Below are 129,740 nucleotides of genomic sequence, written 5' to 3' on the forward strand. Positions count from 1 at the left end.
ATGGTGATTGAATGCATCACACATTTGTTTTTTTATCTGAGATAATGATATTAGCTACTATATGATGCTGTGTCAATAGCCAACGCGTTATTGCAAGCGAGTGTGTCATCTAGTCACGCGTCATCGTAGCAAGCTAACCAAACAGTAAAAACACCGATAAAACACTTCTAACGTGGATCATTTTAAGCCATGTTATCTAGCTTTGTCGTGATAACATGAGAGAAGGATTGCTGTTGGAGAAATGAATCAACCAACAGTTACCAACACGTATTTCATCCAGTCAATTTAATTTCATCTAACGTTACACTTGATTCACTCATTAGCTCCGCCAGATAATGTCTTATTCTTTGAGATCATGTTGTAGAAATAGAATACGAAAATATAATTAATTTAACTTACTGAGAATATATATTAAGAAATAATGAGGCTGTGTCAATAGCTAATTCATTATTGCGAGCGAGTGTGTCATCTAGTCACGCGTCAGAGCGCATTGTAGTTATTTTCACCACCGAATTCTTATGGACAGGGAAGCTCGCTAGATAAAGTCTTACTCTTTGAGATCATGTAGTAGGAATAAAATAAGAAAATATAATTAATTTACTGAGAATAGATACTAAGAAATAATAATAACAAATTAATAACAACAACAACAACAACAATAATATTCATAAAAATACATGTTTGAAACTGGAAAACTGATTTTTTAAATACATTTTTTATAGATGGCTGGAAAAGAAAGAAGTAAAAGCAAGGTGTGGAGTTATTTTGATTTCACACACTTAAAGACGGTGTTGATATATATATTTAATTTAATATCATCTTTTACATTTTTTTATCTTTGTGTTTTTATTTTTATTTGTTTGCTTATAAGTTAAAGGTTCTTAAATATAGAAACTTCAATAAAAATATACGTTTTTCAAATTGATTTGAAAATGTTGCACTTTTTGACAAAATATCGGTCAAAACATTGGTAATCGGTGGGCTAGGACTCTCCAAAATCGGGATCAGCATCAGACCCAAAAATCTGGCATCAGTCGGGCTCTAGTATATACCTTTTTTACTTGTCATGTGAGTCATTTGCCTGACGAAGACCCTGTTGGGTTGAAACGTTGCTTTGCTTTTTTAGTCAAGAAAGTATTGGGAGCTGTAATCCAGTGTGCGGATATCCATTTTTTTTCAATCTTCACATGTACTTTTATCCTGCACCTGGCCAAATACTGGTTGGATGTGCACACAGCTACTCTACTGGAATTCTAGATATCTGCAAATATATTTTGACTAGCCAAATACCTTTAAAGATATCTATAATGGCGTCACAACAATCGTCATTCGACTTGTTACACGTGCCAAATGATAAAGATGTCTGTAATTCTGTTTTGACTATTCAGATATCTGAATTAGGATTATTCCTAGTCAAATCTGCTGTGCCTGACGTGACTTTTATGCAAAGCTTCGCAATGGATATTGGTCTTTATGCTAACTGTTTGAACTAGCTATTTTTATTGTTTGTTCATTGCTCAGGGTAGCTGATACTTTATGAAAATTGTCCCTTGTTTGACTGATGTTATGCAGTTGTTCTAACGACCACCGGTGTACACTTATTGCTCGTCGCTTTGGATAGAAGCGTTTGCCAAATAAAATATTTGTAAATGTAATGTTTTGCAAACTTAGTGTGATCAATTGTGGTTTAAGAATCTACAACCGCATTTTGACTAGTCGAAATGATAATAGAAGATATCTATAAATGTTTCCGACTAGTCAGAAGGATAATTGAAGATAACGCCGAAATAAGATTGGTCTTGTTTCAAGATATCCATAACTTGAATGAATGAATTCATTTATTTGATGATTAAAAACACATATAACACTGCACTGCAGTCATTACATACATTAAAAATCACTGAGGATGAAAACACAATAAAGCCTGAAGGCTTATTTCCATTGCGGTCCTCTGGTATAACACTTAACACAGCACAAGATAAAAGCAAGACAACAAGAAGACAGCAAGTGAAGAGTATAGAATCAACATATAAATATAGCTGCAAGCAGCAATGCTGGGCCCTACGAACATGTCCAATCTGGGTAAATACAAGGTGAAGAAGAAAAGAGTCCAAGCGGAATAGATTTCAGGATGAGAGTCTCTTAGTAGTGAGAAATAATTAAGTACTTTGGTACCATATTTTTAAACAATTTTGTAAGTGTGCATCTTAATATAAATGGTTCTTTTTTCCACTGTCAACCAGTTAAGCTTTTTAAAATGTGCAGGATCAAGATGTGTATGTGGGTTGACTTTTAATATAACCCTTATCAGTTTATTTTGAACCTTTTGTAGTTTGTTTTTGAGTTTTTGTGATAATCCGGAGAACCCGGAGATGGCAGCGCAATCAAAATGACTTTGAACTAGAGCTCCAGCTAGTGTGTGAAGAATTGAGCTGTCCAGAAAGGTAGCTTTTCTGGCTAGAAACTAAATTCTTTGATTTATCTTGGTGAGGGCTTTTAAAGCCATATTTTCACCCGATAAAAACCTGTCTAAATTGCAGCCAAGACAATTTACACTGTCTTTAGCAGTTATATGGAACTATCCAACTTTGACCTTAAAATCTGGTGACCTTGGTAATTTTATTTTAGAACCAAAAAGAATGGCTTCAGTTTTTCCCAAGTGTAGGGATAATCTATTATCTGATAGCCATCTACTTACATTTTGAAGTTCCTCACTGAGAGTGTTCTCAACCACTGTTTTATCTTTATGTGCTACCAATAGAAAAGAATCGTCAGCATATAAAAAAAGATTGCATGAGGCGGCTGCTTTTAAGTCATTTATATATTTTTAAAAAATACAGCACCCAGGATACTACCCTGTGGCACCCCACATCCCATGATTCTTTACTCTGAAAGGGTCCCATTAACGTCAACCATTTGAGTACGATTTGATAGGTATGACTGGACCCAATTCAGTGTCAGCCCACTGAAACCCATGGCTCTTAATTTCATTAATAAAATGCTGTGATCTAGAGACGGGACTTCACTGCTGCATCTCTCTCCCCCTTCTCTCTCTCTCTCCTCCCTCTATTTCCTCAAAATTTGTGCCCTTAGCCTATGTCTTGTAAAAATGATTAAATCCTGCATTAACTTTTCAAATGGTCATTTTCAGACAAGGTTAAGTTTAGGCCTACATTTCGTAAAAATGATTAAACTACTAACTAACGCTTACATTACAGTGTGAAATATCCACATTACATAATACCACTAACCTATTTAAAGACACACAATTTCAAAAATAACGTAGGCTATATAACCAAAATATTTTGAGTAGTAATACTTACATAGCAATGATGAAATTTTACCTGTGTTCAGTAGATGGAGACAGAGACAGTAAATCAATGATAATGTTCTATTCGCTTGTTTTTTTATTTTCTCCAAAAAACGATGTCAGCTAAGTCTATCAGCAAACATATGGCTTAGCCAAGCCCAGAAGTCCTCAATAATAATAGTATTTTCCAAGAAATTACGAAATATCGTTGACAACGTTTTCGTCAGGTTCAGCATCTGCTATCACAGAGTAAATGTGTAAGTGAATGCGATGATGAGAAAAATTTCGGTTACTCTGACCTATAAAACGCTATTCCAAAAGCAGAATTAGACATGTTATACATCGTTAGAAAGCTTATACTCTCGCCTACTGAATAAATGAAGTGTCAATCAAGCCATTGTCCAAGACAATATATGACCACTCTGTCTCAAAAGGGACATCTCTACTTGTAAAACCAATGGTAAGGTTGTATATTTATTCAATATTTATTCCCAGATATTGACTGTAGAATGACATGCTACCCATTCTTCTTATTGTAAAACTTGACTGCGCTCCCTTTTGTTTCGTTCGTCACTTCCGGGTTTGGCTTTTCTTTTTTTTTAAGGTGCGGAAGTAAAATTATCTCACAAAACGACTCCAGAAGTCACGGTAGTGGAGACTCAGTATATTTTTTTTATGAAAATCTAGTTCCTACATCATTTTCCTACACACTGATTCACTGGGGTCTCCAACCTGCAATATCGAGGGTATGGGCATGACGTCACATAAGGTGGAAGTCACTGCGGTTACACCCACTGAGTGGCAGAAAGACTATTGAGTGATAGGGATAGCGTTCAGCTTGAATGCCGTGAAAACACATCTAAAATGGGAAAGAGCTGTTGTGCGATTGACTGTACAAATAGATTCAACAAGAAATCGGAGCTATCTTTTTTACAGACTGCCGAAAGCTAAAGAAAAGAGAAGCGATGCATGGCTGCAATTCGCAGAAACAACTCGAATGCAGGCACCGAAACGTGGATTTGCGATGGAGTAGTAGCAGTTAATGGCTCATTAACTGCTACTACTCCATCGCAAATCCACGTTTCGGTTAATGGCAGTTAATGGCTCATTAACTGACTGTGGCGAAAACCTACGACGATAACTTGCTTGGTTAACAGCAGGTCTACCAGACAGTTATATGAAAATTAGCCTAGTCAAATCACCAGTAGTCTACACATCTCTGATTGACTGACCATCAGTGCAGTCGATGTTCTTCCCCTGTAGTTCATATTGCTAATGCGTGAGCTAACCACGGATAGCTTACCTAGCTCACTGGCAAGCTGATATGCTAGCTAAGCATATTCGTTTTGCCGAGAAACATAGATTGAAGATAACTGAACATAATTGTATGATTAATGTCATACACGTGATTACATGACACAGTACAGTCACGGATGGAAATTAAACTCCGTAAACATTTGATCATATATTTTAAAACATAACGGCAGACAGTCAGCTAGCCTCAAGTTCGTTCTGCAATCGTTCGTTCAGGTTGATGGGCTTTTCCGCACCGGACTGTCAATCACATTGTAAAAATCACAAGACCGCTTAACTCTATGGTTTTGGCTCCAAATTGAGAACATGGCCGCGCCCGCCATTGAGTTTCAAAACGTGTTTTAGAGACCCACGGAGAGGCAATGGGTGACGTCACAGTAGCTTTGTCCATATTTTTTACAGTCTCTGGTCACAATACATCACTAATTGTATAATTAGTCAGGTGATTGCTACAATCCAGTGCATACTGTGACCCTAGGGGATTTAGACGGTAATGCCAGTTAAAATACATTTTGGGTCACGTGCCCTAGATAAACTGATGTTATCTAACAAAATATATAATTATAAATAAAATATAAATCATGCGAATACAGTTGTCCTGTTCTACATTATGTCGCTCTTGAGTGCGCCTGCTAAATAAATGTAATGTAAAATCTAAAATGAGTCGGCATGACAAATGACTGATATCAAATCTATCACACGTTACAACAAACTAGGCTGTAATTTATTTAATGGCATATTTTATCGTTTAGCCTACATTGTATCCTAGTTATTTCGAATGGTTTGGAACACACCTCGATTTCTAAAACGGACACTGTGCCCCCGTCTTCTTCGAGAGGGGTCTGCCTGCAAAGCTCCTCTGTGGAGTCGCTTCTTGTCTTCTGACGTTTTTTTATGTACGCTATAAGGGGAGAAGTAACTAGAGTTGAAAACGATGAAACGAAGAGGTAGCCTATTGGATTGCGGCCATGCATATTCGCTCCCGGGTGCGGAAGCGAATTGACCGCATCTTGGAGCAAGTTGCGCGCGCAATCACCATTCATAATATTAGTGTAGGACAGAAAAATACCTATGAAAACCCCTTAACCCTGGGTAAATCGCCGACGATGAGGGGAGGGGAGTGAGAGAGTGAAGGAAAGAAAGAAAGAGGGAGGAGAGGGGGAGGGAGGAGAAAGAGAAAAAGGAAGGAAGGGTGATCGGAGAGTGAGGGAGGCCGAGGCCGAGGTAGACGTGGCGAATCCGCTAGGGTTAAAAGTACCTCGAAGTCCATCCGAAAAGCGATTTAAACGGATAGCAGCAAGAAATGAACCGAGAAAAAAAAGCAGGTAGCGGCCTTTAAAATAACATTTTCTATTCCCCCCTTTGTTTCTACCCTCTTTTGATATACGTGTAATGAATGCTATGACGATAGTAACTGGTAAGCGTGTGGCCCAGCACGGGTTTTACTGTCATAGCGCGCTAGCTACGTTACCTTTTGTTTTGACTATGCAAGCTAAGCTAGCTGTGCTAACTGCCAAGATAACTTGTTGGCTAGAGAGTTTGTTGCATTGCCTAGCACACACGCTAAGTTGGCTATCACGCTGATATAAGGACGGAAAACTCAGTCGGTAGTATCTCTTAAGTGGTTTTGATATGAAACTAGCTAGTTACTAGGCTAACTTTCGTCAACTTCGCTAACATTAGCTAGCTGCCGGGAACGTTGGCGGTACTCTAAACAAGATGGCTACGACTAGCAAGGTAACGTTAGCGAGCTAGTTGGGTCTGTTCATTGTATTTTTCTTATATAGCCGTTTGCTAATATAACCGTAGGGAGATAGTTTACGGGAATAGTTGCATTTCTTCTGAAAATATTATATTGTGTGTAGGCTAGTGTTTTTTATTTAAACTAGCTGGCTCTGATTGGAGTCGTCTAATTAAGCTAGTTTTCTAACAGTGGGTAGCGTACCATAGCTATGTTTATCATTTCACAGGATTCCAGCTAGCTAACTTGTTCTGTCTGCACATGTGAGTATGGACCAAACTGAAATAATAGACAAACCTAGCTACCAGGTAGTCTAGCGCTAATCGGTGAACTGAATACGTTCCGTCTAACCCTTAACTTGCATGTTCGGGCAAGAGATGATCTGACAACTGGTATGTGACGGTCTGTACAACATTATGCGTTATGCGTCCATCCTTTGCTAGTCTGCTGCTAAACTGTATCGAGTTGTACAGCGAATTAATCTTTCAGGACGAAGTGCGCCTTGCAGCACCAATTAAATTGAACCAACTTCGAAACATGACAATCAGCTAGCCCACAACAACCCGGTTTAACAAAGAATTTCATTAAACAATAAACAATTAAACTTAGTGTTTTGTACTGTTGTGTTAATGTAGTGGATTACAAAGTGTGTGCTTGATGTTAAATGTATGTATATAGATTATAAATAACGAGTAAACTAGTTACTTGAGGTTTGGGCATAGGCTGCAGTTTTTGTTCCGAAAATACAAAGGATTGATTTAGCTTGTTTACAACTGTGAATTTATTTATTTTTTATTTTTTGGTATAGGGCCTTTATCAACTTAAAGGCACAATAAAGTACAACGTATAGCCGTTTTTGCTATGTTTAATTTATGTTACTTGAACTAAAGTCAGAAATGACAGTAGGCGGTAAGGTCACCTGCGTACTTCATTCCCCGATGTGTCAGTGCATCAAATTAGAATTGACAAACACATTCGCATCTAGCCTAATCTCACCAAATAAGCCGCTGGATGCTTGGTTCACCCCCCGAAGTCACCTTTTGTTAAAAAAAAACGCCGATGTCGACTTGCTCATTAAAAAAAAATCCCTCATTGACATGTTTCAAGAGGCTGCATATGTTTTTTGGCGTTTCCCTTTCCCTTTGCAATTACAAACATGAAAGATAAAAAAGTTTATATATTGTGCTGGTAGCCTACTTCCTTCAGTGCAACCGAATCAGGTTTTGCGCCATAGGGATTTTTTTCCGACCGAAAATAGGATTAACGAGAATTATGTGAATAATATTCGCACATACACATGTAATATCTGGAATCAAACTCTGTATAATATGCTTTGGTGTTACTTTAAGTGTTTTCCTTGCTTTAAACCATGGACCCTAGAATATCCCTATACCAGCCATTGTGAAGAGAGCAGGTGGTCAGAAATCTCTAAACCTGTCATCACATATAAAGATATAAACCTACACTAAACCTGAAATAATTTATTTTAACCCAATATGAATACACCATTCCTGTTGTGGTAGTAGATAAAGCACACTTACCCTGATAAGCATTGAATTCCTACATTTACATTTACATTGTACGCCAAGGCGTAACTCCAGCCAAGTTACGCCTTGGCAGGGCATGCCCCATACCTATATGGCACAGAGAGTTTGGCACTTTTCAGGGTTCCCCACAGAAATAGCCACTACAGCCATAGACTCAGCCCTTAAAAACATTAATTTCTGTACATTCTGACCCCATTTCAACAGACAGAATTCATAAACAACTTCACAATAAAGCCCCAAACTAAGGGGATTTTGCGTTTTTCCCTTTTTTTTTCCTCCCACAAATGCTCCTAGCCCACAAAGAATATGTTTCTCCATTGGTCATTTTACGTACATCAACTAATAAGTTTGGATGCAAACATGAAATGATCATATATACAAGTGCGCATGTTTAAAACAATACAACTTTGCATATCTGATGTCTACTTACCCCGTAGCCTGGTGGGTACTGCTTTTATCTTTTGCTTGAAACTGTTTACAGGACTGAGAGACTGGGGTTAAATTCCCCCTTCTGACTGCAGCAAATCTCTAACCTTTGCACTGGCTTGCTGGCTAGCTAAAATGACAACATTTATAGTTGCTTTTGTGTCTGGAAAATCTTTCCGGGACAGTTCCGCTTTCGGCATTTTCAGCATGTTTAACGTTAGCTACCTTGTGTGCGAATACCTTCCATTCTTGTACGTTGAAAAACGTGTTTTTCATAAGATACATTACTGGAAGAGTCGTTTTGTCTCTCTTAGCCAGTGCGATACCAGCTGATGCCAGTAGATGGAAGTGGCTGCCAGTCACTAGCCGTATTTCCATAAACGCATTTTGATGCGCATTTTGCCAGTTCGCGCATGTTGCTGTTTATGGAAACAGTAAAATGCGCAAAAAGTACCTCAGATTCGCAAATAAGTTTTTACGCTCGCTTGAGGTGGTTTTTGCCTTCTTCGAAAAAGAGTTAATGCGCAAAATGAGAAATGGAAACAGTTCGAATAAGTTCTGACGTAGCAAACATTTAAGTCACATGACTGATCAGCCGTTTCCGTTGTCAGCGTCTTCTCGGATATTCCCAGAACGGGAAGAATCATTGCATTTATTTCTCTTCGTCTCCGGACAGCATGAAACATGGCAAATAGGCTACTAGCTGATGTGAAAGAACAATTACAACTTGCCCAACTGAAAGTAATTCCTGAAGACCTCTCTCCATTTTCACTGTAGTTTTTCGCTCGTAGACTTGTTTTGTTTCTGGTTTGCAACCTCCTCTTCTATTCTGTTTATTACAGCCATGCGTAACGTAGCCTACACCACCAACTTCGGACGTAACTACGCTTTGCGTAGCCTGGTTCATTCCCTCCAAACCAGTTAATGGAAACACTCTTAATTCGCATTTTCTTTTTTGCGATGTTTCAAAAGTTTGCTTAAAATTCGCTTGACCATTTAATGGAAACGTGGCTAGTGTGAGATTCGTAGGCACAGGACGCCTTGCTTGGTGCTGCTGGAATACAGACAGTCGCTCAGCTTGTTGGTAGTATGTGGTCAGCTAAAAGCTGTTTTATTTGCAGGTAAGACCGTATGAAGCACAATTTTTCAGTAGTTTTAGTTAGAGCCGGACCGATATATCGGTGTGGCCGATATATCGGCCATTATTTGACTTTTTTGACGACATCAGGATCGGCAGTTATGCCGCCGATGTGCCCCGATTTTTAAATAAGTATAATAAACAAAAAAACAATGATTATTTATGTGTATTTGTCTGTGCGAACGTTGTAATTGCTATTTACTAGAATTATCCAGTAGAGGGAGCTCTAATACAAGTGTGAACTGCAGCAGCTGACGCGCTACTTCTCTAATAAGACGTGTCACTCGTGCCTCATCCAGTATTCTCCACTGCAAGACTTGTATGCACAGATTCGATTGCCGCAATAAAGGTATGTATATTTAGTGAAAGTTTTTAATTAAATGTGTTTATACGACCACTGTGTTTATCAATCCTCATTATCAAACGAGCGAGCTAGCTAACATATTTGGTTCACTTTAGCAAGCTAGCAAGCCTTTATGAACTGGAAGTGAGCACATAAGCAGCGTAGGATCGACATTTCCAGAGGACATCGCTGTATTCTCAAATAAATAACCAGCCAAAATAAAATGGTGATTGAATGTATCACACATTTGTTTTCTTATCTGAGATAATGATATTTGCTACTATATGATGCTGTGTAAATAGCCAACGCGTGATTGCAAGCGAGTGTGTCATCTAGTCACGCGTCATCGTAGCAAGCTAACCAGACAGTAAAAACGCAGATAAAACACTTCTATCATGGATCATTTTAAGCCATGTTATCTAGCTTTGTTGTGATAACATGAGAGAAGGATTGCTGTTGAAGTGAATCAACCAACAGTTGATTCACTCTTTAGCTCCGCTAGATAATGTCTTACTCTTTGAGATCATGTAGTAGAAATAAAACAAGAAAATATAATTAATTTAACTTACTGAGAATATATAATAAGAAATAATGAGGCTGTGCCAATAGCTAATGCGTTATTGCGAGCGAGTGTGTCATCTAGTCACGCGTCAGAGCGCATTGTAGTTTTTTCACCGCCTAATTCTTATGAACAGGGATGCTCGCTAGATAGCCTTACTCTTTGAGATCATGTAGTAGGAATAAAATAAGAAAATATAATTAATGTACTGAGATTAGATACTAAGAAATAATAATAACAAATTAATAATAATAACAACAACGACAATAATGATAATAATATTCATAAAAATACATGTTTGAAACTGGAAAACAGATTTTTTTAAAATTCATTTTTTATAGATGGCTGGAAAAGAAAGGAGTAAAAGCAAGGTGTGGAGTTATTTTGATTTCACACACTTAAAGATGGTGTTAATATATATGTGTAATTTAATATAATCTTTTACTTTTATCTAAGAAGTTCTTTGTGTGTTTATTTTTGTTTTTATTTGTTTGCTTGTTAAAAGTTAAATGTTCTTAAATATATAAACTTTAATAAAATATAAGTTTGATTGATATGAAAATGTTGCACTGTTTGACAAAATATCGGTCAAAACATCGGTAATCGGTGGGCTAGGACTCTCCAAAATCAGGATCGGCATCGGACCCAAAAATCTGGCATCGGTCATGCTCTAGTTTTAGTATGCATACAAATTCTTGTTGACTTTTACATGCTTATACACAATAATGTTGGCTAACGTGTTCAGTTCAGTTTTTAAACCGTTGTTAGTATATTAGCCATCTCCTGTGTGTTTTATGTACCTTGCAGGTCAGCTAGTTTCGATAGCTAGCCTGTAGCAGCTGCTTTCTCTGGCTCTTTTTATACTCGATGCCTGGATGAACTGCCGAAAAAGAGAGGGTACCTGATGTCCATCATCTTGCTAAAGCGAGCAGTAAAGCTCAGATGTCAGCAGGATCGGGGTTTTGTTCAAGTTCATTTCATTAGTCTTGACTGCGGCTTTTGGTGAAGCACACACATTCATTGTGATGATGTTAACTTTGTCTCTGGATAGTCTGATGTTTTTGCCTGATGGTTCTGTGTTAATATGCTTGAAATAATTTATGAATCGAGCACACCCTTATAGGCAGTTAATCCTTTTGATTTTCCTAATTATTGCTGTCCTAAAGCACACAGACCTAGTCACATGACACAACAGTGCTACTCTGTGTGCCAGTGTGTAGCTGGGACTGCCCTGTCCATCCACATTGCAGCACTGCTTTTCCAGAGGGCACAGTATACAGAGATTGGCACCTCAGTTGTTCCCTGTGCGCAGCTGTACTGAAATAGCAGTTATGGCATAGGCCAAGAACAATGATAAGTCAGCTGTTGTATTTCTCTTAGCTGATTTATTGATTGGTATTTGTCCAAAAGAACTATGTTTCAGAGTGTTAATGCAGTGCTTCTCAAAACCAATCCAAGAGGGGTTTTTACAAGAGGATTTTAAAATTTTATCCCTGATACATTTCCGTGTTGAACAAGTATAGGCCTAAATGTGATTCATTTAGCAGTTACAAGTTAGGTCATAGGGCAGGCGTGACCAACCCAGGTCCTGGATAGCTGCAGGGTCTGCTATTTTTGTTTTTGCTTGGCAGTTAATTAATCAATTAAAGCAGTTGACTACACAGATGACTCTCCTCACCTGGTTTCTTTGGACTACTTTTTTTATACCCTGCCAACGTCTACAGATGAGAAATTAAGATTCGAGGATTATAACCTGTACTCTTCTGTTCTTTTATTGCTTTAGCATTACGTCTGTTTTATAAAATATTAAGCATTCGTGCTGGGACAGCATATTACGTACCAAAACATTCAAACAATTTAATTCGGCTGCTGAATATTTTCATCCGGATTTTCTTTGTTAGCCCGTTATAACTGACTCTAAACGCTTGACACAGTAAGTGTGAGGTATGTGGAATTTCTGCGTAATTTGCATTGGGGATGCAGTAAAAGAAAACAGGATAAAAATTACATTCCGCACTTTTCGTTAAGGTAAAATAACAGGTTAATTCTAGTAATCGTCCCTTTTGCTTTTTCAAACTGCCATAATTTTACTCTGCGATTCTTCAATTCCACAAAAAGACCAGGAAGACTAGATATATGGACTCTAATTGATGGTGCATGGTTCGCATCTGGAGGGCACACCAAGTATTTAGCTGCTCCGCTAACTTTAAAAGATGAAAGAAAAACGGTGGCTGTACCACTGCAATATTAATTTAAATTTTCACGCAAGTCCCGAGTTTTCATTCTATTTATTCTTGTCATTTTGCGATATGGAAATGATGATGATAGTCAAATTAATCAATTCACCAGCAAATTGTTTACTATGTGTGCATGTTTTCTGCTATAAATGTTGTTACCAGTTATTTGTGGAATGTGAATGCATTCTGTCGCCTCGAATGTCAAGACATGAAAGTGAATGTTTGCATAAAAACAATGTATGTTTGAGAGGATATATAAAACAGTTACAATCCGTATATTGGCCTGTTACATCCTGTTTGTTGCATAATAACAGTCCAAGTCGAACTACGAACTTGACAACGGTAAAATAATGTGCCCAAACGGCCGCGGAAGAATATTTCAATTTCAGGTGATTAAGTCGATAAAAATCAATAAATACCATATATAGTAAAGTAACCATATATAGTCATTGTTGGTAACCAGTTGTATAAATGAAATAAATCACACCGGGCTGTCCCGTTATTGGAAAATAATGTACTTCGGTGCCAGTATGGAATTAGAGAAGAAATCATACGACAGATGGACTGACGACGACATCGCTTTTTCATATGTCAGCAGACTAATTTGCCTAATTGTCGCGGGTCTTTAGACCGTGGTGGAAACGCAGACAACAATGGGCTGAAGGGGACCCTTGAAAAGTAGTTCCTGGGGCTAAAAGTTCCGGGTACTTTGGGTGGAAACGCGGCTATAAAGTTTGAATTCAAGTTATTATTTTGAAAATAATAAATCGGTTTGCGGCTGCAGATTTTTTAAAATGGCGGTTGAAATAAAATGCTGCGAGTACTCGACCAATCAGAAATGTTCAGCGCTTGCGCCCCACCCCAAAAATTCCTGTACTTTTCGAAAGTACTACTCCCCGAGCAGGGACTTTTTGGGGGGTAAAATAAAGTCCCCGGAACTTAATTTAGATGGTTCCTGTGGTGGAAACGCACTGAGTTCCTCAAAAGGTTCCTAGTTCCTGGGGAAAGTTCCTGCAGTGGAAACGCGGTTTAGGTCTCCTTTTACTAAGCTTAAAGAGATTAAGCATCTTAAATCTTTCCTCGTTGCTTTTATCTTTCAAATCAGGAATCAATTTGGTTACTCTTCTTCGAACCTTTTCCAGCCCCTCTATATGGTTCTTGTAGTATGGTCCCCAGAACTGCACATAATACTCCAACTGTGGTCTAACAAATGTATTGTATATGATAAGTATAACTTTCTTGGATTTACTTAAAAATAAATAAAGAAATAAATAAATAAATAAAAAATTGTTTTTACTGCTACAGAACAATGCCTAGAATCTGAAAGGCTTTGATCAACCATTACTCAAGTCATTTTCAAATTGAGCACATTACAATTTTGTTCCTCCCATGTAGTAATCCTGCCTAATGTTTTTATTTCCCACATGGAGAACTTTAGATTTGGCTATATGGAATTTCATTTGCCAGTTTTCTGCCCACTTCTGGATTTTATTTAAATTTTGTATTACTTTAGTAGATTCCAAACTATTAGCTGGGCCTCCCAGTTTTGTATCATCTGCACATTTGACAAATTTATTTCTATGTCCCTGTCAAGGACATCTATCTTAAGAACACGTTTTCAATGTACATAAATGCCAGGTTACTCACACATACAAAGCACTATAAGTCATTAAGACTTGCAAAATCTAGGCCTGCCATTACTTGAAATAATTTAGGAAACATTGGGTAGCAGTATTGCTTTGGAATATAGCATGTTTAATTTGTATTGGCTAAAATAGCCAATATTTTTTCTTGTAACTTGGCCTAATTTTGATATCAGTACTGAACAGTAAATGGCAGGCCTGGATTTTGCAAGTCTTAACCCCTTAGTGCACATACCAAATCTGGCCAATCCTTGCCCATTTAGGGGATACCCTATTTAAAGCTTTATAACTCTCCAGAGTGAACACCACAGAGACTCAAAGAATGGCTTAAATGAAGCAAGACATTTGTACCATTTACAATACTAACCTAGATTATTCCTTCCTAAATTATGAATAAACTAAAGTGCCACAAAACCAATTGTTGCACTACAAGTGCACAAATGCACTACAAATCAACTGTTTTGACTCAGGAAACTCACTGTTGCATCATTTCCAAGTGGGAATTACAAGCTTTCCATCAGTGCAGTGGTCAAACATGTCTAGGGGTCCAGAAACATCCAGAATATCTCCAAAAATGGATAAAATGCTTTTTGTCCATTATAAAGCATATAAATGAGCCCCTTATGAATGTTTAAGATGAAACGTTGATATCAGATTTAAAAATAATGCAAGAACATTGTCACAATGCGGTACAGTACCCAAATGTGTAATAATGACCTCTTGTATGTATTTCTGTACTCCACAGTATGGAATGTTTTCTTGTATGGGGATGGGACAACATTAAAACAATATTCAACCATCCACCACGTTTTGGCAGTGTTACAACTGTAACGTCATATCTGGTGTATGAACCACAAAAACTACTAAGCTACTAATGAACATTTACATTACAGTGTGAAATATCCTCATTATAAAATACCACTAACCTATTTAAAGACACTTAATTTAAAAAATAACGCATATAACCTAAATATTTTGAGCAATAATCCTTGCATAGCGATGATGAAATGTTATCTGTGTTCAGTCAACCAATCCTGTCATTTTGTCCTCTTCTGTCTTACTCCAGAAAACGATGTCAGCTCAGCTATGCTCAGAAGTCCTCAGTAATAAGAATATTTACCAAGAATTTATGAAAATCATTGATAACTTTTTGTCAGGTGCAGTGTCTTTTACTGCTACCATAGAGTGAATACGTAAGTGAAAGCGATGATGAGAAAAGTTTCGGTTACGCTGAGCTATAAAATGCTATTCCAAAAGCAAAATTAGACGTGTTATACATCGTTAGAAAGCTTACACTGTCACCTACTGAATAAATGAATTGTCAATCAAGCCAGACTGTACTGAAAAGGGGCACAATGCTGTAAACAACACGTGTGGTATTACGCACAGTTAAGCCGGGCACCCACCTCACACGTAGCATAAGCGCCGCCTAAGCAGCATGGCGAAGCAGCGTGGCGTGGCGCGTCGTGTGTCCACACCGGTTCCGTTTGTGTCGCGCAAAGGCTTGCTTAAAGCTCTGTATTCCTAGTAGCTCTCGCAGTCTGCAGTGGAATTAGCCTACATCGTGTATTTCATGTTTTTTCACGACTGTTCATTATGGGTAAGTGAATACTTGGTGAGAGACCTTTTTCAGTTTGTTAATTTGGTAATATTTTGTTAACTCATGTAAATATGTGAGAAAGTAAACGCTTTAAAGAATTACCATAAGCTTAAACCGCAACATAGCCTACATAATACTCAATCTCAAACTGTATTAATTTATTTGCTTGGTTAACAACTGTGCCAACCTTATGAAGAATATGTAATGATCATAATAATAATAAATAATCTGTAATCAACCATTGGGAATTCCCGTGTCATCTTGTTATTCACGTCAAAACATTTAAATGATTAGATTTAGTAAAATCAGCTAATCATCATAAAGATAGCGTAACAGTTTAGTCTTGAAGGGATATGAACACCACAACGCCATGAACACTGGAAGCTTTGAAGTACAAGTGCAATGAAGGCTTGCTTACAACTTTATTTATAAAATAGGTTTATTTTCATCAGCCAGACCACTAAATAATCTGATTGATTAAAGCTCTGTGGATTATCTTATTTTTATTAACAAGCCCTTTTTGAAAGCACGACAAACGAAGACATTGGAGAAGTCAAATAGGCTGAGCAGTGGTTGGTTAAAAACTACCTTCCAACACTTCAAGCTAACAAACCGCTGCTCAGTGCATTCACTTCTGCATCATTCAATAGGCTATGTCTCTCTGTGTTGTATTTTCAAAAAATTAGATAGCAGAAGTAAGTTTGCCTTTTTCCCAGGTTCCAGTTTTAATTTTTGTTTCTGCAAGGACAATACATAAACAAAAAGGCTTGTATTTTTTAGCTGCTTATGAAATATCTGGTGTTTATCTGGCTTTATCCTGTTCACTACTACTGCAAGAGGGAACTAGGGACATACCCCCAGTAATATAAGGATGAAATTTAAGTCAGAGCATGTATACCTAGCATTTTAGAGCATATTTCTGTGTATAAACAGGTCATCATGACGGCGGCAAGCCGAAAAATAGAACAGAAGCGAAAAACTACGCTTTAGTTCGCTTGTGTCGCACAAGTTTTACACCCAGTTCACACCGTGTTCGCGGCTGGTGTAGAGGACGTCGCCCGCTGCCGTTGTAATAACAGTAGTTAACTTACGTGCGTTGTACGCTCGCGGCCGCTACGCGTGCGGTGGGTGTCCGGCTTTGTATTGCAAGCTACCCAGGCATCACAAATGCGCGTGTATTTCACAAATGGATTATCCAAGACAATGTATGACCACTCAGTCACAAAAGGGACATCTCTATGTGTAAAACCAATGGTATGGTTGTATATTTATTCAATATTTAGTCCCAGATATTGCCATATAGTCTGACATGGCATAATTCTTTTTTAAATTGTCTTTTTGTGTTTGTTTCGTTTATTTTGTTATTCAATGAGCAGCGTTTTTACTGCTGTATTGGTATATCTTAGGGCTATTGTTGGGTTTATCTTGTTTATATGATGGAATACGATTTTTGAGTGGTGAAAGAATATTTCTATGAATGCCCAGATTGACACTATTGTCCATTATGTCAGGGGGTGTAATTGCAGATGAGACTGCTTGGAGGGAGCTTTGTTAAATGAATGACCAGCGCAATTTGGTGGCGCTGCGTAACTTCGTATTCGGCAGTGTTGTTGTGTATCGTCTACTAATGAAACTAGAACACAGAATTTCTGTTTTCAACTCATACTTTGATTGCAGGAGCAATGAATGTCTGAGTTGAGCAATCTAGGCACGCTGGTGGGCCGACCACTTGGGGATTGTGCTTATAGTGCTTGTATGTGTGATTAACTTTGCACCATCAGAAACCCAGCACACATCTCCTTGAAAAGCAATTATGTACTCACTCATTTGATTTACATCTGACAAGCTTTCATTTACGAAATGATCAGCAATCTCCTTCAATTTTAACTCCCAAGCTCGCAAGTTGTGTACCTTTCCCTCCTGCTTCATTTTTTGTTTTCTCTTCTGAGATCCACTTTTTGTGTTTATAAGGTTTCTAAGGCATGTTATTATGCTTAAGTGTAGCTAGGACTCCTCTTTGCTTTTTTCTTCAGTGAGCGTACTGACCTTCCAATTTGACAGGTAAAACTAAAGCCAACAGTTGTAACAAATAGACACTTGACATTGGACAATAGCACACACAGACATATTTCACAGCAACCTTTGCATTTCAGAAAATAACAGTACCAAAGAAATGACCACAAAGTATTTAATTGAACAGTGTAAACAATATGCGTTTGCTTATTGAACCATATATAAAACAGATGGCACCAGCCAATTACCATATTCTGTGATGTTCAACGAGTTTCTCAAATGCAATAAAAGGGCTTGTGCACATAAATTACTGCTGGTTATGAAAATGTTTGCCATGTTTTTAAATGTAAGTGTTTTTAATGGGATGTTGTAATTGTATGTCGGTAGAGAATAGGGCTAGCGAACATTAATTTAGAAACGTGGCATATGCAGGTAACGTTAGCTGCAGTAACTTAGTACAAAAGTAGTTAAACAGTAGAAACACCACAGTGGTCAGCTTTTTTAACTTAAAGTGACAATCTCGAAGATTTCAGTTTCGTTCTCTGTGGCGGTGCCAATGGCGAGAAGCGGTAATTGCAGGTGTGTTTTTGGGAGCAATTAGGGGTTAGGTGTCTTGCTCAGGGACACTTTGACATACTTGGCCATAAATGGCTTGGGAATAAGGTGGTGTCTGTTATTTGCTTGTGCTTTTAAAGAAGGCAGCCCAGCAAGCACAATTCAGCTCTGGGTTTACTTCCATATGGCCTGGCTATATCCTAGCCACCTAGGTAACTTTCACATTGCAACCAAATCTAGCCGGTTCACTGAACGTCTAGATCAGTGGTTTTCAGTCTTTTTGGGTCTAAGGAACACCAAATATCAAACCACATCCTCAAGGCACACCAAGTAATTAATTAGCCATAGTAATTAATTATTAAGAATGTCACGCACATTATGTTTATTAGGACGATTTGCCCCATATTGCACATGGCTACGTTGCACCAGACTGTCAAATGATTATCAAACAGATATAGGCTTATTTAAATCAGAAAGACAATCTCATCATTTATGAAAAATATGCATTGAAATGGACTGGAGCAAGAGATCAACATGGAACCAGCATCAGTGTTAACCAAGCGGCCAAAACCAGACTTCGTTTTTGAAGTTCATTTCCTGGTGTTGTAGTTCCTGGTTGCTCACTAGCGCCACTACGGATGGCTCCAGTATAGGTGTTTTCATATCCGGTTTCCATGTAAGTCTACGGTACAAATGCAATAAAATTATTGACTTTGTATTTTGTTATCACAAGAACAAATAGTCATAATAGGTGTATTTTATTCGTCTTGTGACTGTCCATGGGTCGATTTCATGATTTATTGCGTCATTTGGGCACAGTGCCAATATTTGTTCTGGACCAATGAGGTACAGCTTGCGTCACTTCCAGATTACTGCGCAGGACTGAGCTACAGTAGGGGCTACAATCTGTGGTCACGGGTGGGAGGTGGCATCTCTTGGCCTTGACATTGCGGCTCCGACCACGGTCCACCTGTGCGAAGTCAGAAAATGCAGGCATCCCATTTTGTAGTGGTTTCATTATAGTGTGTGCTATTTACAGCTGCACTAGACGACCATAAAATAATCCTCCTCTGAAGTTTTGCGGTAGACAAGTCATTTTTACTATTTCCTTTAGCCCACTTAACCATATAATTAGTTGGCAGAAAGCGTAATCAGCTAACGCTTATTTGCTATATGTGGTAGTCCAGTAGCCTATGCTAAAACAGTTCGCAACTTCGGTTACCAAGCCATTTGACTAGCTAGCTAACCCTAACCGGCAAATATTCCATCTGTCAAACGTGTTTGACGGCTTGTCAGTCGTGTACATTCCGTAAATGTTTACCTGGGCTATGCTGCACGAATGTGACAAAGCTAGAAGCTAGCAAGAAAATAATAATTAGAAATTCAATGTACATTATTTTTGTCTTTATGCAACAGGTGGAAAACTTGCTCTTCAAAGTGCGTTGTCATATTTACACGCCTGTAAATCGGTTATTAAAATACTTGGTAGATTTGTTAATCACCGCTGACAGTGTTAATTTTTATTCGGTAAAAAGTGACTTGCGAACGATCGGTCAGCTAGCGTCACCCAGCAAGTAAACACCACAAACGACGATGGAGTAGTAGCAGTTAATGGCTCATTAACTGACTGTGGCGAAAACCTACGACGATAACTTGCTTGGTTAACAGCAGATCTACCAGACAGTTATATGAAAATTAGCCTAGTCAAATCACCAGTAGTCTACACATCTCTGATTGATTGACCATCAGTGCAGTCGATGTTCTTCCCCTGTAGTTCATATTGCTAATGCGTGAGCTAACCACGGATAGCTTACCTAGCTCACTGGCAAGCTGATATGCTAGCTAAGCATATTCGTTTTGCCAAGAAACATAAATTGAAGATAACTGAGCATAAATGTATTATTAATGTCATACATATAACGTAATTACATGACACAGTACAGTCACGGATGGAAATTAAACTCCGTAAACATTTGATCATATATTTTAAAACATAACGGCAGACAGTCAGCTAGCCTCAAGTTCGTTCTGCAATCGTTCGTTCAGGTTGATGGGCTTTTCCGCACCGGACTGTCAATCACATTGTAAAAATCACAAGACCGCTTAACTCTATGGTTTTGGCTCCAAATTGAGAACATGGCCGCGCCCGCCATTGAGCTTCAAAACGTGTTTTACAGACCCACGGAGAGGCAATGGGTGACATCACAGTAGCTTTGTCCATATTTTTTACAGTCTCTGGTGTTACCATGTCTGCAACTAAAACATTACTTTATTAATGAACAATAACAGATGAAGCAGGTACACACACAGTCACAGTGCTATCGCGTTGTTGATGTACAGCAAGTAATTTCCCTCAGAAATCAAACTGAGAATATGAATAAAGGCCATGGAGAGATATAATTTACAGAAAGCTTTAAATAAATGACTGCAACCAAACATTTTTAATTATTAAGAACATGGTCCTTCAAATTTCCACGGCACACCGTTTGAAAACCACTGGTCTAGATGGTATGTCATAATACAGTCTATATGTTCGGTAAAAGACTGGCTAGATTTGGTCCACAAGGATCGTAAATTTGCAAAAGCAATAGTTTAAAAATAATAGGCAATTATTAGTTTGCAAATAAGCGTGTGCAACGATTTGGAGATTTTCCAGATCCTTAGGTGGAATTTGATCCTGTGGCTCAACAGTCTCATTGGCAAGCATGGGTGGCAGTGTAGCACAGTGGGTAAGGAACTGGGCTTGTAAATGAAAGGTCATAGGTTAGATTCCTGGGTAGGTATTTAGGTAGCAAGGTATTTAACCTGCATTGTTTCAGTATACATCCAGCTGTATAAATGGATACAATGTAAAAAAAAAATGTAATGCTACATAAAAAGTTGTGTAAGTCACTCTGGATAAGAGCATCTGCTAAATGCCTGTAATGTACTGCAAGCATATTACCAGTGAGCCACCAAGAAGTAGTTGCTGTGGCTGCAAATTGTTTTGGTTAAAAATATATATGTCAATTTTGCATCTGTATGTGATGTTTTTATTGTTGGTGTAGCTAAATGTTCAATGGGCAGATGTATTGTTTGTGGGCCTGGAGCATTTGTAATGATGTAATCAGGCAGGAAAAAGAAGCCAAAGAAGGAAAAAAACATAAAAAACCCTAAGTTTGGGGCTCTGTTGTGTGGACATTGTGGTTATTTCTGTCAAACTCTCTATGCTGTATAGGTACGGGGCATGCCGCCCCACCAAGGCGTAACTTGGCAGGATGGCATACCTGCCATCCCAATAAATAAAGAAAAGCAGTGGTCCCAGCACCTATCCTTGTGGGACATCACTTCCATCAGTTGCCTTCTCAGACAATATCCCTCCTACGACTACTCTTTGTGTTCAACCCTGTAGCCAGTTTTGAAACCACTCTGAAATATGTCCTCTGATTCCTACTGTCTTCATTTTGCTAACAAGTCTCTTGTGTGGTACCTTATCAAAACATTGGAAATCTAAGTAGATAATATTATAAGCCTTGTTATAATCTTGGTAGCTTCTTTAAAGAATACCAGAAAGTTTGTCAAGCATTCCCTTGCAAAAACCATGCTGGCTATTCCATGCTGGATGTTATTTTCCAGAAGCACTAATCTAATGATAGATTCCAGTATTTTACATGTGACAGAGATTAAACTGACAGACCTGTAGTTTCCTGGATCAGTACAGTCCCCTTTCTTATATATTGGTATTATATTACCTTGCATCCAGTCTTCAGGTATTTCTCCAGCTTTTAAGGACTGTCTAAAAATAACTGCCATTGGTTTAAAGATGATCACACCTAACTCCTTAGAGTACTCTTGGGTGCATGTCATCAGGGTCTGCTGCCTTATTTGTCTTTAGTTTAAGTAATTCACCCAGAAGGCCTACTTCTTTATCCTTTATCTAAATATCTGATAAGACATTCTCAGTACTGAATATGCCTTCCAGTCTACTAGCAACCTCTTCTCTAGTAAAACTTTTAACAAAATAACTATTTAAGGCATCAGCAATATTTTTATGCCTCTGCGACAGCACAGCAATGTTTTTGGGTTGTCCGTCCGTCTGTCCTGATTTTCGTGAATGTGATATCTCAGGAACGCCCTGCAGGAATTTCTTCAAATTTGGCATTTGTCCACTTGTCCACTTGGACTCAAGGATGAACTGATTAGATTTTGTTGGTCAAAGGTCAAGGTCACTGTGACCTCACAAAACATGTTTTTGCCTTGAGGGAATTTTTTCACATATGGCACAAACCTCCACTTGGACTCAAGGATGAACTGATGAGATTTTGGTGGTCAACGGTCAAGGTCTCTGTGACTTCACGTCCATCCCATTCTCTCATGAACGTGATCTCAGGAACGCCTTGAGGGAATTTATTCAAATTTGGCACAAACGTCCACTTGGACTCACAGATGAACTGATTAGATTTTGGTGGTCAAAGGTCAAGGTCAGTGACCTCACAAAATGCTTGTTAGGCCGTAACTCAAGAATTCATATGCAAATTATGATAAAGTTTCACACAAATGTCTAATAGGATAAAATGATGAAGTGATGAAATTTTTTATCCAAACTGGCTACTGGTTGGCGGAGGCATTCAACCGTGAGGCGGTATTTCTAGTTATTCTTATAAAGCTCCTTCTTCATTGCTGATGCACTTAATACCCTTTTCTTTTCCTACTAAATGGACTGCATTTATATAGCGCTTTTATCCAAAGGGCTTTACAATTGATGCCTCTCATTCACCCATTCACACACACACTCACACACCAATGGTGAAAGGCTATGCAAGGTACCAATAAACTCAAAAAATGGATAAGAGCCTGAATGTAATTTGAAGGACAGTCATGCGTCCATATCTGTGCCAGGTAACTAAATGTTTTAAGTTTTTCAAAATTGGTAAAATTTAGTTGTCGTTATGCATCACTTCCTTAAAAGAAAGTGTCCTCTGTCTTAAGCTAGACTGCAGAGTTACCAACATTATGGTTTAATGTTAGCTTGCATTTAGCAAGCATCAGTGATTACCCAGCTAACGTTAGATAGCTGGAGTAAGCTAATAAAAATGTTAACTTGTCACTTTTGAGAAATATTATGTTTTAAAAAAAAAAAAAAAAAAAGCTGGAGGAGAGTGAAAATGCACCACCAATAGGTTACCATAACATTACTGGTATAGTAACAGTGGTAATGTTAAGTTACTTTAATGATACATAATGACTTCGACTACTGACTCCTGCGTGGACTCTGACGCACTTGCACACAGACATTCACTGTACATTTATTTATATTTATTGGGCCATTCAGTGTACATTTATTTATATTTATTGGGCCATTCACTGTACATTTATTTATATTTATTGGACCAGCAGGTCAGTATTTTATTTGATTTCTATTTTATCTTTTTTATTTATTTTTATTCTTACTTATTTATCTTTGGTTTGGTTGACTCTTACTCTTGTCTGTACCTCTCCTGTGTTTCATCTCACTGCTGTTGCTGCCAAGACACCAGAATTTCCCTCTGGGGATCAATAAGGGTTTATCTATCTATCTTTAATTGAATTAATGAAACCCATTGTGTTCTGTAGAAATTATGCCATTTTGGTTATGAGGTACCCATTACTTACAAATTTGAAATGTAAGTTAAGGGTTTTTTTATGTGATTAAATTGTCAAAATCATTCAAATAGCATAAAGGTTTGTCTATAACTGAGACCGTAACAGCAAAAATAGTTTCAGTCTATGGGTGGCTTTTTAATTCTGTTCATTATCTGTGTCGCCGGTACAACTTGAGGTGAAAAGTGCCATACAGATTTCATTTTCACCTGGAGACATGGCCACGGTAAAAACAATTTAAAAGTGCCCTAACACAAAATGTGAACTCCTGTGCAGCAAAATGTAATAATGTGCTAATAGTACAATACAATTTAATAAATGGTACAAACAGTCCTCAGAAGTACGTTTTTGGTGAAACCCCCCCCCCCCCCAAAAAAAAAAAAAAAAACAGCCAATTGTTGTGGATTTTACCTTCAATGGAGGCAACTAATTTAGTCAGGTCACAAAGTAATTCAGCAATAGAACTGTTATTTGACCAAATAAGAGAAACCGTTCAAGCACTCATTTCAACTTCTGTTCACAAGTTCTGCCTCTTATATCTTTCTGTAAGCTGTCTTTCTGCGGGGTAATTTGCATGGTATGACACTTTCTTACTCCTCCTCCCATACCAACTTTCTGTTTTCCTGAGAAACTTTTTGCTTCATCCCAGAAACCCTGACGAAACGTTGAGGTTCCTGGCGCCTCAAGGCGGAGGAGGGTGTTCTTATTATCCATCTTGTTTCGTACAGCTTCTCTTCATTTGACATCATACACAATACATCCATCCATCCATTATCTATACCCACTTATCCTGAGCAGGGTCGCAGAGGTGCTGGAGCCTATCCCAGCGTGCATTGAGCGAGGCAGGTATACACCCTGGACAGGCCGCCAATCTAGCGTAGGGAACACACACCATTCACTCACACACTCATACCTGTGGGAAATTTAGAGCCTCCAATTAGCCTACCTGCATGTCTTTGGACTGTGGGAGGAAACCGGAGTATTCAGAGGATATCCACGCGAACACAGGGAGAACATGCAAACTCCACAGAGAAAGGCAGAGATTTGAACCCACAACCTTGCAGTGAGGCAGTGGCTACCCACTGCACCACCGTGCCGCACTATACACAATACATGCAGTATTCAAATACAAATACATAGGCTACTGATTAGGATATGAGCAAGCAATGGTCATACATATAGGCTACCACCTGATTATATGCTTATAGCAAAGGTACTTTTTACTATGAAATTTACTCCATTTACAAAGTATCCCTCAAGTCATGTTTACGTATTCGTGACCTTCTCAGACCCCTGTGTTAAGCCTCTTCTGTCCCTTTTGTACTAAAAATGATTGCAGTTTAAACTTGGTGGTACACCCAGATCGTTATCTATCTTAGCTCATCCACATTCCTTCCTCCTCGAAGGTTGTTTCTTCCCAGTACCTTTCCATTTTGCACACTTAGTTACATACATGGTTTTGTTATAAACACATAAAAATAGTTACACAGTAAGCAAGCTTGTTTTCTATCACACAACCACCGCAAATAAATTCTCAACCTGTGTCTCTTGGTCTATGGCAGACTGTCATATTTTGCAGCAACTGCCGCTGTATGTCCTTTTCCCAATACGACAGGAAGTTTATCTATTGTGGGTAATTGGGAGAATTTCAAGGTTTAGAATTTCAGAAACAAATTTCTCATTTAAAAAAAAAAAAAAAGTTCATATTGAAGGTTCATCTCTCAACCTCACCTGTATTACTGTGACAATATATTCTATTCTCCTTGGGTTTTCATGATTTGCCTATTGATCGGCCTATTTCTATGGCTAGACTGGTCATTGGTCATATACTTGGTCAGAATATGCCTCTGCTTTATATCTCTGAAGGCGAAGAAATAATCTACCAATTATTTCTTCACGAAAAGTACAATGCTATTTTCTTGGTCCCAGTAGCATTCTACTTTGTGTGGAGATTTTGTTTTTGTCCAAAAGTTCCAAATAAGAGTGGTTTCATGATTTGGTTTACTGTAATTGGAGTTTGGCCAGCAGTGCCGGTTTGAAATTTATGTGTCAATTGATTGAACTTGTGTTGGATAATTTCAAGACCAGCTGACTGAGGGGACTGGCTGTAGTGCTGAGCTCTGTGAGTGCCTCAAATTGGTGGGAGTATGTAGACTTGAATGTAGCCAAATTTATGCAGTTTTTTTTGGACTGGTACAATTAGTGGAAATCAATTTCAATTGGCTATTTCTATTTCTCTTCTACAGAATACAGCATGCGGGGACTCTTGGTTGTTTATCCCATTTAGTGTACTGACTGAACCCTGTAACTCAGACCCATATAGTGATCACACTGTCAAAAGTCCAAATTTTAATAGAAATTTTGGCTCATTGGTCTGTCTCTGTAAATTTTCCATTAAACTATTTGCATTAGCGTTTATATTTTACAATTGTATTTATGTTAATGTATTTTATCTTATGGTATAAATCTTAAATCAAATTCTGTTTTACAAACAGAAACACAAACATGTAGGTTATTTTAAACTGTTGGGCCTTTGTGTCAGCTATCTATTGAACAACAATTTGCACATGTATTTATTTATTAAATAAATACATCCACTATTCAAAATGGCTGACTAATCTTCGACTGTTGCATCATGCTATAGCATCCTATAGCCTTAAGTTTGTCCTTAGATTAGATCACTTGATTTTAACAAGTCAGGATTGTTCACATGCCCTCTTCTTATAAGAAGTGACTTAATTTAAGGATAAACTTAAAGCTATAAGACAGTCAAAGACATAAGACAGTAAAGTTAGGAACTTTGTTATTACAGAAGGGTTTATAAAGTTGTGTTCAAATTTGAGAATATTTTACAGTTGCTTCTGTACTGGATGTTTGATGGTATCTTTATGTAATACGCACCAAGGAACACAGTCTGCTTGCTGTTTATATGCCTCTAAACTATATGAATTGGCTTAACCGAGGCACCGGAGACATGTATTTGTGTGCATGAACAGACAAATCGGTCTCTTGTATTGAAGTAGACTGTTTTTGTCAGCTGTCTACACTGAGGAACAAAGTTAATCTAATAGTGCAAATACCTGAGATTTACATCCAACTCAGATTCAACCCAAAAATTCTGTAGTTGAACTTAGTGCCAAATGTGACTATTCATATATAATTTTCTTTTTGTGTTGTTTTTTTCCCCCCTCATCTAGGGGCCACAGACCTCAACATTTTCCTTAATGTGTGGAAAAATAAAGGACTCTTTTGAATGACCATCGTTACCAAACTGTGGCCAAAACAGGTACCAGCCGACCCCAAGTAAGGATTTACCACAAGTATCAGGACTAGCCTTGACAAAGGCAAGGAGTGTTAGCAGAAAACAGTGGGAATAGTCTATTCTTATGGCAGAGTTTGAAGCTGAGTGCATAACATCAGGACTGAACACACTAGCATCTGAATGTGCCACGCCAACACTTCACGTTCTGCCTTCGGAGTGTGTCATTCCGTCTCTCGACACAATGGCTTCCAACGGTTTCACGCCAGCTGTCAACACACTGTCATCTGAGGTAGCAGAACCAATGGTCATGCTGCCCTGTGTGAAAAGCGACCCAGATTTGGACACTATTCGCACAGTGGATCTCTCTGAGATCCAGCCACTCAGCACTGCAGCGCTTGGCTTGGAGCAAATCAAAATGGAAATCAGTGGTTTAGACTACATCAAGTCTGAGCATCACACCGACCTTCACTCTTTCCATAGTGCCGACCTGGATTCCTACAAGGCGCAGTACGAGCCAAGTCTTGTGTTCGATTATATTACGCACGTATCCGACAGTCTCGAATACATCAAGTCAGAGCAGCATGCTGACCTACAGTATTACTATACGACAGAGCTAGGCTCCATTAAAACAGAGTATGAGCCAAACTTGATATCCAGTCACATAAAAACAGAAATGAACGGCCTGGAATCGATTCATATGGCCGAGCTCCGATCTGAACTGCACAAGCTGAGGCCAGAGAGTGCCATAGACGGCGTTGGGAAACTGGACTCCGACTTCACAGCTGGCGGCCTATACGAGCTACAGTCAGCCCAGGTGGGGAAGGGCTCAGTTGGGTCTAGCCAGACAGGGGAGAAGGTCATACCACAGCGCAAACCACGCAACCTTACTGGTGAGAAGCCCTTCTCCTGCACCCAGTGTGGGAAAAACTTCAGCACTTTGGGAAACCTTAAGACCCACCAACGCATCCATACAGGAGAAAGGCCATACACGTGTTCACAGTGCGGAAAGAGTTTTGGCCAGGCTGGAAATTTAAAGAGGCACCAGCTTATCCACACAGGACAGCGACCTTACAGTTGCACACATTGCTCCAAGGGATTTACTAAAGCAGATGACCTGAGATCTCATCAGAGGATCCACACTGGCGAGAAGCCCTTTTGTTGTACAGAGTGTGGGAAGAGCTTCAGCCAGTCAAAAGAACTTAAAACTCACCAGACCAGTCACACTGGGGACCGCAGCTTCTGCTGCCCCGACTGTGGGAAAACCTTCACTAAGGAGATGACCTTTCGTTCTCACCAGCAAGGTCACACTGGGACCAAACTGCACTGCTGCAGCCAGTGTGGCAAGTCTTTCAGCAATTCAGGAGTCCTAAAAACCCACGAGAAGATCCACTCAGGGGAGAGACCATTCGCCTGCACCCACTGTGGTAAAAGCTTTGGCCGCTTAGGACACCTTAAAGCGCACCAGCAGATCCACACAGGAGAGCGGCCATATTCCTGTCCACAGTGTGCGAAGAGCTTTAGCCAGTCTGGTCACCTTAAAGCACATGAACAAATACACAAGCGAGAGGGGGCTGGAAGTAGTAACAGCAGTCTTAATGATAGTAGTTAGACAATGTTTACTCCTTTTCCTTTATAAATGCTATATATGTCAGTTTCCTTATGTTTTCATATTTTATGTCCTTCATGCCTTTTGTTTTCTGGGTCCAGCTGTAGGCGCATGTTGGGTGGTGCTGCAGAGAGAAGGTCTTGAGAGAATGGTAGTGTTTCTCGTCTCCTCTGTGTTTTGTATCGTGTCACTTAAGTGATCAGTCACCTTGTACACACACATTGATAATCTGTAAATCCTAAACCATGTAATGGAAAGAATTATTAAAGAAACTAACACAAACTTTGGTTTTGCATAGTCATGGTTTTGATGCATTTAATTTAATACACACCATCGATTGAGACTGCTGCTGATTCAATTTTATTAATTAGAAGGAAATTCCAAGCTGAGATTCTGAATGCACTTGTCCATTTGTGAACCGTTTCAAAGATTTTTATTTAGCCTACATCAATCTGCATTACTTGAAGTTGTGTACTGACAACCACACGCATACAGTAACATGTATTACAGTGCACACTACAATCCAATGCAATGTTAAGTTTCATAATAAATAGCATATGCTACAAGTGTTGGTCTACTCTAGGTGTTCCCACTCTAGTCATACTTGCAGCTTTAGAAAGAGCATTGTGAACGTTTCGAAGCACTTGCACAATAAGCATCAACTGCAGCAAAAAGAAAGAGAACAGGCAGTTCTGCCTAAGTTTAAAATTTACTAATAGTCTTAAGAGAGCATCTAGCACTGTTTCAAGCCTTAATTGAACACCTTGATAGACAATCTTATCAGGCAAATGACAACAGGAAAATTCTGTGGGACTTGCAGCTAACACATTATTAGTGGAATGTTGTGCATTAACCATTTCGTCTCATTTACAGTAAGGGGACTACATGAGTGGAAGGATCGCAGCAAAATATTTTTCTGGCACAAAGCTGCACAGCAGTATATAAAACATAACATATTTAGTTTCCCATCTTATTGGTGATATTTTAAAATAGTCAAATTAAGGGCAAATAGCATTTTAATATTAAGGAAGTAGTACATCATCAGTGCTGCACTCTGGATGAGAGAAATGCTGTGAATTGTTTTATAAAGGGTGCTGTGCTAGACAGCGTGGTGCCGTTTGCACAGCGCCGTTACTATGCCAAATGTGTTCGGTGGGACACCGATTCTTAAATGCATACTTAAATGCACTTCCTGCTTTTGGTTACACCACAGCACCCCTGGAACAGAAACAAATTATTCTGGATTGTTGCAGAAGAGGGATGTAAATAATTGGCTGACTGGATACTTGATTTCTCTACTCTAAACATAACATCCATATTTTAGTGCATTTCAAACAAGTTTTAACAAAGGCTACATAGGAAATCCAAATTTTATGAATACGAAGAATGTTTTTACTTCATCTAAGTTTAATTTCCAACCAGTATCCTCACTCTGAGATATTAATGTACATCCCCATTGCAGTGTTGCAAACTGGTTTAGACTGACCATGGTATTTCAGGAAAACGGGAGCAAGATGTTTTACAACAGGAATGCAATTCACCTCGAGAGTGACAGTGCGTGTCATAACAGGACAAATATTATGGTCCAGGTTAAATTCTCAGTCAATACTGTTGTCATCCACTCTGTCAATATATTATTTGCATAACGTGTAATTAAAATGCCAGGTTGTGTTTTTATCAGTCTGACGTGTTGAACTGAAAAACTCATAAATATGCACATCCTTCCCTTGCTTTTGGTGGAAACATTTAATTCAGCAATTGCCTGATTATTTGTGTTTTGTTAAAAGGTGTGCTAAGGGAATTTGAAAGTATAGTTTAATTTGAAAGCAATTTTACAAAGCATGCTTCATCATTGCACAAGCAGACACATTTAAGCTGTTAACTCAAACAGAACATACAGCTATCCAAATGATATTCCTGTAGGTTGAAGTATAGGGGTTGTTTCTATGGTCTTTTCATGCCACCCTCATATCCTGTTAAGCAAGGAGCTACTGTATCTGCCTGTGTTTGCCACTTCAGTGAACATCAATGAATCACCCCACTCAGTGCTTCTCCAGTCTGGCTCCTGCTCATATGCCAAAAGACTCAAAAAAAAGTTCTTTGGCTCACAGGTGGAGTTGCATGAGTACCATCTAAAATCGAACAGCCATGCCTGGACACGGATCCCTGTGAACCCGCTAAAGGTCTCTCTTCCACCTGAAAGTCTGGAATGGTCAGGTGCGTCAGGCAAAGGTGACCTTTGGGCCTGTCACTCAGCACACAGCTCCTCCATTCTGCGCTGGCCCAACCTGGGCTTGCCCTCATCCTGCTTCCAAAGATCTGCTGTAGCCATGCAGTGAAAATAAAGGAATGTGGACCATAAGTGGGGCCTTGTCAATGATGTGAAAAGCTGGGGGTGGTGGTGTACAGTTTACAAAGATTTATTGCAGGCTAGTTCTTAATGTGCATAAAATGTGTTTGTCTGTGCCTGTGGGTATGTCTGTGTTTGGTGGGGGAACCCTTGTTTCTTGTCCATTAAAACCTCACAATTCACCGTCCCACAGGGGGTAATGGGGGGGCCCCTCTCATCACTGTGAAGAGAAACAGGAAATGAGAAATCAGCCAAATGCACTTCCTCCCACTCACTGCCCCCTCCCAACAGCATGTTAATTAATTTGGTGTGTGGACTCTGTTCTGCGCAAAACAAACTGCTGAAAGTTAGCACCTGTTTTACCTTGACAAACAGATTACCTTCCCCTCAAATACAGCCAGCCTTTCTGAACTTCCTTGGGTCAAACATGAACATTTATCCACATACTCCACAATTTTTTACGCTCACACCGCAACTCAAAATGTCTGAAATCTTGGTGTAGATGCAGATAGAATGCACATATTAAATTGTGTGTAAACAGATGACCACACAATATACTTGATATAAAGGAATCCATACTGTCAACTGTATGGGGCGAGTGTAAACAAGGCCTTAGCTTGTTAGGTCGCAGTAGGGCAGCTAGCTGAAGGACAGAAATATGATTATTGTTGGTCCTCTGCCTGGCTGGCCATGCACAGCATTCACACTGATACAGTAACTGCATAGCTTGGCACATTGCATAGTTCTGAGACCCAGCATAATTGAAGTATTTACATTTTTATTTTTTTAACAATGCCTTGGATGACAAAAACATGTTCCAGTGAAAATGTCTTCAAAAATATTATTCATTTTTTGTTGAATGTCCCTTGTAGTATAGGTTTCAGCACAGTAGAATATATTGTTATTGAATTGCTGGGTCTAAGGAGGATATTAGTAAGGAAAAGGCCACAATCATAATTTTAAGAAATACTTTAAATTGTTTAGCAACTAATGTGCTTCACAGTAGAAATGCAGTTGGAGTGTAATATTAGTACTTGGCACTCCACAAATGTTGGGAAATGGGTAAGTAATTTTGGAGCCAAATAAACTCCATACCCATCTTTACAGAAATACAGTCATGAACAAACCTGAGAAAGGAGACTGGGAGCAGGTTGCAGCTATATCAACACAGAAAGGGACTGTACTATGTGCTGCATCTGTTTGTATCAGTAATAATTCCCACACCTTTTCTGATTTGTTACCAGCACTTGCTTCTGTTTGTCTGCCTGTCTGTGTGTCCTTACCTCTGTTCGTCTTGCTTGGGTAGATCTTGGTGAAATGCCTGTACTCCTCGGGGGCTGGGAAATCCTCCAGTGGATGGAACGAGTACTTGGACTCAAAATCATCTATAAACAAACAAACGTGGCACCTTTCAGATATGTTAGTAACCCAGAGTGTTCTACTCAGGGTTTTTCCCTGCATTGAAATGTCTCAGGTGGGCCGCCTAAGTGTTACTTCAAACCGCCTCAGCCCGACAGGAGAAATTGCGCCAAAAAGACACCCATAAAACAAGGAAATGGTCCATGCATTTATCGGTACAATTTGTTCGATACTGATACTGCATTTTAAGCTTTTTATTTTTTGTTTTGACTGCCTTCAGATTTACGTGCAAACTTAGAAATAAACTTCAGTAGAATCTACTTAATTGCATAAAAGATTGAGACAGTAGACAGTGTGTTGACAACTGCACGTGCTACTTGGGTGGCTGCTATAGATGTGATTTTCAACAGAAACAGCCTACCTTCAGAAATTTTGAGGTTTTGTGTCTTTATAGGGCAATTTGTCGGTTTATTTACGAGGCATCGACTGAATGTATACGAATGCAAGTTCTTGGATTTTGCTACTTTACTCAGAAAGTAGTCTATGAAATTTTACTTCAAAACACTTTTTATATGACATGTAACACCATTAGCTGTTTCAATTGCACTCAACATACTCGTAGCTTTTTTAAAATGTACAATTTGATTTATTGAAAATAAAATAAAGCCTTCCAGAACAGATTTGTACTTCGCTTGAACAAAAATATTTTTTGAAAATATTTCTATACATTTCTAACATTGCTCTGTTCCATTGGGAGTTGGTGCACTGGACTGCACATGTACAAACCTGACATGACTCCGGTACCCGCACTGTACGTTTACTTATTGACCATGTTCACCAAGGGTTACATCTTCCCCGATGCAATTATGCAATGTAATTGGACATAATTCCATGAAAATATCCTAAATATACAATACTGGTTTATGTAAATATGCAATCAATTTATAATGGAATGGATGGGAAATGGTCGGCAAATACCAAAATTATGTGATAATCTGTTATGAAATTAAGTGGATTCTACAGTATTATCATTAACCTACACTGTTTTTGCCAGTATGTGCAGAACGAACAGAGAAATAGAATTCTAATACTTTTCCATGTTGTTACAAGGTAGAAGTAACAGCAGTGACAAAAAAGGACTGTGCAAGTTTTCGAGTGAATGTATAAAAATGATTTAAATACCCAATTCTGACACACAATGTGTATCTCTGCAATAAATATTTAAATAGTTCCAATTTAAAATGTTTGCCACCCTATTAAGTTTTTGTAGCCTACATCTCAATGCACTGTGCTGCAGAACTTTACATTCTAAATGTAGCGAAATATAGTGAGACAATGCATCACGTGGACAGTGGCAGTAAAGCCGGACCGTGTGCATGCGCTGTCAGGTAAAGTCACCACATAAGCCCTATTTTGAGCCAGGAAAAACCCTGCCACAGAAGTAAAACAATACATTGACAAGTTAACAAAATAAACCCCATACATAAGATTCAAAACTCCCTTCCCCCAGATAAAATCTGTGTTGTTGACGCTATCAAATTTGTTCATTTCAGAAGGACAAAGAGTCCTCTGTAAGGGGGTCCAAAAAATGAAGTATTTTTACACAGCTTATGCTATGTCTGTTTCATCAGACCTGTATAAAGCAAGCGTCTTTCTGTATAATTGAACATATTTTTATTTTAAAGTGAAAGACCATGCATATGCTTTTACTTTATGAGTAAGTAGCTATTATCAAGAGCATACGCATGGCATTTTACATTAAAATAAAAATGGCTATTGTTCTGTTTTTGTGTTTCTCAATCTATTGCATGCCAGAGATTACCTAAGGGTTTTTCTCCACTTGTTTAACACTCAATCATAACAGACATGCAGCATGATATGAAGGTGAATGAATTTCCAAAAAAAGTGAAAGTTCTTGGTCGATCCCTGATATGGTCACATTGTTTTTAGGAGTTTCTGATGAGTATCTGTGTGAGAACTGGTGTATTGCCATGAATGCTGGGGTTCTGTGAGTTTCCAGATGTTAGGTCCTAGATGTGTGAAATGGGCGTGATGATTCTTCACTCACCTACAAAGCACCTGAAGATGTGACCATTGCGAACGGGTGGGGGAGGGGGAGCTACAGCAGGTGTGCGGGGGGGTGGGTTCTTGGTTCTGCTATGGGACTCAGAGTTTGACTGTGTCCTGTAAGGGGGTGGGGGTGGGGGCGGGGCCTCCCGGCCGCCACTGCGCATCACAGGAGGAGGTGGAGCTAAAAAAAAATGTTTTTAGAGCCATCAGGATATAATTCATTAATTTTGTTATTTGCTTAGCAGGTGCTCATATTCATGATCACTTGGACAGCTCAACATAGGCAGCTGTATATTTCTTACTGAAGCAGTTCAGGCAGCTCAAGGCTGAAATGGCAGTGCTCCAGCTTGGATTTGAGCCTGAAACATCCTAGGTTGCAATCCCAGTTCCCTAACCACTATACAATTTCACAACACTCGCACAACATTAATGTTAATAATGTTGTAAAATAATGCAATTATGATCATATTTAAACAACAATAAAATAACCATGGCACTTTATTCCTGTAATTCCAGGTCTGGCCAACAGGCTTACCTGCTCCTCGGCTGGGAGGGTCTCTGGCTGGAGGAGGAGGTGGGGCATGGCCCCGAGTTGGGGTGTGGCAGCCAGGGCCAGTTTTCTTCGGGAGAGAATTGTGCCTTTGAGGGAGCTTAGGAGCCGCCTCACTGACAGGGCTGGAGTGGTTGCTGGAGACGGTGATTGGCTGGCAGTAAGGGGGCGGGGCCAGAGAGGAGGGAGAGGACAAAGACCCCCCTCCTGCCACAGAGCAGGGCAGATGAAGTGGGGAGGGGGGTGGCTTGGCCTGCAGAGGGCGGGCACTGTCCTGGCCAGGTGTGGGTGGCAGGGGTTTCTCCCGGGAAAGGGGCGAAGGCGGGGGCGGAGGCGGGGCTGGCGGCTTTTGTCTGGGGACTGTAGGGGAGGATCCAGTGCGGGCCGCTCGGGGGAGGTCTGGGAGGGAGGGCCGCTGGCGAGGAGGAAGATCTGGGGACACAGCCCGCAGGCTGCAGCTGTCACTCTCACCAGGAGGGCGAGGCGCCCGAGCAAGCAGCATGGACCTGCCAGATGAATTCTCTGTAAAACGCACAAACACAAAACATTTACAGCTGCACACACACACACACTTACACACAAAGCATCCATTTACACTGCACACACACACACACACACACACAAAACATCCATTTACAGCTGTGCACAAATACATGAAACATCCATTTACAGCTGTGCACACACACATAAAACATCCATTTACAGCTGCGCACTCACACACACACACACAAAACATCCATTTACAGCTGTGCACACACACATAAAACATCCACTAACAGCTGCGCACACACACATACACACACACACACACACACGCACACACACACAAAACATCAATTTACAGCGTGCACACACATACACACAAAAAACATCCATTAACAGCTGCGCACACACATACACACACACAAAACATCAATTTACAGCTGTGCACACACACACAACGTCAATTTACAGCTGTGCACACACACACACACAACGTCAATTTACAGCTGCGCACACACATGCACAAAACATCCATTTACAGCTGTGCACACACACATAAAACATCCACTAACAGCTGCGCACACACACATACACACACACACACACGCACACACACACAAAACATCAATTTACAGCGTGCACACACATACACACAAAAAACATCCATTAACAGCTGCGCACACACATACACACACACAAAACATCAATTTACAGCTGTGCACACACAACGTCAATTTACAGCTGTGCACACACACACACACAACGTCAATTTACAGCTGCGCACACACATGCACAAAACATCCATTTACAGCTGTGCACACGCACACACACACACAAAACATCCATTTACAGCTGTGCACACACACACACGCACACACATGAAACATCCTTTTACAGCTGTGCACACAAACACACACAAACATCCATTTACAGCTGTGCACACACACACACGCACACACATGAAACATCCATTTACAGCTGTGCACACACAAACACACACACAAACATCCATTTACAGCTGTGCACACACACACACACACACGAAACATCCATTTACAGCTGTGCACACACACACGAAACATCCATTTACAGTTGTGCACACACAAAATACACATTTACACACAGATCTCCAAATGACTGCTATGGTAGTGTATGTGTGCTTGCGTGTGTGCATTTACAGTTGAAGTTGAAGGTTTACATACACCTTAGCCAAATCCATTTAAACTCAGTTTTTCACAATTCCTGACATTTAATCCTAGTAAACATTCCCTGTCTTAGGTCAGTTCGGATCACAACTTTATTTTAAGTTGTGAAATGTCAGAGTAATAGTAGAGAGAATGATTTATTTCAGCTTTTATTTCTTTCATCATATTCCCTGTGGGTCAGAAGTTTACATAGACTCTGTTAGTATTTGGTAGCATTGCCTTTAAATTGTTTAACTTGGGTCAAACGTTTCAGATAGCCTTCCATAAGCTTCTCAATACGTTTCTGGAATTTTGGCACATTCCTCCTGACAGAACTGGTGTAACTGAGTTAGGTTTGTATGCCTCCTTGCTCGCACACACCTTTTCAGTTTTGCCCACAAATTTTCGATTGGACTGAGGTCAGGACTTTGTGATGGCAACTCCAATACCTTGACTTTGTTGTCCTTAAGCCATTTTGCCACAACTTTGGAAGTATGCTTTGGGTCATTGTCCATTTGGAAGAGCTGTTTGCGACCAAGCTTTAACTTCCTGGCTGATGTCTTGAGATGTTGCTTCAATATATCCACATAATTTTCCTTCCTCATGATGCCATCTATTTTGTGAAGTGCACCAGTCCCTCCTGCAGCAAAGCACCCCCACAACATGATGCTGCCACCCCCGTGCTTCATGGTTAGGATGGTGTTCTTCGGCTTGCAAGCCTCACCCTTTTTCCTCCAAACATAACAATGGTCATTACGGCCAAACAGTTCCATTTTTGTTTCATCAGACCAGAGGACATTTCTCCAAAAAGTATGATCTTTGTCCCCATGTGCAGTTGCAAACTGTAGTCTGGCTTTTTTATGGCGGTTTTGGAGTAGTGGCTTCTTCCTTGCTGAGCAGCCTTTCAGGTTATGTTGATATAGGACTCGTTTTACTGTGGATATAGATACTTTTGTACCTGTTCCCTCCAGCATCTTCACAAGGTCCTTTGCTGTTGTTCTGGGATTGATTTGCACTTTCTGCACCAAAGCACGTTCATCTCTATGGGAGACAGAACGCGTCTCCTTCCTGAGCGGTATGATGGCTGCGTGGTCCCATGGTGTTTATACTTGCATACTATTGTTTGTACAGACGAACGTGGTACCTTCAGGTGTTTGGAAATTGCTCCCAAGGATGAACCAGACTTGTGGAGGTCCACAATTTTCTTTCTGAGGCCTTGGCTGATTTATTTTGATTTTCCCATGATGTCAAGCAAACAGGCACTGAGTTTGAAGGTAGGCCTTAAAATACATCCACAGGTACACCTCCAATTGACTCAAATAATGTCAATTAGCCTATCAGAAGTTTCTAAAGCCATGACATAATTTTCTGGAATTTTCCAAGCTGTTTAAAGGCACAGTCAACTTAGTGTATGTAAACTTCTGACCCACTGGAATTGTGATATAGTGAATTAAAAGTGAAATAATCTGTCATGCACAAAGTAGATGTCCTAACTGACTTGCCAACACTATAGTTTGCTAACATGAAGTGCATGTAAACTTCCGACTTCAACTGTATGTGTGCAGAGTTCAGAGACATTGTTTTGCTCATGAACATCTGCTGCATGTGATGCCACCATACAGAGGCAGTGAGAATGCCATCCATCAGGCTGTGACCCCGGTGCTCAGCTACAGTCAGCTTTAACCAATCACATCCCTTACTGTGCACAGTGGCTGGCTGGGGTTGCATTTCAAAACCTACTGCAGAACCATTACAGTTCTGCAACTTGGATAATATGATTGATGCCCATCTGCTGTTGATAGAGGGGAGACAAACATGGGGATACTCAGAGATGTGAGCTAGCATGCAGATGCCACGAACACGATGGAACATGGGATCAGCAATAAGGAGTCTGTATGTGTGTGTACATGCATTTGGTTGTTCCATGTGTATTGTGTGTGTGTGTGCAGTGTAGATACTTACTCTCCAGGATAGGTGTGCTTCTGTCATTGACCACAGAAACCTTTCTAAGCTTAGTGCCTTTGCAGATGTCTGATAGCAAGGCCCCTCTCCCCTTCGCTTCATCGCGACTCAGCTTGGGTGGAGTAGTGTTAGCCTGGGAGGGTAAGTAAGTCTTATGTTCACATCATCTTTCAAATCTGGAGCCTTTTTTGCTTTGTTTGCCATTACTAAACAGATTTTAAAAACACAGATTTTTGCGCTCTTGGTGAATGGACACGTTGTCACAGGGCAGTACATGACTAAAAGCATGGCCTAGTGGATGTGCACCAGTTGGGTTTTCCCCTCAATTCCAAGCTCGCTAACTGTTTCTCTATTTAAAAACTTAGCCAAGGAGAGTCAGATGTCTGGATCTGGTAAGAAGGCGCTCCAGCAACAATGTCCCATCTGCTAAGCTCATTAAGAATCCTAACATTTGAAATGAAGGAGTGGGGAAACCACTGCAGGTCTCCTTTAACTGCCCCTTTCCACAATTAGAATGTCAAGCAATATTAGCATTGGTGGGGAAATCAGCCCCTCCTGATGGGACTCTCTATTATGTCAATGTAAAAATGAGGCTATCTTTGCTCACCTGGCTGAAGGTGGGAGGTGGTGGGGGTGGACCTGGGGCAGGCGGGGCTGGGGGAGGAGCTGGCATCCTGACCTTCAACACTGCTTCCCAGTCTCAGCACACATTCACACACCTGCCACCCAGACACACCATAACCAATCATTCCATGCAAAACAAGAGCTATGTTTTAAGAGTCTATAAGGGCTGACAAAGAAACAGGCAAAAAAAACAGGAAAATTCAAGTTAGAAATCAATGGCACTATTCAGAGTCTAAGCACACACAACTTCCCAGTGAATTAATTCTCTGAATTCAGAGGTTCTCTCAAACTTCAAAACTAGCGGATGGATCTTTGTATAACTCCATGGTGCACAAGGGACATGCTAATTCTCAGCTGGTTTGACTGCTGTAGTGCTGAGAATACATACCCCTTAAAATCACCTTTAACACAAACCATCTGCTACTCTCTAGTGCCATAGATGCAAGAAATCTACTTTGAAATACAATAATAATGAAATTATATTTACACATCCCTCACAGTAATAAAGTGGTATTTGCACCAGTGGTTGAGCAATAAACATAATTTTAGAAATTGGGACTCAATAAATATGCTAGACCTTGGACAAAAAAGACAATCCTGTATTTTACTTTATCTTTAACTAGTTCTTCAGGAGCTCTTCCATGTCTTCAGGTTTCAGTGAACTCTTTTGTGCTCTGACTTGTTAACTATTTATAGATACCTTGTTCTGAAAACATTTCAAGAGATCTCTTTGGTAGAAAGAAAATTTCATTTGTACTCTAAAACAGAAAAGAAACAGAAGAAACTAATTCAACTGTTGAAAATAATGTTCTTTTTGAATAAACTAGAAAAATAAACTTGCTTAAGTAGTTTCTTATGTGAAGTAGGCCCAATAATGTGCAGAGTGCACGCAACAAAGTTTTAAAGACATACACCACGTTATACGAGTCATTGTACCAACACAAAACAAGTCGACTAATACTCAGCTGTTTCAACAATATCCACAACCCTAAAATCTGCTGTCTAACTATTTTCAGTAAGTATAAATAAGGCTGTATAATGGGTTAGGCTTGAGCCCAAGTGCATGCAGAATCAAACTAATTCCCAAGTCGTGGACCTTGGCAGTGACTTAAGAGCTGGGTAATTAAACAGCGTCCAAGTGAGATGTCCACGAGGCAGAGTTTAGGGATTGTCCAATGTCAGACGGAGATAAGCTTATTTTTTCTTAAAAAATAAAAATAAACATAAATTTAAAAGATTCACTTTGGGATGTTTCGTAACAAGTAGATGGTAAAAAATGTTTAAAAACTCAGAAAGTAGCTATTTGACATTAAAGCAACCCTGCTGAATAGCTGCATCGCGGAGACATCAATAACATAGCTGTAATGTTAGTCAGTATTCGCTCACCAGGAAACTAACGTCAATCTGCTGCCAAAGCACATTAAGGAATAATAGTTAGCAAACAGCTAACAACAGTCGTTATTAACATTATTATCAAATGACATTAAGCTGCCTCGGACAATTAAAACTCATTTGATAGCTTGACTAATGTTTGCCGACCAACACACAGCGGTGGGAACAGCGCAGACACTGTAACGTTAAATAACAATCTACGGATTGGAAACTTAGTTGGCTACATATTAGCTACTTATATTCCTGTGAAATGCATGACTTCAAGTAAGTTAGCAAGCTATAGCTCAGTTAGTGGGGTCCGTGCATCGTAATGGCCTGTGCACTACTTTTTATATTTAAAAAATAACAATATAAAATACTAAATTGGGGTGCCTATGCGTTCATGTACCCTATCAGTGGCTCGCAATAAAGTTATTAAATAATGGCTCAGTTGAGCAAATGAGCAAGTATGCTAGAGAAAAATATTAGAAGCTAGCCCGCCGCAGAACAACAACCTAAGCTAAGGGCACAGTTGCTTACCCGTCTAGAATGAAGATGCAGGTTTCTTTGTATCCTTTGATAGCATCAATAGGAAATGTGGGTGTAGCCGAACGGAAAATCTTAAGATTTCTAAATGAAAGTGCGTTTTAAGAGACAATCGAAACTCATTTTCTTGTTTTAAAGAGCCACCGTTTATTCCAGCCAACCTAATTAACCTACAGCTAACGTTAGCAAGCTAATGCTGGTATTTCCATTATGAAATGAAGTCTGATGTGAAGCAAGCTAACGGTAGTAGGCTACACATCGAAATAATGAAATAGGCGTGTCTATTGATGTCTATATTAAATGACTGAAATACGTCAAATAACACGCAGGACTTTTTATCTTGTGTGTTTCGGCATGATTTGCAGCTAGCTAACTAACTACCTTGGCAACTACTAGCTTGTTAGCTACTTGTTCCCCCTCTCCCACGAATCTTATCCCGACTGTGGAATCCCGGAAATTGAGAGACCTGCAGAACAAAATGGAGGAAGGAAGACGATGGGAAGGGCTTAGGTAATTTCCGATCCCTTTAAATGTTTTATTTATTTGTTTATTATTTTTTTTTACTATAGCGCAGATCTTGTCATCAACGTCCTTGGTTCCAAGTTCTTATACTTGGGTGCGTTCCAACCATAGAGCTTTTTTTAAAAAAATTTTTTTATTTGATTGAAAGATTTACAATTGCTTCAATATAAAAAAATATGAAGTATGAGCATAGATAATAATAATCATAATAATAATACACCTATATATATATAAATATATAATATACCAATAAAAACAAAATGCTGGGATCCCAAAAGTTTATAATGAGAAAACAGAAAGAAAATTTTTTTGGGTTGTTTACTTTTTACAATTTTTAATGAAACATCCTACAACAGAAGACATTAGCCATTAACATTTGTGAATAAAAAAATGTAACCAAAATAATAAGATTGGGCCGCATTCACCAATATCTTCCTAAGTTTTTTCTTAAATTTTTTCTTGAGAAAGGTCCTAAGAAAAGTCTAGCCTACGTCAGATTCACGACGTGTTCTTAAACCGCAGAATGGTTCGCACATGTGTTCTTAACCCTTTAACTGACTTCTCAACCATGCGGTAGAGCTGACTTTGACAGTGAAAAAACCTATGAGAAGAAAAAAAATCTGACCAGCATCCTGATTGGTGTGGGGCTCCAACCCCCCTTAATCAATTTGCATAAAAAGTATCTTCTTTTAACACAACTGTGTGGAGCAGCAGTTCCCGCACTTTCCCCACTCTGATGACAGAGGCAGCACTACAAATCACTCCCCAAAGATTAGGGCATAAAGCAGGAATTTGGTAGGTAAGAGATAAACCATGATGTTTTCCAGATAGAAGAGACCTTAAAGAATAGGAATATGATATTAAATATCAAAAATGTTAAAAATCCATTGTGCCAGAATTTTACAAAAACATGCTCAACCGTGCGGTTGATATGTCAGTAAAGGGTGGAAATGACCATGAGGCAGGGCAGATGTTAGCATAGTAGTTAGCATGGTAGGAAGATGTTTGAGTGGAAAAAGTGAACAAATACAATGAAATTACATTATATTACAAAAACACAATATTATCCTGTTACATTACACTTGTTCCTGGTGATGGTTATACACTTTGCTTTATGTCGCTCTGGATAAGAGCGTCTGCCAAATGCCTGTAATGTAATGTAATGTAATTATATGTCAAAATATGCCTTAGTATGCACATATTAAGGGGAAACATGTAGTGCAGTGTATTGTGACCTCTTCATTGTTTCATTCTTAGCGATGGACACCAAATTTTTCTATGGCAGAGGAAAGGGTAGCAAAGCTGTGGTCCCCCTTGATCCAGAGGAGTCAGACATAGAGGACAGTGATGAGGACTTGGATGACCCTGACTATGTGCCAAGGCACACAGGTGACACAGTTGAAGAGTTACCAATCCCTGAGCTTAGTGGCCCTGATACACACTCAGACAGTGCCCCCAGGAGAAAGGTAGCCAAAAATCAGCTTGTGCAGGTCGCAGATCAGGATTCTGTTACCCCCAAAAGTGCTGAGAAAAGAAAATTGTGGAGAAAAGTGGATATCACTTCAGTCAAGTTTCCAGAGCCTATACCCCCAGAAATCATTAAGGTTCAGACACCATTATTTTACTTTTCCATGCTATTTACTGATGAAATGGTGCACCACATATGTGAGCAGACAAACCTCTACTCAGCTCAACAGCTTGGATTTCCCATTAAAACAAATCCAAAAGAGATTCAAGAGTTTTTAGTCATATTGCTATACACAGGTGTGTTCCCATTCCCGTCCCTGGAGGATTACTGGAAGCCAGAGAGCCGCTTTGCTCTGGTTGCCGACATCATGCCACTACGCAGGTTCCGGGCACTGCGCAGGTTTATCCACTTTGCTGACAATGCAGACTGTGGAAACACTATCGACAGGTTCTATAAAATCAGGCCCATTTTTGACATGTTGAGAAGACAGTGTCTTCTCCTCCCAGCTGACCAAAAACAAAGTATCGATGAGGTCATGGTTGCCTACAAAGGCACAAGAGCAGGAAATCTCCGACAATACATTTCCAGCAAGCCAGATAAGTGGGGATTTAAACTATTTTGCCGAGCTAGTTCCACTGGGATTGTACATGATTTCATTTTGTACCAGGGAAAGACATCCTTTTTCAATGTCCCACAGTCAGAAGCTGAGCAGTCCATGCTCATGGGGGAAAAAGTTGTGACCACACTCTGCAGAACAGTGGAGGAACCAGAGTCAACAGTTGTCTTTTGTGACAACTTTTTCACAAGCTTCAACCTTGTGCAACTTCTGGAGGCCACCACTGGGATAAAGTGTTTGGGCACTGTGAGGAACAACCGGATGTCAGGAGCAGAGAACCACCTGAAGAGTGACAAGCAGTTGTCAAAAGAAGGAAGGGGAGCATTTGACTACTGCTGCTCAGGGGGAATTGTTGCTGTAAAATGGCGTGACAACAAATGCGTCACTCTCCTCAGCAACGCATGTGGGGTGGAGCCAGTTGGTGAGGTCACAAGGTACAGCAAGGAGGCAGGGAGGAAGATACCAGTCTCCTGCCCTGCAATAATAAAGGCCTACAATGAACATATGGGAGGTATAGATTTATCTGACATGCTTGTGCATCTCTATAAGACTCCCATGAAATCACGACGCTGGTACCTACCCCTATTTGGCTACATATTGGATGTGTCAGTCTCCAATGCCTGGCTGCTGTACAAGCGAGACTGCCGCATGCTGCAAGAGAAGCCCATGCCACTCAAGAGATTTAGAACAACTGTGGCCCGCACCCTGGAAGGCATCCACAAAACCCCGGCCCGAGTTGGTAGACCACTCTCCTCCTCACCTCCACCAGAGAGACCACCACAGAAGCGCAAAAGGGATGCTGCACCCGTTGATGGTGTCCGCTATGACAGTTTTGGCCACTGGCCAGCCTGTGGCCCACAGCGAGGGCGATGCAAACTCTGCCCAAAGGGGGTGTCACGGTGGAAGTGTGCAAAGTGCGGAGTCTTCCTGTGTCTAAACAGCACACAGCAGTGCTTTGTCACGTATCATCTCAAATGAAAGCTGAAAATGAGGCGAATAGGAGATTCCAAAACTGATCAGTTGAAAAAATATGTTCAGGACTGAGCATGAACTCAGATACCTGCAATGGGTGTTTTTTAAAAAGTTTTGTTCATGAGTTTATACTTAAAATAAAATGGCGATGTACCATACGGTGCCTGATTGTAAAGCAGAAATGACATACAAAGGAGTATACGTATACAGATGTTTGTTCGAAATCGTAGTTAATTATATGTTCAATATGAAATATGTAATCAAAATGAACTCAATGATACCTGGAATGAATATTTTTTTTACAGTTTTGTTCATAGAAACAAAATAGTGCCTGATTTTAAAGCAGAAATGCCATATGACGCAGTATATGTCAATATATACAGATTTGTGTACCTAGCCATTGTAATTGATGGGACATTTACAAGCCAAAAACATGTTGATGAAGTGTAAAAAAGACCAATAAACTGTTTTAAGGTTTTAAAGAGAGATTAAAGTGATTGTGTTTCAGGAAAAATGTTCAGAAATATAGCAATTTGTGAATAGCATCTTTTACAATAAACTGACATCTCAACCGTACGGTAGAGGTCTATAATTTCTAAAAAAGGGGTCAAGTTATGAAAAAAACTGTTAGACATTGTTATTTGGTGCTCAAGTAATAGGTATTTATGGTTAAATAATTTTTTCATCACCTATTTCAATGAGTGACAGTTAAAGGGTTAAAATGATGAATCCCATTGCCCTCATAAATGGAAAGCGCGTGCCAGTTGGTCCTAATTAGCATGGGTAAATGGCCCACCAATCCCCATAAAAGGGCATGAGACTGCAGTGCCTTTTGCACACAGAAATCGAAAAGAAAAGTTGAGAGCGAAGTCAATAATGCCCAAACGAAAATCTAAATACGGTGAAGCACCGGACTCCAAGCGTAAGAAAAACTTAAGTAGTTCTGAAGTGGCGGTATTGCTGCAGGAAGTGAACAGCAAACGACCTGTCATATTTAGTAGCGTCAGTAGTGGATATAAAACAACACAAAAAAGATGCATGGGATGTTAATACTCGTTCAGTGAACGCTGTATCCGGAGAAGGGCGCACAACTGATTAAGTAAAAAAATGGTTTGATGTCGCTTCTCGTCACATTAATACCGCTAATTAAATCAACCGGCAGTAAACTGCATCAGAGTAAACCCGTCGCTGCACAAAACACTGCACAAAAATTGCATTTTCGTGTCACCCCCCTCTGAAGGTGTCACCCGGTGCGGTCCGCACCCCCCTAGTGACGTCTCTGAATAAGTGTTCTCTTCTTCAACATGTCCATGTGTTTAAAAAGTGTTACCTATGTGCTTAGTTTGTATTCAAAATTTAAACATTTGCTTTTGCAGTATAAACCAAACATTGCATAATTGAAACCCAAAAAAAATAAAAGGTCACTACAATGGTTTGATTTTTATCATTTATTTATAGATGAACTCCCGCTGAGACAACCACCCTCTGAGGCGGAACCTGGCACCTTAATGTTATGTAATATAATGAAAATCAGATCTCATTAATTATTTTTAAGTGGACTTCTTTAGATTTAGGAGAAATGGGAAAAGAGGGATACCTGACTGCACTAACATTTTACAATTTGTATATTCCTGTAATATGAGTTCCCTTCTTAATCGACCTGAGTAGAGTTAATTTGAGAAGGTTTCTCTTAACAATTTGCAAGCTAATTCATGTTACACAAAGGGCTCTATTTTCCAGCCGGCACATGGTATGTTGTAAGCTGTCGCACTGACAAAATGGTATTTTCGTCATATATTTTGACCCACCTGAGATGTTTGGTAATTTTGTGTCTTACTGTGCACCAAAGTGGGAGGGAAGCCACTGCTGGGGCACAGTGCAATTTTGGCAGCTCATTGGAATTTTTGGGTCATTCCAGTCTGTCATTTGCGCCATCCATCACCCGCCTGCCCAGACCACATCTAAGGCGTATGGCGCAGGACATTGTCTGGCGGATTGGTAATTTTGGGGCTTTACTCTGCAATGCCCGCATGTTTCACAGTCTATTCAAAAGGCAATCAATGGTTTGCATGGATCATATGTTGTCAAATTTGATTTTGATATAAATTCCAGGAGTTTTTTTTTAATTTTTTTTTTTGAATAATTTTAATTCCTGTATTTATTTATATTTTTAATTGTTTATGGCTGTTCTTATACTACATTGTGGTCATGTATTTCTTTATTTTTCTTACACTCATCTGTAAAGAGAAGAATGACAATAAATGCAACTTGTACAATCTTCTCATTTTAATATCAACATTTTTTTAAAATGTGGAAATTATTAGCATTTGAGTGAAACTCATTATAGTATTAGCCTATACCAACATAATTCAGCAGTCCAACTTATTTTACTGGTGGACATTTTTTAATCAGCTTGAACATGGATTGCCAGTATTTTTCTACATAAAATAATATACAGGCATTTCATAGACACTCTTATCCAGAGCGACTTACACTAATTTTACATTGCATCCATTTATACAGCAGAATATATACTAAAGCAATGCAGGTTAAGTACCTTGCTCAAGGGTACAACAGCAGTGTGCTACTTGGGAATCAAACAGGTTACCTTTTAGGTCACAAGACTAGTTGCTTACCCATTATACTCGCACAATATTTGTGTCAAGAAAAAAAAAGATTTTTGGCATGTATACTTAATTTTAAATTACTGATGGTCACAAAATGATGAAGCTATATAGGGGAGAACCTGGCAGAATGGTGACAATTTTCAGTTTTTACAGAATTAGAAGTAAATCACATTAAGTTTGTTCCTGTACAATTTAAACAAACTTTACCTGTCCGATGTTACAACTGCAAAGTATGTGCAGGGCGGTTATAACAGAGTTAACAAACAGTAACTGCTTAAATCATTAAAGGGGAATTGCACTTATAACACTTCTGGGCTCATTTTCACAGCTACCTGGAGTTTTGTGTGCATCCCAGACGGTTTTTATGTTACTTGCTTCAATATTTAGATATTTGTAGATTTTTGATTCCCGTGTGAGCAATAGAAGCCCATTCAACATCAAACTCCACGTTAGACTCATTGTAAACACATGTCCCTGCTTCTCCTCATGACTGATATTGTCCTTCTAATTAATTAGTCGCCCTTCATTTTTCGATTAATTATTTCATTAGGTTCATATTTTACGCTGTTATGTTGCTTTCCTTCACAACTGCAGGAAGTAGATCCAGGCAGTTGAGTGTTGAACTCGAGGATGCATATCATTGCGCGACTTATGATTTGGGCATACCTGCAGACAATAACACTAGGTTAGTCGTACAAGTAGTGTTGTATTAGGGGAGACCGGGGGCAATTGTAACAATTTTTGGTTTTTATGTCATTACTCAAAAACCTCTTGAACTATTTGGATACAATTTTTATGTAGGTAACTTGTATCTGTGTTCTACTTGTTAACAGTCATCAAATGTTTTTACACGCAATGTTTGAGTCACAATATTGATTGAAACACTAGACGTCAAATGTTACATCTGCCCTCATATACCTTCATATAAATACCAAGGACCACAATAAACTCCCAAGAATATTTATATAGTTAAAACAATTTAATATTCATTAAATAATTAATTCCAGTTTAATTAAAACAGTATCATCATATAATTATACAAATATAAAACCTATAACCAACAGTTATAAAAAAACAACAACTGGAAAACGGACAACTGACAAAATGGGAACACAATCATATGGGAGTTAAAACAAATGGAGGAACTCTTATTAAAAAATTCAATGGTTCCAGGGCCCTCTGGGTAGTGTAGAGGTATAAGCACTCGCCTACCACTGCAAAGACCGGGGTTCAACCCAGCAGCGGTACCTCTGGCTTGGTCAGATGTTCCTACGAACACAATTGGCAGTGTTCACAGGTGGGAAGCCAGTGAGGGTATGAGTCCTGATTGTTGCATTAGCGACTCCTACTGGTTGGTTGGGGTGAGTTTCTATACTACTATTACAAAATAATAGTTGAAAAATGTTAATTTTTTGCCAATATGGCAGTATTTAAAGTTAAGACGACTTCTGATTCATAGAAATTGAAGATTTTGACAGCATGAGAAATTGGCTTTTGGCAGGAATTGAACCTGGGTCCCCAGATTGAGAGGCAAAAGACTTAACCACTGGACTATGCCACAAAATATATAATAAATAGAGTATACATAGACATTTAAACTGAACACAAGACACTTCTCTTAAATTATTAGAAAACAAAACAATTATTTTGATGTCGTTACTAAGCTGGACACCATTTTGATGGTGTCGGGGGCAATAGTAACACAGCGTTACAATTGCCCCCAACTGTGCCACCCATGAAACAAGCTACCCTGCTGCATAGAAACAACGAAGCTAACATTTGACAAAGATATCAAATGTTAGACAACAGAATGGTCAACAAAACTAGACAGATTTAAATTTATAGACACTAAAGGTTAAAACAGTATAAGGAAAATACAGTAGATGAAAACGATTAATTTCATACCTCAAAAATGAGACTTAGCAGAAAAACTATGAGAAGTATGAGACATCATTTTGTCCTTTGACAGGCAGAGAGGGATCATCACAGACCATGTGCATAATGAGTTTCATGGTTCTGTCTCGTTTCTGATTGGTGTAATTTGAGATGTTACAATTGCCCCTTGTTACAATTGCCCCCACTAGCTAGTGAAACCGAAAATGTCTGAGGACGAAGGAGATTTTGTTTTTGATCATGGGATTATTGTTCCCTGTCGATTCGAGCCGGAATACACATAAGAAGAGCTGAATCAATACTGGCATTTTACTTTGAAATCCGGGATGATCCCGTATTATACAGGACTGTCATGGTTCTGTGTTTTCCTGTCTGTGTTTCCTTGTTGGGCCGCCAGATGGCGGCACTTCTGTTTTGTGTCCTGTTTAATTGTATTATTGTTTTCAATTATCCCATTATTGTTTTCTGGGTGTCTCGTTTTCCCTTCCCTCTCTGTGGCCTGATTGTTCATTGTGCCCTCCTGTGTCTCGTCTGTGTCTGCCTATTTAAGTTTCCTGTCACCTGAACTCAGTGCTGGATCCTTGTTCGTTGTTAGTTAGTTTGTTCGGTTGTGTTTCTGATCCTGTTCCTGCCCTGTGTGTTCCTGCCCTGTTCTGTTTCCACATGCTTTATGGACTTTTGGTTTTCTTATGTTCCCTGTGGTTCTGAAGTTTTCTTATTTTGAAGAGTTGCCCTGCGGGGCCTTTTGTTCCCTTTGTTGCCCTTTTGTTTAGTAAAGTCTCTTGTTCTTACCTTTTTTTGGAGTTTGAGTTTTTCCCCCTCCGCATTTGGGTCCTAACCCTCCACCTCACCGTGACAGGGACGGGTGGCAACCAGAGACTAAAAAAATATGGACAAAGCTACTGTGACGTCACCTATTGACTCTCCGTGGGTCTCTAAAACACGTTTTGAAGCTCAATGGCGGGCGTGGCCATGTTGTCGATTTGGAGCCAAAACCATAGAGTTAAGCGGTTCTGTGATTTTTACAATGTGATTGACAGTCCGGTGCGGAAAAGCACATCAACCTGAACGAACGATTGCAGAACGAACTTGAGGCTAGCTGACTGTCTGTCGTTATGTTTTAAAATATATTATCAAATGTTTACGGAGTTTAATTTCCATCCGTGACTGTAATCACGTTATATGTATGGCATTAATAATACAATTATGTTCAGTTATCTTCAATTTATGTTTCTCAGCAAAACGAATATGCTTAGCTAGCGTAGCAGCTTGCCAGTGAGCTAGGTAGGCTATCCGTGGTTAGCTCACGCATTAGCAATATGAACCACAGGGGAAGAACATCGACCACACTGATGATGGTCAATCAATCAGAGATGTGTAGGCTACTGGTGATTTGACTAGGCTAATTTTCGTATAACATGTCTGGTAGACCTGCTGTTAACCGAGCAAGTTATCGTCGTAGGTTTTCGCCACAGTCAGTTAATGAGCCAGTAACTGCTACTAGCTACTCCATCGTCGTTTGTGGTGTTCACTTGCTGGGTGACGCTAGCTGACCGATCGTTCGCAAGTCACTTTCTACCGAATAAAAATTGACACTGTCAGCGGTGTTTAACAAATCTACCAAGTATTTTAATAACTGATCTACAGGCGTGTAAATATGACAACGCACTTTGCACCTGTTGCATAAAGACAAAAATAATGTACATTGAATTTCTAATTAATATTATTTTCTTGCTAGCTTCTAGCTTTGTCACATTCGTGCAGCCTAGCCCAGGTAGACATTTACGTAATGTACACGACTGACAAGCCGTCAAACACATTTGACAGATGGAATATTTTCCGGTTAGGGTTAGCTAGCTAGTCAAATGGCTTGGTAGCCGAAGTTGCGAACTGTTTTAGCATAGGCTACTGGACTACCACATATAGCAAATAAGCGTTAGCTGATTACGCTTTCTGCCAACGAATTATTTGGTTAAGTGGGCTAAAGGAAATAGTAAAAATGACTCGGCTACCACAAAACTTCAGAGGAGGATTATTTTATGGTCGTCTAGTGCAGCTGTAAATAGCACACGCTATAATGAAACCACTACAAAATGGGATGCCTGCATTTTCTGACTTCGCACAGGTGGACCGTGGTCGGAGCCGCAATGTCAAGGCCAAGAGACGCCACCTCCCACCCCAGTGACCACAGATTGTAGCCCTTACTTTAGTTCAGTCCTGCGCAGTAATCCGGAAGTGACGCAAGCTGTACCTCATTGGTCCAGAACAAATATTGGCACTGTGCCCAAATGACGCAATAAATCATGAAATCGACCCATGGACAGTCATAAGACGAATAAAATACACCTATTATGACTATTTGTTATTGTGAGAAAAAATTATTGACTTTGTATTTTGATCGCATTTGTACCGTAGACTTACATGGAAACCGGATATGAAAACACCTATACTGGAGCCATCCGTAGTGGCGCTAGTGAGCAACCAGGAACTACAACACCAGGAAATGAGCTTCAAAAACGAAGTCTGGTTTTGGCCGCTTGGGTTGGAGCCGCAATGTCAAGGCCAAGAGGCGCCACCGCCCACCCCAGTGACCATAGACTGTAGCCTCTACTGTAGCTTAGTCCTTTGCAGTAATCAGGAAGTGACACAAACTGTACCTCATTGGTCAACAACAAATATTATAACAGTGCCCAAATGACACAATAAATCATGAAATCGACCCATGGACAGTCATAAGACGAATAAAATACACATATTGTGACTATTTGTTCTCATGAGAAAAAATTATTGACTTTGTATTTTGACCGCATTTGTACCGTAGACTTGGAAACCGGATATGAAAACACCTATACTGCAGCCAACCGTAATGGCGCTAGTAAGCAACCAGGAACAACAAGACCAGGGAATGAGCTTCAAAAACGAAGTCTGGTTTTGGCCGCTTGGTCCGAATAGTCTTTTTTGCTTAGGAAGGTTCCTAACTGAGTGAAATGACCCGGAAGTATCTAAGTGGCAGCCATGATAAGAGCTGGTCGAATTCTCTAAATGCTAAGGAAAGGTGCTTCAGTGCTTCCTTTCTTATCTCCTTTAGCATAGGGCACACTGGACCGTCCTTTACGAAAGGAAAGGAGATAATTCCGTCCCTCAATTCCTTACGGCAGCAACATTTGAAGCGATGCACCATTCGGCCGTTCATGAAAACAAACGATCAACATGACTGAGTTGTGTGGTGGTTCTTAAGCTATTATATGCATGGGCTTATAATCAGATCATAATCAGCATATTAACCATAACACAGAAGTCTGTCTTTCAAGAAAAAGGGAAATGATCCGTTTTTAGCCAGATTATGTTTTTAATTCATGTTTGAAACTTATGAATGATGATATGTACAGTAGTAGATTTGTAGGCCTCACATGCTATGCCTATCTTGCATTAATTAATTATTTTCATACATCATACTAATTGGGATTCATGTCGATAAATATGAGTGGACAGGACGGTGAGCGTGAGCAACCATTCTCAATGTGACAACCATTTCATTTCACTTTTGTGACTGGTAGCCTATATTCCTTTTTTTATTTCAATTCCAACCTTGGTAATGAAGAAATATTTTTCACCGGGTTCTCCAAATTTATATAGCCTCCATGAAACAACACGGTAAGAATGCGCGGGGTGAAGTATCTAAGATGCGCTTTTAGTAGTCCATCTTCGGAACATTGTAGTTTCACCACAGCAGACTCATGTTAATAACATCCGCCATCACATAATTACGTAGCCTAGTGTAAGTGCAGTCGGATTCTCTTAGCACCGCGGTTGTCTTTTCCTTAAGTCCTTATGAATTCTCGTTCACATCTTTCCTTGACCTCATGACGTTTTCCATCGAGGTCAAGGAAAAATGGTTAGGAAAAGACATAGGACGTATTTTTTTTTGACTATTCGGATGCAGCCCAAATTTCATCCCCCCCTCCAAATTTCATCCCCCCTATTCCCTCCCGGGTTACGTTGCGCCGTTATGTGTTACATTGTGTTGTAAAATTGCGCCGATTAGTCAGATCTCTTTATCTGAAGATTCAAATTAAAATAAGCTTTATTGGCATGACGTATATATATACATATTGCAAAAACATGAGTACAACAAACAATAAACACATGAACAGAATACAAATTTGTGTGTGTGGGGTATTTGTGTATGTTAGCTTGTGTAATGTCACGTGACAGCCCCTTGGTTCAGCTCCCATGGTTGAATACTTCCTGGGGAAAAAACGCAAAGGATTATGGGTTGTGGCAGGTCAGTGTCTAGTCCTTCATATATTGGTCCTAGGGCTTCACAACTTAGGTTGGCTAACACTATTCTGTACCTCCAGGCAGCAAGCATAGACATACATATTTAACTAGAGAGGCCAGCATGCCTTCAGCTAATCTGTGAAGTCCCGGAAGTAAGCCTGTACTGCACATGTTGAAGGCAAAACATTGGAGCTCCCATTAAATTGAACATGGAATATCAAACTTTTGAAGGAAAAATAAAACGTCCTGGGTGGTATTTTGAAACTTGATTGACGACTATTACATTTCATATGAAAAGCAGATTGAAAAAATGCATTATGTAATAAAATATACACTTTTTTATAAATATTTTCCCAAGACTTCTGGACCAAAATGACCATGGTTTCAGACACTGCTGTACATAATAAAATTCATAATCACAAAAAATGGACCAATGAGGTTTTCTTTGGTTGTTAAATTACCTTGGCTTTCTACATTATTTCAATGGGCAGCAAGCGCTTTTTCCCTTACTTATGCACAATAGAGGCTGTTTCCTTTTACTTCCTGGGCTTCACCACCTGGCCCCTCCCTCTCTCCTCCCTCTCCAGTTCCTAGGTATGCTCTATGGCCTGGCCCCTCCCTCCCTCTCCAGTCCCTTTGTAGGCTACGCTCTATGGTACAAGTGCAGCAAGCAGGCTACACACGTGTGTGCCTTATTTGCATATGCACTCTCATTTTTGTGTCTCCAGGTCAGGTGTTGCTTAGAGCTACCGGAAAACATTTAAAGAAAAATAGAAACAGTCTCAGGTAAGTAAATCTGAGTTATTTTATATATACATCTTAGCTGAGAAACCAAAATATTAGAAGAAGAACAAGAATAATTGTGATAATACAACTCATTGTCTTTGAGTTTAAAAAAGAAAAGAAAACTAAGAAAACTTAACGCTAGTTCACTTCGCACAAGTAGGTTTATAGCCTTTATGTTCTGTCTCCGTTTTAGCCGAACACATCGATTTAATTCCTTCACTTCGAGAATAAATAACTGCCCTTTTTAGGTGTCCTGGGTATACGTAAAAGCGTAATGTGTAGAACTATACAACCTTGGACATGTTAAGTCACGAATCAAGCCATTTATCTGGTTTCTTGCGCTTCCTTCTTGCGCGTTCGACTGCGCATTCGAATTTTTTACTGCTTGGGCAAATCCCAAACGAAAAAATAAATACATAATAAACAAAATATATTTTGATATAGCTTAGTAATTTTGAAGGGACATGTTTACTGGATAGGAAAATCAACATCAACAGAAAAAGTTATTTAAGTGATTTAAAGTGAAATTACATGTTTATCTATTTAATTAGGTCTTAGGGAAACTCAAGATACTTCCGGCTTTGTGATACAAAAAATGTACTCCTTGTACCTGCGCTGTAGAATTAGCCGGTTTACAGCATCGAGGTTAAAACGCAGAATCATCACGATTCACAAATCATGATAGACATTTTGTGTTTGAAATTCTTTATATCAAAATAACTCGCGTAATATGCAGTGTGGATGATAGTCTCCCCCTTTCCATACGGCAAACCTGGAGCTTTTGCCGTCATAGAGCGTACATAGGAACTGGAGAGGGTAACGCCTGGTCCATACCGCTTACCTCGCCTGTGCATGACGGCTACCTCGCCGAACTGCTGCGGCTCGCATGCATGCGTGTCTACACCGCCAGCGTTGCTGCTGCGACGCGTCATCTAGAGTTTCGGCGTGGGGCCTATTTTTCACGCGCGATGGGCGCGGTTCTCAACAAAAATAGACAGTGAAAAGATCTGTTGATAGTCATATCAGTCATATCATCATACCAGCAACATTACGTAACCGACACCTTTCACTATATATATGTCTAGGCTATATCCGAATATGTCACAGACAAGAAAAAAATATCAAATTATTATTTAAAAAAAAAAAAACATTTTAACAATTGCATGTTATTATTCCCCCCATGGAAATGGCTTTTAAACCGAGCCAGGCCAAGTGAAGAGGGATTGCTGTATATTCATTCATTCATTCATTCATTCATTCATTTCTATTTCTTCTTCTTCTTCTTCTTCTTCTTCTTCTTCTTCTTCTTCTTCTCCTTCTCCTTCTCCTTCTCCTTCTCCTTCTCCTTCTCCTTCTCCTTCTCCTTCTCCTTCTCCTTCTCCTTCTCCTCCTCCTCCTCCTCCTCCTCCTCCTCCTCCTCCTCCTTCTTCAATAATTGAGCACACGCTTCTTAACTTTTTTCTGTCTAAACTAAATATAAATTAAATTTATAATGAAATTAAATCAAACATTCCATTATTGATGGCCATTATCAAAGGCAAACTCAATGTAGAAAGATAGGGCCGGCAGTAGCAGCGCCGCAGCAGCAACGCTGGCGGTGTGGACACACACATGCGTGCGAGCTGCAGCAGTTCAGCGAGGTAGCCGTCACCCACATGTGAGGTAAGCGGTGTGGCCCAAGCCTAGGAGTGGCCAGTCAATGAAGCCTAGGAAGTATTGGGAAACGGCCTCTACTGCGCATGTTCACAACTGTTGAGCAGGGCCGTGCACAGACATTTTGGGGGGCAGGGGCTCAATTGGAAAAAAAGGGCACCCTCCACCTCCCACGCACCATCCCCACTATTTTCATCCTGAGATTGCCACATGACACCGCATTCATAATCACACACTATTTTCATAATATGGGCCCTGTTTTGGGTCTTCTGAAACATAATTCCTTAAAGTAATACATCATTCATTTTTGGACCCAATAAAGTTATCCAGACAAGTTCATGCTCTACAGATAGTATCCCCCACAACACTACAACAGCATTTCACACAGATGTCACATACAGTTTAGTAAAACTAGAAAGGTTACAATTCCTGAAGGAATTGTGTGGGCTTGCTTCAAATTCCAACTGGCACTGTCCTCAAGCCTCAATGCATTTCAGTGAGGGCGCATAGCTCAGAAGAAGCACGAAACCGTCCAGACCCACGGCGTACCGTAGTGTTACATATACAGCCGGGGATCAGCAAGTAGCGATTATGTTCCAGGGATTAGTCATATCCCAAAAGTGTCATGAGTAAAACTTGGCTACCTATATAGCTAGCTAGCTATGGCATGTCCTCACCTCTGTAATGTTATTTGTTGTCCTACATCTGTATCGGTGGTTGTAGCATCCGTGTGTCCATACATCTGTATCGGTGGTATACCTGTGTGTCATTAGCTCTTACTCACATGTGCAGGATAGCATCCGTACGCAGGTTGTAGCTGTGTGTCCGTAGCTCCTACTCGTGTGCAGGATAGCATCCGTACGCGATATGTTAGCTAAAGTAGGCGAAACGCTAACATGTTAGGGTTAGCTAAAGTAATGTTAGGCGATAAAGCTGTGCTTAAAAATCTTGTGCCGCTGGAAGTGTGTCACACTGAAGGTCCACGAGTGACCCCCTATGGAGTGACCACAAAAATTGCTCACAAAAAGTTGAATATTTCAAAAAATCTAAATACAAGCAATAATGTCTGGAACTAGTTGGTCATTTTTGGTGTAAAAAGTTTGAATGTAGTGCAAAAACTGTAGGACTAGTTAGAGCTAGAAAACTTGGCCGAAAAGTGCAGATAATAAAAAAATATGAAAGATAGCAACATTAAAATAAACATTAATAAATAAATATCAGACCTAATGGTAAACTGAAAAGATAAACATATTTTTTCTCTGAAGTAACCAATGTAAACCCAGAAATATAGTGGAAACACTGTTGAAATGTATGACTTGTTTATGATTACTGTCTGTTATTGTTACTTTGTTATATGTTTATTGTATCGCTCATTGTGTGCAAGCAAAATTCCCTTCGGGGCAATAAAGGTTTTCATTCATGCAAATATGTTTGGTTTTAACAGCAATTAAGTAAACATTACTAAGGAAAACAATTAAATGTTAACCAATCCTTTTTCAGTGTTTCTTCTCGTGTCCTATTTCCCTTTTTAAGTTCTGAGTAATCTATAACATGAAAAAGCAGGCTACTGCATTTTTTTGGTTGCATTTTTAAAATTAGCAGCGTGCCACTACCACCCATTTGAAACAGCCAGCTAAACAAACGGACTACTGTCCGTGGCATTACTAAAGAAAAGGGGACACTTACAACATCACTCATCTTAGCGACATGCTTCAAACATTGCCTATTTGTAAGTTGTCTTGCTTGACAAAGGGGCTATTTTCATTAATTATCATTAACCATAATTTGCTATATTAGCTTGCTTGTGGGCTAGTAGCCTATAGGATAACTTAACCTAGTCTAAAGTTGGCAAATCCGATATAAACCGGTCTATTCTATTTTGAGCAGTGCTGTTGTTTCAACTGTGATTTTGTTTTATGACACTGCAAAAGAGTACATAGTAGGAAATTCACAGTATTGTTACCTGTTATCTACGGATGTCAGTACAGCAGCGTGTATCCATAACAAGTGGGCAACTGTGTTGATCAAGACAAAATAGCAGCGCCCTGTACTGCAGCTGAGGGGTTGCGATTTACGCATGACGCTAAAACTGCGGACCTGTGCATATATTATAAAATTATTAATAATATATAATAATTATATTATGGTTGGTGGTATTTATCATTTGTATTTTATATTAAATACAAATTATAAATACCATCGACCAAAAGGGCACTCGTCGAGTGAGAGGGCAAAAGGGCACGTGCACAGATAGACCTCAAGGGGGGGCTTGAGGTCTATCTGTGCACGTGCCTGCTGTTGAGTGAAAACGAGCTTGCTGCCAGGGGACCAGGGATTTCTATTCTTGGTGAAACTCATAAACCTCAGTAGTTACTGTATTGATTAGTGTTATGACAAGTATTTACTTATGTGTTACCAGTGGGTAGCAGTATAATATCTGTATATAACATGTAGATACAGAAAGTATTAGGGAGTGGGGGCAGGGAGAATGTGGCATTATTGTAGGTACAATAAAGTAGCTAGTGTGAAGTTCCAAACCGTATATGTTTTTATTTCTTTGAAATAAGAAACATTACAGTTACTCGAGGTATTGCATTTTAGTAAGCGTCTGGTGCCAAAAAGCTAATTTCCCCACTGAAGTCCATTCAAAACTACGAATTTACCCTGGCCAAATTAAATCATTTTGAACAGAACTTTTTAGCTCACACTGAACTAATTACTCTCCAGGCGCCGATTTTGTTTCTGAGTCCTACAGAATAAGATCCACCCATCCATCCATTATTTATACCCGCTTATCCTGAGCAGGGTTGCGAGGGGTGCTGGAGCCTATCCCAGCATGCATTGGGCAAGAGGCAGGAATAAACCCTGGACAGGCCTCCAATCTATCGCAGGGCACACAAACCATTCACTCACACTCATACATATGGGCAATTTAGAGTCTCTAATTAGCCTTCCTGCATGTCTTTGGGGGGGGGGAAACCGGAGTATCTTCATTCTGAGCCACTCAGTACGTTTACACGCACAGTTGAAATTGAGCTATATTAATAGCTTGATTTGGCCAAAAATGAGATTTAATTGGATTATTGTCATTGTCCCAATATACATGACTCGGAAAGAATTGAATTATTGACCGAGGTAACTGTTCCCTCATTGAAAATTTGATGCGTATATTCTCCACATTCTAAGGGACACATCAACAGCGAGACACGACCTTCTCGACTTGTCGTCACTTCAATTAAATTAATACAGAAGTAGGCTATGTGGGTCTGAGAAATAAATTTGCAGTAGGCTAGTGGAGAGTGGGGAAATAACAACTTTCATATTTGGCAGTTCTGAAAATATTACTTGAGATAGATTAATCATTTTTTAATACAAAAAAATGTACATCCCTTTGCTATGATTACACACCATTACACAAATGTACAAAGATCCAGTCTGAGTTGAAAAAAATCCAATCAATTGGTTAATTAATTTTTGACTGACAACAGGCTTGCAACCCTGTTTGGTTTAGCTAGTAAGCGATATAAAAACTATGTGATCTGTTAGTCACTAAAAGACTGTTTATGATTACATACATTTGGATTCTTTGACATACACACACAATACTGTAGCCAAAATATATAGTATCTCCTGAAATATTTATTGAACTCTCCCGCCGTTGTTGGAGACAAAGAAATGGTAATGGTTTAAGCTGAAATGCATTGTTCAAGCTCGATGCATCTACCTAAATGGTCTGTTACATTTTACCCCACGTTAGGTTTTGCCTATTACTAGTTCTACTGCCAGATGTTTTCAATTGATGTTTTTTTTTAGTTATTTCACATGTAGGAGTTAGGGATGGGTATGATTATTCGACTAATCGATTAGTTGACTCGGGCAGTGACGTCGACTAGCTGATATCAATAATTATAGATTTTTTTTTTACACGACCGAGAAACTATTCATGATTTTGTTTCCGCTCAGACTCTAATACGTGTAGCACACGCATCACATTATAACGGCAGTGGACAGCTAGGTGGGTGGAGCAGAGAGACAGAAACTACCTGTAACATAGAAGAAAGTGCTTGGCGGAGCGAAGTGTGGCATCATTTTACCCAAGTTGAGAACAAAGTAGAGTGCACGTTGTGTGGGATGAAGCTGCCTTACCACGGTTCTACTAGTGTGATGCGGAGTCATTTGCAACTTCGGCACCGAAGTATTAAACTCAAAGACAAAGTAGACGAACAACAGAAAAGTATGACTGATTTTGTTAGAGCTAAACGCAAATGTGATAACAGCTGAAAAGAACAAATCACCCAGCTAGTCGCTTCAATGGTTTCTGGCGATATGCTACCGTTAAGTTTCGTGGAGGGAGCTGGCTTTCGTAGGTTAATGGAATTTGTTGAACCGGAATACTCTGTGCCATCACAAAAGACTATTACCAGCCAAATTGAAAACCAGTACGAGGAAGCAGCTACGTTGCTAACTAATCTGAATGCTGCCAAGAGTGTAGCCATCACGGACAGGTTGTCAACAGGCTGCCCACACGCCTATCCCCAGAACACATTGACATGCTGGTTTTCCTTTATAATAAGTAATCTGGTAGGACTGATTTTCATTTTGCCATCTCTGGTGTAGGGATGGGCGTTATGGCAAAAATATCATCACAATTTTTTTCAGGCATGATCACGATCCACGATATGATCATGATTCTTTTTCATGTTGGTTTTTAAGACTATTTTGCAAGTTAATGAACAGTGCAATCAAACTAATATCCCTATTCAAGAAAATATTTCCCTTCAAGGAAACAAAACCTAAAAGAAAAAGAATAACAGAGACCATTTGGGCCAAAGTACCAGATTTTAATCAAGTGCAATTCTGCAAAGTACTAACATTCAACAATTCCAAAACAATTCCCCATGCCATTTGGGGTGCTTTCTCTTGAGGTGATTAAAAAGGTTTGTCATGTTGCCGTCCAATGTGCGAACATTCTCTTTGCAAACTTTGAAAATAACGATGTTTTGTGCCGTGTCGGTTTTGGAAAACCCAAACCAGTCCCATATCACAGACGTCACGTTTTTTTTCGGGACCAACTCCTCTGTGGTGTCAGCCATGCCGCTATGTTGTCAAATAAAAAAGGGGGAGGAAAATAAATCCAAGGCGCTATGTACTGTTTGCTATTATTGGTTTATTGGTGTGTCTGTTAGGGGAGGCGCTACAGGGACTAGCGAATAGTGTGATTTTAGGTTTGGCTGAGAAAACAACGTTGGATGCTGTGTATGAGTGTTGTCAGTGCAACTGATAGAATGTGCAGTTTCACTGTAGCCCGATATTCCCGATCTCTCTGGAAAGGCAGATTGTGGAGACATTTTAATCGTTCACAATCTAATATCGTCATATCGCCCACCCCTACTGGTAAGACTTATTTTCGTTTTGTCACTGTAGCATGTTTGGCCTATTTTGAAAAAATAAAAATATTTATTTCATATAGCACCTATTGTAGTTATGTGTACTGGTAGCCATTTTCGTTTTGTCATCTCTGGTAAGACTTATTTTTGTTTGGTCACTGTAGCACTTGGCCTATTTGGAAAAATACAATAATAATTTTAAATAGCACCTGTTGTAGCTATATTCATGTACTGGTAACTTTGTTTCATGGTAGTTGCGTGCGGTTAATGGTCTATGTTGGGGGGGTGATGACGTCACAGGGGCGGGGTGATGACGTCACGAATAGTCGACTAATCGACTGAAATTCTTGTTAGTCGTCAACCACAAAAAAAAAATGAAAATGCCCATCCGTAGTGGTAGTCTACTGTCTACAGTGTAAGGGTCAATTCTGTTCGCAATTCGCACTATTCTATGGAACAGTAAAGTAAGCATAAACTTAATGTTTTCAGTCAGAAGCTTATTAGTCAAGTCTCTGTGTTGTTCTTTAAAAAAACACATGCTTCTGGTGCTTGAGCAGCACCAAAAAGCCTATAAATAACCCTACTGTAGACTTATTGTAATCAGGAGGTAGGCTATGTAGCCTACGAAAGAAACATTCGTTTTTTCAAATTGCATAGACATATCACGCTATCTGTTATACAACCAACCAGCATTCTATCATCAAAGTTCCAGCACAACTTCTTATATTTAACTAGTTAGCTTGTTTACTGTAGGCCCTGCACAAACACTCAATTTATAAAACAATTATAGATGGGGCTTGTGTCATTATAGTAGTGAAGGCACATTAGTGAACCACAACTTTTCCCGGACAGCCAATTCAGAATCTGCTTACCTGAACACTATGTTAAATAAGGGAAACTGATGCAGGATCAGTGTTCAGGGCAGAATATGCCTGCTCTATTTTAACCTGCCCTGCCAGGCTCATAACACCACAGTGCCAGATGTGGAGTAGGTTTCATTCTCCTTTTAAGTCAGATCTTTTTTGTAAGTAATACACATCCCTGAATTTAGAAAAGCATGGTCCTATAATGAGCTACACTCAAGGTCAGATAGTAAAACTCTCATTATTTAATATTCAGCACGACGTGTTTTCAGCTGTGCTTGCACTTGTGCTGAAATAGGTATCAGCCATGGCGCAGCAGAACATTGAGGAAGACCTAAAGAACCAGCTGCAGGACATCCTAACAAGGCTGCAGTCCAAAAACTTCTTCCAGTCTGACTGGGACATCGCCTCCTTTGCAATCTTTTTCATTTTCATTGGTAAGTAAAAATATAAAAACATGCACATATCTTTAGAAAACAAGTAAAACTAAAAAAGAGAAATACTAATGTTGCATACTTATTGGTTGAGTGACTCATGTTAGAATCGGTGTCACACTATTAGCAGCCAAAAAACCCTAAAACAATTAGCAAAATGTAGTATCTTGATTGACACTAAGCCCTATCCCTAAGTGCGTGCCTCCAGCCCTAACCACTGAAGGCTTAGCTCTCCCTTTGTGTCTTTAAGGTATGGTTCTGCTCCTCATTCTCCTGGTCCTCATTCGCTGCTGCTGTTGCTGCTGCTGTGATGCAGAGAAGGTAAGCCACTGTGTTTAAAATGCTCTTATAAAGATATGAACTTCCCTCCTTTTCCACTTTCTCAGAAATGCATGGATAAAAGAAGAACAAGCACCCAGTCATGATTGTTGATTCTATTATTTCATATTTCAAAGGTAAATATATGTGCAAGCCGCGAATATGGCCCCGCTGAGCATCTGTTAGAGTTCAGGGAATGAAGATGAACAGCCGTCTATAAACTAACTGTAGGCCTGGGACAATATATTCAGCAACCTTGTATCGCGACTTAGTGGCCTACCCAAGCAGCCTATTTGTTCCAAATTGAATGTGCGTCAGAATAAAGGATCGTGAGAATCGCATGATATTTCCCAAAATCAGACTTATGGTCAAACTGAATTTGCCTGTGACGGACTTATCTGCACAAAGCCCTGTGGATGTTCTCACTGTTTGTCTGCTGGGCATCAAGATGAGAGGACTTTGTAGAATACATCTTGCAATGCACTTGGACACATCATCAGTGATGTTACCTGGAGTCATCTGTGTTTCGGGTCTTTCAACAAGCAGACACCATCACCCAGGCGACCCAGCTGGGGTTGATCAAGTCTCAGCTTGTGTCCAGGCAGCACTACCGAACCCACGGATCACCTCTCCTGATCCACAGCCACCTTGAGGCAACTTTGGCCGCCTCGGTGACTAAGTTTATGGCCCTTTGCTTGCTGGCCCCTATGATGCCTAGCATATTATAGGCCCTGCAGAGAGACTGGCCAGCAAAACCTCTGCGTCCCACCTCAATGGGCTTGCACCTCGCACGCCACACTGCTCCACCAACTCCGCATACCTCTTCCTCTCGTTGGCCTCTTCAATGCAGTCCTCCCGTGGAACGGCGAGTTCCAAGAGGACAACCTGCTTGGAAGTCTCAGAGAGCAGCACCATATCTGGCCTCAGCTTTGTCACAGCAACATTTCCTGGGAACTTGAGTTGCCTCCCCAGGTCAACCTTCAGCTCCCAGTCTTGTGCTGTTGCAAGCAGGCCAGCGGAGGTGGTCCTGGCAGATGGTGTTGGCTTCTCCCCAGCCCTGAGGAAAGCGATAGTCTTCTTCACTGGGCGGAGGCGCTTACACTGGCTGATCCCGCTGCAGATGGTGTCTGTGATGGTCTTCAGGACCTGTTCGTGGTGCCACCGGTAGCGCCCCTCACCCAGGGCTTTTAAACAGCAGTTGAGGATGCGCTCCAGGGTTCCTCTTTTGAGGCACAGCGGGCATGCTGGTGACTCTGCCGTTCCCTAGCAGAACAGGTTGGACGGGCGAGGTAGAACATCATAGTTTTATAGAATTGGCATCATTCATGCACCCATGCACTAATAATGGTATCACTTTGCCTCTTTTAGCCATCTTTGACCATGTATGCTTAACAAAATGCAATGAATTACCATTGGTGACTGGTAATGTGCAATTCATGCTGCTAAAATAAGAATTTGGTATGTTATTTTGTCATGAATGCCAATTTGTTGATACTGCACACTGAGTGACTCTGATTTGGTCATATTTGGACATAGAACTTTTTGCATCTCAATTTAAGCAGGGGTAAATATTCCATATGAAAAATTGCAAGTCTGTTGGACCTATGGTTCGTAAGATTTTTAAGCATGATACAGTACTGGGGAAAATTCTGTTCTTTACCCTATGGCAGCCTGGTCCACATGGTGTTCTGTGCATTTACACTGGTGTTTCTCTCTCCCATGCCACCCCCCCCCCCCACAGCCATATAGGACAAAAGTGGGCATTGAGAATTTAGCAATGGAGCCATAGAGGGTGCAGGGAGTGGAGAGGAGGCCTGACTCAACTTTGCCAAACTCCTGGCATATGAAGACATAAGAGAACAACAATATGGAACCAGTTAAAATCTATTTCACCACCAGTTTTGATTCCCACTCCTTGAACTATGTATTGCAACGCCATTGGAAATGACCATATCAAGGGTGGAACTGCTATACTTAAAATGTCTTATGAATATGTATGAAAAAACCTCTGAGTTGTACTTTCTGTAAGTTTTTAATCTGTGTGGGGAAAAACTTTTTTTTTTAATAAATAAATAAAATGAATAAAATTTTAATGCACTGACTAATTCCTCAGGGAAAAAGCTGTCTGACCAAGAAGAAATGTCTGTTTTTGATATGAAGTGAGAGCAGTAGATCAGACTTATTTTGAGAAGCATTTTGTGAATGTCACAACCACAGAAACAAAAATTGCTATGTGGGATTATTGTTATTAAAATATTTTGCATTTTTTAAAATTTTATTCCAATTTACTTTCCTTTTACTTTTTGAAATTAGAATATCATCTGAAAATTTTATTTTTCTTGGTTTAAACTTTTGAACCCTGTAAGGGTGTTGTTGAAATAACAAAATTAACACCTTTTTCACTATAAAGTAGGTAAAAAAGTTAAAAGGAATCAATGATTGTACCTTGTGTATTCTTTCAAAATAAAAGTATGGTTTAAATTTTTTATGAAAGCACAGTCGGTCTGTGGGCATGTGTGCATGTATGTACAAATGTTCTGAGAGGAAAACAATAAAATAACATCACCTTGTTGATATCAGGCTGACTTGCTGATATCACTGCCTTGTTGATATCACCGTTGTAGGGGAAGCACTCTGTCACACCCGTTCCTCACATAAAGCGAGCAAGGAAAAAGTGATTAAAAGGCATTTGTTTCAATCAGACTATCCTGACCTGCCGCGAGCGACAGTGAACTGAGCAGCGATGTTGTTCACCCCTCAAATATTTGTTTGGTGTGTCTCTAGTTGAGTGAGTTTTCGTGGCCGTGTCCCGCCCCCAAACACTTTTTATTGGTCGAGATCCGCAGGCTACTTTGCACCTGTTAGCATTGCTATATGTAGTCTTGCATAGTGGTTTTGAGACATGATAGCAGCTAACATGCTACAATGCTGTAGACATAGGATGTTATTTGCATTAATTATGTAGTTGCTAGCAACCATTTATTTGAAATGAGAAGGATTAGCTACTCACTCATCATGCAGCGCAAATGGAAAATGTCCAAAAATAGCGTTGTTTACCGCCCGAGGAGTTGTTTACGCCCCTAGTTAATTCGCTTAGTTCAGGCTAGTCTCTCTATGACAGGCGTCGCTACATATCAGGACAGTTTTACAAGCGATTTCGTCTCCATTTCGCTCGCTCGCTGGCTGTCAGGAACTGGTGTTATTCACACAGGGCACCATTTAATGTGCACAGAAATTGGGATGGCAGGTATGCCATCCTGCCAGGTTATGCCTTGGCAGGGAAAGTTATGCCTTTGCGGGGCGGCATGCCCCATACCTATACAGTACCGAGAGTTTGGCACTTTTCAGGGTTTCCAACAGAAATAACCACAATGACCACACATTTTCAGCCCTTAAAACATTAATTTCTGTATCTTCTGACCCCATTTCAACAGACAGAATTCACAAACAACTTCACACAGCCACATAACAAAGCCGCAAACAAACTGGGATTTTGCATTTTCTCCTTCTTCTTTCTCCTGCCTACATACATCATCACAATGCTCCAAGCCCGCAAACGGTGTCTTCCCATTGGACATTGTTACATCTCCAGCCTTTGCTTGCCTGGGTAGTGCAGGTGGAGGTAATACCTAATTGCTTAATTGCTTGATTGCCTCCACCTGCCTGTGGCCTAATATAAGCCCTGCAGTATGAGGCTGGGGAGATCTTCTTTGGGGTATCTTTTGTGTGGTTTGCGTTTGGTAGGTTTTTGTGAAGACTCTTATTTTGTGAACTTTTTGGGTTTTTGTTTGTTTTAGTTTGTGTTTTAGATTAATAAATGTCTGAGTTTATGTTTTTAGATCAGTTTCTGTCTTGTTTTTTGTGCTTTGGACTTTGTTGTTGCGGCTCTGCGAGCCGGCCGTAACAGACATTTAACTACACTAGCCAATCAAAACATTACATATACATGCAAAATAGACATATATATTGTGCTGTCCTCAGTATATGCGCTCTATATAAGTTGACAGGCAGATAAATGCCTTCCTAACATCAAGACTCTGAAGACAGTTGGCCCCCTGTCCACAGGTTTATTGACGTTGCAAGAAGGGTAAAACTGAAACATAGGCTACAAAAAACATAATCCACTATGCTTGCTTTTAACATGTACAGAAATACACAATGTAAATATACCAACTCAATCTTTAATATGAATTAAATCCCCTTGTTTTGTACTGTTACAGGTTGCATATATTTATTATATATTTCACTTCAAACGTAGTATATGGCATCATATTTTTTACATGTAATCAATTACCTGTTCATTTATTTATTTGTAATTATTGTTATATGAACTTCCAATGACCTAGGAACAATGTAGTCATTAGCAATAGCAACTCCGTAGAATTCTAGCATCTAACTTTACAGAATGTATCATTGTCCCAAAATAATGATCTGCAATCGTAGATAACGATAAAAACAATCAATACATACCCACGATGCTACCAAAGACATAAGATGTTTGTAGCTGTGGCTGGAATAGCTCAGATACAATAAAACAACGTGCTCATGCTCATTTACTTCCTGATTACTGGTCACATGAGATAACTTCTTGTTACTGACATCCTGTGATTCTTAAAGTGACCACAACGAAATATAGAAACACATAAATTACGTTAAAAAAACGTAAACAAGACTTCTAACATATTAACTTAGCTGTAACGAAACATATTTTTGACCAAAAAAATTCAGGGCTAGTGCAGTTACTTTGTTGCTGGCTCACTGGTAATGTCGTTGCCTTAACTGTTGTGGCATAGGATCGAATCCCACCTGAGGCTCGGACAAATTTTTGATTTCTTATGAATGCTTATTTATTAACTAATAATTGTCTATTACTTTTCAACTATTTGTTTTGCAACTGTACAATTCTAGATCCGTGTGGACCAAATCTAGCAATGTGAAAGTTTTCCAGCCGACTTGGATACAGCCAGGCCATATGGAATAGACCCAGAGCTGAAAAAGCTTTTAAAGGCTGCTTCCTTTAAAAGCATGAGCATTAATATTGTTTTCTTATTGCAAAACCAGTCATGGCCATTTAATTAAGTAGGTGTTTATAACGTTTATAATGTTGTCTTATGCCCAAAAATATGCTCCCAGTGTAGCTACTCTGTCGGTGGCTTGTTGGTAAAGCACTTGCCTTTGGGACCATTCAGGCTCGGATTGAATACCGCCTCAGGTGAATCTTATGCAAGCTTATTTCTTTACTAATATTTTATAAATGCCTGTTACATTAAAACTATTGATTTTGCAACTGCACAATCCTTGTGGGAACTGTCTCTATCATTCCACAGTGTAGGCTATTTAAACGTCTGAAGAGATGTAAATACGCTGACTGATATTTTCACATAACCGCACTAGATTGGCTCTATTTACCTCAAATTCGTTCATGTTTCACCCTGATATAGCCTGCCTATGTCCTAGCAGGTCACATTTCAACCTAATCTCGCTGCTCTTTCACCAAACATACACTGTATTATGTCATACCTACATGTTCCGTTCACTGGCTACATTTGGCTCAATGAAAGTTTTCTTGCTGGCTAGGAGCCATCCATATGAAAATAAAACTTGACTTGATAGCGGTTAAATTGAGCTAAACTACTCCTTTCCACTACTGGTCAAAAGTTTTAGAACACCTCCATTTTATTGACATTTAAGCAGTTAAAGTCCAGTGAATGACATGAAATGGTACAAAGGTAAGTGGTAAACTGCCAGAGGTTAAAAAAAGTTTAGGTTACCAAAAACTGAAAAATAATGTACATTTCAGAGTTATAAAAAAGACCTTTTTCAGGGAACAAGTTGACAACTTACAGCTTTTCTGCAGCAATGGAAGTAAATTAAGCCTTGAAAGTTGATGCAAACAAGTCCTACAGGTTTCCCAACTTTTGTTGATTACTTACAAACCCTCTGTCTGCATAAAATCTGTGTTGGAACAGACTGTTTACAGTAAACAGGCAATTTACAAAGGAAGACAGACAGACCATTATAACCCTTAAAAGTGTAGGTCTTTCTTTAGAGAAATTTCAAAGAAAGCCAAGGTGTCAGTGAATACAGCTTCCTACACCATCGAAAGGCACTTACAAACTGGAGGAAACTCTGACAGGAAGAGGTCTGGCTGAGAGTCAACAGCTTCCATGATAGGTGGCTCACAGGACAACAGCCTCAAGCACAGCTTAACAGTGGTTGAAGTAAGCAAGTCTCAGTTTCAACAAGAGGAGAAAACTTTGAGCTGCAGGTTTGACAGGTCGAGTGGCAGTACTAAAGCCATTGCTAAAATGACTAAATAAATCTTTGGTTCATCACGCAGGGTTTTTGTACACCGTCAAGTAGGTGAAAGGATGGTTCCTCAGTGTGTGACACCAACTGTCAAACATGGAGGAGGAAGCATGATGGTCTGGGGCTCTTTTGCTGGATCCAGAGTTGGCGACTTGCACAGAGTGACTGGCACCCTGAACCAAAAGGGCTACCACAGCATTTTGCAGTGCCATGCAATACCCTCTGGGTCACACCTAGTTGGTCAGGGGTTCATCCTACAGCAAGATAATGACCCAGAACATACCTCTAGGCTATGTCAGAACTATCTTAGAAGAAAAGAACAAGACGGTAGGCTTCAAATATGGAATAGCCAACACAGTCTCCGGAATTAAACCCCATCAAGCATGTTTGGGTTGAACTGGACAGAAGGGTGAAAGAAAAGCAATCTACAAGTGCAACACATTTGTGGGAACTTCTACGACAGTGTTGAGAAGATCTTTCCGAACAATATTTGATTTCCTTTGTAGAACGAATGCCACAAGTGTGTTCAGCTACTTTGATGAGTCAAAAAAATTTGAATAAATTGTGTTAAACAACGATTCCATGATTTCTTTTTTTATGTCCATTGTGTTTATTTGTTTCAGAGTACATTGAGATAACTGTGTAAATTTCAATAAAAACTGAAAAAAATGGAGGTGTTCTAAAACTTGACCGGTAGTGTATGCCAAATCATGTCAACCTATATTTCCACCCCTTTTAGACGTCTATATTCATTTTATATTCGGGCTTGTGCTTACTGGGCTACCTTCTTTAAAAGCACAAGCAAATGACGGCATTAAACAACATCTCATTGCAAAGCCGCTCGTGGACATTTCATTAAGTAGGTGTTTATAACTTTATTCCCTTGTAATGTAATATTGATATCCTAATTATATCACAATGTTCAATACATACAGTATACTTAGCACAAATCACTAATGGGGAGCCATATGCATTTAATGATGGCAGATTTATTGATTTTCTGAAAAACTGACAATAGCTCACTGCTGTGGCGGTTCTACTGTTTACCAACTTTTTAAATAGCCTACTTGCTAATGTTGCTTGCAAACGCCACGTTAGCAAGCCATGTTCTGAACTGACACAATTTATTCATCTGTTGTGTCTACAACACCCCATTAAACACTTCGATTTTCAAACATGCCAAACACTTTCATGTCTAGTTGTAGTCCACGTGAAAAAGTACCTTCACGTACTTCAGACCAGCGTGTCATTGGGCCACGGAACCACACATTCCACCGTTTGGACCTTTCGGAGTGTGGGAATGGTGCATGGTGATGCCTTGGCGGTGTTTGGGAGTGTGGGAATCGGGCATGGTGATGCCTTGGCGGTGTCTGGCAGGAGGACATGCAGTCAGGCACAGCTTGCTGAGGTTGATGTAGAAGTTCACCATCATGTCTCCTGGCATGGGGGACATTTTCTGGGGAAGAGACAAAGAGAAACAGCAGAAAGTTGTGAGAGGCTGGGATTTTAGGAAGGGGGGCAGGCATTGTGATTTTCAGTAGGGGTGTGTGACAGGCTCACCATTAGCCCGCTGGCAGCCAGTTCAACATTTCTACATCCATCAGCTGCTTCAGGAACACACTCATTAACTACCTTGTTCACAATCGCATGAACAATTATTGCATGGTTTCTGATGAAAGGTGATTACAAACGTCCATCTCACATTATACAACTGGAACTTGCTAATTGAAATCATTAGTTCCTGGGAGAAATAAAAACAAATGGTACAACGGCTCAATGTTTAAATGACAGAAGTCACCAAGAGACAGCAATACATTTCATTCATTGCTTATTACTTTTGTTGTGACACACCTCAAAATACCAAAATCTCACTAAAAAAAATTCTGCAAATAATTGCACCATGTGGTTTAATTTAAGCAACACACTCTTGCATAAGATCAATACAATTGCAGCTTTGAGCAAGATGCTACTATGAACAGGCTAAATTGAAGGCAGCTCCCAGGATTCCCATTCAACTGAGGCCAGCTGCAGCCCAAGCACTGAATCTGAGACAGACACTCATTCTACCCTTTTTAAGAATATGCCTGGCATTTCAACACTATTTGGATGTCTTTAAAGTGAGCTGAATAAAGTAATTGGCTCACTGCCCCATCCATTACTGATGAGGACATGTTTAACACCAATCAGCCGGCACAGAAGGGGGATCCCATGTGAATACACACCTCATTAACTTGGGCTCCAGTGTTAAAGTGGTATGCCTTGTCCCTGCTCACAAGTAGCTGTAGTGCTTAGTTGACGTGGTTCCTGGCATCTTGGATCTAGAGTGAAACCATAGTTAAATACAGATCTGTAGCGACATCTCTGGGTCTCCTGGAGCCATTCATACCAAGAATGAAACTGCATGCTGGGATGTTAATGGCTTGAATAAATCAGAAACCACACCAACATGGAAGCATCTGCTTTACATGTAGACGCTTTCAATGGTAACAACATAAACAAACGTTACTGCGCATGTGCCTTGTTCTGGCCACTCTAAACTATTTCTGATAACAAGCAAACTAAATAACAAGTAAATTACATTAGCTAGCTAGTTAAATCTATGTCTAGCCAGTATTATTTGAGGTTACCAGTCGAAGAAACGAACCGTTACTTGGCCAAACTCAAATGTAATGACGTTACACTACCAGAAAAACAAGTGACACAAACAGATAACTGTTGACAGTATTGCACCTTGCTGAGCATCATACATTCCCTGCATAATCCATAACTGTTCTGGGTTTCATGCACATTCCTGTGTAAAAAGTGCACTCTTTCTATGATATTGCTTAAAAACGATGATTAGAGACACAAACTGGGGCTAGTAGTGGGCAGCATGTGTAGCCAATGCAATTACTGTAGGTTATTTATTTGTGTAGCATGCATTGCTGGAAAAACATTGTGGCTCTTAATAATTTGGGTCATCTTGCTAGGTTACCACAACAAAAAATGATCAGGCAATGTAACACTGAAGTCATTGGAAACAGGTATCATAACGTTAGTTCAAAACGTAGCTAAAGCGTATCAACTACGTTATTGATCTAACGTTACTGTGCATAATTTATACAATGTTAGCTACGTTTAGCTAGCTAGCTAGCTACAATCAATTTAGTTAGCTAATTCATAACTATTGCAGGCTTCTTACTTCTGCCACTCAGAGACAGGCGCCTCCCACTAACTGCCACACTGAGACTCAGAGACAGGCTTCTCCCACTCACTGCCATACTGAAACTGAGGTATATAAAACACATGCCATTTGTGATTTGCATATTGGATTATAAACATTCCTTGCGCCATATCTGTGTTTGGCTGTGGAGAAGCCATGCAGGGCAAAGTATTGGTAGTACCTGTTGTTCACAGTGGGGATACGGGCCCTCACCGACCCATATACAGATCATGTTTTTAACTTTCTGATTATGTGACGATTCTGTAGGCTGTTTTTATGGAACGGTTAGCAGCCCTACTTGGTGCGTCGTGCTAGGAAATTAGCTTTAACTGGTAACTAGCATATGAAAGTGTGATTATTTTGAACAGGAACTGCAAATGCTTAACATTTTATTAAGCTTTGTGTTGTTTTTTAGTCTGCCATACCCAAATGATGCTCTGAGGCTGAACTCACATTTACGTGGTAATGCTGATTGTAAAAAAAAAAAAAAAAAAAAAAAGCACACACACAACACAAATAACCCCAGTATCTGATATCACAGACAGAATTTATGCCATATTTTCTCTCTTTTAGATTATCTTTTTCCCTGTGTGGCACCGTACTGGGTGTGACGGTGCAGGTGGGCAGCACAGAGAACACACAGAGCGGAGGTTTTAGAAAAATTAACCCAGTCGGGCTTTTTATTATCATTAACATGCGTAGTACAACCGGGGAAACCCCGTACTACGCGCAAAAAACAAAGTTTGGAGGTGGTGACATGGAGGGGCACAGCTTCCGGGTAGCAGGTGCCATAGTTCAGGATGACCAGGATGTAGTTGTGTCCCCGGGCTGACTTGGGCAGGGGTCCGATTAAGTCCAGGCCGATCCTCTCGAACGGGGTTTCTATTATGGGGAGAGGGATTAGAGGAGCCGGCGGTGGCTTTACCGGGGAGGTGCGTTGGCACGCCTCACAGCTGCGGCAGTAGTCCTCCACCACCCTGCGCATTCCTGGGCAGTGGAAGCGGTCTGCTACCCGCTCTAAGGTTTTCTGTACACCCAGGTGAGCTCCCAGGATGTGGGTGTGGGCTAGCTGCAGGACGGTGGCTACGTACTGGCTGGGTAGCACCAACAGCTCCCGGACTTCTCCTCTTCTCGTGGTGTTGTAATACAGGAGCCCTTTCCGCACCGAGAAGTAATTCGCTTCCAGGGGCCCCTCTCCCCTCTTCACCCCCTCGAGGACTCGAACCTGGCCCCAACAGTGTCGCAACCGGTCATCCTGGACCTGCGCGGTGCCGAACTGTCCTTTAAGCTGTGCCTGGGGAAAGAGATCAGACCTTGTTATAAATGGTAATTGCTCACCTTCCCCATCCGCTTCTGCCACCTTGCCCGCTGTAGCACGTTCCCCCAGCCAAGCGTCATAGGGCTCCCCTGATGGCCGGATCTGGGGTTTGGTTTGTCGGGACCGCTGCCTCCCTGTTCCCCTGCTTTGGGTTTTTCTGCCCCCTCCATGGATTGTTCTGGCAGCCTGGTATAGGGCGTCAAAGCCAGGGTAGTTCCGGCTGAGCAGTAGTGGGACCGGAAGTTCTGGCACCACCCCGGCCGTGACCGCCCAGCAGCCCCTGTCGCTCTGCACCTCTAGGCCCTCTGCCGTGATCTGGTGCACGTCTCCGTGTACGCAGGTGAGGGAAATTCGGTCGGAGGAGGCGGCTTGACTGCTGGGGAGTACCCGGGGTTGGACCAGAGTGACTGTACTTCCGGAGTCAAGGAGGACCTTCCAGGGTTGGCCACCGACGATCACAGGCCAGTGGAGGGGACAGGTCGCCTGGTGAGGGTTTAACTGCTCCGCCGCTAAGCAGGTTCTTCCGTAAGGCAGGCGAGCTGGTGCGGGGGCCGGGTCGGTGGGCATGGACACGTCAGATGGCATCTTTCCGGAGGTGGGTAGCAGGGTGGGCGTTCTCCCTCCTCTTCCAGACTGGTGGGAAAAGTGTGGTGTCCACGCATGTCCGCCATGGTCGCCTGGGGCCCGGGCCTGGGCCGCGTCTAGTGGTGTCGGCTTCCGGTCGTCTCCTGTTCGGGCCCGGAAGGGGAAGCGTTCAGTCTGCCCTACCTTCAGCATCTCATGCGTGGCTTCCACTTGCTCCACCAGTTCCACTAGCTCCTCCGGCCCCTGTGGAGAATGCTGTCCCGCCAACTTCTTCGTTTCGTATGGTAAGGCCCGGAGGAACCGGTCCATGGCAACCCGGTTGAGGATTTGCTCCACCGTTAGGTGGTCTGGTTGGAGCCAATGCGTGACCAGCCTGCACAGTGCTGCCATCTGACTGCGTGCGTTGCCCCCTGGTTGGTAGGCCCAGGTGGCGACCTGCTGTCTGGCGGACGTGGAGGACACCCCGGCTCTGGCCAGTATCTCCCTCTTCAGTCTGTCGTAGTCCCGGGCCTCCATGGTGTCCAGGTCTTGGTAGGCCTGCTGGGATTCGCTGGTGAGAAAGGGGGCCAGGATGTCGGCCATTTCCCGGGGATCCCAGAGCTCGCGCTCAGCCACCCGCTCGAAGGTGTGGAGGTAGGCCTCCACGTCGTCGGCTTCCGTCATTTTTGTGAGGACGTTCTTTGCCTTCGTCCTTGTGAGCGGGAGCGGTACGGTAGCCGAGGGGCGAGCCTGGACCGCGTCGGTGAGCCGGACAACCCGTTCAGCCATAGCCTGGGCGGCATATTGTTGCCCCAGGTTAGCCTCCACCAACGCTTTCAACAGGTCCTCCATGTCGCAACTACAAAACAAAACACAATTAAGAGAAAATCCTCCACGGGGAGGATTTTTTTTTTCTTTTTTTTTTTTCTTGCGAGAACAAGATTAAAGCTTGAGCTCGGAGTAGCTAGTTGCTTTTCTGCTGTTCCTCCGTGCCTATGCCCGCATTCTCCACCACTGTGGCACCGTACTGGGTGTGACGGTGCAGAGAGAAGTCCTTCTTTCAATTTTTGAATGGTGACCTTCCCGCGTCTCAACCAGATTCTGAAATAAAATGAGAATATAGGTCAGCAGAGCGAACGTGGTGTTTCGCAGCACTCACTAACGGCGCTCCCCAAGGGAGCTAGGCGCCCTCTTTTATGTGCCCAGCCCAGTTCCCTGGAGTGGCGGCAGCTGTGTCTCCTTAGTGCTTCCAGGTGTGTAGCTTGGCAATCAGGGAGCTGGTGATTTTCCAGCGTGCCGCTCTCCAGGGTCCTGCGGCTGGGCTTCTTACTCCGGCGCTGTCCCGGGTCCTGAATCACTTGTCTGGTGTCCGGTTTCAGCTTACGCTGTTTAGGCTGAGAGGGGCGCTGCGGGGCCACGCCCCGATCCACGCCACACCTGGTTCAAGATTGAAGCAGCACTGAACTTCAAAGTCAACATGCACTGTGGACCAAAAGCACAATATTAATAACGCATGTCACATTAGTCAGGATATCACAGTTTAAATATTTTACCTAGCAAGTACCCCAGCAAGGTCAGACAACACTGAATTTAGGGAAAGATAAACCCTATTTGGAAACCAGTTGCAGAATAAAATATTTAATTTATTGCACTAAATGGGTATATCTAAGCTCTTTGCAGAATAGTACTGTAGGTACCATGGTCTACAAAAGACATAAACTACAAAGCCCATATTGTCCACCTCAGTGACTCATTTAACCACGCCCCCACCACAGCTTTCCTGTTACAGTATTGGCTTACTGTAAATTTGAAATGTGCACTAAAATGGAGGTTGCTGTTGTTTCGCTCTCTGTTCCATTTTCCTCTCCCTGGACTCGCCACCTTTCTCCCGTCTCCCTCTCGTGTGAGTCCACATGCCAGGAAGAGGTTGCAAGGCCTGCAACAGAGCTAGGCGCGTATACCCTTGGCTACCGGACATGGGAGGAACGAGGCGCTCCAAAGCGCTCCTATGATTAGCGGTGGTCGAAGAACCAGGAGAGTACTACGCATGACCGACGCATCCTGCAGAGAATGTCCCATGAAGCATGCGAACTGCATCAAGGATCATGCTGCATGCTTTGGAACCAGGAGAGAAGGGTGAATGGCTGGCGGCTTCCCCTTTTCCACCACAACTCCCACAGACTTTGCACTGGAACCCAGGAATCATTTCCAGCAACAGAATTGAAGGACTCAAGTAAAGGTCTTTACACACCAGGGACGTGACGAATAAATGACTGAAAATGCGAATAATTTGGAGGTGAATTTTGACGCGCCTGACTATTCACATCAAGCGCGACGCGACTTTGCAAATAAATTATTAAGGTTCTAAAAAAAATCGTGCCACTGAAAAAAAATGGAAACAACATCAAGCGATGATGACCTGGTGCTCCTTTTACTTAATAAAAAGAAAAAAAAAACGAAATACCTACGTACACCCAATATTGGCAAAGAGAGGTTCCGGAGCTTAAACTGTACCACAGCTGCTTCATAATGTACTTCAGGATGTCCACTGGACAATTTGAAGCACTGCTGCAACAGCTGGCACCTAGCTTGAAGAAGCAGAGGAGTAATTTCAGAGAGCCGATTGACCCGGAGCAGCGGCTAGCCGTATGTCTGAGGTAAGATAATAGTTTTTCTAAGTATTTAATTTGAGGAAAGTCCTGTTTGTTTGTAAACAGTTCCAGCTGTGCGCAGTGCGCATTTGGTTCATTCGTATTCGACAGGAGTTGGGTCGCCTGTAGCTTGGTCAAAAATCATTCAAAGTCTGATCTCTCCTTTTGAGGCTTGCGTTAACTGTCGTGTTATTTGATGAATACACATGAGTCTGACTGTATATTGAACGTGAGTGTTCAATCGACAACTTCCACGAGCATGCTTACATTCCACAGGTCCTCGCTACTACCCCCCGTGGCCCCTGTATGACGTCACACTAAGTCGCCTGTAGTCTTTTGTAGTATCGCTCCACATAACAGTAACAATAACACCAAATCTCCCCTTCCTAGAATCAATGGGTAGACTGCCATTGATTCACTAAACCTTAGTGGATTATTCTGCCTCTATAGCTGGAAGGTCTGTTCCTATCTGAACCTGAGCAAATCAAATAACTTTTAACTTGAGTCCTATATGAACCCCGGGCCACCATGCTAACTGTCGCGTGCACTCCCTGCACTTCACCACGCCCTGGTGACCTTCATGTTTTCTGGCGAGCATGTCATTTCTCATGGGTTGAAGGGATGATGAGTCTGTTTCCCTTCAGCAAGAGTCCATCTTTTACTGTGAGGAACGCCTGTTCCGCCTAGTATAGCTTGAGTGCCGGTTCACTGTTGCTGTGTGCTGGCCATCATTCTTCACAGAGCTACATCACTCGTGCGCACACACTGTCCCTCTTCAGCTGCTCTCTCAGCTCATCCAGGTAGGTAGTGCTCACCGGCAGGTTCTCCATTATCATGTCCACATAGATGTTTGTGTTCTCAACTCCTTTTCGTCTGGTGTTTCTCCCTTCTTCACAGGAGCATGTGACAGCTTATCGGCTGTCCACAGGCACTTTCCTGGCACAGGAGCAATGGAGTAGGAATAGGGCATCAGGCGCATCTGAAAACGCTGAATCCATGGAGGAAGAGCATCCAATGCCTGAGACCCCAGGAGACTCAGGAGAGGCTTGTGATCTGTCTACAGCTGGAAGTGTTTGCCGATGAGAAAGTTGTGGAACCTCTCACAAGCCCAGATCACGTCTAAGGCCTCCTTTTCCACTTGTGCGTATCTCTGCTCCGTCTGTGTGAGAAACTGCGACACGTAGGCTACCGGTCTCCACTCCTCATCCCATTTTTGGAGAAGCACACTTTCTAAGCCGTAAGACGCGTCTGCTGAGACTTTGCATTCCCTGTTTGGATCATACATGGCTAACACCGGTGGGGACGACAGCGCATCTTTCAGATCTTGAAAAGCTCTGGCTTGCTCGACGCCCCACAGCCAGAAGTTCTTCTTTGACATGAGGTCTCGCAGAGGCTTGTCTTTCTCAGCCAGCTGCGGGATGACGACTGACAAGCCGTCAAACACGTTTGACAGATTGAATATTTGCTGGTTAGGGTTAGCTAGCTAGTCAAATGGCTTGGTAGCCGAAGTTGCGAACTGTTTTATCATAGGCTACTGGACTACCAAATATAGCAAATAAGTGTTAGCTGATTACGCTTTCTGCCAACGAATTATTCGGTTAAGTAGGCTAAAGGAAATAATAAAAATGACTTGGCTACCGAAAAAACTTCAGAGGAGGATTATTTTATGGTTGTCTAGTGCAGCTATAAATAGCACACGCCATAATGACATCACTACGAAATGGGATGCCTGCATTTTCTGACCGCACAGGTGGACCGTGGACGATGAGTCGGAGCCGCAATGTCAAGGCCAAGAGGCACCACCTTCCACCCCAGTGACCATAGACTGTTGCTCCTGCTATAGCTTAGTCCTCCGCAGTAATCAGGAAGTGACGCAAACTGTACCTCATTGGTCCACAACATATATTATAACAGTGCCCAAATGACACAATAAATCATGAAATCGACCCATGGACAGTCATAAGACAAATAAAATACACATATTGGCCCTCATTTATCAATCTAACGTAGAAACCAGTGCAGATCCAAGCACAGAAATCATCTTACGACAGGGTTCACATGTGATTCATGAAATGTTTGTATCTCGCCAATCACAGCGTAAGAATGATCGGGCGTTGATAAATGTGGCGGCTTAAAACAATCGTCATTTAAATATCACGCCCCTATATATTCTTGGTTTAGAGGCTTCGCCCCTAGAGTTTACGACATGGAGAAGCGTAATACGGCCAAGAAGAGAAATTTCTCCGACCTAGAAATGGAATCTGAACCAATTAGTTCTATTTGGCAGCCTGAAAAGTGGCATAGAAGGAATTCAGAAAAATGCAGTGTGGAAGGAAATCACTGCTGCGGTCAACAGCATTGCCGTAGACAATCGAACTCCAGCTGAGGTTGGAATATTTAATTTATACATCCGTGATATGTATAGCATATATATATATGTATAATAGTAATTAGCTTATATTGTAATTCTTTACATTTAGGTGAAAAAAAATGGTCAGACCTCAAACTCGAACTTGCCACCAAAAAGCGTGTTGCAGCCCGTAGGCACAGCACCCAGCTGACTGGAGGAGGCCAGCTGGATTCCAGCCTTGCAGTGGCGCAGACTGAGAAGCGAGTGTCCGGGCTTATCGGGTCTGCTTCCATTTTGGGCATAACAGGTGGCGGAGGAGACACCTGTGTCCGAGCCGGATAATGATAAAAATTTAATAGCCTAGGCTACTAGTTTTTAAATAATTATAATTGGTTCACGGTTGAAGGGTTATTTCATTTCTTCATTTTAATGATATTTTAATGATGTTATAAACATGCTTTCGTTTCATTTTCATCTTACGGGCGCGTAGAGGTCTTCTAACAGATCCAGATCTGCTATTGCTGAGGTTTGATGACTGTCAAAGCTCATTTAAATAGGTGACTGAATAAGCATCTAACCTAATAGCTTGTAATTATGTCACCAGTAGCGTAGCCTAACAAGTAGGCTATCTCAAAATGAAAGAGAAATAAATCTCATAGCCTACACCAAAAAACTGTTAACCCCGTTAATTGCAAACAATTTGAAAATAACTATTTATGTTAGGGATATGACACAGTCGATGTAGGCCTTTACAAAATAAAAATATGTAGCCTATGGCAAAATATTCTAAGTGATGAATATGCGGCTGCATATGCTTAGATGCCAGTCAGAATATAGTCTAATAACAATTCTCCGACTCAGCCAGATTTACTATGCTGCACCGCAAGTCCACGCTGACATGAAAACTTGCGTACACGAGTTGAGACTTGACCTGAGATTTGATCGTAGCCTCCGCTCACGTCCAAATTGATAAATGCCGAGCTTTGCGTGGAAATGACCGTACGCCCAGTTTTCTGTTGTACGTTCGTTTCGTAAATGAGGGTGCGGTGTGGGGATGGCTGGTTTAAGCAGCCACACCTGCCCTGGGTCAAGCTAATTAGACCTGGCCAGTTGGATAATTGGTTAAGAATTAGATAATTGGCCAGGCTAATTGGACCCGGGAGCAGGAGTGGCTGCACCTGTGCGTAGTGAGGTAATCGGTGCGCACAGGTTAAATCTGCCATCCCCACTCACATGGGAGAGCTTCTCTGTCATGACAGTGTTTTACATCTGCTCCTTGATGGTAACATCTTGCCAAACCCTTGTAAATAAATGTGGACTATTTGAACATCTTCTCCCTGTGTCTCTGTCTTTGGCCTGGAGGATCTGTCCGAAGCCCTGTCGGGAACACCTCAGCTGCCCCTCCTCCAGTGTGCTTCCTGGCTGGCCCTCCTGTGCCTCTTTCCTGTGCCGGAGCAGCCCCACGTTGGGCGCCACTGTGACAAACAAGCCTGCCACAGGCCACCGAAGTGGCTTTCCTAGGGGCCCTCCAGCACAGAGACACAGGGAGATGATGTTCCAACACTGTCATGACAGAGAAGCTCTCCCGTGTGAGTGGGGATGGCAGATTTAACCTGTGCGCACCGATTACCTCACTACGCACAAGTGCAGCCACTCCTGCTCCCAGGTCCAATTAGCCTGGCCAATTATCTAATTAATAACCAATTATCCAACTGGCCAGGTCTAATTAGCTTGACCCAGGGCAGGTGTGGCTGCTTAAACCAGCCATCCCCACACCACAGAGGGCCATTGTGATTATTTGTTCTTGTGAGAAAAAATTATTGACTTTGTATTTTGACCGCATTTGTACTGTAGACTTACATGGAAACCGGATATGAAAACACCTATACTGGAGCCAACCGCAGTGGCGCTAGTGAGCAACCAGGAACAACAAGACCAGGAAATGAGCTTCAAAAACGAAGTCTGTTTTTGGCCACTTGATCTAAACACTGTTGTTCAAGAGGGATTGCACTTTAATGGTGAACAGTTCAGAGCTGCTCCCCCTGATGCCTTCATTTGCGATGCTCCGGCGCAAGCTTTTCAAAAATGTGTGAAAGGTCACACTGGTAATTACGCTTGTGAACGTTGCACACACAAAGGTGTGTATACAAATGGAAGAATGACTTTTCCCGAAATTAATGCAGAGCAAAGGACTGATCCTAGATTTGATGGAGTTTATGAAGAGCACCAAGTAGGAGTTTCACTCCTAAAAGAGTTAGGTGTGGGTTTAGTGTCAACTTTTATGCTTGATTATATGCACCTCGTGTGCTTAGGGGCTATGCGCAAGCTAATTTATCTTTGGCTGAAGGGACCTCTAAAATGCAGACAATCCATTGGTATTCTCTCAGTAATTTATGAGTTTATGGTCTCCATTAGGCAAGATTTGCCCAAAAAGTTTGCAAGGAAACCCAGATCTCTATTGGAAATTAGTATGTGGAAGGCAACTGAATTAAGACAGTTTTTGCTGTATACTGGGCCTGTTGTCTTAATGAATAATATACCACATAGAATGTATAGAAACTTTATCCTTCTTTCTGTTTCAATAAGAATTTTACTTAGCCATGAGATATGTATAGAATATTGCAACTATGCTGAAGTTTGATTTATGGCCCTGAATTTGTGGGCTATAACATGCATTCATTAATACATCTTGCCCGGGATGTCTTGCCTAGTCAATAAATGATATTGTGGGGTATGTGGGAGTGAAGCGAGAGGATGGACTTTTGAAAATAAGAGTTTCTGCAAATATACAGTTGCAAAAGCAAGTTTACTTTTTTTAAGGCAATTATTAGTCAGCAACCAAGCTAGTGTCACGAGTTAGAGATTAGCCTGAGGGGGGATTTAAACCCTAGCCTCTCACTCATCCGAAGATCTCGCGCTGTTTGTGAGATACAAGAGAACTAGCCACGGGGCAGCAATTTTACATTTTTTAAAGATGTATGCACTTCTGTATCCTATGTCCATTCTGCATGTGTATCTGATGTTTTTATTGGCTGATGTAGCTAAATGTCCAACTGGGAGACTCATTCTTTGTGGGCCTGGGCATTTGTGATGTAATCAGCAGGAAAAAGCAGCAGGAGGAGGAAAAAACAAAACGTTTAGGGCTTTGTTTTGTGGACGTGTGAAGTTGTTTGTGTTGTCGACTTCGTTAATCATTCGAAAGAAATAGCATTACACAATGCAGCAAATACATAGTTTTGGCATATAGCCTTAAATTTCTATATTTATGTCATGACACTGATAATTATTTGTTGCCATCTAGCTAGTGAAATATGTCTCTCTCTCACTACCGAACTAGGTAGCAATCTTTCTCTCTGTCACTGGCTAGCAAGCATGCGATCTCCATCTTTCTCAGGTAGGTAGCAATCTCTGCCTCAGACGAAGACATCTTGTTGTGAAATACATTATTTACGTATTTAGGTACAAACCATGTGCATACATGGTACAAATCGGGCAGCAGGTACAGATCGGGCAGCAACAGTGCTCTCCATAGGTTTCTATGGGCGTCGCTGTCTCTCCATATCATATACTCAAAGCTTGCTCCTCCTTTGAGTACAACTTCCGGTTTGCGTCACCCTTAAACATCTATGTGTTTTTTGCATGTGTGATAATGAAGTAGACACACTGAGTATTTTGCTTCTTTAATCAGCAAAGGCTTCATTTAACTACACAAAATGCCTGGACATTTCCAACAGTATACCAAATTATAAATATTCCCCAGACAAAATTGCAACACCGTATGTGACTAATTAGTCAACTTCTCCATGCCTTTTAACTTGATCAGTGAATGCATGTGTCCTATAGGTCAGTAATCAATTCACAATAAAAGGAACAAAACAGGAACAAAACCCAGAAGCAAACACTTAACAGAACAATCTACAGTAATAAGACACTAAATGATGAATAAATTCAGTCCAATCAAAAGCATATCACCGCCTTGTGACTGACTGGGCTATTTACATCATATTTAAATTAATAAAAGGTTTTTATACACAGCTCTGTGTAACAGCCAATTCACATCTGTATTTGGTAGAAGAAAACGCTTATAAATCAAACAGAAGTGGGATGATTTTGACCAGTTTTGCACATGCAAACTAATTTTCCATAAGAAACTAAGTGGGATTTCTGCAGAATGCCACGGGCTGCACATGATTTAAAACACTTTATAAACCTTATCAAACTTTCTCAAATTACATTGTCATAAACAATATTTACTCAAATAAAAAGGGATAAAAACATTACAAAATTAGCTTATAATTTCTTCTTCTAGCAAATTAAACTTCCATAAAATATGAATTCATATGAATGCCATTTCTTTCATAAAAAAGTAATTCACTTTGTTACCTTGACCATGGCTAAATTTACCCACTGCCTGTGCTTCCTTAAACACTCAACCTGTGGCAGTATTCCCTACTCTCAATGAAGAAATGTTAAAGCTAAAATAAAGTGTGAACATGCAAAACTGGGTTTAAATCCATAAAGGCAGCACGGGGGGTGGGGGTGGGCTAATAAAAAGCCTCCTTCACAAATGATTATTCTCACAGTTTCGCTGCTCTTCACACTTTGCATTATAAAACAATTATAGGCCCCCACCACCAAAAATTCTAATCACACTAGCTGTATGACTACAGTGAAACAATTTGTAGTTACTGTATAGCATTTTGCCATGGAATGAACCACAGGTAGACAAACTGCAAATAAATTCACAAGTAACAATTTACAGTTTGCGATTCTAGAAACACTGAACATGCCTCTTAAAATAGGGCAGGTGACTGGTACAATGACTCATTGACATAATTCAATGACATTGAAGTTTCACAGTTCAGACTAACCTCTGCATTTTCTTTTTTACAGTAAACAAAAATACATACTGTATTTTAAGGCATTGGAATATTCTAAATTTGTAAGACATTACAAATTTATCCCCATTTTCAGTATGGTCAATAAATGTACAGCCAAAAAGTACTGACTGCAGAATAATGATAGCTAAAGAAAAGAAATAAATACACTATTAGTCATGGGTTACAACATTAAGGCATAGAAATGGCATTGTCATGGTGCTTTCCTAAGGTGTTTGTATTATGAGTTTCCCAATTTAAGGAATATTGGATATTCAAAGCAAATTATATAAACAAAATAAACTCAGTGTGCAGATGAGCACAAACAATCCTTAACCAAAACACATCAGATAAGACTACTTGACTATCTGCAGTGGGTAAATTCAAAATTATACAGAACACACAGCATTAATTTCACCTACCAAACTGACTCACTAGCAAAGTGTATATTTATACTTTTTAAACTTGCACATTTATTAAAGTTGAAAACCTCCAATTAGAGCACATATTTAGCTCTTTTATAAAGTCAGTGCAATGCTCACATTTGGCTGTTGGAAGTTCCCATTACCTGTGGGAAATAATACAGCTGCTTTCCAGGCAGGCAGATATCTGATCATATTGATAAACAAAATATGGGGGAGGGAGGTTGGGAACGCGGTCCAGTTTGAAGTGAGTCTATCGGCTCAGTGGATATAGGCTCTGTAGACTGCAGACATGTCATTGTCGGACTGGTCCAATGCTTTTGCCCTCTTGTAGACCTAGGAGACATTACATAAAACATTTTACATCTTCCCTTCAAATCAGTAAAGGAGACACAGAGTACCTTCCGAAAGTATTCACTCTCCTTTTTCATATTTTTTCATGTTACACAAACATTTTAAAGCATAAAAATATTTTTCACATTTAATGAACTCAGCACGATACAATTTTTGTTTTTATTCAAGTTGTTTTTTACTACGAAATTTCAGATTTACAGAAGTATTCACCCTAGTAGAGTTAATACTTTGTAAATAGGCATTTGGAAGCAATTATAGCTCTGTCGCTGTCTGAATGAGATTTGAACATTTAAATGTTGGTAAATAACAATTTTTTCCCCATTCCTCCATGAAAATTTACTCAAAATGCACAGTTAGAAATGACAGACAGAATTTTCAGGTCAGACCACAGATTTTGGATTCAAGACTGGGCTTTGACTGGAGAATTTCAGAATACTGATGATCCTGTTTTTAAACCATTCCTCTGTTTTGCCATATGCTTGGGGTCATTGTTCCATTTGAACTGATATCTTCACCATAAATACAAATGTTTTGGGAACAGGATCTTCTCAAGATTTGCTTGTATTTGGCTCTATCCATCTTGCCTTTGATGGCAACAATTTCTGCTGAAAAGCAACCTTATAGCATGCAGCTGCTGCCCCCATGCTTGTGGATAGGGACGGTGCCACCTGGGAATGCAATTTGTTTGGTGTTTTGCTTTCAGACCTAAGAGCTTAAACTTTAGTTGCAAGACCACAAAATCTTTTTCCAGAAGGTGTCATGTTAGCTTTTCTCGCAAGTGGTTTCCATCCAGTCATTCTCCCAAAAGGGCTAAATATGTGAAGTCCTCAAGAGATTGTGGATCTCTTGCCAGTTTCTCCCAGTTCAGCCAATGAGCTATGCAAGGCTCAATGTGGTAGCAGGCCTCTTTGCTCACTTCTTCGCCAGTTCTTCAGTTTGGTAGGACGACTGATCTTAGTAGGTAGTGTCCAAGATGTGCCAAATTTTTTCCCGTTTTGTTACAATGGGCCTACGAAGTTCTTTTAATAACCACCTACAGCTTTTTCCTTCCTGACAACTTTATATCAAAGTGCCATGGGCAGTTCCCTGACCTTTGTGACAACATACAGATTTCAACGACTAAGTCAGTAATATTAATTCTGCAACTATGTAGTTGAACATAGACAGACCTGGTTAACATATCTAGTGTGCACTCTCATGAAAATGGAATACACCTGGCTGTTAGTATACCCCCTTTTTCATGTTTTTGTTTTATACATAATTCTGAAGACAAAATTATTTTTGCCAGGGTAGAGTTACTTTATGGGAGGTAGAAAAAAAATCCCATGTAAATACTTTTTAATTTGACTTAAGAAATAATCAGTGGAGGTGAAAAATTTCTGAAGGCATTGTTTCTATAATTGTGTAACTAATTTCTAAAGCATAAAAACTATTGTACATGGCATGCTGCATAAATAATGAACATGTTATTTCAGTACATATCCATACATATCCATACTAAAGTACACCTACTATGTGTGTAAAGATATGAAAAATCCTGATCCAGTCATAGTACGAAGGTATTTGGTATTCAGGGTAAATTCATTAAGATTGAATATTACCTCGTTGGCTGCAGCTGCCATTGGAGTTGGATGATTGACGGAATCGCCCATTGAAATGGCTAACCTAAGATCTTTCTGAATGTGTTTTAAATAGTAATCTGGTTTGAAGTTCCCCTGCAAGATATCTGAGAAAAAAAGGATTGTATTAATTAGCTTATACTTCTACAGTTTCATGCTTCAACTATGCCAAATAATAATGAACAAAATGCACTGGATTAATTGCCTTACATTAGAAAAAAAATCATTTTAATGTAGAAATGAGTGAATTTTTTTTCTTGCAAAGACACTGGTAAAATGCATACTTTGGCATTTCTGATCCAGGAAAATGCTTGCCATTTGCCCTTGACAGAGAATGTCCAAGAAGGTCTGTTGCGATTGGCCGGTGGCCTGTGCCAGTGTCAGCCCTTCAGCGATGGTGGCCATGAAGCTGCCCTGCACCATGTTTAGGATGAGCATCATCTTCGCAGCATTACCCGCTTCACCTGGTGAGAGACCACGAAATCCGTCAGAGCCGTTTGCATTACACCTCTCATTACAATGGCATTCACATTCGTACAATGCTGATTAGAAATGCATTGTGGGTATTCACACAAGGATATAAATATATTCAAAGAATAAAAAAAAATTACAATTACAACTAATAACTATGTTCTTAAAGGAAACCCCGCCTATTAAGACTTGCAGAGCGTAATATGTTGCAAATGCCCTAAACTATGGAAATATATTGTAAAGCCCACACAAAAGATTTTAAAAACCGAAGCTTTTAATAGAAATTTTGACCAATGGAGATTGCCATTATTTTGACGTACAATACACTTTGGGTAGATGACGTACAATGGTTGCACTGGAAGTTAACTCAGTTGTTTTGTCCAGCAGTTGCGGTTATTAATAGTGAAAAATATCGATACAATGCCACAGAATTTGTGTGTGGTGTGATACACAACTTTTCTGTAAAGAGGATGATTCAACAGCAAAACATGTTAGTGTATCAGCACGTATTATCATTAGGGATTATGCATTTAAAGAGGTATTATCATTGGTTTAAGCTCATATGACACAAATAATACTGTTACGTCATTTAAATTAATGGCTGTAACGTACACGTCTCAGTTTCACCAAAAATGATAGATTGATCTGTATGGTCGAGTGACTGAACGGCTGCTGCTAGAAAGTGAAGCTCTTTAAAAGGCAACTCTGTTGGCAGAAGTGAGCAGTTGCTCCACAGACACCATCTCTTATACCCTACTCTCCTCTCCTCTGCACAGACACCATCTCTTATACCCTACTCTCCTCTCCTCTCCTCTGCACAGACACCATCTCTTATACCCTACTCTCCTCTCCTCTCCTCTGCACAGACACCATCTCTTATACCCTACGATCCTATCCTCTGCACAGACACCATCTCTTATGCCCTACTCTCATCTCCTCTGCAGACACCATCTCTTATGCCCTACTCTCCTCTCCTCTGCACAACCTCTCTTATACCCTATTCTCGTCTCCTCTGCACAGACAACATCTCTTATGCCCTACTCTCCTCTCCTCTCCTCTGCACAGACACCATCTCTTATACCCTACGATCCTATCCTCTGCACAGACACCATCTCTTATACCCTACTCTCTTCTCCTCTGCACAGACACCATCTCTTATACCCTACTCTCGTCTCCTCTGTACAGACACCATCTCTTATATCCTACTCTTGTCTCCTCTGTACAGACAACATCTCTTATGCCCTACTCTCCTCTCGTCTCCTCTGCACAGACACCGTCTCTTATGCCCTACTCTCCTCTCCTCTGCACAGACACCATCTCTTATGCCCTACTCTCCTCTCCTCTGCACAGACACCGTCTCTTATGCCCTACTCTCCTCTCCTCTGCACAGACACCATCTCTTATACCCTACTCTCCTCTCCTCTGCACAGACACCGTCTCTTATGCCCTACTCTCCTCTCCTCTGCACAGACACCATCTCTTATGCCCTACTCTCCTCTCCTCTGCACAGACACCATCTCTTGTGCCCTACTCTCGTCTCCTCTGCACAGACACCATCTCTTATACCCTACTCTCGTCTCCTCTGGCCCCCAACCTTCAACGTTTTGAATATTTGACGAGGGCTGTCCTGCTGAGTAGTGTCCCGCTCTGGCTCGAACTGAAAAGGCTGAACAGAAGGCATTCTCAATTGGTTCCCAACTATGTTAATGATTTGCAAAAAAGGAGATGAAAACTTTTGTGTGTTCAAAGAAGGAACAGAAGCCCAGACCTATGATTTCAGTCCAAAAATCCGGCACCGATGTACATACACTATTTTATAATATTTATATTCTATTTTAAGGTGCTTTCCCCTTGCAGGTTACCTGCTGCAAAGTGTATTTTTACAAATGTATACTAACAGTTCATTTACAATTTATTTGCTATATGCTCTATATGTTTAAATGTCAACACAAGGAACTGAAGCATGTACACTGTGTTTGTATGCTAACACCAGGAACTGAAGCGTGTACAGTGTTTGTATGCCAACACCAGGAACTGAAGCGTGTACAGTGTTTGTATGCTAACACCAGGAACTGAAGCGTGTACACTGTGTTTGATGCGCTGCTCATTCAACTGACCGAGGAAGAAAGAGGTCTTTCCCATTGCTTGGAAGCAGCTGCTGCAGTCTTCATATACGCTCCGGTCTCCAGCGGCTAAAATAACCAGCATCCCGTCGTTAGAGAGCTGTTGGCTGCCGGACACTGGGGCCTCCAGGAAGCGCCCTCCTCGGGATGTGATGACCTGACCACAAACGTCACATTCATAAAGACCACAAACGTCACATTCATAAAGACCACAAACGTCACACTCATAAAGACAAGGAAACCAGCTCGGCGAGTGCCTAACCACAAACACAAACCTCTTCCATACAGTCCAGGAGTGCATGGGGTACTTTGCATATTTATTCATTTAATTAGGGGTCCAAGCAGCGAAGCTGGTGGAACCCTATTGTATCTGTTAGGATTATTATTATTATTATTAGGGGTCCAAGCAGCGAAGCTGGTGGAACCCTATTGTTTTTGTTAGGATTATTATTATTCTTATTATTATTTTTCTCCGGTAAAAGTGTCTGAGGGTCAGCAACCATAAGTCTTGGAGCAACCAAATTTGGCAGGTGGGTTCCTATGGCCCCCCACTACTCAGGCACTAAAAATCACGTATGTCGGCCAGATGGTGGCGCTATAACAAAGGGTAATGCGTAAAAGGCCATAACTCCCACACCATAAGTTAGATCAACACAAAACTTCATCGACCTATGCATCTGAACGTGCTCTACAACTTTGCCATTGGCTCCACCTATGTCCGCCATATTGTTTACCCGCCATTTACACTTTTTAGTTGGGGCGTGGAAGTTTTCTCCGCTAAAATGTCTGAGGCTCAGCAACCATAAGTTGTAGACCAACCACATTTGGTAGGTGGGTTCCTATGGCCCCCCACTACTCAGGCACGAAAAATCACCTATGTCGACCAGATGGTGGCGCTATAACAAAGGGTCATGTTTAAAAGGTCATAACTCCCACACCGTAAGTCAGATCAACACAAAACTTCATCGGCCGATGCATCTGAATGTGCTCTACAACTTTGCTTTTGGGAGCACCTATGTCCGCCATATTGTTTGCCCGCCATTTACACTAAACAAACACTAAATAAACAAAAGACGCAATTTATGCTGTACTCTGCCAATGTCTAAATAAATAATACGGTACTCTGAGCGTAGGAAGCAGGTAGCATGGTTGGCGAGTTGATATCTTTTGCTACTAAAAGTTTGTTAGTAAAAGCTTTGAGAGGATGAATCACTTTTCTTTGGCATGGATCCATTTGAAGACAATATCGAGTGAGTTCGTTTAGTCTTTAAATCCGTCATTATGCTGAGATAAATCGTATTCTCTATTTAATCTCTAAATTGTTTGTAAGCTTAGGGTTGTAACTAGTTAGCTGTTTCATAGGTGACTTAGTTAATGCACTCGTCTTAACTATTGCTTGTATTTTTGCATAGACTGCATTGTTGTTGTTGTTCTTGTTTGTGTTAGTGTTAATCAGTTTAACCTACAGGGTCCAAGTTGAACTATGCGGTTGTTCCCTGCACTTAGAACGGTACTTCTCTCTAGGGTTTTCGACACATTTGTTCTTGATTATGTTTATACACTTTGGTGCACATCGCTCTGGATAAGAGTGTCTGCCAAATGCCTGTAATGTAATGTAATATTCCGTAGCAACAAGATAAACCCGACATTAGCCCTAAAATATGCCAATACAGCAGTGAAAACGCTGCTCACTGAATAACAAAATAAACGAGACAAATATTTTTTTAAATTATACCATGTCATTCTACAATCAATATATGGGACTAAACATTGAATAAATATACAATCTTACAATTGGTTTTACGCGTAAAGATGTCCCTTTTGCGAATGAGTGGTCATATATTGTCTTGGACAATTCGTTTGTGAAATATACGCGCATTTGTGATGCTTGGGTCAGCTCTCTTCAAAAATAGCTGTGCGTAATACCACACCTGTTGCTTACGGTGTTATCGCCCTTTTTAGTGCAATTTGGCTTGATTGACAATTCATTTATTCAGTAGGTGAGAGTATAAGCTTTCTAACGATGTATAACATGTCTGATTTTGCTTTTGGAATCGCGTTTTATAGGTCAGCGTAACCGAAAATTTTCTCATCTGCCAATGTCTAAATAAATAAAATGGTAGGCTGCTCTGCGCGCAGCATGCAGGTCGCGAGTTGATATTTCGCCTTTTGTTTCGTTTTTTCTCAATGTCGTACTTAATATTTGAAATGTGTATTTATGTGTTATTATTCTATCTGTCTCTGAGGCGCTCTGAAATGTGCATTCTCTGCTAAGCTGAGCAATGGATTGGAATATGTGTCTGACGTACTGTTGCACGTTATACCGAAACTTCAGCACTTTTTCGGTACTAAAAAAAAGAAAGAAAAAAGAAACGGTTCGCTATTAGAATTTTCCGACGTTCGGTAGTTTTGCGTCAAATGTCAAAGCCAGGGAAATGTGTCTCCCGCATTACCGATTGAGTGGATGAAAAGTATAATTTGTCAGAATCTTCGCTAGATGGCAGTAGCAACTAAGGTTGGCAACTGAGGTGACGTGCGCTTGTACATTCTCCGTCACTGATACAGCGCAAGCTTAGACTCAGTTGACTTCAGTAGCAATAGGTGTTCTAATTTGTAAATATTTTATTATAGGAAGATGCTGTATTGTTATTGAAATATGCTGTTTTTAGATCTATTTTAAAGTGAAAGACCTGTTTAAAGATAATTTACTTTACAATTGTTTAATTTTTGAAATATATTTAATATAGTTTTCTATAGTTTTCTACACTATTGGCCTATGCTTATTGATATGCTGAACAGGCTTCAACTTAAAGGTTGTTAATAAACCAGGTTTTTAATAAACCGTAAAATTCGAAAATGAGGTCAACCCTTGTGGTCATTATGTTTCTGATCTATTAAGGTAATTTCTGTATCGTTAGGTACCGAGTATTGAATCAGAATCGTTTCAGTATCAATTATCGTGATACTAAACCTGATATCGGTATCAAAGTCAAAATTTTGGTATCAAGACAACGCTAGTGTGACACCTTTTTTAGTTGCGGCATGGAAGCGCTGCAGCTGTACATACACACCGGGCCATCTAAGTGTTACGACATGCCATCTAAATGTTACAACATAGTAAAGACCTTTACGGGACGCGGCCAGGACACATCCATGGCGACGCAACTCAGTCATCCGCCAGCGTTTCTTAGCACAAAATTGGCCATAAGTCATCAATATTTTATACAATCACCATGATATTCAGTAGATATGTTGGGTGAAGGCATATGATGATGAGGAAAAAGCCATTTTAACATCGCTCCATAGGGGGTGCGATGGTGCCAATGCTTGGACCCCTCCCAACGCCGCTTGCGGCTTTAATATGTATTTATTTTTGTTTACCGTTATTCAAGCCTGGTCTGAAAAAGAGGAGTAAAGGACCTTTGGACACTGCATGTGCCTGTGACAGCTCAGAGAAAGACTGCAAAGAGTGGGTACCTGTGATAGCTCTGTGAAAACCTGACTGCGCACCGCATGTACCTGTGACAGCTCTGAGACTGCGTACAGCATGTACCTGTGTGAGACTGCGCACAGTATGCACCTGTGTGAGACTGCGCACAGCATGTACCTGTGTGAGACTGTGCACAGCATGTACCTGTGACAGCTGAGACTGCACACAGTATGCATCTGTGTGAGACTGCGCACAGCATGTACCTGTGTGAGACTGCACACAGCATGTACCTGTGACAGCTCAGAGACTGCGCACAGCATGTACCTGTGTGAGAATGCACACAGCATGTACCTGTGTGAGACTGCGCACAGCATGTACCTGCGACAGCTCTGTGATGGTCTCTGGGTCCACGGTGGACATTTCAACGTAGCATTTCCCTGGCCTGATTCCCTGCAGGACGCCGCTGGGCCCGAGGACCAACTGGAGGAGACAGGAGCAGGGCGTGTCCACATGTTGCATGCATACTGGGCTCTAAGGCTCTAATTTCTTTCAGGACTGTCCTTTCCAGGGGCCATTTCACAAATCATTTCATTCACATTTTAAAAACTTACATAAATAGAATAACAAAATTCCCTAAATGCTATTTAAAAACATAGAAATAGGTCAAAATACGATTCTGCACTTACATCCCGAGCTGCCTTTGGATCTGAAACGCAGGAAAAGGTGATGTCACACATGGACACCACTTCTGCTGGGGTTCGGCCCAGCCTGGCCCCCTCCTGGATGAACAGGTCACACTGAAACAAAGGCAAGTCTAGTGAGCTCAGCACTCTGGATGTGCCTCATCATGGTCAACATTATACAGCTTCACAACACTTCAGGTCACTCTCAAAACCAAAACCTTACATGCAACAAGAACAATTACACACTCCAGAGAAAGAGACCAAAACAGTTGTCCACAATCTGTGTGGCTCAATTAGCAAACAAAGCAGAGCTATTTGCAATGTCAGTGCAAACATGATAAAAAGACCATGACAGCATATGGGCCAACATTATCCTGGTATTTTTCCACTCACTGACAGGTCAATAAAGTGGCTTTGTTCTAAAGCCAGGCAGAGTGCTGGGGAACAGGCCAGCGTACAGCCCGTGGGTCACAGGTGCACGACCACCTAATTTATGCTTCTTATCTTGCATCAGCATAGCTATTCAGAGGACCTGAACCTACTGAACATGTCCCAATGTGGAGCAGGTGAGTCCCATCTGAAGTGATTAAACATGTCCCAATGTGGAGCAGGTGAGCCCCATCTGAAATGATTAAACATGTCCCAATGTGGAGCAGGTGAGCCCCATCTGAAATGATTAAACATGTCCCAATGTGGAGCACGTTAACTCTTTCTGAAACTATTAAACATGTCCCAATGTGGAGTAGGTGAGCCCCATCTGAGACTATTAAACATGTCCCAATGTGGAGCAGGTGAACTCTTTCTGAGACTATTAAACATGTCCCAATGTGGAGCAGGTGAGCCCCATCTGAAATGATTAAACATGTCCCAATGTGGAGCAGGTGAGCCCCATCTGAAATGATTAAACATGTCCCAATGTGGAGCACGTTAACTCTTTCTGAAACTATTAAACATGTCCCAATGTGGAGTAGGTGAGCCCCATCTGAGACTATTAAACATGTCCCAATGTGGAGCAGGTGAACTCTTTCTGAGACTATTAAACATGTCCCAATGTGGAGCAGGTGAGCCCCATCTGAGACTATTAAACATGTCCCAATGTGGAGCAGGTGAGCCCCATCTGAGACGATTAAACATGTCCCAATATGGAGCACGTTAACTCTTTCTGAGACTATTAAACATATCCCAATGTGGAGCAGGTGAGCCCCATCTGAGACTATTAAACATATCCCAATGTGGAGCACGTGAGCCCCATCTGAAATGATTAAACATGTCCCAATGTGGAGCACGTTAACTCTTTCTGAAACTATTAAACATGTCCCAATGTGGAACAGGTGAGCCCCATCTGAGACTATTAAACATGTCCCAATGTGGAGCACATTAACTCTTTCTGAGACTATTAAACATATCCCAATGTGGAGCAGGTGAGCCCCATCTGAAATGATTAAACATGTCCCAATGTGGAGCACGTTAACTCTTTCTGAAACTATTAATCATGTCTCAATGTGGAGCAGATGAGCCCCATCTGAAATTATTAAACATGTCCCAATGTGGAGCAGGTGAACACTTTCTGAAATTATTAAATATGTCCCAATGTGAAGCAGGTGAGTCCCATCTCAAATGAATTAATTGATTGCTTTCATCTGTCACTGATCCACTGCTGTAACACCTACACCATTGTAAATCTCTTTGCACTTCGATGCAAAAAGCCCTGTCGCAATCAGTAAAAGCACTAGAGATAACAGAAGAAATAACAGTCCCCTTCCCCAAAAGAGGGCTGAAACCAGGTTGATGATTATGGCATTTTATAACCTAATAACTGTCCACAAGTCAAACAACTGCCAATACTACAGTGGTATTGATATTGCTAAAATCCCCCGCTGAGCCCAAAGCAATCAATTTGCTCTTTGTATAGCAAAAGTCACTATTCATTTTGCGTTATTTCCATTGAACTGAAAGCGTGAGCATGAGCATTTGAAAACAAGCATTTCTATGTATGTAACTAAAATGACAAAGTGTGGTTTTTCTAGAAAAGAAACCTCTTGTCTGTCTTACAAACAGTAAGAAAAACTATCAGACTTAGAAATTGAGATCATACCAGTGCTCAGTAAATGACCTAAAAGCAAGCGACTACTACCCTCCCGAAGATCTACACATCCTGACTCTTCCCCCGCTTGGAAACCCTATATAGATTAGAATAATGATAGTGTCGTGTTCTTCAAGCTCATTTACATAGCTTTCAAATGAAGCTTACAGCTTCCTTCTAGCTGAAACTATGGCTTAGCTATTCTACCCTGTAGCAGCTTGCCTTCATTTTGCGTTTTTGCACGGGGCACGAGTGAAAGCTTAGCGCACACTTTATTTGCATATATATGCGCACCAAACGGACAGCATCTGACTGAAATACACGGCTTAGTCAAAAACAGAGAATGGGTAAATAAAGAATATATGTTTTGTGGGGTTTGTGACGACTCTGGTGTTCACTGGTTGGTAGGCGGAGCTAGTCATCATTCTTGATGGTGTACATCTGGCCTGGTGCATCCCAGGTAATAAAAACCCCACATTGCCCTTTGCAAGTGCTCTGCCCTTCCTTTGTTTTGTGCCTGTGTTGGAGCCATGGGCAATTTTTCGCTGCTTGGTTTGTGTTCTTTGTCTTGCACCTACAACACCTCACTGCCCCACTCCACTCTGTCTAACTTGCATTAATAAATTCATCTGTTATTATTATTTGGGAAACAACGGTCTCCCTTCTTTGCCATGGCTTACCCAGAGGGTACCACCCTCAATGAAATTAGCAACTGGAAGTGTAATATGGCAATATCACAACAGAATAAATAAAATAGAAAATGATTTTTGGATTTCTGTGTTGTTTTTCATAATAAACATGTCCTGTACATTTGCTGAGTGAGACTCCATATTTTGGTCAATGTGCTCTTTATTTCAAGCTTGGAACTATGTCTATACTTTATATAATTTTGGAGATAATGGGGTTTAGTTAAGACGGGTGGATTTTTACAAAAAAACCTGGATTTGAAGTGGGGTTTAAGGGGTTAATCAAACAGGTCTCAACTGGAGCAGGTGAACCAACCTTTTCGGCAGTGCGGTTCCATACAGTCACAATGTGGCCCATCTTTAGCAGATTTGACACTATTCCGCTTCCCATGAGTCCCAGTCCAAGGAATCCTATCCTGGAATGAACAGACTTTCAGCAGGCCCTCTCAGCACATGCATACTATGCTACAGATGCATCAAAACATTATGGGATGTTTCCACCTCAACTTATGACTACCTTCTCTGTTGGAAAACAGCAGAGTGGGACTAGAATAAAGAGAGACACGTGCGCTGCGTGCTAGTGTAACTAACAGCGTGAATAACGTGCATTTTATTACCGTTTATCTGTGGGGGTAATACTGCCGTTGATAGCTGTGCTGTCTGCTGCTTGGATAGAAGTTGATCCCGTGTCCTGTGTAAAGTCATCATTGGGTTTAATATAGATTAAGCCATACTTTAAAGGGAACTTTAACCGGAGGAGTACATATAAATCATAATATAATAATTATAAGGACATGTTGGCATGTCTATTTTTGACAACTTTTAGAGATGGGTTTACAATAACAGGATTGTAAAGTAGATATATACTGGTGTAATTACTTAACACTGTACTCATCAAACCCACTCACTCAAGGGCCAACATGAGTGCAGTCAGCAATGAAAAACAGTATAAGTCTGATGTGAAATAATTGACAGGAATGCAGTACTGACATGCGCTAAGACAGCTAGGTCCTAGCGCGTGTCACTGTCCAGTGGCAGACCTGGTGGAAATAAGAGCCAGCCCGGTTAGGGTTAGGGTTAGGGCTGGTGTAGTTTTAGCTGGGCTACCAGTCCTTGGTGAATCTGAGGCCCAGGTTTCGACCTAAAGGCTAACAGGCCAGCACCTCACAGATACAATGGAAAAATGATGTGTGGTGATCTACAGTCACAGTAAATTTATGGACTGAAGCTGACCAGGTCTATTTACTGCTGAAAGCAACCAGGTCCAAAACCAGTTTCACGCACAACTAGATGAAATGTGATCTGATAGTTTTGAGACATCTCTGCCTTAATGTAATCACATTTTGTATAAGGCATTCAAAAACTGGTTACTTCTGAATAAGGTAGGCTGATCTCTTTCAACAGAAAACAAACAAGGAAAGACACTAACCACGTTTACATGCAACCGTATTCCAAGTAACAATCCTTATTTTGGTTAGGATCATATTTTTACTAAGCTTGAAGAGATTAAGAGATCTTAAGTCATTCCTCATAGCTTTTATCTTCCATACCAGAACTCAATTTAGTTGCCCTTCTTTGAACCTTTTCCAGAGCCTTTCTTGTAGCACGGTCCACAGAACTGCACACAATACTAAAGTGTGGTCTAACAAATGTATTGCATAAGATAAGTATAACTGTATAACAGAATGGCTGAATTGATAGCATAATTGAAGTTTCCAAAAAAGAGCAGAATAATGATGTGTATGTAAACACCGTCATTCACAAGCTTGACAGGCAAATTACTCGACCAAGTAATCAATCAAACATTCATAAATAAAATGTGAATTATGATCAATTCTACATGGCAAGCCTAGTTACAAAAATAAAAATATAATCTCAAACATCTTCAGGCTGATAACTAACCTCCTCAATAATCTTCAGTCTTTTGCTAATGGGCTCCATCGACGAACCAGGCTGTGAAGAAAATAAATGAAGTTCAGGGAGATGTTTCCTTATGAAAAGCAGACATGTCTTTCACAGACTAAAACATACACACCAGAGAACAGGTGGATCCCAATCAGAATTTGAAAAAGTTCCACCCAAAACAGAAGCAATTCTGCAGACGTCTGCAATGCTGCATTCAAAAGCACTTTCAAAGTGAGCAAAAGACCTCTTTGCAAACATATTGTACCAATTACACGTGGAGCACAGTATTCCCAAACATGAAACAATATAAACAAAAAACAGGGGGAGAAAAGAATTTCATAAAATGAAATTAATAAAAAAATGAATGAACCACTGTCATTTGTTCATTATTAATGCAAGGCTCTGCAGCCCTGGCCTTGGAGAGCAACAGGGTCTGATGTGGTTTTTGTTTTCACCTCAAAATCAACAGGTAGTCCCTCCAGGATTTCGTTTTTTTTGTGATTGTTGCGATCAAAAATGCTTGATTTTGCAGCGGCTTTTCTCAAAAATTGCAATGCAATTTGCGAGGTTATGTGATTTTTTTGTGGTAAAATTGTGGGAAATGGCAAAAATTGTAAGTCGAGGAAAAAAATTGTGATCTATTTTTAACTACTACCTAATGAACAAAGAGTCATATGTAATCACTTCCTACGATAATAATAATTTTAGTTCTCATCTCATACTGTCTTTTTTTATTTTCAGAACATAAAGAACCATGGGCTCAAAGTAACAAAAAAATTCCAAAGTGACATAGCTTTACAAAACACAGTCTGTGACTGCAACATAGAATACATAGGCTACATCTTCTGTAAAAATAAGTGCTTTAAATGCTTTTTAAATAATATGAATTCAACTGTAAGGGTGTATAAACTCATGTATGAAACTACAACTCAACTATATCTGTAAATGAGAAGTTATTTTAATACAAAGTTTGTATTAAAATACGGATTTCTGGAGTAAACCAGTATGCAGTGATGAACGGTCTTTCCCAGCGGAGCAACAAGTAACATTACACAGGTCGAGCTACGCTATGCTTGCTAATTATGCTAGATAGCAGTGTTGATAACAGAAATTGTCCAAAGGAGCCATCTGCCAACAAAGATATTTATCAGAGAACAAATTTATTCACAAAATGGATCAAAGACTCCTGTGACAGATAAGTACTTATGATTACTTTCCCTAACCATTTTGTCATGCATTTCTTTATGACTGCAGCCCTTGCAGATGCATTTTGCTACATATTTTTTTAAATATGCTTTAATGCATATATACGGCACTGGATTTGGACAATTAATGCAGAGAAATCGCGGGAATTTTGCTAAATTGCAAGCCTCTGCAAATATTGCGGAATTTGGTTGAATTTGCATTAATTATTTCCTGGAGGGACTAAACAGGTGATTCTGACTCCAGGAACCAGGCGAAGAGAGTTACAGAAATGTATTTGTTTAGAGACTTTCATAAAAGTTTAGCATGTTTAAAGTTTATAATGATTACAGTGCCTTGTGAAAGTATTCACTCCCTTGGCATTTTTCCTATTTTGTTGCCTTACACCCTGGAATTAAAAATGATTTTTTGGGGGTTTGTATCTCTTGATTTACACAACATGCCTACCACTTTGAAGATGCAAAATATTTTTTTATTGTGAAACAAACAAGAAATAAGGCCAAAAAAAGAAAACTTGAGCATGCATAACTATTCACACCCCCCCCCCCCTCCAAAGTGAATACTTTGTAGAGCCACCTTTTGCAGCAATCACAGCTGCAAGTCTATTGGGGCATGTCTCTATAAGCTTGGCACATCTAGCCACTGGGATTTTTGCCCATTCTTCAAGGCAAAACTGCTGCAGCTCCTTGAAGTTGGATGGGTTCTGCTGGTGTACAGCAATCTTTAAGTCATACCACAGATTCTCAATTGGATTGAGGTCTGGGCTTCGACTAGGCCATTCCAAGACATTTAAATGTCACCCCTTAAACCACTCGAGTGTTGCTTTAGCAGTATGCTTAGGATCATTGCCCTGCTGGAAGATGAACCTCCGTCCCAGTCTCAAATCTCTGGAAGACTAGAACAGGTTTTCCTCAAGAATTTCCCTGTATTTAGCGCCATCCATCATTCCTTCAATTCTCACCAGTTTCCCAGTCCCTGCCGATGAAAAACATCCCTGCAGCATGATGGTGCCACCACCATGCTTCACTGTGGGGATGGTGTTCTCGGGGTGATGAGAGGTGTTGGGTTTGCGCCAGACACAGTGGCCAAAAAGTGATGGCCTTGATGGCCAAAAAGTTCAATTTTACTCTCATCTGACCAGAGCACCTTCTTCCATATGTTTGGGGAGTCTCCCACATGCTTTTTGGCAAACCCCACATGTTTTCTTATTTTGTTCTTTAAACAATGGCCACTCTTCCATAAAGCCCAGCTCTGTGGAGTGTACGGCTTAAAGTGGTCCTATGGACAGATACTCCACTGTGGAGCTTTCCAGCTCCTTCAGGGTTATCTTTGGTCTCTTTGTTGCCTCTCTGATTAATGCCCTCCTTGCCTGGGCTGTAAGTTTTGGTGGGCGGCCCTCTCTTGGCAGGTTTGTTGTGGTGCCATATTCTTTCCATTTTGTAATAATGGATTTAATGGTGATCTGTGGGATGTTCAAAGTTTTGGATATCTTTTTTATAACCAAACCCTGATCTGTACTTCTCCACAACTTTGTCCCTGACCTGACACTGTTTGACATTGGCAGGGAAATTTGCCACATTTCACTTGGGACCCCACCCACATAATCAGCTGTGCTGCTCATCCCACAAATGCATGATCCTTACAAATGGGACATCATTGTAAAGGGAAATGAACAGGCTTTCCAATGATATAACATACAATGCTAATAATACAGTGACAACAGAGACATGATCGAACACAAACACAAATTTCCAGACATCCTTATGGACAGGGAAGCCTCACGTTTCATCCAGTCAATTTAATTTCATCTAACGTTACACTTGATTCACTCATTAGCTCCGCCAGATAAAGTCTTACTCTTTGAGATCATGTAATAGGAATAAAATAAGAAAATATAATTCATTTAACTTACTGAGAACAGATAAGAAATAATGAGGCTGTGTCAATAGCTAATGCGTTATTGCAAGTGAGTGTGTGTCATCTAGTCACGCGTCAGAGCGCATTGTAGTTTTTTTCACCACTGAATTCTTATGGACAGGGAAGCTTGCTAGATAAAGTCTTTGAGATCATGTAGTAGGAATAAAATAAGAAAACAAAATTAATTTACTGAGAATAGATAATAAGAAACAATAACAACAAATTAATAACAACAATAATAATATTCATAAAATTACATGTGTTTATTTTTATTTATTTGTTTGCTTATAAGTTAAATGTTCTCAAATATAGAAACTTTAATAAAATACAAGTTGTTCAAATTGATTTGAAAAATTTGCACTTTTTGACAAAATATCGGTCGAAACATTGGTAATTGGTGGGCTAGGACTCTCCAAAATCAGGATCAGCATCGGACCCAAAAATCTGGCAGCGGTCAGGCTCTAGCCAAGATCAAAGAAAGTTCCGGAAGCGACGAGGGAAAAAAATATCTGGAAAGGGGTTACAAAGCCTAAGGCTCTGGGACTCCACCGAACTACAGTGAGAGCCAAATGGAGAACACTTGGACCAGTGGTGAATCTTCCCAGGAAAAGCAGATCTGCCAAAATTTATCCAAGGGCACAACTCATCTAGGAAGGCATGAAAGATCCCAGAACATCATCCAAAGAGCTGCAGACCTCTCTAGTCTCATTTAAGGTCAGTGTTCATGACTCCGAAATAAGAAAGAGACTAGGCAAAAATTGGATTCAAGGGAGAGTAGCAAGGTGGAAACTACTGCTAACTAAGAGAAACATCAGTGTTTGACTCACATTTTCAAAAAAGCACCTGGATGATCCCCAAGCTTTTTAGGATAATGTTCTTTGGACAGATGAGTTAAAAGTGGACATTTTTGGACAACGAGCATCCAAATTATGCCTGGCATAAAGCAAATAAAGCATTTCACTGTAAGAAAATCATACCAACAGTCAAACATGATGGTGGCAGTGTGGTAATGTGCGGACGCTTTGCTGCCTCGGAACCTGGAGGACTAGCCATTATTGAAGGAACCATGACCATGAATTCTGCTCTGTACCAGAATATTCTTAAGTAGAAAGTCCTGTCAACTGTCAGTTAGCTGAAGCTAAACTGTAATTGGGTTATGAGGCAAGACAATGAACCAAAACACAAAAGCAAATCCACATCTGAATGGCTGAAAATAATCAAAATGAAAGTTCTGGAGTGACCTAAGCCGCGTTTCCAGGAACTTTACCCCGGAACTAGGAACCTTTTGAGGAACTCAGTGCGTTTCCACCGCAGGAACTAGGGTCTTAGTTCCTGGGGCATTATTTTACCCCCCAAAAAGTTCCTGCTCAGGGGGTAGTACTTTCCGAAAGTACAGGAACCTTTTGGGTGGAGCTTGCAGCGCTGAACATTTCTGATTGGTCGAGTACTCGCAGCATTTTTTTGTATTTATTTTCAACCGCCATGTTTGAAAATATGCAGCCGCAAACCAATTTGTTTTCATAATAACTTCAAATCAAACTTGTATGTTATGCGGCGCAGTAGCCTAGTTTTGGTTATAGCCTGCCAACGTCTTGGAATTATAACGTGTGCTCTTCTGTTCTTTTCTTGCTTTAGTATTCGTTTTATAAAATGCTAAGCATTCGTGCTGGGACAGCATATTACGTAGGCTACCAAAACATTCAAACGGATTAATTCGGTTGCTGAATATTTTCTTCCGGATTTTCTTTGTTAGCCCGTTGTAATTGACTCAAAACGTTTGATACAGTTATGTGAGGTATGCGGCAGTTCTGCGTAATTAACATTGGTGATACAGTAAAAGCAAACTGGAAATCACCTTCCGCACTTTTTGTCAGGGTAAAATAACAGGTTAATTCTAGTAATCGTCCCTTTAGCTTTTTCAGACTGCCGTAATTTTACTCCATTTTACTGCCATTCTTCAATTCCACGAAAAGACCAGGAAGACTATGGACTAATTTATGGTTCATGGTTCGCATTTGGAGGGCACACTTCGCTGCTCGGCTAGCAGTAACTTCGAAGGAAAGCTGTGGCACTACTAATTTAAATTTTCACGCAAGTCCGAGTTTTCGTTCTATTCTTGTCATTTTGCGATTAGCCTATATGGAATTGACGATGAGAAAGTAATCAAACAGCAAATTGTTTACAACGTGTGCATGTTTTCATACGTCAGTGGGCTAATTTGCCTAATCTTCGTGGGACTTTAGACCGCGGTGGAAACGCAGACAGCCATGGGTTGAAGGAACCTTTTAGTACCTAGAAAAGTAGTTCCTGGGACTAAAAGTTCCGGGTAATTTTGGTGGAAACGCGGCTCTAGTCATCACTTGAACCCAATAGACCTGCTGTAGCAGGACCTGAAAAATTGAGAAAATCAGGACAGGGGCAAATACTTTTTCACGAAGCTGCAAATGCGTAACTAACTCAAAACTTTAACCAGCAGAGTGACTTCTAAATATTGAATCGTTAAACATTAGAAAACATGCTAAATGGGTAGTGCTGGGTAGTACGCCACTCTGTACTACCCATCATACGTCACTCTGTACTACCCATCATATGTAACTCTGTACTACCCATCATACGCCACTCTGTACTACCATCATACGGCACTCTGTACTACCATCATACGGCACTCTATACTACCGTCATACGGCGCTCTGTACTACCATCATACGGCACTCTGTACTACCCATCTTACGACGCTCTGCACTTCCATCTTACGCCACTCTGTACTACCATCATACGGCACTCTGTACTACCCATCATACGCCACTCTGTACTACCCATCTTACGACGCTCTGCACTTCCATCTTACGCCACTCTGTACTACCATCATACGGCACTCTGTACTACCCATCATACGCCACTCTGTACTACCCATCTTACGACGCTCTGCACTTCCATCTTACGCCACTCTGTACTACCATCATACGGCACTCTGTACTACCCATCATACGCCACTCTGTACTACCCATCATATGTAACTCTGTACTACCCATCATACGCCACTCTGTACTACCGTCATACGGCACTCTGTACTACCGTCATACTCCGCTCTGTACTACCGTCATACGGCGCTCTGTACTACCATCATACGGCGCTCTGCACTTCCATCTTACGGCGCTCTGTACTACCGTCATACGGCGCTCTGCACTTCCGTCTTACGCCGCTCTGCACTACCGTCATACGCCGCTCTGCACTACCGTCATACGCCGCTCTGCACTACCGTCATACGGCGCTCTGCACTACCGTCATACGCCGCTCTGCACTACCGTCATACGCCGCTCTGCACTACCGTCATACGCCGCTCTGCACTACCGTCATACGCCGCTCTGCACTACCGTCATACGCCGCTCTGCACTACCGTCATACGCCGCTCTGTACTACCGTCATACGCCGCTCTGTACTACCGTCATACGCCGCTCTGTACTACCGTCATACGCCGCTCTGTACTACCGTCATACGCCGCTCTGTACTACCGTCATACGGCGCTCTGTACTACCGTCATACGGCGCTCTGTACTACCGTCATACGGCGCTCTGTACTACCGTCATACGGCGCTCTGTACTACCGTCATACGGCGCTCTGTACTACCGTCATACGGCACTCTGTACTACCGTCATACGGCACTCTGTACTACCGTCATACGGCACTCTGTACTACCGTCATACGGCACTCTGTACTACCGTCATACGGCACTCTGTACTACCGTCATACGGCACTCTGTACTACCGTCATACGGCACTCTGTACTACCGTCATACGGCACTCTGTACTACCGTCATACGGCACTCGGTACTACCGTCATACGGCACTCGGTACTACCGTCATACGGCACTCTGTACTACCGTCATACGGCACTCTGTACTACCGTCATACGGCACTCTGTACTACCGTCATACGGCACTCTGTACTACCGTCATACGGCACTCTGTACTACCGTCATACGGCACTCTGTACTACCGTCATACGGCACTCTGTACTACCGTCATACGGCACTCTGTACTACCGTCATACGGCACTCTGTACTACCGTCATACGGCACTCTGTACTACCGTCATACGGCACTCTGTACTACCGTCATACGGCACTCTGTACTACCGTCATACGGCACTCTGTACTACCGTCATACGGCACTCTGTACTACAGTCATACGCCACTCTGTACTACCATCATACGCCACTCTGTACTACCCATCATACGGCGCTCTGTACTACCCATCATACGGCGCTCTGTACTACTATCGTACGGCGCTCTGTACTACCATCGTACGCCGCTCTGTACTACCATCGTACGCCACTGTGTACTACCATCGTACGCCACTGTGTACTACCATCGTACGGCACCGTACTACCATCGTACGCCGCTCTGTACTACCATCGTACGCCGCTCTGTACTACCATCGTACGTCGCTCTGTACTACCATCGTACGCCGCTCTGTACTACCATCGTACGCCGCTCTGTACTACCATCATACGCCACTGTACTACCATCATACGCCACTCTGTACTACCATCATACGCCACTCTGTACTACCATCATACGGCACTGTACTACCATCATACGGCACTGTACTACCATCATACGCCACTCTGTACTACCATCATACGCCACTCTGTACTACCATCATACGCCGCTCTGTACTACCATCATACGCCGCTCTGTACTACCATCATACGCCGCTCTGTACTACCATCATACGGCTCTGTACTACCATCATACGCCACTCTGTACTACCATCATACGCCACTCTGTACTACCATCATACGCCACTCTGTACTACCATCATAGGGCACTGTACTACCATCATACGGCGCTCCGTACTACCATCATACGGCGCTCCATACTACAGTCATACGCTGCTCTGTACTACCATCATACGGCGCTCTGTACTACCCATCATAGGACGCTCTGTACTACCCATCATACGGCGCTCTGTACTACCATCATACGGCACTCTGTACTACCATCATACGGCACTGTACTACCATCATACGCCACTCTGTACTACCATCATACGCCACTCTGTACTACCATCATACGCCACTCTGTACTACCATCATACGCCACTCTGTACTACCATCATACGCCGCTCTGTACTACCATCATACGCCGCTCTGTACTACCATCATACGCCGCTCTGTACTACCATCATACGGCACTGTACTACCATCATACGGCACTGTACTACCCATCATACGGCACTCTGTACTAGTCATACGCCACTCTGTACTACCATCATACGGCGCTCTGTACTACGATCATACGGCGCTCTGTACTACCATCATACGGCGCTCTGTACTACCATCATACGGCGCTCTGTACTACCATCATACGGCGCTCTGTACTACCATCATACGGCGCTCTGTACTACCATCATACGGCGCTCTGTACTACCATCATACGGCGCTCTGTACTACCCATCATACGGCGCTCCGTACTACCGTCATACGGTGTTCCGTACTACCGTCATACGGCGCTCTGTACTACCGTCATACGGCACTCTGTACTACCGTCATACGGCACTCTGTACTACCGTCATACGCCGCTCTGTACTACCGTCATACGCCGCTCTGTACTACCGTCATACGCCGCTCTGTACTACCCATCCTACGCCGCTCTGTACTACCCATCCTACGGCGCTCTGTACTACCCATCCTACGGCGCTCTGTACTACCGTCATACGGCGTTCTGTACTACCCATCATACGGCGCTCTGTACTACCCATCATACGGCGCTCTGTACTACCCATCATACGGCGCTCTGTACTACCCATCATACGGCGCTCTGTACTACCGTCATACGGCGCTCTGTACTACCGTCATACGGCGCTCTGTACTACCGTCATACGGCGCTCTGTACTACCGTCATACGGCGCTCTGTACTACAGTCATACGGCGCTCTGTACTACCCATCATAGGACGCTCTGTACTACCCATCATACGGCGCTCTGTACTACCATCATACAGCACTGTACTACCATCATACAGCACTGTACTACCATCATACGGCACTCTGTACTACCATTCTGTACTACTGTAATACAGCGCTCGGTACTACCATCATACGGCACTCTGTATTACCCATTATATAGAGGCCACAGCATTTGCAAATCTGCTCCGTGAATGCTTTTGCAACTTTATATTTAAAGGCACATCTTGGTTATATATTGTCATTTAAACGTGCAAATACATCTTTTTTTTGCATCCTGTAACTGTTTAGCCATTTTTTTAACGAGTTTTGCCCATCCCTATATAATTTAATTTCTGATGGGCTCTCCAGGACTAGGGTTGCAGACCCCTCTATTTATTGAATTCCTACAGAGGCAAAACTATGTTACTTTCAAATTCATAGTGCAGTCCAGCAGTGCTGCTGCTTACCTTCTCAGAGTGGCTGAGCAGAAAGTGGAAATGAGGATCATCCTTTACTGGCTACAATAGAAAACAGTTACATGGGAAACTCAGCTTGAAAGAGTGCTGCTGCAATGTTAAATCTAGAGTTAAATCTAGAATGAAGTTACATGGGTACAACACAATAAAATATAATACATTAGTTACTTGAAGTCACTACAAGGCACTGTAATCAAGACTGGCCAAGTTTTGCAAAGCAGTGTGGTTTTCCATGTCTCCACTGTTTTTTGGGTTTGGGTAGAGTTTGTTTAGTACCAGAACACACAAACCTACCAGATATATATATATCAGGGTTTTTCCTACCATAGAAAGGCTTAAGCCTTTTTAAGTGTTTCTGCGGAGCACCTTAAGCTGAATGAACGTAAAAAGGCATTATTATTAGGGGCCAAGCACCGAAGGTGCAGGGCACCTATTGTAATCGTTAGTATTATTATTATTTCTGCAATGCGAGTCTATGGCAGCCCATAGAACCCATTGGTGGATTTTTATGAAATTTCGCACATTGATAAAGGACAGTCCAATGTATCCAGGCATCGAATTTGGGGTCAATCCATCCAACTCTGTAGCGCCACCAACAGGCCAAACTTCAAGGTACATTTTTGCTTATAACTTTTGAACCGTTTGGCCTAGAGTTGTGGGGATTGTTTCCCCTGAATCCTTGGGTCATGCCGATGCTAATGCACCCATTGCCGTTAAAACGCGTCATAATAGATTTTCCGCCATTTTGAATTATTCGAAAAACCTACTTTTGCGAACTAGTCTTAGGGCGTTGATCCGATCACCACCAAATTCGGCACGTATGATCTACAGATGGTGCTGACCAAAAGTTACTCACAGAATTTTGATAAAGCTATTTATATGGCCACAATGAGCCAATGAAAATTGAGGAGGGCGTGGCTTGTAACATGAAGGTGTGTAAATTCTGGACGGTTGCTCCGAACACCATGAAACTTGGTAGGCACATCGGCAGCCATGAGTGGAGGCTAACCCTCCATTTTCGGCCCGATCAAGCAAAGTGGTGGCGCTAGAGAGCTCATTTTCCGTTTAGACACAACCGCTAGGCCGATGTTTTCGAAACTCGGCACACATGTATTGGGGAACTCCAAATGGACAGGGAGCAAATATGAAGCCGATTGGCCAAAAGGTGGCGCTGTCATGAGCAAAAAGATGTTTTTCTTAGATAAACTTGATCAAGCGTATCTCCGGCCCCATTTGAGCTACAGTCATGAAATTTTGCACATATGTGCAACTCGTCAAGGACCCATCGTCCAATTAGGACCCATCTTCTGCTAATTAGACATTTTGTGTCCTAGAGCTGTGATCTTCCACAAATTAAACTTTTTTGACAAATGCTTCAATTGCTTTCTGCCATGGAAGTCTACGGCGGCCCCCTACTCTTAGCGATAAGTGTCATGGGATCTTTAGTGACCACAGAGAGTCAGGACCTCGGTTTAACGTCTCATCCGAAAGACGGCATCTCCTACAGCACAGTGTCCCCATCACTGCACTGGGGCGTTGGGGTTTATTTGTACTTGTGTGAAGATTGCCCCCTGCTGGCCCACCCAACACCACTTCCAGCAGCAACTCAGTATTCCCTGGTGGTCTCCCATCCAAGTACTAACCAAGCCCACACCCGCTTAGCTTCAGCCATTTGGCAGGAGCAGAGTGCATGGAGGTATGGCTGCTGGCGACATATCAGAATGAATGTAAAAACAATGGTCAGAGTTCTATGCGTTGACAAAAAAAAAAAAAAAACAGAGGTGGCTTGATCTCAAACGGAAAGGTAAGCCGGCAACAGGAATGACCTGCCAATCAACAATAAGTGTTTGGACGAACGTTTGTGTGTTTGGTGTGTGACAGATGCTCATCGCCAAGCTAATCAAACCGCTGATTGGATATTTCTCTGTACCGTCAACTTGGAATGGTAGTCACAATCATCGACTCGGATAAGCAAATTGCAAGCCATCGATAAGGTAAGCCTATACAAAGAATAAATGAAGTATAAACTTATTTTGTTAGGGAGTAATTCTTGTGGATGGTAACAATAGCGATAGCAGATAGAGAGAAGATAACTAATGTAGCCAGTTTTACAACTAAAGAAATTGCTAACTTAGTTACCTTACATAGATATTCATGTACTGAATTAAGTTACATTAGCCAGCGAAGCTAGTTAGTTTACATTACATAAAGATACCTCGACTGAACTAACGTTAGTATCTAACGTGGTTTGGTACCTAAACAAAGTTAGGCTGTGTGTATATTATATATATATATATATATATATATATATATATATATATATATATATATATATACACATATACACACACACAGTGAGCACCATAATTCATTGGACAGTGACACATTTTTTGTTATTTTGGTTCTGTACTCTAGCACTTTGCATTTGAAAGGATACAATGAGGTTGAAGTGCAGACTGTCAGCTTTAATTTGGGGGTATTTTCATACATATCGGATGAACCGTTTAGAAATTATAGAACCTTTTGTACATAGTCCCCCCCCCCCATTTTCGGGCATCAAAAAATATTGGACAGTTTAACAATGTAGAAGAAAGTAATCATTTTTAATATTTGGTCGCATATCCTTTGCATGCAATGACTGCTTGAAGTCTGCGACGCATAGACATCACCAGACGCTGGGTATCTTCCCTGGTGATGCTCTGCCAGGCCTGTACTGCAGCCATCTTCAGTTCCTGCTTGTTTCGGGGACTTTTTGCCCTCAGTCTCCTCTTCAGCAAGTAAAATGCATGTTCAATTGGATTCACATCCGGTGATTGACTCGGCCAGTCAAGGATTTTCCGCTTTTTGGCAGTCAAAAACCCCTTCATTGCTCTAGCAGTATGTTTCGGTCATTGTCTTGTTGCATGATGAAGTGCCGTCCAATGAGTACGGAGGCATTTGGTTTTATCGGAGCAGATAAAATATTTATGTAGACTTCAGAATTCATTGTTCTACCTCTCAATTCTACTTCTGTCTGCAGTCACATCATCGATGAAGACAAGTGAGCCCGTTCCACTGGCAGCCATACAGGCCCAAGCCATAACACCCCCTCCACCATGTTTCATGGATGAAGTGGTATGCTTTGGATCATGGGCATTTCCTTTTTTTCTCCACACTTTCCTCTTTCCATCACTCTGGTACATGTTAATCTTTGTCTCATATGTCCACAAGACTTTGTTCCAGAACTCTTGGGGATCTTTTAGGTGCTTTTTAGCAAACTGTAATCTCGCCTTTCTGTTCTTCAGGCTTATCAGTCGTTTGCATCGTGTAGTGTACCCTCTGTAGTCCTGCTGGTATAGTCTTCTACGTATGGTAGACTTTGACACATCTACACCTGCATCCAGGAGAGTGTTTTTGATCTGTTGGCCTGTTGTCAGGGGGGTTTTCTTCCCATAGCGAGTATTCTCCGGTCATCCACTACAGTGGTCTTCCTCGGTTGACCGGGTCTTTTGACATAATTGAGTTCACCAGTTGTTTTTTTCTTGTTAATGATGAACCAAACTATTGACTTGGGCATGCCCAGGGTTTTTGCAATGTTCCTGATTGATTGATTTTCATTTCTGAGACTTATGACGGCCAGCTTAACTTGCATCGACATTGCTGTCTTCCTCATGTTGTCACACCCCAACAACAATCTCCAAAGGCAATTGCAAAGTCTAGAATCAAGACTAGACATCAACAGCTCTCTTCTGCATTCACTAACGACACAAATGAATACACCTGCCTAACGAAACATCTGTGAAGCCAATTCAACAAATACTTGTAGTACCTTAAAATGGGGGGACGAAGTACAAAAGGTGCTCTCATTTCTAAATGGTTCATCTGATATGGATAAAAATACCCTCAAATTAAACCTGACAGTCTGCACTTCGACCTCGTTTTATTGCATCCTTTCAAACTCAAAGTGCTAGAGTACAGAACCAAAATAACAAAAAATGTGTCCCTGTCTAATGAATTATGGTGCTCACTATATATATATATATTATATATATATATATATATATATATATATGTGCAGCAGGGTTGGGGTCAAATCCATTTCAATTCAATCAAATAGTGAAATGAATCAAAATTCTATTCATGAACTGAAAAATGCGTATTAGGATTTTTCAAGCAATGTGATCAGTTTGATGAATACACTTTGCACACATACAAAATTGAAATGTTTGTGAGCCAGGCTCTGTCATACATTGGTGAAGAAAGGGGTTCATATGACCTACACTGCTGTCCCATTTGAATCCTGTGACTGTTCCAGGCATCAGCCATTCAACAGAAGAAGGCTCAGGGTCAGAGTCAGATAAATCCTTAAAGAAGAAATGAAGAACATTTACCTTGTATTTAGATTTACCAGGTAATATGTCTGAAATACAATGAGCTTGTCTTTCTAAGAACTAGAGGCAGCGAGAGAAGCAGGCAGCACAGGCCATAATCCCATAATGGTCAACAGCACTGGAAAGAAATGCGTGACTATAATCTGACCCCGACTGCAGGTGTGGGGCGGGTAGTCTTAGAGTTCAGCTCTGTTTCAGAAGCAGATCTGAATGACTTAATTTAAAAAAGAACAGTGGATGTTGTACAGGGGTCCACAACTCCAGTCCTGGAGGGCCAGTCGCATGCTGGTCTTTGCCCCAAACAATTACCATAGCTTTAGTTTTCTGACAGCTCTATAAACGACCCTGGTTCACTCTACTTAAGCAGTTAAATATTTAGGATACACTTGTAATCCGCACCTGTAGCTGGAGCTTATACCAATGTCAGATGAAGATATAATTGAACCAGTTAAACTAATAGCAGATGTTGGCACAAAATCCTGAAATGGTTGTGCACCCCTAATGTAGTGTGAACTCCCCACAATGGCGTTTGTCCTTTACCTTGTCATCCCTTTGAGGACAGCATCCTCCAAGAGCACTCCGGTCATCCCCCTGTTCCAGAAGCAGTTTTACAGCTTTCCCAGGATTCTTTCGCCCTTTCACATCAGATGCAGCTGACTTGTTTTTGTCTTCGGAATTATGGGACCCCTGCAACAAAGTAGGAATTAAGAGTAGGAATTCCAACGAAGCAAGAGTTTATTTTCTAGTCTTTAAGAATCTCAAAAATAAAGTGGCACAAGTCACCTTGAATCAAAGTGCATTGCTGTTGACAACAATACTGTGCATCTGTTACATAGCTGTAACCCATTCACCTGTTCTTTTCCTTTAGTCTTCTTCAGAAACTCCTCCACTGCATCCACTGCCTGCTGGAAGCGCTTCCCTTTGTTGATCTTAATCATTTCCTCCTTGTGGGGGTGGTAAGGCTTCAGCTGCTCCACTTTTATCCAGGCGCTACAAATACAACCCATTTACTGACCTGACAAACGTTCTGTCAATGTGCACAAGAGCACTTTCAGAAATGTGAAATTATTAAAATAAGATATGTACTCACTGATCTTCAGTTCCAAAGAATTTCACAAAAAAACATTTTTTGCCTCTTGGCTTCTTCAAATCCTTTGGAGGGCTTACGATCTAAAACAAAAAAAAACCTGTCACATTACATGGAGCATTTCCAGGAACTAACTTTCCACTGAAAACATACGTATATACAAGGTTTACAAAAAATATTTACACGGAATAAGCTTAGTGAGCAGAACATAGTTTCAAACCTGATCTTGATATTTGCAGACGGTCATATTGCTCATAGTACACTCAACATCTGTACCAAACTAAATTGATTAAAACAAAAACTTAAAAAGCTAGATGGCATTCTCAGCACCAATTGTCAAACATGCCTGTTATTAATTTAAGGAAGCCACAATGTTTCGTTGTAGAATGTATATTTTTTAAACTGATAAACTCACCTTCCCTGGCCAAGGTGGATACCGTCCCAGCTTTCCCCTATAAAACATTAACCCAAATACCCATCAATACATTAGGCCACATTTACTCAGTGAGGAGCTTGCTAACTTACTGGCAAAGTCTGAGACTCAGCTAGCTCGCAAGCAAACAATAACGTTCTTGCTGAATGAGGACAATAAAACTATAAGTTGCAAAGTAGGCTATTGTATGCCGTATATTCCAAACCCAAGATTAGCAAGCTAGTTAGCTACAAGGTTTCTGATACCACTAAGGCCCCTACAATATTTTGGTTTACAACCTGGCTAACGTTACCTACCTAAGATTGCTTTTATTTTAAAGCGTAACTTTAATGTTTGTGCAGTAAAACAAGACTATGATTGTCCGTGCACTCTTGCTATTTTAGCTACTTAGCCTCCATCTTTGCTAGCTGCTAAATTGTTCAAATATCGGAAGCACAAGCTATAGAACCAAGCTGGTTATTGTTGCTACCATCTGCTGCCATACAGATAGACCTAACCGTAGCAAAACTGCAATCTTAATGGTTTTGGTCATAGATCAGAAAAACAACACTATTACGATTTGTTTTAAAATCTACAGTATAAAATGCAGCTGGTTACATAGAGGTTCATTTCTGGGTGCGGCTATTTTGCTAATGTGCTAGCTATTTTCTCCTGAAAAGGAACTCGGTTTGTTTGGGTCAGAACGTCATTAGCCAACGTTAGGCAGCTCAGTGTTCGACCACTTCTTTGCAACTCGGTTCGCTAAACGCTAAAAGAAAACCTGAAATAAACGGCAATGTACGCATATTTCCATGTAATATACACCAGAAGTTAAAATAATTTAACACAATCAGATGTTTCTCACCAAACCAAATCCCCGATCCTCAAATGCACGGTCGCCATCTTAGAACTCCTAATACATCGCACAGGATGCCGGGAAAGAAAACACGCCCTCTTTACAGATAGCCTGAGCCAGGGGAAACTGGGCTGCGTCCGAATAGTTAAAAAAATGACGTCCTATGGCCAAAGATATTTATACAAACGAAATTATTTTGGACAGAACTTTTTATCTCTAAATTTTCTTCACACTGATCTAATTACGACCCAGGCACCGAGTCCCACAGAAGATATAAGAGTTTATATTTAATTCCAATTTGGTCCGCATTTTAATCTCTTCTGTACTTTTAATTATTGTTGCACCTCTGTCTCATTCGCCATTTGATGTTTGTACATTTCGTTAGGTGCAAGTCTTGTTGGGTAATTTTGTGTTTCATGTCAGGTCCCCCTTGCAAAAGGGATTTCAATCTCAATGGGGTTTTCCTGGATAAATAAAATAAAATAAATAGTTTTACATAGTTTAAGTTGCTCTTAAATTATGTTTCAAATGATGCTAATTAAGATGAAGTGGTAATGAAGATGACGATTGTATTAATATAATATATAAGCCTAATTTATCAAGATTTGACGTAAATTTTGCATTTTGCTAATTTATTTATTATTTCTTGGCTAACTCATAATTCAATGCACACAAAAATTTGCCTGTGTGCTGTGATAAACCGACCATCACGTCAGTGGCTACAGCTGTTTGTAGAATACCGCCGTGTGTGCATGTAATTTCTTTGTTGTAAAGCACTTTGAGCTGCATTTCGTGTATGAAAGGTGCTATACAAATAAGTTTTTTATTATTATTATTATTATTATTATTATTATAGAATTCCCTTCGCGGTTCCCTTTTAATTGTAGGCTACTACTCATCGCTTTTCTAAGGATACGATCATTTCATCTCTTGGCGTGTATTTCATGATAACAAAAAAAAAAAAACGCAGATATAAAGCACTGTTGACCGGGATGGTTAGTGATGAGGTACATTTATCAGCACAATGGTATCTTGAGTAATTTCCACCTTGCTCTGCTTAGATTATGTCGGTAGTACCGTAGTTCAGGGTAGTAATAATAATAATAATAAATTTATTTTATATAGCGCTTTTTATGTTCTCAAAGACGCTTTACAATAAATGGTACATACATACATACATACATACAATGAAACATACAATTCAGAGAGGAAAAAAAAGGAGGGGTGTGAGAGGGGGAAGACAAACATCAACGGAAGGCTAGGGAAAAGAGGTGGGTTTTAAGACTAGATTTGAAGGAGGTGAGTGAGACTGAGGTACGGATGTCAGGGGGGAAGGCATTCCAGAGTTTGGGGGCGGCAATTGAGAAGGCGCGGTCGCCAAAAGAACGGCGCTGAGAGGGGATGGTGGTGAGGAGGCCGGGAGTGGATGAACGTAACTGTCTGGGTGGCTGGTAGGGGAGCAGGAGATCAGAGAGGTAAGTGGGTGCGAGGCCATTTAGGGATTTGTAAACTAGGAGGAGGAGTTTGAATGTGATGCGTGATATGATTGGGAGCCAGTGTAAATCTTTCAAGATAGGGGTGATGTGAGACTGGGAGGATGTGCGGGACGGTATTCTTGCGGCCAAGTTCTGAACCAATTGCAGTTTGTGTAGGAGGCGGGAGGGAAGACCAGTGAGGAGTGCATTGCAGTTGTCCAGTCTGCTGAAAATGAATACGTGAATGAGTTTTTCTGCATCGCGATGGATGAGAGAGGGTATGAGTCTGGAGATATTGCGTAGATGGAAAAATGAAACCTTGAGAGTGTTGTTGATGTGCTTTTCAAAGGAGAGGGATGGATCGAGTATGACACCGAGGTTGCGGACCAGGGGGGAGGTGGAGACAGGGGTACTGTCAATGGCGAGGGAGAAGTTGTGTAGTTTTGTGAGCTGGGGTTTTGGTCCGATGCGAATGATTTCAACTTTTTCACAGTTGAGGTTAAGAAAATTGTGTTGCATCCGGGATTTGACGTGTGTCAGACAATTTTCAATGATGGCAGTGGGTGGCTGATTTGTAGATGTAGAGCTGATATAAATTTGGGTGTCATCTGCATAGAAGTGGAAATTGAGACCAAAGCTGCGGAGGATGGGGCCAAGGGGAAGCATATAGATGATGAAGAGGAGGGGACCAAGGACAGAACCTTGTGGGACACCCTATGACTAACAATATTACAGTAACCTACAGCAAATCGTATCGAAAGGTTGTCTTTGCCCACATTGTACTTTTTACCTGTAAACAATGAAAATGAGACAATATTGCAGTAAGCTCTTATTTTATTACTGCACATAATATGCATGTAAATATAAAGCACATTGCATGTTTCCATTTAAATAAAAAAAAAAACATGATAGCGATGAAATCTTTTGCTTTCTCTCATGCACCTAACAGTGATTCAAGTCAAAGCAAGCAGATAAATCAAGTGAATTATTTTAGCTAGGTGTTCCAGTCTGCTATTGCTTTTCACAAGGGTGCATTATCCTTGAGGTCAGGGTCACGCTGACTAGGTGTAGCTAGAACCCGTAGGGAGATCATTTAGAAAGCTTCTATAATCGAATCACCGATCTCCTTTCATTTAAAGAACGGTAGCTATTTAGCTAGCTCCCATAACACGGAATGGCTGAGTGCACACTTCTTGAGGATTTAAACCAGTCAGAAAATGTGGCTAGGCTGCCAACTAGATATAATTACTTGTAACAGTCGACTGCCATTGTATGGCAAGCCGTTTTAGCTTTAATTCACTTCTGGAGCATATCACAAATTCTATTCTAACTAGTTAGAATGCAAATTCTTGATATCAGAAATTCAATTGTAACTAGTTGTAATGTGTATTTCTGATATCAGAAATTAGATTTTAACTCGTTAAAATGCATATTATTGATATCGGAAATAAAATTTTATCTAGTTAAAATGCCAATTCTTGATATCGGAAATTCTATTTTAACTAGTGAGATTTAAAACGTTTTTTTCATTCATTTCAATGGGAGTTGGAATTTGACCTAGTTAAAATGCCAATTTATGGTATCATAAAATCAATTATTGATATCAACAATATAATTTCAACTAGTTAAAATACCAATTTCTGATGTCATGAATTCAATTTTAACTAGTCGAAATTCCAATTGTTGATATCAGAAATAAAATTTTAACTAGTAGAAAATCCATTTGTTGATATCATTAAATCTAATTTTGATATCAATAATTAAATTTTAATTCTTGATATCATATCGAAAATTGTATTTATGATATCAAGTATTGGTATTAAAATTTTATTTCCAATATCAACAATTGGCATTTGAACTAGCTAAAATTGAATTTCCAATATCAAGAAGAGTCATTTTAACTAACTTTCTGATATCAGAAATACACGTTATATAGTTATAATTGAATTTCTAATATCAAGAATTTGCATTCTAACTACTTAGAATTAAATTTCTGATATCCTCTAGAAGTGAATTAAAGCTAAAACGGCTTGCCATACCACTGAATGTTTGTATCATTCAGAAAAGTTAGCCATCTACAACTGTTCTACTGTCTAGCTAACTGGCTGGGACTAGTCAGTAAGACAGCTCGATAGCTATAGTGAATCTTAATAGTGTTTTAGTTAGCTAGCTAACCACTTTTTCATAAGTAGACTACGTGTCTAGCTAGCTGATAATTTAATGTACAGTCTTGCCAAATGCTTCTATAAAAATATCGACTGCCTTATATATTCCTTTTACTTGCAGAAATGTTTGAAACTAGAAATGGCCACAATGAGTCCTGTAGCTAGCCAGCAAAGCCACGGTCACAGTTCAGTCGCCACAGTTCGTCAGACGATTTGAAAGCTTTTTCGGAGTGCCCCCCAGTGGGTAAACGTCATTTTTCTGCGTTTACTGTGATCCTTCACCTTTAGGTACCCAGTGCGCACGGCCCATAATCAGACTCAAACATGGCTGCGTCCATGAATTGGCTTCATGCGCCATTGAGCAGCTCCCATAGGAATCCATGGAACCGGTAAACGGAAGCTGTCTCCAGTTCTTGTATATCTTGATCTCATAGAAAACACATTTTCAACATACAAAAATGCCAAGTTAGTCATGCATACAATACATACACTGTCTATGACTCATTCATTCAAACTGGCAAAATCTAAGCTTGCCATTAAAAGTATTGATATCAAAATGACGCCAAGTTACTGTACTACAAACAATATAGGCTATCTTGCCTCACCGAAATCAAATGAGCTGTATTCCAAAGCAATGCTACCCAATGTTTCCGCAATTGTTTCAAGTCATTTGGTCCTGGGTGTGTAAGCATGCAGTACATGGATAGGCTAAATGTAACAGGTCCCTGGCGTGGGACCATGTGTACAGATAATTACATTACACAATCACTTTACATTTATTTGGCAGACGTTTTCATCCAAAGCGACGTACAAAAAGTGCATTTCATAGACAACTACTAAACACAGGTTCAATAAGATACAATACTTTTTTTTTTTTTGTACAGCTATTTCTAGCCAAGGACACAGTTTAGTTCACACAGTGAACGCTATTCTGACCTAACCTCTGCAAAGCCAACTAGACAGAAGAATAAGCTACAGTATTAGGACAAATGCAAATTATCAAAAAGTGCTGGGATGGGGCAACAGGTAACAAGTATCATAAAAAGGGGGGGGGGGGGTGGATTTTGAGTGAAATATACAGCATGGTGGTAGTTAGTCCAGGTATAGTCTAAAGAAATGAGTCTTCAGACCACGGCGGAAGATGGGTAGTGAGGGGGAGGTTCGGCGAGGGACGGGGAGTTTGTTCCACCACTGGGGAGCTAAGGTGGAGGAGCTCTGTGATCCCTTTGGTCGGGTGGGAGGGGTTACCCTGCTGCCGCAGAGCGGAGTGGTCGAGCAGGCACATAGGATCGAATCATGTCCTGCAAGTAGATGGGGGCTGTCCTGTTGGCTGCAGTGTAGGCAAGGGTCAGGGATTTGAACCGGATCCTGGCAGTGACCGGTAGCCAGTGGAGTGATCGCAGCAGAGGAGTGACGTGGGAGAATTTGGGAAGGTTGTAGATGAGTCGGGCAGCGGCATTCTGAATAATTTGTAGTGGCTGTATGGCACAAGCTGGCAGGCTTGCAAGGAGAGAGTTGCAGTAATCAAGGCGAGAGGTCACCGTAGCCTGGACGAGCAGCTGGGTAGAGTGCGTCGTCAGGTATGGTCGAATCCTTCTGATGTTGTACAGAAGGAATCTGCAGGACCGTGATGTTGCCTTGATGTGCTCCTTGAGGTCCAGTCCAGTGTGGCCGAGGGGGGGGGAAGAAAAGAAGAGTTGCGTGTCATCTGCATAACAATGATAGTAGAAGCCATGTGAATTAATAACTGAACCAAGAGATTTGGTGTATAAGGAGAACAGCAGAGGACCCTGTACAGACCCCTGCGGCACTCCCGTAACAATGGGATGAGAAGCAGAGGCAGACCCCTTCCAGGTGACCTGGTAGGACCTATCTGCAAGATAGAAATCGACCCAAGACAGGGCAGTCCCAGCAATGCCCATCTCAGCCAAGGTGGAGCGGAGTATTTTATGGTTGACCGTGTCGAAAGCTGCAGACAGGTCAATGATCAGGACAGAGGAGAGGCATGAGGCTCCTGCAGTGGCAAGTGCCTCCGTCACAGCCAGGAGCGCAGTCTCTGTTGAGTGCCCGGATCGGAAGCCAGACTGGTGAGAGTCTAGCAGGTTGTTCTGATGGAGAAAAGAGGTTAGTTGTTTAAGAACTGCTTGTTCAAGGGTTTTGGACAGAAAGGGTAGAAGCGATACGGGTCAATAATTCATTACATCGGAGGGGTCTGAGGTGGGTTTTTTGAGAAGTGGGGTAACACGAGCCATCTTAAAATCAGAGGGAACATGACCAGAGGCAAGAGAGGAATTAACAATGGAGGACAGATAGGGAAGGGTCTCGCTGGAAATAATAATAATAGTTCCCTGTAAACAGGAGAAATAATGAGACAGGCGATCACAGTAGTGTGGTTCTTCATGACAGCTCCTCAATTTATTAAACATTCTTTGTCCTTGTTTCTTTCTTCCAACAATTATCGTCATTCACATACGTACATACGTACATACTGGCCTATCAAGCTTATCAAAAGCATTTTGTTAAGCATTAACTAGAACATCAAACAAAAATGGATTTTAACCATGAAAACAAACCAAAAACGGTTGTACATGAAATAGATAATTTCCCTTAATATGGATCACGAAAACTTAGAGGGCAACAGGCTTGATAACTATCCCTGCATACCATTTGAGCAGCCATCAACATTAAAAAGAAACACCGCCAGTGCCACGAGGCTACTGACCACAAAACAACAAGTGCTGATGTTACAGCTAAAACATTTTTCACCTCCTATAAGTACATGTCAGGGTGGGGCGCGGGAATGGACCCAAGCGCAGAGTGCAGAGAAAAAACATGACTCTCCAAAATTAGGCAAAACAAAGACTTTACTTAAAAAGGGGACAAAGAGAACAGAAAGCCTCGCAGGGCGGTTACTACAAAACAAAGAAAAAACTCCAAACAGCGGGGAACAAGCAAAATACAAAAAACCGAAAACACGTAACAAACAAAACAAACTCCCACAACGGGCAAGCAGGCAGGGAACAGGCAATGGGCAACGGGCAGGAAACAAGCAACGGGTAGGCAACAGGCAAGCAAGGGGCAGGCAACAAACAAGCAAGTAGCAAAAGGCACCGGGCAACAAACAAGCAGGCAGGCAACAGGCAGGCAACCAACAAGCAAGGATCCAGCACCTGAGTCAGGGGAAAGGGGGACTTAAATAGACACGACGCAGACGAGACACAGGAGGGCACAATGAACAATCAGGCCACAGAGAGGGAATGGAACATGAGACAATAAGCAACTAATAATAGGGAAATTGAAAGCAATAAAACGATTAACAGGACACAAAGCAGAGGTGCCGCCATCTGGCGGCCCAACCAAGAATAACAAGGGGAAGACACAGGACCCTGACAGTACCCCCCCCCCCCAAGGGACGGCTCCTGATGTCCCAGGAGGCCGACCCTGGGAGGGGGTGAACTAGAGGGTGGGAGCAGGGAACAGAACTCAGGACAGGAGCACAGATGGGGGAACCAGACTCAGGAACAGGAGCACAGACAGAAACAGGACTCAGGGCTGGAACTCGGGACAGGACTCAGCAAACAGGAGACTCAGGGCTGGACAGGACTCGGGAAACAGGAAACTCAGGGCTGGACAGGACTCGGGAAACAGGAAACTCAGGAACGGACAGGACTTGGGAAACAGGAAACTCAGGAACGGACAGGACTCGGGAAACAGGAAACTCAGGAACGGACAGGACTCGGGAAGCAGGAACTCGGAACCCGGGACTCGGGAAGCAGGACCTCGGAACCCGGGACTCGGGAAGCAGGAACTCGGAACCCGGGACTCGGGAAGCAGGAACTCGGAACCCGGGACTCGGGAAGCAGGAACTCGGAACCCGGGACTCGGGAAGTAGGAACTCGGAACCCGGGACTCGGGAAGTAGGAACTCGGAAGCAGGGACTCAGGAAGCAGGAACTCAGGAAGCAGGGACTCAGGAAACAGGGACTCAGGAAACAGGGACTCAGGAAACACACCGGACAGGACAGGGGCGAGGCAGACACACCGGACAGGACTATGACTAGACGAGACTGTACACTGGACAGGAACGAGACAAGACAAAACACTGGACTGGGTAAAGACTCAAGACTGAACACCGGACTGGACTTATGACAGGAAGGGACAAGACTCAAGACAGGAACGGACAACACCAAGACCCAACATAACACAGATACACACACACACACACAACACAGGACTGGGAAAAAGACAGACACGGAGCGTAACAAAACACTACAAGGAACTAGACGAGGGCACTACACTGGGGTAGACCAAGACTGACAGAAAAACGGACTGACAGACACAGGAACAACACAGGGAGACCTACAAAGACAGACAAAGGGCCAAGCAGGCGGGGAGGCACACTGCGACACCGACAGACAGAGTGAGCAACAGACAGACAGGGAAGGAGAGGGGTGAGCCCAAAGACTGACACAACGACTGACAAACAGGCAAACAGGACAAAAAACACGCGAACTGGCACACAGACAGACAGGCAGACAGGCGGGAGAACACATTGGCTGATGGGCCGACGGCCTGGGGGGCAGACAAACAGGCTAACAAGCTGGCTGACACACATGCGGGCAAACTGGCAGACAAACAGGCAGGCAAACAAACAGACAATGGGGTAGGAGTACAGACAGACGCATGGTTGGGAGAATGGACTGGGTGAGGTCTCTGGGCACTGGGTGGAGGCAGCGACGGCGCGAGAACACTAGGGGGAGTGAGAGCACTTGGCAAAGCATGAACACTTGGCAAGGCATGAACACGAGGTAAGGCATGAACACGAGGCAAGACAGGTGGCTTCTCCTGCAGGACAACGGGCAGGGCAGGCCGCGGCGGTGGCCCCCTGCGGGACAACAGGCGGAGCAGGGGGCGTCTCTGGGACAACAGGCAGAGCAGGGGGCCTCTCCGGGACAACAGGCAGAGCAGGGGACCCCTGCGAGACAACAGGCGGAGGAGGCGGCCTCTCCTGGACAACAGGCGGAGCAGGAGGCCTCTCCGGGACTCTGGGCGGGCAGGAGGCCTCTCCTGGGCGCTGGGTGGAGCAGGAGGCTGCTGCTGCACTCTGTGCTGTGCAGGCAGTTCCTGCGGGGCAGCGGGCTGGGCAGGCAGCTCCTTCGGGGCAGCGGGCTGGGAAGGAAGCTCCTGCGGGGCAGCAGGCTCCGGCGCACTGGGTTTGGAGTACTTCTCGGCCAGAGGGGGCATATCCGCTGCCCCCCGGAGATACTCCTCCCAGTGAAATGCTGTTATTACTAGGGCTTTAAAGTCACAACACCCTTCAAGCCCAGAGTAAATCAGCCCATTGTGGAGGGAGTCCCTCATGCCGTCCCGAAATATCTGGCACACGATATTGGGGCAGGTCAGCCTGTGAGGCTACAGTGCTAAATACAGTCGTGTAATTCAATAAATTACGCGACCCCTGACTGATATCCAAGAGTCTGTCGGCCATCTGTCTGGCGACAGGACAGCACCCAACGGGCCTCGGAGCGACCACCGGCTTGCTCCAGACCGGTGGCATGTCTAAAGCAAAAAATGAAAACCCCAGGGAGGAAGGAGGCAAAAGAGAAAAAAAAAAATCTCTGCTGGGTCCAGAATTGGCTGGATCCTTCTGTCAGGTAAGGCGAGGGAATGGACCCAAACGCAGAGTAAAAAAACTCAAAATCCAAAAGGGGTAAATCCAAAACAAGACTTTACTCTTAATAAGAACAAACACTAAGGAATACAAAAACAAAGCCACGCAGGGCAAGTCTCAAAAAACCCAAAAATAAAACTTCAGAACGCAAAACAAAGAAAATCCAAAAATCCAAAAATGCGTAGAAAACAGAACGTGGGCGGAAACACAACTGGGAGCTCTCTCAGGCAGAAACACACAGGGCAGAACACAATCAGAAACACAAGGATCCAGCACCAGAGTCAGGGAGAACAAGAACTTAAATAGACCAGACACTAACGAGACACAGGAGGGCACAATGCACAATCAGACCACAGAGGGAAGGGACAACTAGACACAACTCAAAAACAATAATAGAATAATAGGAACCAATAATACAATTACACAGGGAAAAGGAACAGAACTACCGCCATCTGACGGCCCAAAAAGGAAAAAACCGAAAGCAGGAACAGAAACCTGACAATGTAGCACTCAAGATGGATACTGGCCTGTAATTACCAAGTTCAGATCTATTCCCTTTTTTGTACAAGGGAATAATCTTTGCATGTTTAGAGCCACTTGGTACAATGCTGTAAGGCCCACGGGAACAGGCATAGAGTGGAATTTCCTCTCTGACTGTCGTAAAGCAGTTCGCCAGGTGCAGAGTCTGATATTGTCGGGACAGAGTGGCCCGTAAGACCTTGGCATCTGGTTTTGCGACAGTTAACAGGTGACACCTCTTTTCTACGGGAAAGCAATTCTAAAATTACCCCAACGTCCTGGAGGTTTCAGATTGCAAGTAATAAAATCACATGATAGAAATGGGGCAAATTGCTCAGGACAGTTGAGGGACAGCCAAAGTGCCCTCACCTGGTGTCACTGGGTAACTTGTCTCCCTACCTTCATAAGGAAAGAAATTTACTCAAGCACACTTTTTGTTAGGAAATAATGCCAGATTGGGGTTGAATACATTGCTACACGACACTATGCAATCTTAATACACTGTGGAAAGACATTGAGAGTTGGCAGTTGGTTCATGTAAGTGATTGTACAGTTATTTCATGTTTTTCAGAGTTTTCATGACAAACACAAAAACAAATATTCATATTTGGTATGGTTTTTATGGTCTCTGTGCGAGTGATGCTCTGGTTTCGGTTTTAAAACCAGCAAACCTATAGAAAATCTATTTTAATAAATTTGGAAGTAAACTGTATTTTTGGGACGCTCCTCCTAGTAAATCCATCTGTCTGATCCTGTCTGAACCAAATTCCAATCTTCCCCTTCCAAGTAAATTTATGGTTTTATGAGCCTTTTGTGGCGACATCCACCTGCCTTCCGCTGGGTTCTTATAGGAGAGGAACAGGGCCCTCTGGGAGTCTGCAATCAGACTTCCCACACAAGACTCTTTCTGTGTGTAGACTGCTGTCAGGGGAGTCTGCAATCAGACTTCCCACACAAGACTCTTTCTGTGTGTAGACTGCTGTCAGGGGAGTCTGCAATCAGACTTCCCAAACAAGACTCTTTCTGTGTGTAGACTGCTGTCAGGGGAGTCTGCAATCAGACTTCCCACACAAGACTCTTTCTGTGTGTAGACTGCTGTCAGGGGAGTCTGCAATCAGACTTCCCACACAAGACTCTTTCTGTGTGTAGACTGCTGTCAGGGGAGTCTGCAATCAGACTTCCCACACAAGACTCTTTCTGTGTGTAGACTGCTGTCAGGGGAGTCTGCAATCAGACTTCCCACACAAGACTCTTTCTGTGTGTAGACTGCTGTCAGGGGAGTCTGCAATCAGACTTCCCACACAAGACTCTTTCTGTGTGTAGACTGCTGTCAGGGGAGTCTGCAATCAGACTTCCCACACAAGACTCTTTCTGTGTGTAGACTGCTGTCAGGTATGCTCATCTTTATCTTTGATTGTTAGACTATTTTCTAAATTCTGTAACTACAAATTGACTATTTTAAGTGTATAACCTACCTGACATTAAAACTGTTAATGACTTGATTTGTGTGGTCTTGGTCAATGTTTCGTTCTTGTAACAGCCCTCTAAGTCGGTTTCCCCCAATTATGACTAGGGAACTGCCCGTTGGACTTGTTTGATCACCAAGTTTTCAGTTAAGGCGGGACCGTCAGCAGAACCAAGTTGATCCTGGGATGACCAATATTGGCCCTTTCGGAGTCCCTGAACCCTAATTAGGTTATACTCCCCATGAGGGAAATCTCACAACCGCTGTGTCGTCTGCAAACAGCTAGTTAAATTCTCGTTACGGGCGCATCCGCGGTGCGTACCGGGTGAAACTGCGTTGACCCTCGGTGTAGAACTTCAGACGAACTGAGGTCCATTCTAAATCAAGCCTAAATTCTAATTTGGAACATAACTTATTAATTAATATGGAGTCAGATTATCACGAGGGTAAAACCTATTAACTGTTACGCTTTCTTGCTGTGGTCATGGATATATTTGATGTGTTGTTCCACGCATTTGTGAATATTCTGATGCTCCCATTGGGATATTGACAGTCCGGCGACAGATCGGATATATCTCTGATGACAGCATAGCCCCGTTTGCGAACGGAGAGTAACCTGAATGCTACTGATCCGTTTCGGGCCAGGTTTAAGCGGGATATGAAGCAGCGCCTTCATATCTAACCCGTGGCAACGGAACCAGTGCATTCTTAATTATAATTGTGCCCTGTTCTTACGAACAGATGAAAAATAACTAACATCTCGGTTTTGAATCACACCAGCCAAGGGAGAACACGCGATACCTTCCCCTCCAGCTACAAACCCTCATTGGTCTAGCTGTGAGGTGTTTACAATGCCTTGGTCCAGAGAGAGGTTAATTAGATGTGTAACACAGGGAGCTATTTCCTGCATCCCGTCTCTTAAAAACTTAGCAGAAATGTTGTCCGGGCCAGTGGCTTATGCTATATTGAGCTCGGCCAACATTTCGGCTACCTTCTCAACTGACACTCTGGTCAAAGCAAACGAACTGGCCAGTACCCCTCTGCTGGAATAAAACCTCTGAATAAACTCATCTCCATATACTCCTGTCTTAGGGGGCAATGCATCAACAAGCTTATTGGCTACTGAGGTAAAGAAAGCATTGAATTCATTGGCCACCTGTGCTTTATCAAATTCTATCTTACCATTGATATCTAGGCCAATATTGGGCTTGCCACTGTTGGCTTTGCCCCCACAACCCATGTCTTTCGGAGTTTTCCATAGCTTCATTTTTGTTTTCCTTTATTAGATTCATGTAGTACTCCTTTTTTGGTACCTTAATCCATCTTTGAGCTTCATTTCTGCTTCTCTGATTGAGATAGCTTGCTAGCTAGCACAACGACTAGGATAGCCTATTTCATTTTATGTTCAATGACTAATGTTAGCTGACACATCACATAACAACACGAAGTTACAAAAGAAAATTCTACATTTCTAAGTAGTTAAATAACCCTTTCATACCTATGATTTGTTGTTGTTCCCTAATTCTTATTCATAGGGAGCAAGTGACAGAAGCCCTGTTTCTGAATGCACGCGCATACCATACTTCAACTGTTTACTCTTCCCTGGTCTGGTGGGTTGGCCAAATGGCTGTGGTTGGCTGGATGGCTGTTCAATCAATCTAACTTGACTAATAGGTTTTCATGTATGGGAACTCATTCTCTGAAGTACTGTTTTTACAGATTTTAGTTTAGTTTCATCAATGACTATCTCAGGAAAAAGTGGGGGGGATGGAATAGTGTTTCTGTGAAAGTGTAAGTGTCATAACACCCGTAACACCCACAGGTGCGACACGCTTGGTTTGAGGAAGAATCATCCATCCTGTGTTTAATGTTTCTTTCTTTTTTCTTCTGTATAGTATAGTAGAGCTCTTAAGCTATTTAGAATAGTATCATATGAGGGGCTAAGACATTTGTATCATAACTAAAAATGACGTAGAAAGTAAATTATCAGAAAGTGTCCCACTTTACCAGTATTCACCCTAATATATAACATCGCTCCGAGTGCACCTAATTAACAGTTGATAACCTGATTCAAATAACGCACCTAATTCACAGTCAGAGTGCATACTAATAATCACAATCAATAAGCCCAAGTAGCCTATCAGTTCTAAGCATCAAAAAGCGCCAAATAGTTACCTAACACAAAAAAGAGTTAACACAAGTAAACCACAAGGAAAAGTTTAAATCTAATGCGGTACGTAATTAGCAAAGGAAACCAGATACTTCACCAACTCTAGCGGGACGGATTTCAGCTGTATACACAAACTTGTGTCCTCATGTCAGCATTTCTTCCTGTATTGCCAGAATAGATGTTGTTGCCATTACCACCCGTTTGTACAGGTTTCCAACCTCCCTTTTGACCAATCTTCATCCAACGGAACAGATGGACCATATCCTGGAGGAAGGTGATGGCCTTTTGATACTTCTCCATCTTGAGCCTGCTCAGTGCTGTTATCGGATGGCGAGAGGACATGAGATCAAACCAATGATCAACTTGCTCCAGGAGCCACGCTGTAGTCAGGTAGGATAGGGGGCTTTGTTCTTGCTGCACCATGTATTTCAGCTCGGCACTTGTTGCCTTCCTGAATACATTCATAGCGGGGCCCACCTTTATTTTTTCAAAATGACTGGGCTTGATGGCTTTAGTTAACAAATTGAGAGCTATTTTCAATGCCATACCTTCTTGAAAGTCCAGTAGATCCTTAATAGGGACTTCTGAAACATTACATTACATTACATTTATTTGGAAGACGCTTTTATCCAAAGCGACGTACAAAAGTGCATTTCATGGTCATGGACAACTACAAAACACAGGTTCTATAAAATACAATACTTATTTTGTACAGCTATTTCTAGCCAAGAACACAGTTTAGTTCACACAGTGAACACTATTCTGACCTAACCTCAGCCAAGCCAACTAGGCAGAAGAACAAGCTACAATATTAGGACAAATACAAATTACCAAAAAGTGCTGGGATGGGGGAACATGTAACGAGTGTCATGAAAGGGGGGTGGGGGATTTAGAATGAAATATACAGAGTGGTGGTAGTTAGTCCAGGTATAGTCTGAAGAGATGAGTCTTCAGACTATGGCAGAAGATGGGTAGTGAGGGAGAGGTTTGAAGAGGGACAGGGAGTTCGTTCCACCACTGGGTAGGTAGGGTGGAGAAGCTCTGTGATCCCTTTACTCGGGTGGGAGGGGGTACAAGGCGCCCTGCTGCTCCAGAGTGGAGTGGTCGAGCATGCATATAGGATCGAATCATGTCCTGCAAGTAAATAGGGGCTGTCCTATTGGCTGCAGTGTAGACGAGGGTCAGGACTTTGAACCGGATCCTGGCAGCAACTGGTAGCCAGCGGAGTGATCGCAGCAGAGGAGTGACATGGGAGAATTTGGGAAGGGTGTAGATGAGTCGGGCAGCGGCATTTTGAATCATCTGTAGTGGCTGTATGGCACAAGCTGGCAGGCTTGCAAGGAGAGAGTAACCTCGTTAGAGGGGAGGTTCTCTTTTTCTACAATATTCGCAGGAAGTATGAACACCTGTCCACTCATCAGGTTTTTGACCAGATGGGGGACGTCAGGCAAGAAATAGAGCTGCCTGTCTGGCGTTACTGGATGTGGCACCAATGTTTTATTTTGGTCCACCCCAAAGGACTTCCACATGGCCCGGTTAGGGCTACCCATGTCGGTGGTGACATCAAGCACATGTAGCCCTATGGATGCTCCTCTCTGTATTATTTCCAGAATGATTGACCTGTACTCTGCTCCATTAGTAGAATTACCACTGTAATGGTAAGCCACTACTTGCTTCCACTGCATTGTGTTTCTCGCCAACATAAACACACAAGCATGTGTTGCAGCTCCT

General features: G+C 41.4%; 6 protein-coding genes across 11 annotated transcripts; 3 read left to right on the top strand and 3 right to left on the bottom strand.

Annotated features, from left to right (window-relative positions):
* The first annotated feature begins 5,536 nt into the window (after positions 1-5,536).
* si:dkeyp-113d7.1 (uncharacterized protein LOC407709 homolog) lies at positions 5,537-29,195 on the top strand. 2 transcript variants are annotated; one of them, XM_035397410.1, is made up of 2 exons: positions 5,537-5,949; positions 27,243-29,195. In XM_035397410.1, exon 2 carries the CDS (start codon positions 27,432-27,434, stop codon positions 28,914-28,916), a length of 1,485 nt encoding a protein of 494 aa, XP_035253301.1. In that variant the 5' UTR covers positions 5,537-5,949; positions 27,243-27,431; the 3' UTR covers positions 28,917-29,195. The 2 variants fall into 2 exon arrangements, with proteins under 2 accessions (XP_035253301.1, XP_035253302.1); XM_035397411.1 differs by lacking the exon at positions 5,537-5,949 and adding an exon at positions 5,959-6,361.
* A 124-nt stretch (positions 29,196-29,319) lies between these two features.
* Positions 29,320-41,901, bottom strand: wipf2b (WAS/WASL interacting protein family, member 2b). Of its 2 annotated transcripts, none has more exons than XM_035397413.1 (7): positions 41,407-41,901; positions 39,479-39,590; positions 38,872-39,004; positions 35,228-35,764; positions 34,691-34,873; positions 32,547-32,648; positions 29,320-31,483 (listed from the first exon to the last, which is right to left on the bottom strand). In XM_035397413.1, exons 2-7 carry the CDS (start codon positions 39,542-39,544, stop codon positions 31,443-31,445), a joined length of 1,062 nt encoding a protein of 353 aa, XP_035253304.1. In that variant the 5' UTR covers positions 39,545-39,590; positions 41,407-41,901; the 3' UTR covers positions 29,320-31,442. The 2 variants fall into 2 exon arrangements, with proteins under 2 accessions (XP_035253304.1, XP_035253303.1); XM_035397412.1 differs by having other exon boundaries at positions 39,479-39,661.
* A 1,292-nt stretch (positions 41,902-43,193) lies between these two features.
* Positions 43,194-44,996, top strand: LOC118217059 (piggyBac transposable element-derived protein 3-like). Its single transcript, XM_035398836.1, has one exon. The coding sequence runs from the start codon at positions 43,194-43,196 to the stop codon at positions 44,994-44,996; it is 1,803 nt and encodes a 600-aa protein (XP_035254727.1).
* A 9,421-nt stretch (positions 44,997-54,417) lies between these two features.
* smim22 (small integral membrane protein 22) lies at positions 54,418-65,728 on the top strand. The gene is made up of 4 exons (XM_035397324.1): positions 54,418-54,577; positions 62,779-62,917; positions 63,165-63,235; positions 64,974-65,728. The coding sequence occupies exons 2-4, from the start codon at positions 62,788-62,790 to the stop codon at positions 65,019-65,021; spliced, it is 249 nt and encodes an 82-aa protein (XP_035253215.1). The 5' UTR covers positions 54,418-54,577; positions 62,779-62,787; the 3' UTR covers positions 65,022-65,728.
* Positions 65,729-67,393: 1,665 nt separating this feature from the next.
* Positions 67,394-77,214, bottom strand: LOC118216245. The gene is made up of 3 exons (XM_035397320.1): positions 73,835-77,214; positions 71,764-71,859; positions 67,394-70,997 (listed from the first exon to the last, which is right to left on the bottom strand). The coding sequence occupies exons 1-2, from the start codon at positions 75,475-75,477 to the stop codon at positions 71,811-71,813; spliced, it is 1,692 nt and encodes a 563-aa protein (XP_035253211.1). The 5' UTR covers positions 75,478-77,214; the 3' UTR covers positions 67,394-70,997; positions 71,764-71,810.
* A 6,076-nt stretch (positions 77,215-83,290) lies between these two features.
* Positions 83,291-114,652, bottom strand: LOC118216247 (putative oxidoreductase GLYR1). 4 transcript variants are annotated; one of them, XR_004762989.1, is made up of 16 exons: positions 114,555-114,652; positions 113,693-113,729; positions 113,281-113,360; positions 113,042-113,180; positions 112,731-112,877; positions 112,080-112,163; positions 107,812-107,862; positions 98,277-98,327; positions 96,992-97,065; positions 96,691-96,790; positions 93,609-93,719; positions 93,301-93,402; positions 89,487-89,649; positions 87,214-87,362; positions 86,881-87,005; positions 83,291-85,261 (listed from the first exon to the last, which is right to left on the bottom strand). XR_004762989.1 is itself a non-coding variant. In XM_035397321.1 (16 exons), exons 1-16 carry the CDS (start codon positions 114,590-114,592, stop codon positions 85,187-85,189), a joined length of 1,557 nt encoding a protein of 518 aa, XP_035253212.1. In that variant the 5' UTR covers positions 114,593-114,652; the 3' UTR covers positions 83,291-85,186. The 4 variants fall into 4 exon arrangements, 3 of the variants coding, with proteins under 3 accessions (XP_035253212.1, XP_035253213.1, XP_035253214.1); XM_035397321.1 differs by having other exon boundaries at positions 87,183-87,362; XM_035397322.1 differs by lacking the exon at positions 107,812-107,862 and having other exon boundaries at positions 87,183-87,362.
* Positions 114,653-129,740: the final 15,088 nt, after the last annotated feature.

Source organism: Anguilla anguilla, chromosome 17 (assembly GCF_013347855.1).
Source record: "Anguilla anguilla isolate fAngAng1 chromosome 17, fAngAng1.pri, whole genome shotgun sequence".
NCBI classification, from domain to species: Eukaryota; Metazoa; Chordata; class Actinopteri; order Anguilliformes; family Anguillidae; genus Anguilla; species Anguilla anguilla.

What these genes read in the sequence shown, in the direction of transcription:
- si:dkeyp-113d7.1 (XM_035397410.1), top strand. Translation starts at nt 27,432, where the DNA reads ATGGCAGAGTTTGAAGCTGAGTGCATAACATCAGGACTGAACACACTA.
- LOC118217059 (XM_035398836.1), top strand. Translation starts at nt 43,194, where the DNA reads ATGGACACCAAATTTTTCTATGGCAGAGGAAAGGGTAGCAAAGCTGTG.
- LOC118216245 (XM_035397320.1), bottom strand. Translation starts at nt 75,477, where the DNA reads ATGGAGGACCTGTTGAAAGCGTTGGTGGAGGCTAACCTGGGGCAACAA. An exon ending in CTGTTGGTGCTACCCAGCCA is followed by an intron (nt 71,860 to 73,834) that starts GTACGTAGCCAC and finishes GTTTCACTCTAG; the next exon opens with ATCCAAGATGCCAGGAACCA.
- wipf2b (XM_035397413.1), bottom strand. Translation starts at nt 39,544, where the DNA reads ATGCCAGCTCCTCCCCCAGCCCCGCCTGCCCCAGGTCCACCCCCACCA. An exon ending in CATCTTCAGGTGCTTTGTAG is followed by an intron (nt 32,649 to 34,690) that starts GTGAGTGAAGAA and finishes GTTTGTTTATAG; the next exon opens with ATGATTTTGAGTCCAAGTAC. An exon ending in CCCAAGCAAGACGAACAGAG is followed by an intron (nt 31,484 to 32,546) that starts GTAAGGACACAC and finishes TTCTCTTCACAG; the next exon opens with TGATGAGAGGGGCCCCCCCA.
- smim22 (XM_035397324.1), top strand. Translation starts at nt 62,788, where the DNA reads ATGGCGCAGCAGAACATTGAGGAAGACCTAAAGAACCAGCTGCAGGAC. An exon ending in AATCTTTTTCATTTTCATTG is followed by an intron (nt 62,918 to 63,164) that starts GTAAGTAAAAAT and finishes TGTGTCTTTAAG; the next exon opens with GTATGGTTCTGCTCCTCATT. An exon ending in GCTGCTGTGATGCAGAGAAG is followed by an intron (nt 63,236 to 64,973) that starts GTAAGCCACTGT and finishes CCCCCCCCACAG; the next exon opens with CCATATAGGACAAAAGTGGG.
- LOC118216247 (XM_035397321.1), bottom strand. Translation starts at nt 114,592, where the DNA reads ATGGCGACCGTGCATTTGAGGATCGGGGATTTGGTTTG. An exon ending in TTCTTTGGAACTGAAGATCA is followed by an intron (nt 113,181 to 113,280) that starts GTGAGTACATAT and finishes TTGTATTTGTAG; the next exon opens with CGCCTGGATAAAAGTGGAGC. An exon ending in TGGCAGCTGCAGCCAACGAG is followed by an intron (nt 85,262 to 86,880) that starts GTAATATTCAAT and finishes AATGTCTCCTAG; the next exon opens with GTCTACAAGAGGGCAAAAGC.